The sequence below is a fragment of the Amblyomma maculatum genome, chromosome 11, assembly GCF_055883805.1.
Source record: "Amblyomma maculatum isolate TAMU_Amacu chromosome 11, ASM5588380v1, whole genome shotgun sequence".
Classification (NCBI taxonomy): Eukaryota; Metazoa; Arthropoda; class Arachnida; order Ixodida; family Ixodidae; genus Amblyomma; species Amblyomma maculatum.
The window spans coordinates 8,277,335-8,421,513 of record NC_139354.1 but is presented as its reverse complement, the minus strand read 5'-3'; the positions used below and the strand labels follow the sequence as shown (position 1 = coordinate 8,421,513).

At 45.6% G+C, this 144,179-nt stretch overlaps 2 protein-coding genes across 3 annotated transcripts in view; one reads left to right on the top strand and one right to left on the bottom strand.

Moving 5' to 3' along the window:
• LOC146172744 (B9 domain-containing protein 2-like) overlaps nt 1-2,961 on the bottom strand; it is a 20,964-nt gene extending 18,003 nt beyond the window's left edge. Inside the window, exon 1 of the mRNA XM_084583402.1 lies at nt 2,696-2,961. Within this exon, the coding sequence (XP_084439528.1) occupies nt 2,696-2,783 (88 nt within the window). The 5' untranslated portion in view covers nt 2,784-2,961. The remainder of the gene's footprint in view (nt 1-2,695) is intronic.
• Nucleotides 2,962-48,150: 45,189 nt separating this feature from the next.
• Nucleotides 48,151-128,040, top strand: LOC146172743 (uncharacterized). Of its 2 annotated transcripts, none has more exons than XM_084584564.1 (8): nt 48,151-48,284; nt 100,736-100,871; nt 116,424-116,592; nt 120,440-120,637; nt 121,368-121,618; nt 123,352-123,558; nt 124,361-124,553; nt 126,972-128,040. In XM_084584564.1, exons 1-8 carry the CDS (start codon nt 48,225-48,227, stop codon nt 127,138-127,140), a joined length of 1,383 nt encoding a protein of 460 aa, XP_084440690.1. In that variant the 5' UTR covers nt 48,151-48,224; the 3' UTR covers nt 127,141-128,040. The 2 variants fall into 2 exon arrangements, with proteins under 2 accessions (XP_084440690.1, XP_084440689.1); XM_084584563.1 differs by lacking the exon at nt 48,151-48,284 and adding an exon at nt 88,116-88,298.
• The last annotated feature ends 16,139 nt before the right edge of the window (nt 128,041-144,179 follow it).

The following is a 144,179-nucleotide window of genomic DNA, read 5'->3' as shown; positions in this document are numbered from 1 at the left end:
CGGCAATGACACAGTTGGATGTCAGTGGCTCAAGAGCAGGTTGACGAAACAGCGCCATGATGTAAGGCTTTTTTGACTGCACAGCCCTCCACCTTCCCTGTACGTGGCACATACTCAAACCACGGGACCTCTGTCGATCGCACTAGAACACCATTTTTTTTTTATTATTTATGCGGCCTTTTCTAAAGCATAACTTCCCTGGCACTGGCACTGGTACGTCCTTTGTTAATTTCCTCTTGTTATCGAATGTGAGTCTCACTAAATACCTTACTAGTATTGTTATACTCGTGCCGAATATTAAGCTTTTCATGTCATATTCGTATTAAATCATTTATTCGGCCAAGTCATAGCGTTTTTGTTTATTTTCGGGTCTCTTCATACTTTCTTTGAGCAAGAATTCCATTTCAGAACAATTAGATATGCATGAAATACCCGGTGAGTGTCCTGCTTGCGATAATATCTATATACTTTGTCACACCTCCGCTCTGTAAACGTTTTTCGCGGCTAAGATGAAAGAAAATGAAATGAAATAAGAACGATCAATTTATCTTCTGAAAGAGAGAGACACACATTTCAGGCGTCGTGCAGCAAAAATTTCAAGCTGCATATTTCATGATTTGTAAAAAAAGAAAACCAAGCAATGCGTCGAATTGTCTTCGGATGCAGACGAGTTGGTTTTTCCGGCATGCGGATGTTACTCGGTTGTAATATAAAGGCTTGATGTTGATTTTTGCGAGCCTTTGCAGCGAAATTATGTTTTTTGAGCCGCGTTCGTTACTTTATTACAAGCCAGCGAGCTACAAAGAGCCTCATCAGTTTGCCAGTTTAAAAAAGAATACGTTAAATCTTTCCTTTCCGCTCAATGGTTTTCTTAGAAACGGATTTATGGGCATCTTAGGAGGGAACGGTTCTAAAGGTGCTTCACAGCGAAGCGAGCTACATGGCTGGAAACGTAGCATAGAGGGCGCTGTCGTGACCCTAACTAGGAACCAGTGCGCGCTCCACATAGCGATCTACAAGGTGCAATAAACGTTAAAACGCAAGCGTTAGTACCTTCACGTCGGAGGAACTTTTAAAAGTTGAAAGTTCAGCGCTCTGTAATATCTCCTTCTCTTTTTTCCCGATTGTGTGCGTGCTGCTGATACAAACATTTGTAGCCTCACAGCCTAAAAAAAAAAGAAAGAAAATTAGGGGAGCGCTCAAGCTCCGCCGTTAGGTGTACGACCCGATAGGCTTTCACACACACGGACTATTTTTTTTTCACTTTTTATTTATTTAATATTTTTCTTTTGTAAATTTTGTTTTATGCACCAATACTTAGCATCAATAAACACTGGCTTTCCCTTCTGAGCAGTCTGACATGTACCTTTGAGCGAGTTCATTTTTTGATAATATCAAGGAATTAACTGATCAATTACACCCCCTAAACTTTTTTAATTAGCGCCTTCAAGGACTGGCTTTTCATACAGAGAATTTCGACATCCTGGACCCCCCTTTCCCAATTTTTCATTTTTTTTTCAATTATGCCAATTAATGGATCAATTACACAATTTTTAATTCGCATCATCAAGCATCCGCTTTCCAGCCTCAGCATTTTGACACCTTTGAACTCTCTTTCTTCAGTTTATTAATTCTTCGATCATATCAATTCTTTAATTGATCATTTTCACTTTCTAAATTTTCTTAATTAGCATACTCTATCAATGGCTTTTTTTGTCTGAGTATTTTGACATTTCTGAACTCCTTCTTTTGCAATTCTTCCGTTTTTTTTTAATTCATCAATCAATTACAATGATTTCATTAACTCGTCCTCGCCTATCAAACTTAAGTCAGTGATCAATCATTAGGACCACATATTACCACAAGATTTTTATTACGCTGCCCACGGCTATTTCCGATAAGCGGCGCCGACTACTATTACTGCTACTAGCCTACTACTACGAAGCCGACAGCTTTTCGACCGAACGAAGCTTAAAATCAGTAACATGCCTCTTGCAGGCGGTAGTTGGCAAGTGACATGAAATAACTGCGATAGACACCTTTCTTTCAGTGCACATGTGTATGCAGTCGACGTGCTCTCTTATTGAGCAATGAACACTGGCTAACCTGCGAAATTAATGGAAATCACGCACTTGTTGCAGCGTACTTAGCTATGGTATGACGTTATATTTATACAGTATGACATAAGGTATGACATACCATAACCTCCTTTATAAAGGAGGCTATGGACATACATATGGTATATGGACATGGTATTGTATAAGGCATGGTATGATATAGTTTATAGCCCGAGTGCGAAATCCGCTTTGGGGGGGAACTACAGTGGAAAACATAATTTGAACCACCTGGGTTTTTTACGTGCGCCGAAATTCCAAAGTACACGGGCGCCTTGTATTTCGCAGCCATCGAAACGCGGGAGCCGCGGCCGAGATCGAACTCGCATCCTTTTCACGAGATGTGCAGTCGAGCGCTGTTGGGTAACACTCGAGCCACCGCGGTGGACCACAACGTGAAACGTTCTCAACAAACAAATCATCTTCAACAGACTAACGGCATCTACGCGACCCTTGCTTGGAATTCAGACCAAGGGCAACCACGGTAGCAAATTGGAAATATAACTTAGGAATCAGCAGGTGTGGATACACATATATGCGACAACGAAGCAGCAGAGTGCACGTAAACAGTTGAAACTTACCGAATTTCAAGCTCCACTTGCAAAAGAGGCCCCGGCATGGAAAATCAGATGCTCCCACAATCTGTCCGATAACGTGCAATTCGGCCATCCGAATTCATGGCTTAGTCTCAGCACCATTTATCGGTCCCCAAGCGGTTTTAATGGAGTTTGCTTGCAAACATTACTATCCAAGCAGAACCAAACTATCGTCAGCATGCTTATTTCTTTCCAACCTTAAGGTGTACACAGGAGCGTGAATCAACCAAAACGAGTTCAGTTTGTTTCATATACGGCTACCATGGCAACCGACAAATACACAGAAGCCGCTTGCAGGCGCTGTAAAATTATATAATTTCTATACTGTGAAAAGCTTTACATATTGGTGAGTTGATATGGAGATCAGAGAGAATGCATGTACATCTCTGGGAAGTTCCGTGAAGTGTTTGACAAACCAACGTTACTAGAATGGCAAACCAAATGCGTAGAATGTGTTGTGTTTGCGCAAAACGATGAATATTATGTGCGTTAGTAAAGCGCCCAGTAAAAACACGGAAATTAGATTCGGTATTTCACGAGAAACAACACTGGTTATGGTGGATTAAATGACAGAGTCTAAAGCGTAATCGTTGAGGTTAGCAAATTTAAATTTCGCACTCGACGCTCGACATACCGTGCGCACAACCATGGGGCCTGGTCTTGGCAGTACCATTTGTTCCCCACGTGCTCAGTGTAGGGACACCGAAAAACCATATCGAGCATTTGATGAAAGCCGCTCGGGTCGGATGTATGCGGACGATTGTACCGTGCAGTGCGTGCTTTTTGTTTGCAATGTTATCAGGAGACCAGTTGTCAGGTGACCAGAGCCACGGCCCCCTAATTCTGTGCTCCATACTAGGTTTTACAAAGCGTGTGGTTTGGTGTTGCCATCTGTCGTGAAAACATTTAAACTTACAGCGTTACCTTACAAAAAAAGCGAGAGATGGCGCCACATTTAAGCAATTTTGAAAGGGTACCGGCACGTGTGGCCGGCATCTTTTGTCATTATTGTTATTGCTGGTCAGCTCAAGAATCAAGACCACTAGCCAAGTTTTGGCTAGGGCGGTAGGTTAAGATATTTTCACTACGGCCACAATTTCCACCCGCAGAGCATTGTCACACCTTCAAACAGATTTTTCTCCAACTAGCTGTATGCTGACGTCGGCAGCCCAAATCGCTATGTGCGCTTTCCAGACATTATGCAGGCCCAGTACCAATATTATGTCGTACGGGAATTCTTCGCTTTCGATTAGCGTAAATCGGATGTCGTGGTACAGTTATGGGCAATTCTTTCTTTAATGTTTTTTGTACGCTACATCATAGGAAAGAATAAAAAGAAAAAAGAAAAATATTCCAGCAGCATACAAACAGCTATAGCTGTTCAATGATGTCGACTGCCGAGTCCATTCTTCTCCTTTTGTTTAAAATAGACAGTACATGGTTCAGGGCACATAAATGTAGTTATCATTTAATCATGTTTTGATCGGGGGGGGGGGGGGGGGGGGGTTACCAAACTGTGAATATTTAGCGGATAGTTTCGTTTTAGGACATCTTGTCTTGTTCCTCCATGTAAAGTGGTCGATATAAGAATGCGAGCACAGATACATGTAATTATCAAGTCTTTACGCCGTTTTTGTATTTCTGGAAAAAAAGTTCAGATATTCTAGCCAAAATTGAGCGCTCGGTAGTTGAAGGGAAGGCGAAACTTCTCGCATAAAAACGATGAGATCAGCGAACTGTGAGACTGCAAAGCTGGACAAAACATTTTCGGCTAACATTTTTTACAAGCGCAATAACGGATCGGCTTGGTCGCAAAAAAAAAAAGAAAAAAAAGACAGCAATGAAACAAGAAAACAAGACATTTTGACAAAGCTTCTATGGCAAAAAAATGGAAAAAGTCTATGGAAAACATCCCTTTTGATGCAGTTCGTTCACAATTCACGCTGCGAATAAAAACGGCGAACACAACACTGTGAAGCTTCTGCACGCTAGTACTAGAATACTATACTAGCACGGTAAAGTAAGCGAAAATGGCAGCAGATGCCAAATTCTGGCAATCAGAAATGCATTAAACGTGCTTAAAACGCTTGTAGACTTAAAGGTCGCACCCTCGATCCATTCATCACATTTCGCCATGCTCTTTGCGCCGTCTCGTCGTCCAACTTCGTATTGCTTTTATACGTAATGTTATATGGGTGCCCTCCCAAGTGCTTCACTGGTAAGGGCCTGCACAGTAGAAAACGAATTGTTGTTTTATTCACCCAGTCCCAAGTAACCAAAATTCAGACACTTCTAGTTCGAGGTCATACATTCCGAGCCCCGTCACCGTCACCTCCGAACCATCGTCTCCACTAACATACAGTTAAATAATAAACTATCATCGACTTAATCGCAGAACATACGCAGATCCCCACAAAGACCTTACTCGTCAGGAAGCCACTATATGGCGAAACATGCAAGCCCGCACACTACCAAACCCAACCTGACACAACAAGATTTGGCCCGCGCAATACCCCAAAATTGCATGTCCGGCCTGCGGAGTGGTGTCCGACATCCTGCATATGGTTTGGAACTGCCCCGAACAGCGTAAATCATGCGGTTTACAGAAAATTAGCCATGTGCAGTGGGAGGCGAAGCTGGCTCACACAGAGTTCCCCTTTCAGCACTAGCTGATAGGTCAGGCCTGGAGGGCCGTATTGGCCAATGGTTTCCTGGACCTGGGTGAACCACCCGCGTAATTACTTTGCATAAATAAAGTTTTTTCCATCTCTCTCTGCCCCTGCACTGGCCTGTGTTCGCAAGATCGCTTTTCTTTCTTTGTGATATGAACTCTATAATACTTTTGATCCCGGAGCTACACATATCACAGGCTAATCGCCTTTTCCGTAAATGCCCCTCTAACACTGTCGACTCGGTGAAAACCGGCTCGATTTCGGGCTGTTTTGTTGAAAACAGCCCCAGACTGTTATGGCTTTTTCTGTAAAGTGGCAACCATCATCAACTTCACCAACTTCAATACTGCCATCGAAGATTACCTGTATTCATGTCAATTTCTTCTTGCAGCCAACCATTCACGTAATGCCTCCGGACATTGAATGTATGAATGAATAAATGAATGAACGAATTAATGAATTAATAAATGTTATATATTTAAAATACCAGGAAAGTTGCGCTCGAAATTCTCGTTACGGAGTACCGTACTCGCCAGCCAATTTTTTTCTTACAACTAATTTGCAGTATATTTCTCTCTTCGATTCAGAGGATCGGGGCATCTTCTGGCTTATATACCTCTGGGCACTAAAAACCAATCGATTGATCGATCGATCGATCAATCAATCAATCAATCAATCAATCAATCAATCAATCAATCAATCAATCAATATATATATATATATATATATATATATATATATATATATACATAAATCAATCAATCAATCCGTCTGTCCCACCCTACCTTACTCGACAATGCCCACCTACCTATTTACCCACAAATACGTCACTACTATAGAGATAAAGAAAAAAAGTAGGAGGAAGCTTGAGTTTCGCTATAAGAGAGATACGATAGCGCCTTTAACATCGTTTTTATTCGCGAATTCTCGTTGAGAGAAGAGCAAGGAGTTTCGCAAAATATTAGACCCCTGTTGACACCGCACAAAGTACGGTTGCGTAAACATTTTTATAGAATGCACTCTTCCTCCGACACGTTTACTTTTTTTCTTTAACACGGTTGCGTAAAAATGTTTATAGAAAATCACATGCACACTTCCTCCGACACGTTTGCTTTTTTTCTTAACTGGGTTGCGGTAAAGACTGTGCTTTTTCGACCGATCGAGCAGGATACACTATTGAATAAAAATGATAGCCTTTGTCTTTGTCCTGAGCACATGGAAACAGCAAAGTACATCACTGAGAAGGCGCAGCGCTTCGTTGTACAACTCGTAGAGAGCGTTAACATAACTATTGGCGAGGTCCCTTGGCTACTGCACGTCTCAAATTTGGCTTCAGGTACTCATGCGGTTTTGGGATCATCTCAATATTTTTATCGATAATGAGAGAGAAATAATGATTGTATGCATAATAGCCTTCGTACATAGTATCAATCGTTCTAAAAGACGCGGCTAAAGAATAAACACTGTATCAATCGTTCTAAAAGACGCGGCTAAACAATAAACACTATTGTTTCAAACCTGCGGCCTCCAAGCTATGAAATAGGTGGTAGATGTTAGAAGGCTATCAGTCTCTTTGTCTTCTCCCGGGCTTTAATAACACAGAACGAGCTAGGTCACGTTACATAATGCTGAAGAAGGATAGAGAATTGGGCGAGTTGGTATCAATTCATAGTGGAAGGGCACAGCGCAAAAAGACACGGTACGAAAGGAAGAAGACGTACACACGAGCGTACACACAATGCTTCTTTGCATCATTGCCTCCGCGTATTCAACGTGCATAAGCTAGCACAAAGGTTAAAAGATGATGAACACGAACACGTGATGAAATGATGAATGGCCTCGCCTAACGCCGTATGCATGTGCGAAAGTGGCGTACGGTTTCTATAAACATTAGAGAGCGAAACTGAGGAACCGCAGAGCTACCGCGCTCTTCGCCCTTGGTTGGCAGCCGACTCAGTCCAGGAACCCATGGTCCCGATCTATCTCCGTAGTCCGGTCGGCGAGACTATATACACTGATCATTCAGACTGGGGCTTGACAGCTGGATCTCCCACTGCTCTGCGGTTAGGTTTCTGGTGCGGGTGATCCATGCTGGCTCTCGCATCCCCAACCCACATGCGGTAGGGTGTTTGGCATTTTGAAGAATGCGCATCATATGTGGCGGGCGAGCTCTTGTGCGGTAATGCACCGCAGAAGTGATCGACTGTCGATTTGAATTTTACGAATGGTGACTTCCATTGTTAGTTTCGACTGGCGAATATACGTACTTCTGTCGAGTTTCAAATGCATGATGATGTCAGTATATCTGTTGGCGACACCAGGCTCACCGAAATCCCTCTAGTATTGGTGCTCGGTTAGCGTTTTGTGCGGCTGACGCTTTGGAGCCCTAGATTGTTGCCAGATGAATAGACCGCGTAGTTCATTGATGTAGGCGTCTGGGAGGAAAGTATTTTTAGCCTTTTACTTGCTTTCAAACTAGACAATATCGGAGGAACTTGCGCGAAACACGCCACTCTATTCGAAAATGTTTAGCCGGTGACGAGGGCTGACGCAGAGCACGAAATTAAATCACAAAACATATATAGGAAAAATATTACCTGCAATGACGTCATGCAGCCCCCTCATACCTGGTGAGCGGGAAACTGAAGTTGAATGCATCTGGTTTCACTTCGATAACGAACACTGGACTTATCTTTTGATCTGATAGAGACGGGAAAGCGGGATATCTTTGTCAACAAATGTTGCACGCCGTCACGAGTGCCGGTCTGCCTAAACACAATCAAAGGTAAACGGATTGCAATCAAACCGACACGCAACCGGTAACGAGGTCGGTGTTATGTTCGACACGTCACTGATATCGCTGGCCTTATCTATGTTTCAATGAAGAACCGTTAGGGGAATATCGTGTTCGTACCAGCTGAAGCCTTATCTCGTAATGTCACAACTGCGAGAATTCTGAGAGGTTAGCCGTCTTGGCCACGTCTATATGGCCATGTTTTTGTCCTTATCGACGACGCAGGATTTTTTTCCCAACAGCAAGCGCAGTCTGCACGAGTGCTCGGCGTGCTTATTCAGTGCGAAAATGAAGGAAGACGCACGCACGTGCAGGGCCTTCACTGTGTGAACGATAAGGCCGTTTTATACTCTGACAGGAGATAACGTTTCTGTCGCGTTCGTGCACACACAGCTGAGCAAGCGCCCTTGAGATGTGCATATAATTTACGTGTTTCCTGATAAACACTTCCTAATGTAACTGGTCATTGGACAATGCAAGCTCATGCGCGGTAGCCCTGCTTGCCCGGATTTTTTTTATCACCTCTCCGACCCTCGCAGAGGAAGGATCCAGGAGAGGATTTGTGTGAAGGTGTTCCTGGCTGTTTTCGGACTACGACGTAAAGAAAAAGGTGAGTTGAACTAACCTCGAATTTATCAAAAATCGCAAGTTAGACGGCTGCGCTGCCACCTTTGTGCTCAACGGATTCGTACAAAACTTGGACGAACGAGATGCTTGGTTCCGTTCGACAGTGACTAAATATTGTTAGGGACGAAGTATATAACCTCGTTGGAACAAGTCGGCACATACGCGACGAAGGATAGTAGTAGTACACTTTTGATGCCTTTCAGAGAAGTACGCTTAACGGACCAAATAACATGTAATCAGAGTCCACAATCACGATCCCTGATTTATTTCGAGCCAAGAACCTTAAACCAGAGTGAGCTGAGAGGTGCGATCTTTTTAGAAGGAATAAACGATTGAATTCAGTTCGAATATCGGCTCTCGTAACTGGTACGGGACTGAGGAGATGGTGGCATGCTCGCGTAGATGGAATATTTTTAGTAATTCATCTTCCAGACGTCGAGCTTACGTTACTTGGCGCACTTTGTTCTCCATTGTCTTCATTGCTCTTAAGGGCTCGGGCGGTATTATGCTTTACACGCTTGACACGGACGAGACATTGGCGAACACACATTTGAAGATTAGCGATAGAAGATTACAGAATGCTCGTGTTCTGTCGCAGTTGCATGCATTCGAGAATATTAACATGCACAGTGGCGCCTATTTCTTTTGCCTACTGCACATGTCCTTGCCTACACCTGCCCGCACCTATATATTGTAACGTGGCAAGGCTAGTCCACGAAGGTTAGTCCAGGCTGGCACCGCACACAGAACACAGAAACACAGCAGCGTCGACCTTGCTACCACTTTGTCTTCTTCTGTGTCACTGTTGCTGATTGTTTTCATCTTCAACTTCCAGCGATGCAGTGCATATATGTCACATTACCCCCCCCACGAAAAGCACAGTCCCGCGGTGCGCACTAGGACGAAGTACTACAGGGGTAATACGGCTTCATCCGGGCGACATGAACAATCTCGGTGCGTGGCATAGAGGACTGTTGCGGCGGATGTGCAGGGGCGATCTCGTATGTCACAGGAGTGACTGGCCGTAAAACACGGTAGGGTCCTGTGTATCGTGGCAGGAGCTTCTCACACAGCCCTACTTTACGAGCGGGAGTCCAGAGCAAGACTAGAGAGCCCGGAGAGTAGTGGACATCCCGGTGGCGAGAATCATGGCGCCGTTTTTGAGAACTTTGTGAGGAAGCTAGTCGGCGACGAGCGATAACACGGGCGGCGTCAGCTCGGGAGATGGCGTCACGAACGTAGGCACTGGCGTTAGCGGTGGGTGGCAGTACGCTGTCAAACGGAAGGGGAGGGTCACGGCCGTATAGAAGATAAAAGGGTGAGTAGCCCATTGTGTCGTGACGAGAGGAATTGTACGCAAACGTTACAAACGGCAAAGTAATATCCCAGTCACGGTGATCATCCGAGACATACATTGACAGCATGTCCGTGAACGTGCGGTTGAGGCGTTCGGTGAGGCCGTTCGTTTGTGGATGGTACGCGGTGGTAAAAGAGTGCTTGATGGAGCAATACCGAAGAATTTCGTCGACTACTCGAGCAAGAAAGCAACGGCCACGGTCAGTGAGCAGCTGGCGTGGAGCACCATGGAGCAGGATGACGTCGTGCAGAAGAAACGCAGCCACGTCAGTTGCACAGCTGGTGGGTATCGCTCGGGTGACAGCGTAGCGCGTAGTATAGTCCGTGGCCACCGCAATCCATTTATTCCCCGACGCAGAAAGTGGGAAAGGCCCGAGAAGGTCAAGACCAACTCGGGAAAACGGGTCTACTGGGATGTCGATCGGCTGCAGGGATCCAGCTGGCATAACCGAGGGCTTCTTCCGTCGCTGACACCGGTCACAACAAGCCACGTAACGACGGACAGAGCGATAGAGGCCTGGCCAAAATAAGCGGCGGCTGACGCTGTCGTACGTACGAGATACGCCATGATGACCCGCTGTAGGTGCGTCGTGCAGCTGTTGAAGAACGGTGGTACGCAGGTGTTCGGGGACTACGAGCAGAAGCTCGGTGCCATCTGGTCGCATATTCCGTCGGTATAAGGTACCGTTGTGGAGCACAAACAGAGCTAGGGTAGCGTCAAAGTTGTCAGTGCTGAGGCGATTGATAATGCTGTTAAGCTTCGGATCTAAGCGCTGCTCATGGCGAATGTTTGAAAGGTCAGAGAGATGGCCAACACATATGTGTCATCGTCACACTCGCTCGCAGGTGGTGGATCTACCGGGTTGCGGGACAGGCAATCGGCGTCAGCGTGCAGCCGGCCAGACTTGTGGATGACAGAAAAAGTGTATTCCTGAAGGCGGAGGGCCCAACTGCCCAGGCGACCAGTAGGGTCCTTCAGCGTAGAAAGCCAGCATAAGGCATGGTGGTCTGTGATGACGGAGAACGGGCGGCCAAACAAGTAGGGGCGAAACTTTGTAATGGCCCACACGAGGGCTAAGCACTCACGTTCTGTGATCGAGTAATTCCGTTCAGCTGCAGAAAGGAGGCGACTAGCATAAGCAATGACTCGAGTGCGACCCATCTGCTGTTGGGCGAGTATGGCACCAATACCGTGACCACTGGCGTCGGTGCGTACCTCCGTTAGGGCCGAGGGATTGAAGTGTGCCAGGACGGGCGGGTTGGTGAGGGCTGCAATGAGCGCAGAAAAGGCTTGGGATTGTTCTTGGTCCCAGCAAAATGGAGTGTCGTTCTTCAAAAGATTGGTGAGTGGTCGAGCCGTCTCCGCGAAGTTGGGTACAAACCGCCGAAAATAGGAGCAAAGCCCAAGAAGACTACGTACGTCACTGGTACAACGGGGTGTAGGAAATGCACTTACAGCACGTATTTTGTCTGGGTCGGGTTGAACGCCACGGGCGTCGACCACGTGACCGAGCACCTTGAGTTCACGTCGGCCGAAGCTACATTTCTTCGAGTTCAGCTGAAGGCCAGCTCTTCGGAAGACGCCAAGAATGGCATCAAGGCGATGGAGATGGCTCTCGAATGTAGAGGAAAATACAATGACGTCATCGAGATAGCACAAGCACGTCGTCCATTTCAAGCCGCGCAGGAGAGAGTCCATCATGCGCTCGAATGTTGCGGGCGCATTACACAAGCCGAAAGGCATCACCTTGAATTGATACAGGCCATCGGGAGTGACGAAGGCGGTCTTTTCCCGGTCCCGTTCGTCGACTGCGATCTGCCAATAACCGGAACGAAGATCAATGGAAGAGAAATAGCTGGCACCGTGCAAGCAGTCGAGGGCATCATCTATCCTGGGGAGCGGGTAAACGTCTTTCTTTGTAATTTTGTTGAGGTGTCGGTAATCAACGCAGAATCTCCAGGTATTGTCCTTCTTTTTGACAAGCACGACAGGCGACGCCCAGGGACTGCTCGAAGGCTCTATAATGTTTTTTGCTAACATCTGGTCTACTTCATCTTGTATGACGCGTCGTTCTGAAATGGCGACTCGATAAGGTCTTCTGTGAATTGGGCGGGCGTCTCCGGTGTCGATACGATGTGTAACGAGGGACGTTTGTCCTAAGGGGCGGTCACCGAAATCAAAAATATCGCTGTACGAATTCAGAAGACTCGTAAGTGCTGTAGCACGGTCAGGGTGCAAATTAGGTGCAACCATTCCTGATATGCGAGCCTCCGGAGATGGGGACGGTGCAGGTCGTGTCGACACTTTAGCAGTAGGGTCAGGCAAAAGAGCGGCAACTGTGATATCAGACAGGGGGGTCAGTTCGGCGAGAGTAATGCCCTCCGGAAGAACGTGCACAAAAAGGCCGAAGTTCAAGACTGGAATATAAGCGTTGTTATTATCTACGTGCACGATGTTATGAGGGAGAGCGATTCTACGCTGCAGTGTCACGTCGGTTATGGGGCAAACAACGTAGTCGCCATCAGGAACGGAGGGGAAAGGCGTCATGAGCACATACACTGCAGCTTCTGGGGGCAGACGAGTAAATGTAGAGGAGCGGAGACGGAGCGTTGAATTAGCAGAGGCCTGTTTGTCAGGATACAGTGGCAGGTCCAGATGAAGCAGTCCAGAAGAACAGTCAATGAGCGCGGAATGTGCAGTTAAAAAGTCGAGTCCTAATATAACGCTGTGAGGGCAACTGGTGAGGACTGTAAATAGCACAGGGATATGGCGGTCGGCAATGGTGATTCTCGCAGTACACATACCAATCACAGTAACTGTGTTGCCATCAGCAACACGAACGGTAGATGAGGGAGCGGGTGTGAGGACTTTGTTGAGGCGTTGACGGAGCGAGGAACTGAGGACGGAAATGTGGGCATCAGTGTCATTAAGGGCACAAACTGAGACTCCGTCCACAAGAATGTCAATGAGATTACGTCTGGGTGCGAGGGTCAGTTCCGAGTTGACAGTCCGGGTCGGTAATGCAGCGTCACTTCCGGGCGCTGCATTCGCTAGTTTCCCGAGTAGGTGCCGGCGTATGATTGAGTGGAACCGCGACCAGGTAGCGGTGAACGGGATCGATGAGCCCGGGGAGATGGAGATCGGCTGTAGCGACGAGCAGTTGGGACGGCTTCGGTGCGAGGTTCATCTGGTTGAGGAGGAGAGTGTGTAGGTCGATCATAGGCGGAGCGGGGCTCCTCTGGTGGGGCGACAAAGCGTCGAGGTCCATAGTAATACCGACGGTCAGCGTTGTAATAAAAGCGAGGGGTGGGGAAAGTACGGCTACGGCAATACCGCGAAGTGTGGCCGGCTCGACAGCAAATGAAGCAGATTGGCCTGTCGTCTGAGGTGCGCCACTCTGCAGGGTTGTGACCAAGGTAACGACGTGGGGAGGCTGTGCTGGCGGTTGTAGCGGCCACTAATGGAACAGGGTGCGATGGTGGCGGGGGCGGCATGGAGCTAGAGGAGAGGCCGACGTTTGCAAGTTCCTGGCGGACAACGGCCTGTATCATGGCAACGGTGTCGGGCAGCGGAGACGAGAGTGGTGTAGGAGTTAGGGCCTCAAGTTCTCTGCGGACGATCCGAGTCACTGTCGTGGGATGGGAGGGTTGGTGCAAAGGGGCCAGGTCATCGCAGGATGAGGTAGCCGCCGTGTTCGGAAGACGCTCAAAGCGATGTACGAGACGTCTTTGTTTAGCCTGCTCGAATTTTCGGCAGACTTGGAGCACCGAGTCGACGGTAGAGCAATTCATGCAGAATAGGATGTGGAATGCATCATCCGCGATACCCTTGAGGATATGCCCTACCTTGTCACTTTCCGGCATGGATGTGTTAATCTTGCGACACAACGCAAGCACATCCTGAATGTAGGCGAGGTAGGACTCCGTGGGGGTTTGAACACGAGAAGAAAGTTCCGTTTTTGCAGCGAGAGCGCGTCCAATTGGTTTCCCGAACAAGTCCTTAAGCTTGCGCTTGCAGGTATCCCAGGTAACGAGCTCTTGTTCGTGGTTTTGAAACCATGTTCGAGCTGTTCCCGCCAAATAAAATATGATGTTAGCGAGCATGATGGTGGCGCCCCAGTGGTTGTTGCGGCTGCAGCGCTCATACTCATCAAGCCAATCGTCAACGTCTGGATTGTCGTCGCCATTGAAGACGGGAGGGTGGCGTATTTTCGTTAGAACAACTGGCTGAGCCGATGTTCCCGCGGTGCTAGGGGCTGTTTCGGAGGTCATCGTGGGTGTTTGAGACGTGGTTGTGATCTCAGGTAGGTGGCGGCCGCTTCGTAAATCCAGCTTTTGGCAGCATAAATGGACTAATCGGCGCGTACGGGGATCTTGATTCACCTCCACCAAGATGTAACGTGGCAAGGCTAGTCCACGAAGGTTAGTCCAGGCTGGCACCGCACACAGAACACAGAAACACAGCAGCGTCGACCTTATTCTAGCATCAATCGTTGCTACCACTTTGTCTTCTTCTGTGTCACTGTTGCTGATTGTTTTCATCTTCAACTTCCAGCGATGCAGTGCATATATGTCACAATATTTTTTCCTTGGAGCTGCCACGTAATTTATCGAATTCGTTTTATTTGGTCAGCCACTTTTATCACCCACATCGATATTACCAACAAGCGGATGAAGGTGTAATCCTGATTGGGTGGAGCGAATTGCGATGCAAATTCACATGATTCACTGCGGTTCACAGCCAGCGCAGGCTCCTTGAAAGAAGTTATCGTACCTAACAAGGGAAGATAATCTTTAAAGCCTGATCTCGAAATGCGACATGAGAAGAAATGTTTTCGCACGAACTACTTTCAGGATGGGCCGAATTGCGCTATCCTCACTTAGGGATGCGATCGAAGGAGTGGTACCATGCAATAATGCTGCCTGTGAAGGGTATCTCCCGTCACCTGCTAACTCGCGCAAATACCTCTAGTACGCGTGAAAGAAGGTTTAAAAACAACTCTTTTTAAGCGCGCAGTTAAAAATATATACCAATTATATGTTTGAGGTCCACGTACTTATTGCCTTTTTTTTTTTTTAAGTAGTTTCTCTGTGCAAATATGCAAGGGCCCTCAAGCCCTTCCTCTTCGATGGAGTTAAAGTTTAAATTTATTTACTCGTGAATGAGAGGCAACATCGAGGAAAAAAGAAAGCCCTCGGGAGCCTGACATGCTCTCTAGCCCTGAAAATAAAATAGAGACCTGAAATAAAAATGAAGATCTGTGAAGTAAATTTTTTTTTCTTGAATGTAAACTTGGCGCTTTCTTATTTCGTATTTCTTGCCTCCACATGCATACCTAAGCAGGAACTCGTGATGGGCTTGTCTCCGGAAATTGCATGCTCTCGGCGCTGTTTCCGTATAGCCCAAAGTGTATATTGCATGGGTGTATGTAAAAACCGGGGAACCGCCCAAAGCAAAAGGCGTCACTAGAATTACTTTCCAGGCCTTCTGGTGACGAGGTTCAATCGTTCTTCTGATGCTGGTGTAGAATTGTGATGAGGGTGATGATGGTATCGTGCATCATGGAGATATTAAAGCATCGCTCCAAGCCTCTGCGGTAAAGCCGGTGGTCAGCTTCTCTTCTCCCCGCAAACAAAGTGAAGACGAGGCGCTATCACTAAAGGGGGAGGGGGGGGGGGGGTATTACTCCTGCCACAATTTTTTTTTTATTCATGAATGCCCGCATCCGTTCGATGTTCGAGGTCAATTCCCAGCCGGCAGGTGAAACCGCTGTAATAAGGTTAACATGCATCATTCATCACTGCAGCTCGCTACGGGGAAACGTAGTCTATGTCCTATAGCGCAAGACTTCAGCCCCGTTCGGGGACATTTTTTCCTACTGCGCCGATAGGGACATTTTTTCCGGGGAAGTTTATTCCGGGGACATTTTTTCCGGGGACATTTGCTCCGGGGACGTTTTCTCCGGGGACGTTTTTACCGTATCCCATGTTGCACATAGGTAGACCTCTGAATAGCGAGGGCTTCGAGCTTGGGAAGAAATACTCTAAAACAATTTGTTGCGGTTCATTTCCTGAAGCTTCTCGCCTAACGCACAGTGCCAGGAATCACAACAAATCCCCCGTTCCATCTTGCCACTTCCCATCGGCATGTTTGGTGCGTGCAAGGTGCCTGAAAACAAGTGCACCGGAGGGCATGCGGCAAGGACACAAGTTTCCGGAAAGAGTTCGGAGCAGTGTGAATTTGAAAGCAATTTTTGTTTAGATCAAGGATTTCGAAGAACTGGCCGTAGCTGGATAGATGCAGTCAGACTACCACGCATTCTCCACGCCTGCATTGTCTAACCACGCGACCTATGAGAGTATACAAAAGCTGCCATGAAATAGAGAGAAAAACAAAAATAAGGAAATAAATAATCAAGCGCACAGAGCGGAGATAAGTATATCGTCTTCAAGAAACTTGTGTATCACGCTATTTTATTTACAATGACGTCAATGAAAATGCACTGAACTAGAAAGATTGGCATATAATTTCTCAAAGACAATCCTTCTCCAAATAATTCGAGCTTTGAGGTACAGTGCTCTCATTTACGACAACGTTATTACAGCCCCTCCTGCTATTTCTGGGATGACGCTGTGTAAATCTCGGGGACAGGAGACAACGGCGCACGACAAATAGTACAGAGGAGGAACGGCGCGGAGTAAAAACACCATAGCAAAGCTCAGCACGATACAGCGATTTGGGAATTGTAAGCTCTATTCTAGTTTTGGTGCGGTTACGTTAAATTGTACGGCGAAGTACTTAGGAAGATACCGTTTCCGTTTATCATGCACTTGTTTTACTTGGTTGTCTAAAGCCCGAGTGCACAACCTCCCAACTACCACATGTGGACTCGAGTCGCAATATTACGCACCAGCATCGGACTTAGCAGCACCAAAGAACAGGAAGACGATGCTGGTAAAGCGCGCGATCTTTCATCTGTTTATTCGTTGCACTGATCCGCTTATATACGCATGTAACACGTAAGAAAAGCAAGATGTATGAATGGAACCGAAACACGTACAAAATTTCTTCCCATCGCACTGCTGTAGTCAACAATTCAATTTGACTCTGTTTCAGCACTATCGATGGGTCACTCACTCATTTTGTGGAGCCGTCATTGTGTATGCTTGAAATATTAGCCTTTCGTTCCGGTCACAGTAGTAATTTTGTCCGTGGTAGGTTTCTTCATGCGCATCGAGATTGAACAACTCACAGGCGCTTTACCACCTGCCTGCGTCGCATTGCGGATGCCGCAGCCGAGATTCGAATCCGCGACCTCCAAGGTACAATGACGTGTCGGGTAGCTGGTTAACGCTTCGAATGTCGGTTACGGAACGCGGCAATGTGAACAGCTGTGTATACTTGGCATGGAGAAATTTCTTCGTATTGAACTGTAAAGAAAAGGCAGCATTATTCGGCTCGTTGTATTACTGAAAGGACATCCAAGAACAGCTGCTGCCAAAATAGCTCCACAGCAAAGAAGTTTGCTGCCATTTCTTGAAAGTTGGCCATTTCTTGATGTTTTTGAATATTGGCTGAATTTGTAACGATATCGAGAACGAACTTGCAATCAGAAAGCTACCAATTTTACCTGAAATAGAGGCCAATATCTTAAAAAGGCCGATAGTTTCAGAACTATTATAGGGTTCGCATTGGTACGCATGCGCACCTCCTCTTCCATGCTGAAAACCATGGGTAAACAGCCTGCAATTTTTCATAGGGGAACACTAGGTGAACGTTTAATAATACGTCGCCCTGCACATTTCTTCAAGTATTCTTTCAATTAGTTTTCAGTGCACGGTAAAAACACGGTCAATGACATATATAGCTTCTGCTGAGGAGTTTGCGCTACATTCAGCGCATCTTCGCAAGGTCCAGACGTCAGACAGACCGTGCACACACAAAAGCGACGGGAGACAAAACTAACAGCTAGTCGAACGCACGCTGAACGACTGCAGAACACAGCTGAGTGGAAAATGTATGCATAAGCAATGGCAGCTATCCAGTGTCAAGAGCAGTGACAGGCACTGGCGAGACAGCGATCATTTAGGGCCTTACTCTCTCCAAAAATGACAGCTGCAGCCATACTTCGATGCGCACTTCTCACAGCATAGAGGAGCGCTTTGCCTCCTCTTCGTCCATTCTGAGCAGTTTGTACGCGGCTGCAGAGGTATTGCCCGAACAAAAGTTAGCTATACCGCGCCACATGCAGCGGAAAGCCCGAGGACATGACCTCTCTGCCTTTCTCTTCAAGACAACAAATACTCCTCTGTGACGACCATGAAGCTCTATTTCCAGCCTGTAGTGCGCATCTCGTGTTTCAGTAGTTGGCAAGGTTCATTTCAGTTTGAGTGAAAATAAATTTTATAGATTGACTTCATCCGGAGAAAAATGACAATTCTGCAATTTCCTGCGGAATGGCAGATCGCGTTGGAACAACTCCAGTTTTCGAGGCATTGCGACCGCGTTGGTTCTCACTGACATATGTTGCTAGCTGCAGTGCAAAATAACCATTATTCTTTTTTTTTTTAAATCACAAGGCTTTAGTAGAACAGTTAAACTATATTTAACAAATGCTGCGCGCTAAATGAACGAATACAGGAAAAGGAGAGACGGTAGGGCATAATCTCTTCTCTCTTTTATTTTTCTGTTAGTTTTTTTAGTGCACAGCATTTAATAAAGACTGTGTACCAACTAGCCCGTCAGAAAGTTTTTCTATTTAACTACTTATGCCACGAGCCACTGTGTCAGGGCGTAAATAAGTCAGTCGGCACCGCCATGAAAGCGAACGCACAGCGCAAATATGAGATTAATAAAAACGTCGCGATAAAATCGTACCGGGCGCGACACACTGTATATATCAACAATAACTTAAAAAAAAAAAGAAAAAAGCCTGATGCGTAAAGTAATTTGAAGTCAATTTTATCGTCAAGTATATTTGTACAAAGGTCATTGGGAACAAAAATGAAGAGATAGTGCTGTCGGAGGTTTTGTCCCGTGAAGTTCCATGACGGGTCATATGGAATATGCCACCGATGGCGACGGATCGTATGTGACCTTGGTATCCGGTGCCTTTCTTCCTGCGGACATCGACCCCGCTATGTCGGTTTACGGGTAGAGGTGCTCGACAGCAATAACTGAAGCTGTAAAAGAAAAATGCATGCGTTGTGAGCACCTGTACACTATTCGCCAATCGTAAAGCGCTGAATTTTAACTTACTTTTTACCACACTGATGTCTTAAGCACCACTGCAGATTTACATCACATCACAGTTTCCATTTTGGTTGTTTGGTTTGTGCGGTTTAACGTCTCAAAGCAACTCAGGCTATGAGAGACGCCGTAGTGGAGGACTCCGGAAATTTCGACCACCTGGGGTTCTTTAACGTGCACTGACATCGCACAGCACACGGACGCCTTGCTTTTCGCCTCCACCGAAAAGCTGCCGCCGAGGCCGGGATTCGATCCCGCGTCCTTGGGAACAGTGGTCGAGCGTCGTAACCACTGCGCCACCCCGGCGGGGCAGTCTCCATTTTACTAAAGCAGGACGTCATACTCAAATTTTAGAATCTACTGTATTTCTCGCTCGTATTTATAGCACGTTTTAAAACAATTCTTCCCAACAGCGTGGTTTAGAACTTTGGCATTGATGTTGTTTGGCTATACTAGTACCCTTGAGCCATACAAATACATCGCCGTCAGTGTTTTACCTCTAGCTAAGGCATACATAGTCCACGGGCTATATTAAAAAAATACGGTACTTACATCCACAGTGCTAACTACGCCTACCTGTCATAGGCGTCATTGGGATCGAACCGGCAGTTTGGGGCTAACGCGCGGCGCACGGGCTTGGTCTTTCGAAGTACGGTTGGCTTTAGCGCGCGGACGAAGGCCAGCTGTCAATGTAGGCACATCATATACTTGCGCGTTACGCAGGGTCGGCTTTGTTGTCTGGCCGGCACGGTCGTCACCGCAGCTGGAGTTCGGGGAAGAGCGGATCCACTCTCCAAAATGCAACGTCGGTGCTTCGCTTTTCAGTGCTCCCGGCGACAGCCGCACAGGGAAGAGGCGCAACTGCGGCCGGGGTGCATTAGCCCTATTTTGCCGACCTGCGCGTCAAAAGGGCTCACAAAACCCTCACCGATGCTCGGTAGCGTGATGGAGGAGACTAGGCGGCGGGGATTAATAGCCCACGACCGCGGCCTCCAGCAGCGTAGTTTTGGCTACGAAGGCGTCTAGACCTCGGTTGCGGACTGAACACAGTTCAACACACGATCTGCTCCGATAAAACCACCAAAAAGGTGAGTAGCTGGAATTTGCAGGCCTGTATAGAGAGATTGCTTGATAAAACCAGTTGCCGGGTTAGTTGGTTCATTCTTAGTAAAGTTCTACAGCGCTAAAGGACTAACGCACAGACAGCCACATTAGACAATTCCCGGCCGACCAATTGTCTATCCGTGAGTTTGTTCCTTATAAGCAGCTGTAGAACTGAGCTTTATTAATAACAGAATGTCTCCCAAGACGCAAGCATGTAATTGTAGTGTAATTGCCAGCAGACGCAAATGGGGTGGAAGCTTGCAGGCTTCCAGTATTAGCGCGGCAGGTATTAGGAGGGAAGATGAAAGATGTAATGTCACAAGAAAGCGATGGGACAGAGTCGGTTTGGGAGGTAAACGGAAACCAAGCATGATCGTAGTAGAGGGAGAAGTTCAGAGGCCGATTATGCTACCCGAGGCAACACTGCTCTTTCATATGACAACGCAGTGGATTCGAGGAGGAGGCAGACTTAACTGAGAGCGATATAGATAAGGAAGCCGAAAAAAATTAGGAAGTCGGTGAGTTTAGGGTGATTTCAGCTTACACTAACAGGTTTGAAGACAGGTCAGTAAAGGCGGCCTTTGTCCTACACTGGACGGATTTAGGCTGATGATGGTGATGATGACCACGACAGAGAACATGGAATTCAGAGAGTTAGGCTAAAGGAAAGGAGAAAAGAGTCTCGCCTTTCCCCTTAATATACTATTTAATTAAGCCACAAAGGAACATAACTTCCAAAGCGTGATGCAATTTGGCCTTCTCTGTCACAACCATAATATGAAAGAAACTAAACTGACAAAGGGTGACGAGGTATTGTTAACAGCGCCGCGGAACATTTTTTTGTTGCCAGTACAAAGTTGCACCACTGACTCATAATACTCACTTTTGGCTGAGGCTGTGGAGCAACGTGGGCTAGTTGGATTCAGAAAATTTTAATCTCAAAATTACGAAACAAACAAAAGGTAGGCCGAGTGTTCTATCATTAAAAGGCTTCGCCCGTGTCCTGTTTCCAAATTCGTCTTACAGAAGGAGCGCCATATTTGCTTGCCCCTTCTCTGCATGCTCTTTTAAGGAGAAAGCCTTTTTTAGGCTCATGGCCTGCGGAAATGTTCGCACAATTGGTGCTCTGTCTCTACCGGGAATCGCCACTATCCCTTCAGTTCCCAGCTGAGCGCTCAAACCACTACGCCACGCCGGGCTCGGGAGAAACTGATCGTAATTTTTTTTCTTTATTGCATGAATTGGTACAAATACATCAATAAAAGATCGTGGTTGCCATGCCCCTTGGCTGACAACCGTGTCTAGTGGACTTTCATTACCACAAGTTCACCCGTCAGACTCAAGACCTCCTCTGCAGCGTCTTGCTGCTTCAAAATTTCTTTCAGTTTATACACTTGTTCAACAAAATAATCACATACAGATCGTGCATCGACATCACAGTGTCTATAAGCCATCATACTCCTCCAAATACTGTGAAGGTCCAATAGCATGATGAGGTCATACTGAAAATCATCATTAACAGTTGTCAAGTACCGAATTCCACGTGGCGTCAATGGCAGTTCTTTTTTAAGTGTCCTGCGGCGTTTTACTGGGATGTGTTACAGAGAAACCGATCGTAATTCTCTCTTTAGCGAGAGGATGACAGTAACGATGAAAATGAAGACGCAGTTGATGGTAATAGTAACAATGATAGTAGCGATGATGATGACAATGACATCATAATGATGACGATGTAGTTAAGAAAAACAGTTCTGTAAAACGGCTTTCACCATTTGTGCCCTTAAGCAGACTTAAGCGCAATCTTGTAATTTTTGTGCTAGGTTAGCTGTTTACTAACTGATGAAGTATCCTCACTCTAGACTAGCAGTTATGAAGTTTATAAATTTGTTTGTATACCATATATTGTGAAAAGAAATTTAAAAAAGCAGAACTAAAAGTAGTAAACATGTGGGCAAGGACCGGCAAAGGTATAGTGAAGAGGGTTGTTGAGGTCGCTGACGCCGTGCTTGTGACGGATTCTAAGCAGAGCTCCGTCTAGGCTGATGGTGTCGTCGCTGTCCGAGCGATCTTACCGTCGTGCATTAATTCCGACTGGCGGGCTTTGTGCTTCTACTCTCAGAAGCTGCAGCCTCTTGGACCCGCCTTCGTGAGATTCTGGCCATCTAAGCTTCGATTCACTACTTGCGACACTGCTAGACGGTTGTCATTTCACCTTCTGCTGGCATGACAGATCGACCGAAAATGCGGAGACAGCTGCACAGTGTCCCTAGCCGGATTGCTTCAAACTATCATTTGGAGGAAAATATAACACGTATCGGAAAAGCCAGACTAGCGGGCTCAGCTGTTTTTACAAACATGACAGCAGATCAAGGGTCCAGGCCCGTTCCCAGTAGTTCGAGGCGACAAATTAAGGAGGCTATCTGATAACAGGGTGGTAACAGTTATGAAAACATCCCTTCATAGCGTATCATCACTGTGCTGACAAAATACAACAAGAAGCGGCTATACGCAAACAGCAACCTTAGCTTTTATTTATTTATTTATTTATTGATGCTGCAGCCCTGCGAGACTTTTGCATGAGTGGAAATAACAAATTTAACATATGATACATCCAAACGAAGGTATATAAAAATTAAAAAAAGAAAACAATACCTGCTGTAATCAAGGCTTCTAGTAATATGAAACAACATTTAAATGCAGCACATAATGAAAAAATATATATATACACATGTGTAACAGGTATACAAAGCTGGATTCCGCTCAACACACAAGAAAAGCTGGCTATTTAGGAAAAGCAAGAACACTGCTGATACTATTTATGAAGGCTTCTGTGTGCGTGATGGTAAATAATACAATGTCGAACGCTATATGCAGAAAGCGCTTCGTTAAAACTTTCTTCTATATTGGCAGGTTGAGAAAAACATTTCCTTCAATGCAATTTCAAAACGTCCTGCAGCAGTAAGACGTCAATGTTGTTGCTTGATTCATGTCTATGCCCAAAAAGCTAGTAACTTTCTCTTTGGGCTAGCCAAATACAATTCACGAAATAAATAAAGCGACTTTAGCATCCAAAGAAACGCCATCCAGCCAATGAAGTCTGAAGACATCGTCGGCAATTTATTTTGAACTGCTTGCATGATAACAGACTTGTACGTTATTGATTACGTGTGACCATACACATTGTGTTTCAGTTAGAAAGGAACTGATTGCTTTCTTCAAACAGTAACGCTCCGAGTAATTGAATTACATTTTTATAGTAAATTGTTTACCGCTAATCAATTACTGTTTCAAATAGTGGCTATAGAGGCAAATCGTCTGTGACAGTTTGATTGCGTCAAATTGTTCGGCCGCACAATGGCGTCCATGGCTGCCTATATTCTAACGCGCTGTCTGATGTTTGCGTTCTTGAGGAAGGCGAACTTGTGCTTGCATCTTTGTAAATTTCTCGATTTAAGTTTTAATGGCGTTAAGTCAATGACAATCTCGGGAGCACCACTTGGCCGAACCGGCGTTACTATAATTCTACACCAGAAGACTTGCCTGACGTTCCCAAGAAAAGACCTACAGATGATTGCTTTTAGCTTTTCAGCGGCCTAAACTGGAGCGCCTTTTCACAGCGTCAGCAACATAGCATGGCGCTTCATAGATGACGTAGAAACTGGCATCGAAGCATGGCGGAACTATAGTGGGGTCGCAAGTTTTTCGTCGGGTATAACACCACCCCATCCTCTGCGTTTACACTAAGAGCGTGCTCAGCGTAGTGGCTGATGTCTTCACGTGGAAACTGCAAAATCAGCGGCGACATCTTTGAAAACACAACTCGTGGTGAAAATTAACAACTTGTGAAATGTCAACAAGTTGTAAATATTAACAACTTGCTCTGTAGTTTCTTTCTTGGGCTGTAATTACATTTGAAGTGAAGTAATTGTGACTGAAATCAATTAGTCTCATTCTGTAACGCATGCAATACTGTAATGACAAAGGAAAACGTGTCAGATGAGAGGAGGTTTACCACACCTTAATAGAATTAACCACCGGATCATGAAAATAGGCCGACGCCAGAGGCTGAAGGCGTCACGTTGAGGTGCATTTGCTGCTCTTTCTTGAGTTGTAATCTGACGTTGGTTGGTACTAACTGACTAGTTGTAGCCATTTTGGTAACGCCTTCGGGTAGCTAATTACTTTCCTACCGACAAAATAGAGCTCGCTCTAATCTGGCAGCCGTGATGTTTGTGGACCACATGAGTGTAGCCAGTACCATAATTACTAGGCAAAGTGGCTAGAAAGAACCCAGTCGGAAAAAGACTAAACAAAATTTTTTGTTGCGACAAAATTTCTGTGATGTTTTTGACGAGAAACCTGTTGTGACAACAGAACTTTCTGTAGTGACATCAGAATTTCCTGTAGTTACAACAGAAAAGTATTAGAGAACTTGAGACAACAGAAAAAAACTACAGAACTACGCTTAAAACAGAACTCGAAACAGTTCTGTAGTTTTTTTTTTCCGAATTGGAATAGAGACAAACAAATTAAATACGAAACACTGCGCTTTAATTTATTTGTTTCTATTCTTCCGCTGACGCAACCCTTATATACCAACAAGCTGGGATGCAGCCATTATGAGCTCTAAAGGTCTACAGACAGCATTTCTTCGAAGCATTTAAGATCATGCTACTTAAAGTGCGGAAATATTCTTTTTGACCGTACTTGATAACTCGTCGAAGCAGAAAGTCTGACTATGTCGTTCGTTTTTCCGGCGAGTGTTTGTGTGAGTGCCATGGCGGTATCGCAGGTAGCAGTACAACTTCCGCGCGTGTCACGTTCGTTGGCACCTCTGGAGGCATAGACGCGCCGTCTGGAACACTTCTGGCGTCGTGCGTAGAACGTATAGACGCGCCGTCTGGGACACTTCTGGCGTCGTGCGTAGAACGTGAGAGGGGAGTGCTCTAACGGGGACGCGAGACCGGAATAGGAAGAATCAGTGGGAGAGTGATTGACGGGATGACTTCTCAGAAGAACGTCCCCTTGGAGAAGGACAATCGGCGCGACCGCCCCGCCGCGCTCACGCGCTCACGCGGACACAGCGGGGTTTCCCCAATTAGCCCAATAGTAGCATTGACCGTCTGTACAGGCGTCTGTCGGAGTACGACGAAAGATGAGATATGAATTCACAGCCGCTATCAAAAATATACAGCCCAATGGCTTCGCTTCTGAATCCTACAGCGTGCCTGGTTTCGAATCCTCGCCGACCATAATTTCTGAAAAGGCGAAGGTTTCGTGTCCTACATCTTCCCAAGCTTTGAACTGCCAGATGTGGCTGAGAGCCCTGCTAAACAACTTGGAAGCACACCGCTGGGGCTAAAACACGAGAGAGAGAGAGAGAGAGGGGGGGGGGGGGGGCTGAGCACTCATATTACTAAAGATAGGGCGGTAGAAAAAGAAATGATTTTCAAAAACAATCTCTCAACAATTATATCCGTCAATTATTAAGGAAGCCAGCAAATTAAATATTTATATATCTAAACTTCACTAATTATACCTTATTTATTAGCGCATTGAAGTCGTTGATTGGAAGCCACGGACAGGACGATGGCATATGAGCTTTTTAAACGAATAAAAAGAATTCATTCGAAACCCTCCGGGCGAGGAACGCAGGCTCTTTTTCCTGAACAAAATTGAGAGCGAGGCCATGAGGTGCACGCGAAGTTCAGTGGAAAACAAATGGTTCTATGCGACATGTTGTACAGTCTAGAGCGCCTGATTCGAACTTTTTGCGCTGTAGTAATATGATAGGTAATTTCTTTTGGTTCTTAATGCGAAGGCAAATTGCGTTAAATTGAAGATCTTCGAAGTAGAAGAAGGTGTATGGCGAGAACAGGCATCTTGAATTTGGCGCCATATAGTCATTCCAACTAGCCGCAGTTCACCGAAGGACGAAAGAACAAGCTTTCTATATTTCAGAAAGCGACATTGAAGGATGTCGCCATCAAAGATGAGATGAAAGCCATTTTAAAAAGCTTACTGAGCACGTAAAACACTCGCGCACACACGCAAACTTGTCTACTGATCTTCGATCCGTTGGCCCCTAGCAACATACATACATACATACATACATACATACATACATACATACATACATACATACATACATACATACATACATACATACATACATACATACATACATACATACATACATACATACATACATACATACATACATACATACATACATACATACATACATACATACATACATACATACATACATACATACATACATACATACACACACACACACACACACACACACACACACACACACACACACACATACATACACACATACATACATACATACATACATACATACATACATACATACATACATACATACACACATACATACATACATACATACATACATACATACATACATACATACATACATACACACACACACACACACACACACACATACATACACACATACATACATACATACATACATACATACATACATACATACATACATACATACATACATACATACATACATACATACATACATACATACATACATACATACATACATACATACATACATACACACACATACATACATGCATGCATACATACATACATACATACATACATACATACATACATACATACATACATACATACATACATACATACATACATACATACATACATACATACATACATACATACATACATACATACATACATGCATACATACATGCATACATACATACATAATGACCTCGTTACGCCTGAGAATGACGTCAGTACAACGTTAAGTTCCTCAATATTATCAAAAACACAAACGACGTCATACTTGATGTCTCAGAATCGCAAAAGACGCCGCTTTATGAGAGTGCAATGCGAAAAAGTAACCTCAACTTCATTTTTACGTCCAATAATTCCAACAACCTTGCCAATTAATAAAATTGAAGGACGAGGCTCTCCTTTGTTGTTGACTACCTTCAATTTCGCAATATATAGTATTGTTCATTAAAATGAAAAACAAAAATAGTTTATTAGTTTAAAACTAGTTAATTATTCCTGTAATCATCAAGCTTTGTCGCGTACATGATGTCCGCCTTGCTGCAAAACACCTGGAGAGGCCATACAGCGTCACTCTCACCGATTTTAAAATAAAAAGCTGTAAATAATTATAAAACCCCCCCTCTATATTGGGGATGCATAGCCACCATAATATCCTATAAAGAAAGCAATAAGGATGGCGACCTTACCCTTCAGCAAACGGAAGAACCGGAAATGGACATGGAAAAGTCTTAACGGGGAGACTAAAAATGAAATTGACTTCATACTGTGCTCAGTCCCCGCCATTGTGAAGGATGTGGAGGTAATAGGGCAGGTACGATGCAGTGACCATAGATGGTGAGGTTCCGAATTAGTCTAAATCTGAAGAAGGAACGTAACAGATTAGTAAGAAAGCAGTCCATCAACGAATTAGCGGTGAGTGGGAGGGCAGAGGAGTTCAGGATCTCGCTACAGAATAGATATTCAGCTCTAACCGAGGATGGCGACATTACCCTAGAAGCAACAAACAATAAGAGGATACCGGTAAGCTGTCTAAGGAGACGAAAGGTTTGATTAAGAAACGCCAGTCCAGCGTCCAGTCCAACAGACCAGATCGAAAGGGCAGAGATATCAAAGCTAATCAATAAGTGCAAAGTGGCCGATATAAGGAAGTACAACATGGAGAAAATTGAGCGTGCTGTAAAGAACGGGGGAAGCCTAAAATTGGTGAAGAAAAAATTGGGAGTAGGCAAAAATCAGATGTATGCGCTAAGGGACAAGGCGGGCAACGTCATCACGAATATGAAGAAGATAGTCAAAGTAACCGAGGAATTCTATACTGATTTCTACAGTAGCCAAAGTAGTCAGGACCGTAATGAGATTGGCGGTAGAGAAAAACAGTCAGGCGTTCCACCAGCGACGAAAGAAAGGTTAAGAAGCAATGGAAACCATGAAAAGGGGGAAAGCAGCTGGAGAGGATCAGACAACTATAGATTTGTTGAAGGACGGCGGGGGGGGGGGGGATATCGTGTTAGAAAAGCTGGCCGCCCTGTATACGCAGTGCCTGATGTCATCGACGGTACCGCAACCATGGAAGAATGCAAACATGATCCTCATTCATAAGAAAGGGGACATCCTCCATGGGATCAAGCAGGTTTTCGGAAAAGATACTCTAAGCCCGCCGGGGTGGCGCAGTGGTTACGGCGCTCGGCTACTGTTCCCAAGGGCGCGGGATCAAATCCCTGCCTCGGCTGGAGCGTTTCGATGGAGGCGAAAAGCAAGGCGCCCGTGTGCTGTGTGATGTCAGTGCACGTTAAAGAACCCCAGGTGGTCGAAAGTTCCGGAGTCCTCCACTACGGCGTCTCTCATAGCCTGAGTTGCTTTGGGACATTAAACCCCACAAACCAAACCAAACCAAACCAAACCAAACCAAACCAAACCAAACCAAACCAAACCAACCAACCAACCAACCAACCAACCAACCAACCAACCAACCAACCAACCAACCAACCAACCAACCAACCAACCAACCAACCAACCAACCAACCAACCAACCAACCAACCAACCAACCAACCAACCAACCAACCAACCAACCAACCAACCAACCAACCAACCAACCAACCAACCAACCAACCAACCAACCAACCAACCAACCAACCAACCAACCAACCAACCAACCAACCAACCAACCAACCAACCAACCAACCAACCAACCAACCAACCAACCAACCAACCAACCAACCAACCAACCAACCAACCAACCAACCAACCAACCAACCAACCAACCAACCAACCAACCAACCAACCAACCAACCAACCAACCAACCAACCAACCAACCAACCAACCAACCAACCAACCAACCAACCAACCAACCAACCAACCAACCAACCAACCAACCAACCAACCAACCAACCAACCAACCAACCAACCAACCAACCAACCAAAAAACCAACCAACCAATCGATCATATCCATACCATCAACCAAGTGATAGAAAAATGCTCGAAATATAACCAGCCCTTATACATAGCATTCATTAATTACGAAAAAGCATTTGACTCAGTAGAAACCTCGGCTGTGATGCAGGCATTGCGACATCAGGGGGTAGACGAGCCGTACGTGAAAGTGCTGGAAGCTATCTATAGTGGCTGCACAGCAACCATACTTCTGCATAAAGAAAGTAACAAAATTCCCACAAAGAAAGGTGTTAGGCAAGGAGACACGATCTCCCCAGTACTATTCACAGCTTGCTTAAAGGAAGTATTCAGAGACTTGGAATGGGAGCAGTTAGGGATAAGGGTAGATGAACAATGCCTCAGTAATCTGCGATTTGCTGATGACATTGCCTTCCTAAGTAACTCAGGAGATGAACTGCAATGAATGATTTGTGACCTAGATAGGAAAAGTAGAAAGGTAGGATTGAAAATCAATATGCAGAAGACTAAGGTAATGTTTAACAGCCTCGGGAAGGAACAGCTGTTTACGTTAGGTAGCGAAGCACTGGAAGTAGTAGGCGAATATGTCTACTTAGGACAGGTAGTAACCGCAGATCCGGACCATGAAAAGGAAATAAGAAGAATAAGATTGGAATGGAGCGCATTTGGCAAGCACTCGCAGATTATGACTAGCAGCTTACCGGTATCGCTCGATAGGAAAGTATACAACAGCTGCATCTTACCTGTACTCACCTATGGGGCTTAAACGTGGATGCTAACCAAGAGGGTTCTGTTAAGCTGATGACAACGCAGAGGGCTATGGAACGAAAAATGGTAGGGGTAACATTAAGAGATAGGAAGCGTGCAGAGGGGGTCAGAGAAATAACTCAAGTTACTGACATTCTAGTTGAAATCAAGAAGAAATGGGAATGGGCAGGACATGTAGTGCTAAGAGAGGATAACTGATGGTCACTTACGGTAACAAGCTGGATTCCAAGGGACGGGAAGCGTAGCAGAGGGCGGCAGAAAGTTAGGTGGGCGGATGATGTTAATAAGTTCGCAGGGGTCAAGTGGGCGCAGCTAGCACAGAACCGGGTTAATTGAAGAAATAGGAAAGAGGCCTTCGCCCTGCAGTGGGTATAGTCAGGCTGATGATGATGATGATGATGATAGCCCACAACAACAACGCTATTAGGCAGTGAGATACAATCTGTCTAGTTCTATTTTACCGCTCGTTTACAGCAGGTATTCAGATACGTGTATTGGGAATAGTTAGCGATAAGATTTAATGGAACTGCCGTAGTTGTCTGCAATTCTCTGGCGACATTTCCACGCAAAGTATCTCAGAGGGCGAATCGCAAACCATGATAAATGAACTAGACCGGAAAAATAAAGGTTAGCAGCATGCATTCAGAGAAAACGTAAACAAGAGGCCGCAGAAGGTTAGGTGGACGGAAGAGGTCGGCTACCGGCATCAAGAAAACGGCAGCGAGCGTGCGGTGCACGGACGCCACAGATGCCGAAGAGGTTGTCATTGCTCTGGCGATCTCGGAGGCCAAGTATCGCACCGTGCTCAGCGACTCGAGGAACGCCGTGCGCAACTTTGCCAAGGGGCGAGTAGTGGTGGTGAAAAACATTTAATTAAAAAATGAGTGTGCAGGCGTGTGCGCGCCTGCGGCTGCCACCATCGGTAAGCTCCAGCTCCAAGACCACAGCAAACACCATCCGCATCAAGTGGTTCCCGGTGCACGCGGGAGAGTGTGCATCCTCATCAAATCACAACGAGACGGCCCATTCGGCGGCGCGAGCGCTTACCTTCCGCGCCCCCGAGAGTGACCGTTCCGAGTGGTGTTCGAAACAAAGGACCGAATGACCAGGTACGAGGAAATTACTGTTACTGCCCAGCTCGACGGACAATGCCGCCTCCTCACCCCGCACTTAGTTGGGAGGAGGCGGAGGAATCAACATTTATTGTGCCCGAAATAATTCGGTGGTGCATGCTTGCACCAGATGGGGTGGTTCCCTAGTTGCGGGACCCATATGTTCTCAGCATCTCCTGGCCCCTGTCCGTCAGTGCGAGCTGGATGGATAGGGCGGGGCAGGATAACAATGTCTCCCATCGCTCAAGGGGTTGGGGATTGGTTGCATTGACGGGAATGGGAGGGGGTCTTGAGTTTTTTGCATTCTGACAAAACTTGCGGCAGGGTGCCTTTTTCTTTTTTGCAAAAAGGACAGAGCATATCGTGTTCCGCAGGGTACACGCGGTTCATCAGTACGGGATGCGCAAGCGATCCCGCCTGTGCTCGACGCAGGATCGTCTGTTGTTGTTTGATGAGTTTGGGGTGCGGTTCTGGAAGTCTGCACCTTTCCTCTCGGTACATACGGGTAATCTTCCGAAAGCTGGTAACCGGATGCGGTAGCTCTTCCGACTCGTGCTCGCCCCGGATTGACATTTCTCGGGCATGGTAGTCTGCGATGGTGTCGCCTGCTACCTGCGAGTGAGCCGGGACCCATACAAGCTCTATGGCTCTTCCCGGAAGCTCGCACTTGGATCGAATGGCTCGGGCCGCGGAGTGGATTACCCCTCTGCGGAAGCTTCTGTAGGCTGTCTTTGAGTCGACTCCTAGTCGGGAGGAGGCGGCCATCCTAAGGCAAATACAAACCGGCTCACTCCTCGCCCTATCAATGCTACGTGTCCTTTACCCGGACACCTACACGAGTGATATGTGTAGCGCATGTGCAGTGTCGTCACCAGCCTCCAAATTCGAAGCGACCAATTAGAAGTCATCTTTTCAAGCGTTCCTGCTATCTGCAAGCCCACGCGTGAACGCACGCCAAGGGACACCACGCGACAGGAGCGATTGGTTCACTGGAAGGGAAAGGCGCGGTAACTGTCTCACTCGTTTTCTGTGGACACCTGAACCGCGCCGTGAGGAAGGGAGGAAGGTGGGAGTTAAAGTGGAAAGCGAGAAAGAGGAGCCGTAGTGGAGGGCTACGGAGTAATTTCGACCACCTGGGGATCTTTAACGTGCGCTGATATCGCACAGCACACGGACGCCTCTTCGTTTCGCCTCCATCGAAACGCAGCCGCCGAGGTCGGGTTCGAACCCGGGAACTCCGGCACAGTAGTCGGGCGTCTTACCACTGCACCACCTCGGCGGGGCCCTCCGCTGCCTCGTGCAGACAGAAGAGAAAATACAGAAGAAAGAAAAGGAAGAGGGAGAGAAAGACGCACGCCGCAACAACAGCCGGCGCCCACCACCGAAACGGTGGCGGGCGCAACGACGGCCCACAACAGATAAAACCTCTGTGGCAGGCCAGCCCCCGCCGCAAGCGGCGGCGACCCACCCGTCCCAGCCCCGTCAGGGGAGTACCAGGACCCTATAACGAACGTCGATAAAAGGCAAACAATGACAGGCAGATGATAAGAGAGGAGTATATTCCTGCACCGTGGCTTTCGTCATTCTCCTTTTAAGAGACATTTAAGAGACCTTCTATTTTTTTACTGTGGATACAGCTGACGCTGGAGCGTGTTAATCGCTCTGCTGTTGGAGAGGCCTTGCGATAGGCGTATAATCAAACTGGTGAGAATTATGGGGACTTCAAATGCCATACATTTGAGACTTCTTTAAAAAGGTCTGTACTGAAACAACCTGTAGTGTTTACCCGCAACAATATCATGCGCTTGGGAAACTTGGTCTGAAAGTGTTTTTACGATCCATGCATCGTCGTAAAGACCGACCTTGCGACAGCATCGATGTAAATTTGCGCCTACCGCATACGAGGCGGATGATCAAACAACTCGGTCACCATTGTGGTGTAAATACGGGGTGCGACGTACTTACCTGCATTTTATTTTTAGGCTTCCCAACCAACCAAAGCTCAGCTTTCAGTGCAGGTACCCCTTTCTGGCTGCAGAGGACGCACCGCATGTAAGAGTTGTGTAAAGATTGAACACAAGTCTGGTATCAGCGAGCCTTTAAAACTAGACCAATCATGTTTCGTCGTACACTTCCTATAGCATGCCTGATAGCATTACCAGTTAATCTGAAAAAGTCTTTGTTTCAAAGGAATAGCACTATAATGTACACTGCATAGTAAACGACACTTGCAAGGCTGTACGTTACGTATGTCTATACTCGTCAAAGGGAGCATTTCCTGTATAGGATCACGTGAGAAATATGCACCTTCGTGCCTACGTGGGGCTTGGATGTCATCGGGTGTGTAGGAGGCTCACGTAGTATACCTATAGGGGGTAAATGCGTCCTTTTTTGTGCCTGCTTGTGTGTACCATTCAATATTAGTGTTTCATTTTTAATCTTTTTTTATTCGTAGGGTGCTTTAGAGAGACCTTGTAGCACTTTCCGGGCGAATTTCATCATACCTCGGATGATGCCACCCTTTTCAGTGATCGATGAGCGCCACGGGAGAGGCCTATAGTGTAGGTCTAGCACTGATACGCAGTCTAGATCGACAGTGCTGTGAAGGCAGCAGCCGGAAAAAGAAACATCCACAAAGGAGCGGCGGCTAGATTTTCTGGCACGTATTCCGGCGTTGTTAAGAGTGACCCCCCATGTGGGTGACGAAGACAGCACCGCCATGAGGCGCCGCGTGCGGAAAGTCTGTCAAGCGTGTCCGTCGCAGAGCAACGCGACGCGTAGCGGGCGATTACGGCAGTGTAAAAGAAGTGCCGAAGCACATGAGTTCAAGACTGGCCTTTTTTGCTTCGGCGCTTGGGGAGTGCAGGCATCGCTGTTACAGTCGTGGTTGCAACACATATCTTCATTGAGGTGAGCAAGTTCCCGTCGCGACTGTTTCCATCAGTCCGTTAGACCTAGCCTTATCTGGAATCAAAATACCGTGCCCCTTGATACAAGTATGTCGCCTCGTACGTACGCTGTATTCCCGTAAGCCGAACGGGAACCTTCGTGTGTGGAATACATTTTTTTTTTTCAATTTTTATGGTTTCTTCTTTATGGTTTCTCTTACCGTCTGGTACTGGTTTTCCGCACTGCACGTGCACATCAAAAATCCACCCTTTAATTACTTCCGAAAAGATATCGTTATCATAAGTTTATTGACTAATCTTCTGTGCTGTCTTATACCGCTCACGTTGCTCTTATCCTTTCAGTTTCCATAGCCCCGAGCGCTGTCTTTAATATTTTTTTTCCAAGATGGTTGCTTGACTTCCAATTTCAGCGTCATAAGTGGTTACTGGCAACAAACAATAGTTGTACATTTTCATTTTGACTGATATCACAAAGTTGCTGTTTAAACCAGAGAGTGCCGGCAAAATGAGCTCCAGTCTTCGTTTTTTCTCATAACTTCATCCCGAAGTTTCAGATACCAGGTCACTGCCTGGCGTAAATGTATAATCCCTCAGTGCTACCAATGACTAACTACTTATAAAGAGAGTAATTACTAATGCACCCGACCAGGACCAATTTTTCTTCAAGTGCGAAGTTTCAAAGAAAGCTGTGTAACTTTCCTTTATGGCTGTATGGATGCGCTTAGTGAATGCATTCGCTAATGAACGGTATTTGCCCTCTTGTTACAAACCTTGTGCATCTTGGGGTATTCACCTAAACATTTCATCTCTATACCCATTGTGAGCTGTTCTATGCTTTGTTCGCCTCTATCTTCGTCTTCTTCACATATATAGTTAAAGGGGTGCTGTAATATAATTTGAGTGCATTGTTTTTCTTTTTTGTTGCAAATGTTGAGTTATGGCGATGTTATATTACCACCGGTCGTAATGCTCATATTTCAGTATTGAATACTTTAGCTTGCTCGGGAAGCAAAATCATTGTACTGACGATGTCGGTACCCAGCGGTGTTTCTTCGCAGCGGATATGACGTCAACAGGCGCATGCTTGATTGAATAAACAGCAAATGCACTGCAAATTGTGTCCATTAGAAAAAAATTGTTATTTCGCATTGTTGCTTTTTATATTAAGTTAATGATTCCATTAAGCTATCTTTACACAAAGGCACTGCGAAGAAAGTGACTCAAAAAGCACTAACAGAGGCGCTGGATACTACTTTGCATCAAATAATTTCGCGTCCTATATACATGGCCAGCTGTGGCTATGTAGCCAAAGTTCGGAAGGCAAGAATTTAAGAAGTCCATATTCTTGCCCCTTGCTCCTCGTTATTTTAAGATGCCTGTGGATAGAGAGAAAGGGACAGCCAAGGAGCGGGCTCACGAGAAAAGTACAATAGTTGGGGGTGCATGGTGACAAAGGAATGTATCTTTCCCTAGCTTCTCCTGGTATTTTTACTCCTCATTCCATTTCTACTAGGCGTACATGCGGCCTTAACCATAGAAAGAGGTCAAATATAGCAAACACGCGTTACAGTGAACAGGAAACCATCAGAAGAGAAGCCTTCTTCCCCGATGTTGTAGTGACGTGCTCATGTAGGCTGTTTTGATTGGTACCGCACGTATCGTCATTGGGTGAGTGAAATGGGAAAGTGGAAGGCCGGGGGAAATTGACTTGATTGGTTTTTTGGTTGGTTTGTAGGGTTTAACGTCCCAACGCGACTCAGGCTATGAGAGACGCCGTAGTAGAGGACTCCGGAAATTTCGACCACCTGGGGTTCTTTAACGTGCACTGACATCGCACAGCACACGGGCGCCTTGCTTTTCGCCTCCATCGAAAAGGCGCTTCCTTAGGCACAGTAGTCGAGCGCCGTAACCACTGCGCCACTCCTACGGGGCAAGATTGAGTTGAGGGCAATTTTTGGTTTCCTTGTGGTGTGAAAATTCATTTCTTAATAACTCCAGTTCTAGTGCGCCGGCTCCTGTAATCCTTTTTGATTCGGTAACTGCGTGACATTAATCATTCATTTAACGCATGGCGGACAAGCGTTGTAGGGCCCCTTTAGGCGTGTCGTAACGTGGCTGAGGAATATGGAAAGATAGGTGAGCGATGAGTTGAGTAAAGCAGCTGGAGTAAATAACTTACAGCTTTTGCGGAGCAGCACGGAGTGGAGTTCAAAGGAAGGGGCTTTGCCCTCTATAACGGAAGCAGCTGGTTCGATCTGATGCCGATTACGAAGTTCGGGGCAGACTTAGTTCCAAAGCCTGCGCAAAAAGAGTAGACCTTTTAAACTTGAAACATCTGGGCACAGCCATGATTTCACTGGGATTGGTGCATTTGACACTGGCAGCGTATTGCACATTCAAGGCATGCAGCTGAGAGGGCACGCGTGCTCATTAAAAAGTTAAACAGTGAAGTTATATGTAGCTTTTGAAAAAAGTTAACTTATTTATCAATTTATTTATTTAAAGAATACTGCAGCCGCTTGAGATCTTTTGTAGGAGGGGTAATACAATGTGATAGAAATTCAAAAAACACTGAAAGCAGTTGAAAACACAAAGCCGATAACACGCTATTAATCTTCGATTTGTTCAATGGAATCTGGGGTACTTAATGCAGTCATAGGTAAAGCATTCCAGTTACTTATGGTACGAGCGAAGACGGGGTACTTAAATACGTTAGTTCTGGCAGTGAATGGGGTTAGTGAATCAGAGTGACGATCTCTTGTTGACCATGATGCGGAAAATGATTTAGGGATAACTATAATTTCTTAACTTTGCGGTCATACTTACAATGTTTGAATGCTGTCTTCCGGCATTATGGTAGTTGGTGAATCGGTTAAACGTTATTTAGAAAAGATAAACCGGATCGCCTTGCGCTTGATCATTTTAAGTGCTTGTACGTTATTTAGTAAATGGGTCGCAGGCTACGCATGCATATTCTAACTTGGGTCGGATTAATGACGAATAGGTCAAAAGGTTCAAGTGTGCGAGAGCATTTTACAGTTAATTGAATTCAAAAAGGGCCTTAAAACGGTAGTGAACTTTAGTTTCTAAAGTGTAACAGCTTTGCCAGATCAGCATTAGTTCCTTGAGCGCAACCGGAACTCATTTTGAGCTCAAATAAATAGTTTCGTCTCTACATACACTAACCAATAATTTCCGCCATTTTACGGCGTAGTTTGTCACACTACTTTCCTCTAGGCCCGAGTGCACAGAACGCGCAGTTGAGAATAGCATGCCAGTGAGTTAGCTGCGTTAGTGGGGCGTTAGGGTTTTAATAGTGGGATGCCATCTTAGTGTGATGCAGGCTATCACTCTGATTTCAAGCAGAAAGCATAAAGGCTCAGAAAGCGGTGAACGACAGACGAAAATAATAGATAATCCTGCGTTCGAGCTCCATACGACGGCTGGAGAAATTCTTTTCAATATGTTATAAGGAAGCGCCATAATGTTCGAAGCCATCTTCAGCCTTTTACGACAGAATACTTCGGGTAGTAAAATGCTTCCTGAAGGTGAAGCGGTGGCCTGGTGGTACAGCATCCGCCTCGCATTCGAGTGGCACCGGGTTCGATCCCTGTGCCGCCGGGCACCCACCGATTTTCAATGGGTGCAAGCTTTCCCCTGGCCTGGTGCTCGGCTCTTCTGGGGTGAAATGCTTGGAAAAGGGGTCATGACCCGAATAGTTGCGCCGATGGGACAGTGGTTCGTTCCACCATCGGACGACCATAAGCCCGCCTCACGCGGCAGATGGCTGTTCGGGTCTGAGCAGGCAGGGCTGGGGGGCGATATCCCAGGGCTCTTGGTCAATGGTATCGGCGTACGGATGGTGTCGATGCTCCCAAGCGAGGATGACGTACGCCGCACCTCCAACCAAAATGTTGCGTGGCGGCAAGCAAGAAGACGGTACAACATGGCGACAGGATGAACCTTATGCCACATTCATTTCTTAGAATTCGACGTGAGAGAAGGAGTTACTGTAAATCGCATTCTAATAGTAACCAAGAAAGAAAACTGAAAATAATAGTAAAAGAAGAAATGAAATATATTTATTAGGGCTTATCTAGAAAACCAGTGTAAGTATGTTCAAGTTGACAAGCCCTGCTCCGAGACTCTGCAAGTAACTTGAGGGGTGCCACAAGGCTCTGTATTTGGGCCAATTATATTTCTTATTTACGTTAATGGTATAGTAAAGATGTCGCAGTGACATTATAAGATAAAGCTTTTCGCAGATAACGGCGTTCTTTACACCTTAGTTAAATAAAACACCGACCAAATTAAGCTTAAAAAGTCTCGAAGAAGTTTCGGATAGGTGCACGAAATAGGACGTATTAAATGCTGATAAGTGCTTCGTTCTTCGTATATGCAGGACCAAAACCGTTTTGCAGCATTCTTACTCAGTTAATGACATTCTATTCAATGAATCACCGAAAATATCTAGTCGTTACTATTGCAGAAGATTTGCAATGGGATACCAATATCAATAATCTGCATCAAAGTCTTTAAGTCTCTCTTGTTTACCGGGCGTAAGCTTTCAAAAGCCCCTGTGCATGCTAATTTAGCAGCAGATAAAGCGCTAGGCTATTTTCGGAGTACGCTTCTTGTCTGTGGGACCCCTTCACTGACAAAAGCATAGTTAGGTTAGAAAAGTCCAAAGGACCCCGGCTAGACTCATTTGTCACAAATATAAGAGAACTGACAGCCCGACAGGAACGATCAGGCATCTCACCCTTGACACACTTAAAGCCAGGCGTAGTGAATGTCGATTAAGGTAACTATATCTCATGTACAATAACCAGATACTAATGAACAATCTTAATTCCATTACCGCTAACACCTCGTGCGCAATCTCTTGTTTTGATAATGGTATTATGATCCATAGTATGCCGCTCTGAATGAAACGTTAAAATTTTCATTTTTGCATAGAACAATAGGCAAGTGGAATAAATTACTGAATTATATTGGCGATAGCTCCAGTGTTGATCCATTTCTTGTAGATTTGAAGAAACTACGTACATACGTGATGTCCTTGTACTCCTGTGTCCGATTTCATTTGCTTCAGTGCATGTCCTGATGTGATGCTGTTGATACTTATTGTGTGGTGTAACTTTTATTGTGTAACTTTTTTTTTCGTCCTCACTCCTCCTTGCAGTCATGTAAATACTGTGCTGCATTGTTAATAAATAAACAAAAATATAAGCAAGGTGGAAAGAAATAATGGCTTAAATGAATCAATAAATGAAGAAAGAAAGATGGAAAGAAAAACGAGAGAGGGAAAGACGGCTATGCCATCAGAGATAAACCAAGATGCTTAAAAAAGCCAGGCAGTGGCATGTATTCAAAAAGTGAGGGCAGACATTTGGAGTTTGCAAGATTGATTAAGGACAGTTAGTGAATAGTTTCGCTAAGAAAGGACAATGGCACACTGGGATAGGACGGACGATAGAAAGAAGACAAGGGAGCAATGAAAGAAGGAAAAAAAAATTAGTTGTGGTTTAACTCTGGTTAACCCTAGTTGAATTGCGATAGCAACGGTGGAAGCTTCTTTTACCTGCTACATTAATCCCTTATCACGTCCTATCAGTGTAAGGTGCTACATTATTGGGGACACTTAAGGTCATCATTTAAAGTAGGACGCGAGAGCGTAAGTTACCAGACTTCTTCTTCTTCTGCTCCTCAAACTCGTCCTCCTCAGCTGTTCAAGGTCAAGCGTGGCCTCCGCCGGGACTGCGCCGACGGCTTGAAACCTGGCGCAGTATTGCCATCGCAATAAACGACGCGTTAGGAGGCAAACGCGTTTTCTGTACTCTGTTCGACAAGGCACTCGCAGCACCGCGAAAATTTAAAATAGGCCAGAGCACTATCAGGATGACTCACACTAGGTGACTGCGTTCAACCACATTCTTACACCGTGGTTGACAGGAGCGAGTGAGTGCAGTCATTGTCATGCGTTTCATCCTGATTGGGCCCTGTCAGCCCTACCTATGCCATACCATGGTACACCTTGTCCTATCATGCTATGCAATGTATGCCCTCCCTAAAAGGTCACAACTAGTGAGCACATAAATGCAGAAAGCTTGAAAATGATTTTGTGCCCTGTATATTCTCGGTTCTTAATGCAAAAGCGTACTCCCGAGTCACTACACTGTAGGGCAATCGGTTAAAAATTTTACGATGAAGCTATCATTCGTTGTCACTGAAAGAAAATCTAATAAAAGTCACAACTGGCCGCGGGGAACACTGCTAGGCTTAGTGAATCAGAAATGCGAGTGAGTGAACAATTAATAAACAAGCATAAAGGTGAGAAGCCCGGCGGCCACTTGTAAAAGTGACTTGGAAGCCTTCTGTGTAGAGGGCTTGAAGATTAGCCAAAAGTGCATGATCCTGTGACCCGATTGGGCCAGGGTCGTTTGGTGTGGGCGAGATCGCAGTGATTAAATACCGGCGGTTGAAGGACTCTATATAGAAAAGCAATGCTGTCGGTTATTAGACGGGTAGTTCGTGGAGGTAAGCTTTTATTGATTAGAAATAAAAAAAACCAGGAAGGAAAAGCTGCTTATTAACCCCAGTATCTGTTATCTAATATATCTGAAGCACCTGAACTAGAGGAAATCAAAGAGGTGAGCGACAGGAATAAAGAATAGGGTAGGTTAAAATAAGACAAAAATGAGATATATCCACTATGGTACAATATGCAGTGGGCTGTTTGAGGAACGCCCTCAATTGTCTCAGGTCACTCGATACCCGGCATACCGGACGGGCCTCCACAATAGCTGACGCGACCGCACTGTCGCAGATGCGTGGCGGTCTAGTCCCCCTCTCCTGATAAGCAACGCCAGAGGCCGAGAGAGGCCTCCTGGTGTGGGGAGATGATAGGAGAGGAGGAGCGCGCCGCAGCGAAACGGGACCCAGGGGCTGAGGTAACTGCTCTCCTCGCGAGGAGTCCAGAAAGTACACAGGCACAATCCGCACGCGTGCTATGTTACTGCAAAAGGGAACAACGCACGGGTGCACAAAGCACTGACGACCGATGGGGGCCGATCGGCCATAATCGTCCGGGATCTGGCGAGGTGAAACAGGCGGGACGTCCTGGGCTACTTTCAACCGCATAAGGTTAATTTCTAAGTCCATGCCTCTTAAAACATTTAAGTTAGTAAAAATGCCTCTACATGTATACATAGTTGGCTAAACACCCCCAGGCCGTATGGTATATTTTCGGCAGTGTATGGGAGAATCGATGACCTAAAGGTGAGTATTTTTGCATGATGGGGAGAAGTACCGGCATCGCTCACTGCTGCCGATTTCCGCCGGTCGTTGGGATGATGATTTCGAATTACCCTGGCCAACCAAGAAAGGTCATGCATATTCCACTGGTCGTTAGAAGCAACTCAGGGCGTTCTAGCTCGATCCACCAACCAGAGACGAACCTTGTCGGAAATTCTAACTGATGATGTCGTCACTTCTGAAAGTTGAGGTATTTATTTGGCTATGTTTAGTGGTTTAAAATATATCGTTAAATGACATTGGGTATTACTTTATTTTTTTTTTTTGGGTGCGCGTGTATTGAACTACATTTATCGAAAAACGTCCATTGCGTTAAAATTGTGTGAAAGCAAGCACCGGTGGGCCATACTACCACCTATTTTTCAATCGTAACACATTTGAGCGCTAGGATGTTATTTCAACTTCCGGAATCGCCTCAGCGTTACTTCCGCCATGCGCTCTGCATGTCTGCTGGTCGACCAAGCCTGACTCGCTCTGTGAGGGGTTTGGGTTGTTCTATATTCCGACTCAGGCGCCCAATTGACCAGTGAAAATCGCCTTAACGCAAGTTGCTGTGATACGCGCCACAGGTTCCCAGTTCTACAGTTCAAAAATGAATCTTGTATCCAGAAACGCCTTCCTTTAAACGCGACTTTCACACAAAACAAACACACAGCTCACAGCGGCTCTTCAATGAGGACAGTGGTGCCGCGTCCGTCACGTAAGACCATTTTTCAGCGAGAAAACAGCGACGTAATTCTAAAATAGTCAGGTTGCAGGAAATACTTTCGCAACCCTGAACCCAACTCAGCAAGATGACGGTGCCAGCTTGAAAGACGTTGCAAGTCAGATACAACTCAAGGGCATATCAGCAGATGACCCTCAAAGGAGGCCTTCTAGCACCATACGGTGTGTAGCGATTATCATGATCATGAGGGGTCGGTTAATCGTCGTGCACTTGCAAAGTTACTACAATCTCACGCTAGCAGTAATGAAAGGATTTCCGCGACACCATGAGAACATCTCTGTGCTATTAGATGGATAGCCCGTGTTGAGGGGAGTTGCCGCTCCGTTTTTCGGTCCCCGTAACAATATCACGATATGGGCGTTCATACAAACGCAAACAGGTGACTGCTAGGACAAGAAAATATGTCCCAATAATGGATGATCTTCATCGACTGCCTGAAGAGTCGCTACGACGGAGCTATTGCTGCAATATAAAAGCAAGTGTCGGCCAACAACTAGTTGGCAAGCTCTGCATTTTCGAAGTACCACACCGCTGTCGTGTGCACCGTCATTCTTGCTGACGCTCTGTAACTAAACATGCAGTCAGAAAAGCTCGACCATTGTGACCGGAAACACTGAACCTGCCAGCTGTGCAGGTCTCCTCCAACAATTCTCTCCTTTCGAGACGTCAAACAATAACTTTCCGAATCTCCGTGACGCTCGCTGATCGAGAATGCAGGCCAGGGCACTTTTGAACTCCCCTAGTTTTCTCCACTCTGTGCTCTTTCCAGAGGGAAACAAAACTAATGATTCTATGGAGTTAACCTTTCTCTCTCTCTCTCTGTTCGTCGGATACCACTAGTTGCAGTATTTTGCAAGAACTTACCGGTCTGATACGCGCGTGGATAAGGCAGATGTGCGTGCGGAGGAGAGCGTATGGCCTCTTCGCATTTATAACGTGCCTTATCTTGACTGCAGATGACAGTGGCCGAGCTGAAGGCATTGCAGAGCCAGCCGTGCGACGCTGGAGGGCACACGAAGATGTACGGCACGACCAAGGTAAGCACGCCACGCTTATTTGGCATCGCATCTTATCCTTTATTGCGGCCACCTTGGTGTCCTTTTCTGGGCGACTTCAACCATGAAGGAAACTTCGGTGAATGCTTTAAATACACGGTGTTCGTTTCAGGAGAAGAGAGAGTACACATGGAGGAAAGATCATATGATTTTCGCGGAATGTGCCTCGCAGAGCAAGAAAGCTTGATATAATCAGATTACTATTTCATAAGCGACTGGGACCATCTTGGCCAAAATTTGGGGTTATAAAACAACTTTTCATCTTTGCGTAGAATGAAAGAAGCACTCGCCGAGTCCTTTAGTATATGGCACTTTAAGGACTGCAAAATAACCTTTTTCTTTTTAGGTTCTGTGAGTGTCGGCTTACATTGAGCGTTACAGTGACTCTTTTTAACTGCCGTATATGAAGGCTAAGAAACGATTCGTTCCTCTGCCAAATCCAGACTTTCATCCAAATACTAAGGTTACTATTTACTGAACCCTAGTGGTGGATGAAGCTTTGTTTCAGATGCCTGCGCAGGCAGTGGCTTTTGTTTTGTCACATGAGTATCTTTTAAAAATTCTTAACACTACATGCCTCCTACCAGACACAGCTGCGTCGCAGATAATTCACAGAAGCTTTTCTTTATTTGAAACCTTAAACTATATTTTTTTTTCACTCAATTAGAAATCTTAGTTAAAAATTTCCGACTGATTACCTGCACACTGAAATGACTTGTCAGGTTTTTGTACCGCTCCAATCTGAGGGCAGATATTTTCTTTCTTGAGGGGCGCCTATTTTCTTAGGATATAATTGGTGACCTTTTACTCTGCGCGCACCGCAATATATGCCATCGGTGATGATCAGATTTTCTGTGGTGGCACGCGTTCTGCCGTCTCTGTGGATATGGCGCGGAGCGGGTGGTATCGTGTCCGATCCCAGTTGTGGTGACACTACGTCGACGGCCAAGAAGTGCAGAAACACGCCCAAAAAGGCCTCGAGAATTTAGCCAGCAAAACGAGCCCTGAGGAGCACACAGGGGCTTTTTATACGTAAACTAGAGCGCTGACCTGATGACGAAAACTCGCAGACCCTTGACAGTGCTCTTTTGTTGCGACAGTTTCCATTTTAACCTATCGTGATTCTAATCGCATCAAATTTTAGTTCTTCAAAATGACGGCATCGCATAACTGTAGGTGGTTTAATGAACTAAATAAAGAAGAATAAGTTCCGTCTGGAAGCCGAAATGCCATCTTTAGAAAGCTTCCCAAAAGATAACAGTACAGAGAACATTGGCTATGTCCCTGTCAAACTACGTTTTCCTTGGGCCGTATGGGCTTGACCACCATTTTCTTAAGGGCAAAAACAACGTGGTTGACCATAAAACATCACCTTGGATGCACGCGCTCAGGTAACTTGGATGCTATTTAGCGCCTTGCTTGCGACACCACCAGAGTGCGCTCTCAGCACTCTGTCCTGCGACTCTGGGGATCTTTACGACGGTAGATATGTCTGAGGGCAGTGAAGGGAAGAGCGTATGCGGACGGAGGGTCAGCTACAGGGCGATTTTTTTCTCTCACCGCGAGATATTGGGGTCGACCCCGGTTCTGACAGGCTACTGCGAAATGTACTCTGGTGTGTAGTCTTTGGTCTACATTTCACGGGTTGTGTGATCGCCTCGAAGTGGCTGACTGTGCGTGCATGTCGACTGCGGTGGTAGCGTTTTGCGTCAGATTCCTGGAACATAAGGGCCCGTAATCGTAGCCTGTCATTTTACGTGTTTGAATGGCATACGAGTTGGAACAAATTTTGCGTGATTCTACTGCGAAGCGTTTTCAGTGGATCTCATACTCAGTACAGGTGTGGACAGAAGTAAACAGAGCGCGCTTCTCTGTTAAAATTACAGTGATGTCTTAGGTATTGGAGATAAGAAAACAGTATCTTTTCTAATGAAAGCGCAGTGGAATCTATTGCCGGTTTGCATATACCACGGCTGCAATTATGCAGTCCGTGAAACATTTTAGAAGTAAATAGCGTGCTCCGTTTATATTTGTTCGCACTGGTGCATGACCAGACGCATTGGAATCTTGTCTGGGAGTTTGGGAAAATATGTTGTGCACACAGCTCTCATCTAGAACAGAACGTGTGATCCTTGTGAGTAGATGTGCTATTTGTCTGCATTTGTGCTTACCACCCCCATCCTGTAAGACGTGATGTTGGGCTAGTCGGTTCATGGTTATAACAAAACAGAACTTGTCTTCGCGCAGTTCTGTTTTGTTAACACCCCCATCCTCCCTCCCCGCGGTGGTGGAATGGGTAGGGCACTCGACTCCTGTGCCCAAGGACTCTGGATCGAATCCCAGCCGCGGCGGCCGGTTATCGATGGAAAAGGAAAGTCAAATGCCCATGTTTCGTACGATGTCAGTGCACGTTAAAGAACGCGAGGTGGTTGAAATTTTCTTAGCCCTCCACTACGACATCGCTCGCAGCCTGATTCGCTTTAGGACGTTAAACCCCAAAAACCAAAACAAAGCAAACATTTGTCCTTGTCTATATTCCCCCCCACTCCTCGCGAAGCATAACTCAGGCCTCTGTTCCTTCCCTTAAAAAAAAAAAAAAAAAAAAAAAAAAAAAAAAACCGGAAATATCTCAAATGGACAAGAAAGGTACTGTTTACTGTCTCAGGTACAAAGTAGCATTGTGGTATTCGTATAGAACAAGGTTTTGGTGCTGCGACCTCTGAGGAGAGTTGAGACGCGCAGCAAATTTATAATTTATTGAATTTTTGCGTCTTTTGCGAGCAGACTGGTATTATAAAAACATATACGCGTGAAAAAATACATAAAGGGGTGACACTAAAACTATTGGTGGGCTCCGGCGTTAATTAAGGAACATGCTGCATGAGACAACATCGGGAAAATGTAGAAATGATGGCAATGGTGCCAATAGTATGATTACGCAATGTATTCTTATACCTGCTTTTTGCGTTTGCGCTTGTGGATCGTAGCACGGAGCCTTGTCATTTTGACTTGTGAAGCACGACTATAGGTCACCTCAGAATCGTCCAGATCGCACTTTTCTAGATCTATTTGTCTCACGTGGCAAAGTGATAAAGATAATAAACAATGAACATATAGAAAAAAAGTATCACAAAGTTTTCAAAGTATCACAAAGTATAAAAAAAAAGGCAATGCATAACGCCATTTCCCTTTTTTGCTACCCTTCGATAAAAAAAGAAAGTCTATGCTGGCTTATCCCTGTGGTGCCTTTGATACGAAAGAGGCATGTAGATTTCTCCCGAACAACCATAATGAGATTTGAGACTGAAACTGGCCAAACTTGGCTTGCAATTCGGGCAAATATAAGCCATGTGACCGATGTAGTAAGGCGTGGCCTTTATCAAATGAACGTTGATCAAAGTTGTATTATAATCATAACGTAATTCTGGGAACTACGGGGTGGGAACAGCAGGGAAACAGGAAGATGCATGGTACGGCATGACACAGCGTTTCATGACACTGTAACCAATGAGGGAGATCTTTCTTTTAACGATTATATAACTGAAGATCATTACAAAACGAACATAGCCTAACTGGAAGATGACTTTGGATGCTAGCCTGTGAGCACTATGACGCTGTCCGGTGAAATACTTTTCCGTGGTGTAATGTGGAATGATAGGGCAAAATAGTTGGATCCATATGCCGCTTTATGTCAAGGAGTGTCAACTGGCTGACATCTTTGCTGTGTACATACCATAAGCATTATGAGACTTGAGACTAGAAGTGACCAAACTTCACACAATGTTTCCAAAAAAGCTCGCCACAATTATAGAAAAACGTGCGTGAGACCTGTACACGAACTGTCAGGTATATATGAGAGCTGTAAAATTAATTGTGTTTTCTCTTTCCTGGACAGAGATCATCGTATTGTGTGCTATGATAAGAGCCCATGTTCAAATAAATATGCTCTTTTTCCCAACTGCCCATCATTTTCAATGTCAGTGTACTCGAAGCAATCCTCGGCACCGGCACCGACCGCATGCTGCCGGCTTCGAACAGTGAGGGCGGTTGGGGATGAGTGGACGTCAACAGGTCACTGCCTTAGTGACCACTTCATTCTTAGATGCGAAACCCGAAGCTTTCCAATATTCATTCCCCTTGAAGAAGAGTAAAGCCTGTCCGGACTGTTATTTGGGATAGTGAAGTGGGGTAAATGCTGTCACGACAGGTAAGGGTGCTGTACTGCAATGCGCCATTTCCAGACTGCTGTGAACAATAACAACAAAGCTCTGATCATAGAGAATTTCTTTTATGCGAAGATGCGATCGGTCAATTAGCGCAATTCTGAGTATGTTAGGCCTAACGACCACACCTTTTTAAGATTCGCCTAACAGCTACACTACCGGTTGCCGGTGCATTGTTTAGGCAGCATAACATATTGTTCATGCGCACGTCTTTTTCCGCGGCCCTCATAGAGACGCACGTACGCTACAAAAAGAAAAAAAAAATACCTCATATTAGATAGAGGTGGGCCTAATGCTTTGGTAGAGGAACAGCATTACATGCGCTCGTCTTTCGGAATAAATATCCGCAGCAGCAGAATGACTGCCATCATTGTTCTCAGAATGAGGCCATTTTTGTTCAAAAAATAAAGAGGCAATAACTGGCAGAGTTTCGCAGTCCTGACAGGAAGTTCTTGGCCGACTTATCGTTTCTCGCTTGGAGCGCAGCTGGTGCGACGAAATGATGCTGCCATTATTTTTTTATTAGATTGAGGGGAATGAAACGAACGCTTCGAACGTGTCTGTGCTCTGAACGCCGCGTTCGCGGGCAGGACGATGGTGCGACAATGGAAGATCCGGTACGAGGCGAGGCTGCTGGGCGGATGCCACGTTGCGGTGAGCTGACATTATAAGTTGTGCGTTAATTAGGCACTACCTCATTTAAAAGCAGAAAGGCGTTCTAAGGAATGTGTGTCCTGTTTTCTTGCTGCAAAGTTTTTTGCGTTTATGCGCGTATTGTAAGAACAGCCGCGTATAACGCGTTGCCCAAGTGGTAGTAAAGCAGGAGCATAGGTTGTCTATTCCGCTTAGAGGGGATCGGTACTTTAAAGAGAAAGATGAGAAAGAAAGAAAAGTCGTAAACGGAGATGATTATATCCCACCTGTGTTCCATCGGTGCTGCTGCAAACAAAGGACAGATGGAAGACGATGTAAATTGTCACCGATAGTAATCGAAATCGGTAGAAATGCTAGACATGTACGGACATCTTTTGTTTCGATGCTGTAGACTTATGAGCAACTTTCTCTTGCGTTAAATGAATCTAAATCTCGTTAAGCTTTAACCGAGAAGTCCTATGTTCTGCTGTTGAAAACCGATTGCGCGAGAGGCATTCTCCTTATTTTCTTTACTTTTGTTTTTTCCGAATGGGCAACATCACTGATTAGCCTCTGCCTCTGCTCCTCTCTCGTTTCTCGCTCTTGAATGCTCCGTTTCAAGAAATCGCATCTGTTTCGTCCTTTCGGTTTGAAGGCGACAGGTGCTTTCATTCGAGCCAAAATGAAAATAGCGGTGAACCATAGCACGGAGAAATTAATAAAAAGGGCTATCTGAAGTATTCAAGGGATTTCATCCGACTTCTGAGCCGTTGACCTCTTGCTGCCCATTACTGCCATTTGTTGACGTGCGTGTTATACGTCATCCTCTGGAACTTCTGAACATGAAATTAGACGCTTCCAATGTGCCGCCTGAAGTGGTCTGACTCCTGTGTTTATGCATTCCTAAGTCTAAGGAGTGTGCAACGTTGCGACTTGATGATGAAAGACCTACACAATTGTGTGTGTATGTGTAGTCAATGCTGGCTTCTTAGCCTTTCGTGAAATGAAATTTCCGAGTCCCCAGGCTGTATGCGAGCCTATCCAGGCAGCATCCACACTGGCTTGTGCGGATGTCCGTGTGAGCAGGCGCCGATTATATCGGGAGGCTCAACGCCAACTATAGTTTTTAGTTCTCCTTAGTTTAGTCTTCGCATATGGTAGTGCACGCATAGAAGCTTACTATATCGGGAGGCTCAGCGCAAAGCTTTTAATTCTCCCAGTTTAAGAGTCTTCGCTTGTGGCAGTGCGCACATAGAAGCTTTTGTAGATACATGTGGTTCAAGTGCAACATGTCGTGACTCAAAACACCCACATCTCTTTGATGATTAGCTTTTTTTTTTCTGTCGGCGAATTTAGCAAGTTTAGTATAAAGTAAGACCTCAAATGTCAACCCCTATCACTTACAAATAAAAAAATGTCAACCCTTATCACTCCCCCCCCCCCCCCCCCCCCTCCACACACACCTACAGAAGTAACCCTGCAGATGACTTAAACCGAAATTAATTTATTTTATTATTATTTTTTTCAAATACTGTTAGCTCTTTCGAGCTGTTACAGGTAAACTTCATGACACATATTTATAAGGCACATTTAACATCATTTCTCTTTAAGCGTAAGCCAACGGGCAACAAGTTTATTCAATAAGAAACGTGTGATAGGAGCAGCACTGACTACGTTCATTGGCTCGCTCGGTAAAATTTGTTGCCTTTCAGCCAGTTTGCAAGCTACAAGCCTAGACAATGTGCGAAAATGCCTGTCGGTAGACACATGCAAACTTTTCCGATGTTCGAACGCCTCCCAAGTCTTCGCAACCATTCAGATCGTCGACAGAGGAGCGACTGGTTTCAGGCAGCGAGTCAACCTTTGTCTTGTCATATTGTCTTGCTAATACGCAAGAAAGAGAGAAGAACCAGAAAAAGTAGAAAAAAGGAAACACAGGCAAAGCACGTGGAAACTTGCATAATATGCAACGTTTATTGTTCTCCCCTGCGCATCTGGCTCAGGAGACGACATTTCTCGACAGTTGCCGTCAGCAAATTCTAGAAACTGGCTCCCACCGCGTATGCTGACGTTGCTGACGTGTAGGCGTTCCTCGGTTTGCCTGTATTTATTCTGTGGTTTCCATTTGCACCAAGTAGAAAGAAACGATGAACGAAGAAAAAGCCTTCAAGATCTGTTCGACTAAACGAGAAATAAATGTTTAATAGGAGGAAATTAATTGGCACGCACAACGATGCCTGCTATTAGCGCCAATAAAGCAAAGGAGCCGCTATAACAAAGGTATCGCCAATTAAAAGAAAACAAAAACTGCAACCTGAGCGAAATGTCATATAAGGCGTGGTCTAAACGGCCACTAAGGACAGAAATACACGCAATTGCACGAAATGACGTAATATGGCACGCTAGCTCAAAGGCGCCCGGAGAATAGCTCCAGTATTTATTGTCCAAAGTAGAACTGGACTCTTTACCATTTTCTGGCTACATTGAAACTTTTACGACGAGAAAAAGGCGCATTTATTGGCTACAATATCGAAGTTACATTGAGAAATATTCCTACCAGGTCAACTGAAACTCCATATGACCTTACTTAATAAGCTCTGGCTTCCAACGTTTCGAACTAAACGTAGCATCTGAGATCCGCTTCCGGCAGTCGGCCTCAGCTTACGCAGCTTGAGTGATCTGCCGATCGGCGCATGTATTTCCAATTTCTAGTATAATATCTGATTTTCGGTGGTGGTGGTCTGTTTGCGATCAAAACGCCTCACGTTATGGAGGCGTTTTGATCGCAGGTCATCTTGCGCTTGTCTTCAGTGTCCACTCAATGTCCCAAAACTGTTTAAGGGCTGCAAGAAGAGCCGAAGTTGCGGGCTCCAAAATAATTGAGACCACTTAGGGATATTTAACGTGTACTGGCATCACAAACAAAATTAAATGAAATACTTCGTCTGCTCTTTGGCTGCACTATAGGACCATTGGCGATATGGATCTAAATTGTACCGTTTGGAGAACAAATTAGTACCCCGCGTGCCTCATTTCTGTTCTTTGAGGTTCTAATTTTCCACATAAATATTTCCTGCCAATTTAGAAAGCAATTTTCAGTGCTGAAGGCCCGAAACTCTGCCCCGTAAGCGAATCAATGAGTGAGCCCTCATCCCAGCTGCCGAGGATGCCACGTTGTTTGATGCTGTCGCAAAGTCGCAGCTGTCGCGTTCTGCGGCAAAAAAAAAAAAAAAAAAAAAAAAAAAACTACAGAAACCGAAGTTTTTGCCAGAGGTAAGCGGAGGGTTCCCAGTGACGCGGCACGTAGGTGCACATGCGCTCCCTGCAACAGGGTTCATCGTCCTCCACTATTTGTGCACACAGCGGAAGCCCCGCTTATGGGACGCCTGAAGTGCTCACGGGAGGGGGGGGGGGGGGGGGGGGGGGAGAAGAGCCAGTCAATGAAACATTTTGTTATACGACTGACACCCGGAATGTAAAGGGTCGTTTCTATTGTAACGTACACTTAATCCCTAGAAGGCCGAGTGGCAGCTACGGGGTCAAGAACATCAGCGGCACTGGCATGTAATGATATAGGTGAGGCGAGATCGTCTCGAGGCGGAAATCGGGTGTCGAAACAGCCGTATTCCCTTTCCCATGCTGAACATGCATGAGGAAGACAAGCGCGAGGAAGCGCTCTGCGTGCGGTGCAGTAACCACCTCGAAGCTCGCTGTCAGACGAGCTGGGAGGCCCAGCTATAATGCTGACCCCTTCCCGCTTCATAAAGGCCCGTGACATCATCCCAATACAATGACCTGTCAGAGTAGTTCAATAAGAGAAGCACTAGGATACACAAAATCGAGGGATCGAATAAGGCCTTACCTTCATTTAAACTATCTCCTCTTTGAGGGACCTCATTTAGATGAAGACAAAATGAGATCATTAAGATGAGGTGATGTGAGGGGACCTCGTCGGAGCCTCATTTAGATGAAGCCTGTGGTCAAAAGCACCCATTTGCTGTGCAATGGCAGTAAAATTTAAAGAGCGCTAGTAGACCTCATTACATAAGAATATCCCCACAAGCACGGCGTCTTTCATGGCCAACGAGCAGATTTTTCTGACTTAACTTGACGCACAATATTGGCGATTTCCACTTAATCCACGCCATGCCACGGTGATGTGGACTTGAACCAAAAAGAGAACTGGCGTGCGTGGAGCCAAGTTGTTTGCTCCTTTGAAAGAATCAGGCGTTGTGAACAGATATTTACGGTTAAAAAAAAAAACATTTTTTCAGTGATGTTACATGGAAGTTTGCAAGCTGAAGAGATAGAACAGGCGCTAAACCGCACTGCGTGACTATTTATGTGGCAGCTTTGCGCAGTACGAGCAACAACATCTCCTGCTGTGGTGAAACAGTGCCAGAACTATATGTATATATATTGTTACGCCAATTACGCGGTGCCGCGTGGTGTTGCTCATGAGGAAGAGAAAGACGAGGTGGAAGCGTGAGGATTAAGACTGGGAAAAGCCTGATTCTGACTGTTCAATCCATTCATGGATTCTCCGCCTGTTTTATAAATAATAAATCCACCAAAGTAACACACACACACACACCACGCGCGGGGCAGTTTTTATCAAATACCAATCCTATATTCATATAACCATATAAAAGGTTGATCGAAACAACAAACGCCTATTAAATAAGCAGTTTTCAACGAAAACTGATAGCCACGCATGAGTAACGGGCACTTTTCAAGTGAAAATAATTGTGTGCGTCACAGTCTTCGCAATGACTGCATTACTGCAGGATGCATATATGGTGATATCGCGCTTCTTTATCATCAGGAAGTGGGGTGCTGCGATATATGAACATTTATCACTCCTGCACTCAAAGATGCATGGAATGCTAAAGCCAATATTACAGGGGAAGGCAATGATTGAATGAAATACCCAAAGTCGCAATGTAAATTAGTGCGAAGATCGGGCAGCACCCAAAATAACCGATTTGGACAAGAATAATTCACGCGCACGCGCGCCGATATAAAGTAAGACAATGCTAACATTAAATCGATATTGAAGGGGAGGTGCGAAATGCTTTCACGGCTGTGCAGTCGGCCATGTATATTTCGCAGTTTGTTCCTGATACGGAAAGGAAGAGCTTCGGTAAAATGAAGGTCCCTGTATAATTACCCGACCCTTTTAATATGCGATCATAACTTGCGGGGAGAAATATTTATTCCTCTTCATAATTATTTTTGCACCTGGTATTGCCCTGGGCGTTCGCCGTCGCTGGAATCAATTAGTCAGGCGGGCAGATGATACGAATCGCATAGCCTTGAACGAAAAGAATTCTCTCACAGCTGCCTTATACATTCATGGCGTGCCTTTCACCTCCGGCTCGGAGGAACTACAAGGCGTAGTTGATTGCTGCGAGATAGAGGTACGCGAAGCTGACCTCGTTGTTTTCATTTTGCACCTGTGCACAAATTCTAAAGATGCACTCATATGTAAATTAAAGCTCGTTTATTAATTAATAATTAATTTACAACGACCTCAGGGTACATGTGTGCGTTACAGAGGGGAGGCGCGGATGCAGGATATATAAAATGTAAATGACAATGGGGCTGACAATGATATGGGGCTGAAACGTGGAGGCTAACCAAGAGAGTTCTACTTAAGTTGAGGACAACCCAGAGAGCTATGGAACGAAAAATGGTAGGGGTAACATTAAGAGATAGGAAGCGTGCAGAGTGGGTCAGAGAAATAACTCAAGTTACCGACATTCTAGTGGAAATTAAGAAGAAAAAATGGACATGGGCAGGACATGTAGTGCGAAGAGAGGATAACCGATGGTCGCTGAGGGTAACAAACTGGATTCCAAGGGAAGGAAAGCGTAGAAGAGGGCGGCAGAAAGTTAGGTGGGCGGATGAGGTTAAGAAGTTCGCAGGGGTCAAGCGGTTGCAGCTAGCACGGAACCGGGTTAATTGGAGAAATATGGGAGTGGCCTTCGCCCTGCAGTGGGTATAGTCAGACTGATGATGATGATGATGATGATGATGAAATGACAAAAGGTTGACCGAGAAACGAAACTTTGAGAGCATTGCAGAGATCTGCACTGAAAAATGGAAAGCATGCACTTTAGCTGCTTTTTAGAAACTGCACCTAGAGTGTCATGACTCAACCGCTTTTGAGTGTCATGATTCAGTACTTTTGAAAGTTTTTACTATACGTGTAGTCATGATCATGACTTTGACTTACACAAGTCATGGATTCCGTGTTGTGTCCAGTTCCTTGTCCCGTCTCCTGCGCTGTTTTCTTCTACCATGGATTACGTGGCCATGCACATTGGATATCCGATCTGACTGACTCATGACAAGTAGCTACGACTTGTCTAAACTATGATGACTCACATGACATGACCAGGCATGACATAAAATTTATATACCACTTGTCATTACATACACATTCATGACTACCTGTCTCATTATTGTCACGTCATATTTCGTGTTACGTTTCACTTCCATGTTTTACTAACATGTTTTTGTAAACATAACCAAGTAAGGCTCTCCTTAATATATGTATACAAAGCTCTAGAATATAAGGGCACAACGGAAGTTAGCGCACAAAGAAAAAATAAAAGAGAAAAGAACAGCGAGGTACAAAATGTAATTTTTAGAAGGCGGCAATAATTGGTGTCAAAAGTATCTAAAAAATATCCGGTATGGAAAGGGAAACAATACACAATAAAGATAGACAGTAAATGCATAGGGGACACTTTAGCTTCGCCTTTAAGGCGCTAAAGCATCAAACACATCCGCCTGCGACGCCCCTTGCAGATCCTCGTTCGCGTAAATGCGCTTCGCTATTCATTTAATCGCCAATATTTTGATTTGTGTCTCTGTTATAACACATTTACTCATTACAATGCAATCATTGCTATCACATCAAACGAAAGACCACACTGCGTAAATATAAAGCACCACTTCATCCACTCCAGTCGAAATTGCCTGCGTAGACGGGTACAAGCATGCAAGTATTTAACTCACTTGCGCGACGGCCGCATTTCCTGCGATTCTGAGCATTACAGAGGAGCTAACCTGCGAAAAGTCCAAGTACAAGCAAGGGCCACCAAGCCCTTGCTTAATCTTGATCTTCCGCCAATGTTTGTCCGCCTTATGAGGCGCAGGAGCACAGAAAATGCTGCCATTGCGCACGCCAGTTAAATATTTGGACGGCTGTACGTGTCTAAACTGACGTCCAAGGACACTGTAGGTTTTGGAGGCTTCGTTATGCAGAACATTCGACATTGGCGCTTTGAGCGAAAAATTGCAGGCAAGTCTCTGGCGGATGGCATTTGGCAGCTAACACTGTCGGACACTGATTATTCGTCGGATTGTGTAACGTCACGAAACCAGGGATGGCCGCATTGAGAGCAGATGCTAACTCGGGCGTCTCCTAGATGGTAGGGTGAGAGGGAATCGCTGCCTAAAATCAGAGGTACAGTCGACATTAGAAACAAATCAGAGATCCGTTGGACGATTAGCACTAGGTGCCCACGGCAAAACTACAAATGAGGCGGTACAGGGAGATATGGGCTGGGCATCTTTCGAAGTGCGGGAAGCTCAGATTAAAATATTATATGAGGAACGCCTGAGGAAATTGGACAGTAACAGATGGGCAGCTAAAGTATTTAAATACTTCTACCTAAAAAGCGTTGACTCACAATGGAGGAAACAAACTAGTAAGTATGCTAGTAACAAGGACGGAAAAATAAAGAGCATTAAGCAACAGGTGAAAAACACAGAAGGTAAAAATTGGATAAATTCGATGGAAAAGAAAAAGAGTGTGGAATTATACCGAAAGTGGAAAATGCAGATCAGGAAGGAAGATTTCTTTGATAACTCAAGAGGCAGTGCTCTACTTTTTGAAGCTAGATCAGGGTGCCTTAGAACACGCAGCTACAAAAAGAAATTTAACAATGGAGATGACGTATGTGCTGTATGTGGGAACTTCAGTGAAACAATTGCCCATATTATACTCGAATGTAATGGTATCCATCCGGAAGTTGGTGCAGGCGCAATCACTGTTCCTGAAGCTCTGGGGTTTAGAGATAACAGTGGCCGGGTGAATAAACCGGTGGTGGAAACTAGCAAAAAATCGACTGGAAGATTGGTGGCTTAAAAGCAGAGAAGTGACATAATGTTAGTAATGTAGGAACAAAATTTAATAAATAGAATGATGGTTTAGTTAACCATTCTAAATCAATAATTCAGATATAGGGAGAAAAATGAGCATGATAGCTACTGCTACCACCCCGTTTCAAAGGGGACGCTCCTATATTCCATCCATTCCATCCATCCATCCATCGAACCATCCGGGAACCTTGGCGCCCAACTCAGACACGTTACTCACCCGGGCATGGTGTGCGCTCAGACCTCGCAGACACATTTGTACGGAGCGATAAGCAGGGGTTTATATCTATATTGTGTAGTCTTTCACATGACGTTACGACTTTATCCTAAAACGTGTAGGAGGTAATAAATGGTCTACTTCATTAAGGCAGCTGCTTAGTGCATGCACACGTACTAAGATCCGCAAAAAGAGCCCCAAGTGGGAGCCATTAAACCTGTCGCATCACAACCTTGAAGGCGGAGCTCCAGAATTTTATCAAATCTCTTTAGGACGAAAGTTCTAGATATAGCACGGTGCATTTCACCGCTTTCCTGTTTCTGTCTTCTTATTCGAGTGTTGCTGTGGTGACAAGTATTCTTTTGCTATGCTTGACTATACTATGATCCGCTAAAAGTGACAATGAGTATCATGATATTATGATCATGACAAAGGTCAAGGTTATAGCGATTAGTCATAAATTAAACCTGTGTCAAGCGAAGTATATATATAGGAAATGAAGTTTAAACACACACGGGGGAACTAGGCATTCCTAAGCCTAACTTAGCATATTAGATTAATAGGCTGAGATTATTCTAAAAATCTCCATGGTCTCATATAGTAGTAAGTTGCTGCCTGCACGCACAGTGGGCGTGACTACTCCTCCTTTAACTGTTAGGCTTGATTCGGCTTAGCTGCGACTGCTTGGGACAATAATAAACCCACAAACTAACTAGCTGCGGCTGCTAGGCTTAACTGATCCTAGTTAATGCGACAGGACCTTCATATCTAGCGCGTAAAACTCTCTTAGCTACGGGTAAGCAACTGTCAATTTCTTTCTTATAAAAAAAATAACAGAAAAAAAAAAACACGCTGCTACTGTTTTCATGACCGACTAAGCAAGCAAAAAGCGTGCGTCGACACCAATCCTTTGCCTCTTACTTACAGTCCATTTACTACTCAACGGTCGTGATCCGCCATTTCGCTACTGACGCTATGAGTTTAAGTCGACTGGCGGCAAGGTTGAGTGCACTATTTTTGTCGCTATATTCGCGTGTTTTGTTGCCGGAAGAAATGTCAGTGCACCATGACAGACCTAGAGAAAGAATATTTTGCTGAGATCAATAACTGGATGGAGTTGTCATCCGTCATCAATGCCCCTTTAGGAGCCTTTTACAGTTATACTAGCGCAAGCCATTACTCCTCGCAAGTGGCGCCGTATCACGACGCCTAAATGAAACAAGGCATCTGAACTGTCCCGCTGTGAAGCGAGCGATGCGGCTGGCATCAAAATGGAGGAGGCTTTGCTAACTGTGTGCGCTAATTGACAGGCTCATTAAGGATGTAGTCAGAAGACAGTTCTCCGAGTTCACTCAAGATACTGGAGACAGTCTGTATGAATTATTGTTTTTACGTTTTTTTTTTTTTTTTCCTGCCCTGGAGATGATACGCGCGGCTTTTATGAGCTTGTTTCTCTCTGCCTAAGTTTGTCGATACTTGCTTTTCATGGTTATTTATTGCGTGGCGCACGGAGGTTTCCATGTGGGTGGTCAACCCGGTGGCTGTGCGCGCCGTTGATATGAGAATGAAAAAACAGCTACAAAAAGCAAGGACCATAACACACCGTCAGACTTGTTAAGAGCGCTTGGGCGGCATTCTGCAGATGAAAGAAGACGTAATTAGACCGCAACCCATTGGTTTCGGGTTCCACTCTTTGGGGTGCAATGCAACCACTTCGACATCACAAGTACCCCTCATACAAAAAGAGGGGGGGGGGGGGGGCAGCACAGCTCGAAACTGGCAGCCTCTGTGGTATTTCGCCTTTGTTTGCTACGCCGCGCGCCGCTTTAATGATCTCGATAAGCTCTGTTCTACAGTTCTTCAAAGCCTTCGAGACTGGACGCCGAGACACGCCCCTTTCGGGAGGGGCCAGAGAGATCAGTATCTCTACGCAGGCACCTTGCGTGCGTGTTTTGTAGTGTCCTTGTTCGTCTTGCCGCGCTTGTTTCGGTCTTGACGCCAGGATCCATTGATAGCTCTTTCACTGGTCAAGAACCGTCTGGTGAAGTTTTATATACACAGTAGCCAACTACGAAGCGTCGATGCCGATTAGAGGGCAGCGACTCGTTGGCGTTACAGCTGACCCCCTGGTGAGACCTTGGCACATTTCTGCTCTGTGCTACGCGACCGCAGTGCTACACGTATTTTAAATATCAAGTTTGTCTAAACTAATAAGGTTAACTAAAAAAGGATACAAGACAAAAAAGAGCGTATACTCCCTTTTCATCCTTGACTTAATTGCCTCTATAAGCCCTTGGCGTGTTATAAAGATGAAAAGTGTGATTAGATCAGAACTCTCTTGCATTAGAACACGAGCAGATGGGGTAGTTTTTAATTATCTGTAGCAGTGTTTCTACTGGTCAGTAGTCACATCACCCTGCGGTATCAAACTGCCCAGAGTCGTTCGGTTAGCTATAGTGCATTTGAAGAGAGCTCAAATACAAACCTTGATGCTCAAAAGGCTTAATATGAGCACCGACTTTTAGCAACAAAGCATTCGCACAGGTGTATATCCTTTCTCTCAGCGCCTCAGCTACATCTTCGGGCACCTTTGTGCGGCTCAGCAGATCATTTCTAAAATGTAGGGGTTTTGGTCGGACTCCTCGCTTCCAGTTTTAGCTAGAATTGCGTCGCATCTCACAATTTCAGTTTACATGACCTTGCACAGAGACTGTAACCGGACGGCATCTTTAAAACATGGTCGTGTGTAGGAGCAACCGCTAACGAGCATAATTATTGCACCTTAGAGCGCTGCTGCGCATGCGCCCTGAATGCACATGTTAGTGCGCACTAAAGTTTTCCCCCTAGTCATCACACGCCAGCAAGTCGCAGCTTCTTGGGAATCAGAAGCACCAGGAAAGGCAGCATTTAAGTGAACACGCGAATACAAGAAAAAGTATTTCGAATGTCGAACTTTCGTCGTATCACGATGTATTAGCTGCAGATTCTCATATTGAGTTTCATCGCACTATTTCACGTTTGTCCAAAAACGTACTTTCTTCTCGTTTTTTTTTTTCAGCACTCAAAATTACTGGAGCTTTTATACCTCTAGATGGCTCAAGAAACGAGCAGGGGCATCGTGCGAATTTTACCACCCATGTCACTCGCCCCGTCGCTCGCTTCTGCAATAACAGAAAATTTCGTTCGTCGCCCGGATGTCTCCCCACGAACAGCCCATGAGATCCTCGCTGTTCGTTTGTGGTTTGTCACATAGCTCTTCCCCCGATATCTGCCTTCGCAGCAACAAGTGCGTCGTTATCGCCACCGTCGCTACGTCATGACTGCAGAGAAAATATTATTAAGGCGAAAGCCTCTATAGTCTCATGGGTGTGCGCAGAAAGTCTCCTTCCGCTGAGCATGTCACATCCTCCCTGTCCAAGAATAACGCGATTTATGAATAAAAAAAGTATTGTGTGAGGTAGAGGGTGAAAAAATATCTCCATGTGAAAAATTTCGTTGATGCGGAGTAATTATTTAATTAATTAGAGCCAAGAAAGTCAATTCGACGTCGAATTAGACATAGATGTCGACATAGTGGCAGACGTCAAAACATCCACGGACGTCGAAATTGTGTAAAAAAAGATGCAAAAACGTCGAAAGCTTTAGCCAAACCTCGACATTGTGTTGCAACATCGAAAACAGTAAAGAGTAAAATAGGAAAAAGTAGTAAAAGAAAAAAAGTGAGCAAATACAGTAAAAAACTGAAACACAACTAAGAGCGGAAAGTAGAAAGAGCAAGAAAAAAGAAAAATAAGAGCAAGAAAAAAAAGAAAAAGCAAGAAAAGAAGCAGATGAGGGAAGAAAGAAACGCCAAATAAGTGCAAAGGATCGTATTCGACTTGCCGCACTTGCAGCAGCTCTGGGCAATTTTACGGCTCCATTTTGGACGATCCAGGTGAGACGCCTCGTGTATTGTCTCGACTCTAAAGTGGTGACGACGACCGGCCGAATCCGATCATCCAGAAGAAGTAGCTCGTCTAGGAACTGCCACCCAAAGACGAAGAGTGAAACATGCCGCTTTCGTTTTGGTTGCTTCGGTTTAGCAGGGTCAAACTTTTGACGCTTTTTCTCTCACAGTGCCAAAAACGCTGACGCACTATTGTCTCTAAAAGTTAGAGAACTGTAACACTACCGCGTTGATGCTAAGTTTCGCGCATATTTTTTAAAGGGATTGTCATCAAGGCAAGGGAGTACATATGAGAAAGTAGAGCTGAAAAAAGAGCCTTCGGGATATGTTTCCGTGAGGCGAGATAGCGAATATTCATCGGACGCCAGCAGAAAACCAGGAAGTGGAGCATATAGTTAGGTATTCTATTACATTCAGTAGCTAATTAGGGTGGTTTGTAAACTCCAGTGTAAACTGTAATGACATCGCCCTAGTAATTTTTATTGAACAGCTGTATCTTCTAAAATGCTCGTCATTCGTCGATAATCAGCATATAAGGTCGCTTCTACAAACGTGATTTATGTCATGAGCCTATTGAAACTATACCAGATACTGTGGTAAGTCGCTGTGTCTCATGGAGTTTACACCTTATGAACTCTAATTCCTAACGAATTAAATGTCCCACAAACGGTAGATCTCCAGCCGTGGTTATCACTAACATTAGTTATTCAACGGGCAATCATTACTTCCTAAGACGCTAAATTCAAAAGGACATCTTCGCCGTTTGTCTCCGGACAAGGCTAGTTCCGGTAGGGTGCAGTTAGTCTCATTTTACTCCCTTGTGTTGCTCATGGTGATGATTCCGCCGGACGATTTTAGTCGGATAACTGTGGGATGATTACATAAGAAAAAAAATAGCAATTTATAACTGTGCGGTAGTGGCTGAAAAGTGGCAACAAGATTAACGGGGATACATGTAGGGTGGATTCTTTGCTGTCGGCCTCAGCTCAATGCCCCGTAATTTAAAAGTAATAAAAGTATACGCAGTTTAAAGAGTTACAGTCCTTGGAAGCTGACAGCTGTGCACGGGCGGCTGTTTGCGCATAATTATTCCATTAACTGGACTAAAGATAACCAGCAAGAACGGTGCAGCCGTGCAACCGCGCACTAACCCCTGCTGGTTGGCGGTTTAGTTTTGAGGCAGCCGGTGTTGCAATCAAACAGACCGACAAATAGATAGAGCAGCTGATTGGGGTATGATGTAAATGAAAAGAATTTGTCTTCTAGTATTAGCATCTAATGCGGTGACGGGAATCAAACGGGGGCATGGTATTAAACTGGCATGAAATGACAGGCATGCATCTATAGAACGTGTGTTTTCATGCTAAAGGTAGAAGGCACCGCGCGAAGCTCAGCTGACATTTTCTGCTTATTACGTAGCAGTGTTTTAATTGAACTTCTTGTCTAAAACCTCATTTAAAGGTTGTTTTAAACCTATACTCTACGCTGCTTACTGTGAACATAACTTCGGAAAGAAAATTTAAAAATGGAAAGGAAGAAACACGCGAAGTGACCAATGCGTTTTTTTTTTTTTGCATCAACGTGCAAAGCACTGTGCAGCTAGGCTAGTGACTGTCCTGCTCCAGGTCTCTTGAATGCCTAAAACGGCTGTTGGATGACTGCTTCGCACAGTACAAGGGCAACCAGGTCACACACATGTTTCTACGCAGGTGCTACGCATAAGTCGATTGTGCACACGCAAAATAAGTGTAGTGAACCTCTCTTTGCGATATATCGTAACACCACAGGGATTCAGCATACCATAGATAGCAGCAGGGAGGACTACGTCCTGCTGGAGATTTTACCCAAAAGAAAAGGCGATAAGAGTCTCTTTGCTCTTAATGTATACTCTTCTCCAAAAGATAAGGGGGTGGGCTTGCCAGACCTCCTGATAAAGACGCAACGGCTAGCGGCTAGGTCTCAACTCATCGTGGTGGGGGATTTCAATGCGCCTCATCCGGAGTGGGGCTACATCCGAGCCAGCCCGAAGGGAAATAAACTTTGGCAGGTTGCCCAGGACCTGCGATGGACGATCTTGAACAACCCGCTAGATCATACAAGGATAGGCAACAGCGTGAGCATAGACACCTCTCCAGACCTCACATTTGTGAATGGTATCAGGGATGCAAAGTGGGTAAACACGGGACAGCCACTGGGAAGTGATCACTATATCCTTTCAACGATATTTAGTGCTGCTAAGCACAAAGACAAGGTGAAAGGAACTCGAGTGACGGACTGGGACCGATTTCGGGAAGTCAGGAATGATACAGTGACCGGGGAAATCGAGGACTTAGGAGCCTGGGTTGAGGCACTCAAGCAGGCCGTGAAGAGTACCACAAAAGAGGTTCCAGCGGAGGAGGAGGGCTCTACGGCTGATTCCAGATTGCTACACATGTGGGAAGCACATGCGAGTCTCCTTCGGAGGTGGAAGAAACAAAGGCATAATGGTGTGCTCCGTAGAAAGATGGCCAAGTTAGAACGAGAAATCGAAACGTACACATTGGAGTTGCAGTGCAAACAGTGGGGGCAGATTTGTGACCGGATGAATGGGCAATTCGGATGCAAAAAAACATGGCAGTTGTTGAGGCACCTTTTAGACCCGACGGCAACCAAATCTGCGCAGAAGGGGCAAATGGCTAGGTTAGTGCATCGGTATCAAGGCACGACTGGGGAGTTTATACATGAACTCCGAAGACGTTACATAAACACAGAGGCGGGCGGTTGCTTGCCGGATTACTCGGGAGAGGAAAACCTTGAATTAGATGCAGACTTTACGGTGGCGGAGGTGGAGTTTGCAATGGGTCAGCTTCGTACCACGTCCGCAGCGGGTCCGGACGGGGTTACTAATAAGATGCTGAGGAACCTGGATTTTAAGTCAGTAGGGGCACTCACGAATTTGATGAATAAATTTTGGGTGGCCGGGGAGATTCCGCCAGAGTGGAAGCATGCTAGGATTACATTTATTCCTAAAGCAGGGAAGAAGCTCTGCATTGAGAATCTGCGTCCCATCTCGCTAACGTCGTGTTTAGCCAAATTGATGGAGCATGTGGTCCTGAACAGGCTTCAGGGTTATGTAGAGGACAAGGAGTTGATACCTGAAACAATGATTGGTTTCAGGGCTAATTTATCAACGCAGGACGTCACGATACAACTAAAAAAAGACGTTGTTGATCCTGGGTACGGCACGGGCACCAAGGCTATCTTGGGGCTCGACCTAACTAAGGCCTTTGACAATGTTACCCATGAGGCAATATTGAGGAACCTATCGGACATAAGACCGGGGGGTAGAACCTTCCGGTACATCAGATCGTTTCTGGAGGGTAGGACTGCGGAGATTATAGTTGGAGAAATGAAATCGGATCCCTTCCCATTGGGGGGCAAAGGGACACCGCAAGGGTCGGTATTATCGCCGTTCCTATTTAATCTCGCATTGATCAAGATACCACCCAGGCTGCAAGGGATATCGGGACTTAAACATACATTTTATGCGGATGACATTACTCTTTGGGTAACAAGAGGCAGTGACGCACATTTGCAAGAAACTCTACAGCACGCGGTGGATATTGTGGAGGAGCTAGCAGGGGAAGCAGGACTCTCGTGCTCTCAGCCCAAGTCCGAGCTTTTTGTGCTGAGGGACAAGCCAAGAGGGATACATGCGAGACACTATGTGCCGCCACCGCCTTTAGAGGTCAAAGTGGGGGGCGTACCGGTCGCTGAGGTTCAAACGATCAGGATCCTGGGTATGTATCTGCAGACTAACAGGAAAAATAGCGAGTCCTTGAAAAGGCTTAAAAATACGGTCAATGCTACCGTGAGGTTAATCAGGAGAATCGCTAATCGTAAGAGAGGTGTTAAGGAAAAGGACTTGTGTAAGCTGGTGCAGGCGTTTGTGCTCAGTAGAATAGTGTATGCGACGCCTTATTTGAAGTTGGACGCGACGGAAAAAGGCAAGGTGGAGGCTATGATTAGGCAGGCATATAAAGCGGCCCTTGGGTTGCCTCACAATGCGTCTACCGAAAGGCTGCTGGGATTAGGGGTGCACAACACCCTAGAAGAACTACGGGAGGCGCATTTGGTGATGCAGCTCGGTAGGCTTTCAAAAACAAAAGCAGGAAGGGACATATTGGAAAGGATCGGCATTGGAGTTGATGCTCCAGCTTGTGACACTAAAATTCAGATTAGGCGGGAAATGCACAAGGGCTTGTACATAAAACCTTTGCCCAAGAACATGCATCCAATACATCACGAGGACCGCAGGAAGGCAAGAGCCAAAGCTTTACATGTTAAGTACGGGAAGTACAACGGGGCAGTCTATGTAGATGTCGCCGAGTATAGGGACAAGGACGCATTTGCAATTGCGGTGGTGGACGGGCGGGGACGCTTGATCGCCTCCGGATCAGTCAAAACCCGCTCCCCAGAAACTGCAGAGGAAGCGGCGATAGCACTAGCTATTACTAGTAGTAATGCTGACTTGATCTTCAGCGATTCCAAAACAGCCATCCGAAATTTGGCGAGGGGCAGAATATCTGTCACAGCGGCGCGATTGCTGAATCGGGCCATGGGGCGAGGGACTACGGAGGCGGAAATTGTCTGGGTACCAGCACACTCTGGGAATCCTGGGAACGAGACGGCTCACATGAATGCTCGAGGTTTCGTCAGCCGAGTAGGTGAGCCGGACGTTCCGGGAAGGTCCACGAGAGATGGGCTGGTATCCTTTCATGACATTACTAATCATTTCAAACTTGAGCGGAGGATTTACCCACCCCCGGACAAGCAATTGGTGAAGGCGCAGGAATGCGTCTGGCGACGATTGCAGACTAGATGTTTCTTAAACCCATACGTGTTGAGCAAAATCTACCCGGACATTCAGCCGGAGTGCAAATGGTGTCAGGAATTGGCAACCTATGACCACATATTATGGAGCTGTAGCATAGCACCGCCACCGGCGGATATTATGCGTGATCCTTCCCTCGAGCAGTGGGAGGCCGTGTTGGCCAGCTCAGACCCGGTCGTCCAGACCAGGGCCGTGGAGTGGGCCACCCAGGTCGCCGTCAGCCATGGGTTGATGGCCATCTAACACGGAACCATCCATACATGCTCTCTGACGAAAATAAAGTTTTTCCATCCATCCATTGTTGCTAAATATTGACACAAAAACATTAATAGAGGGTTTCGTGTCCCGCACATAAAAGAGCATATAAAGAGAATTTCATTTTTCTGGTAAAATGAAGTGGCAAAAACCTGGTTTATCGAAATTGCTGTTGGGTAAGCGGATTTGCACCCGAATTTGAACTTTGAAAATACGATCCGATGGCTGAATGGTTGACCTATTTCGGGAAGCAACAACTTACCGCTCATATAGAAAACGTGTCAAAATATTACTTACAGGGGTTAATACATGCCACACATTTTAATTTCAGCTTATCACGGCAGTCGCTTCAGGAAAGGCTTTCTTTTCGGGTAAATTAAAATGTTGACCGTTAGACAAGCTGCCAGAACGTATTTTGAGTTCATTACGCCTAGCACTACACTCACTAGTATAGGCTGACCTGAAATAATGTCTGCATTCGGCTCCTGTTATATTGCACAGAATTTATCCTGCCTTTAGGTGGATAAAGGCTTCGTGGGCGGATAACAAAGCAGCGAAGTGATACGAATTAAGCTCATGAGAAATATGATATATATCAACATAACCAAATAAAATAAACGCAGCACGAGTTCAAAATTATTAATTAGGCCGTTTAGTTCTTATAGCTCAGGATATTGAGCTATGCCAAAGCAACACTTGTCCTGGCTCTTCGCGTTATCAGGGGCATTTTACATGTCATAAATGAGGGACTAGTTATGAGATACATCTAAAAGAGTCTTCAAATAAAAAAAGAAAAAAATATGAGACCGCTTTTATTTGTATATTTTTGCCGTTCATCAAACAGTGCAATTAGCTGAGAGATAAATTTGAGTGTGATATATCCAGCACAAAATAGAAGAAAAGAAGACACTATGATTCGCTGGGATTTGAAACCACAAGCTTCGCATGTCACGCATGTCCCCTGCCCACTGAGATACGGCGGAGGTTTGCCAACCTTCCACTATAGAGTGCAAGTTGTGTTACGTGTAGCCTAAGTTTTAGATTCTTAGCCCTCACCTTCCACAACCACAACGGCGGATGGGGAGCATCCTCTCATACCAAAAGTCCACCGTAGAACTTTATCGAACGGTAAGGGTGGCAATTGTGCTCGAATCTTATTATGCAACCATTAAGACCGCCACAGCCGAAGACAACAAATGGAGATTTTTTAGTGCGTGACGAGCCTGAAGGGAGCAAATAGTTGAAATCTGTAAGTAATTGAAGACAAGTGGTTTTCCAGCATTTGAAAAGACGACATAATCACCAATTAAAACCACATCGGCTTTTGGGCTTCTCCGCACCGCACAGCGGCGAGTGCGCGGCTCATAGTGACGTAATTTGCGGCGGGTACATTTCCAACACGGGAACGCTAGTTTCAAAGGGAGTAAACCAACGCCAGTGAAGGCAAAGCCCACGGAGCATTGCTTGGGGGCATCAGACATCGTATGGCAGGATAAGGCAGTAAAAGCATTAAATACTCATCGATCATGACGTCATCTCCCACCTTCACTACTTTTTGCTGATGATGTGTGCGGAAGCATATAATTTGGACAATACGTCATTGGTTATCGGCCAGCGCAAAAAGAACAAAAAAGAGACAGAATACTTGTTTCCTTTACCTACAAGCCCCATGCATTGCAATTCTCGAAAACCATAGGATTTTTAGAAACCGGTTCATCTTCCTCATAAGCTATTAAACTAATAGTTGTAATATATGCTTATGAAAGAGGTCATAATCTCTTCAAACCTTGGAAGGGAAGGAGTGGTGGCTTGCTTCATGTGCTGTCCTTGGTCCGTGTAATAAAAAAAAAAAAAAAACTAAATAATTATCTCTACGTGTTGCTAGATGTCAGAATTGTCAGAATCCAGAAAAATTACACTAATATTCATTTCAAGAGAAGTGAAAATATGAGAATTTTTATACCGGTAATGAATACCTCTGAGACAAATAGGCCGGTTTCACAAGCAGTTGTGCTATAAGTCACAGTCTCTGCGATGCATCCTGAGAGTTGTGATGCTCCGGCAGCGGCCTCGCCGGTGAAGCGTCGCGTCGAGCAGGCATACGGGGCAAGCAGCACCGTTTGCATCGCCACTCTCGGTTCTTCGCTGCCACGTATCCAGGGTTGACAAGGCACGAGGATTGATCTCATCGTCGCCAGATGAAGTGACAGGTGCACCGGATAGACTGTATGAAATTTTGGATAGCCTAGAAAGGAAGAACGGTAAAAGAAGGGGGCCCGTAGATACCGGTCAGTGGGCAGCCTGCGTGGTTCCGTAAATAGCTTTTTATGGCCCTTTAAGCGTGACACTATAAGCAAACCTGCCTTTTAGTTGCTGCCATCTTTTGCTGAAGGGGCTCAAATTGTTACAAATTGCACAGTCGCTACCATCTCATAATACGTAGTGACGCCTTCTTTACAGTATTTTCGTCGTAACTTGACTTATGTTTACGTACTGATCGTTAACTAGACGACACAGAAGGTTTTCGTTTGCATTTAGACGCACAATATTCACGCTACATACTGCTGTTTTTCCCGGGTAAACTTTCACTTTCGAGTTAGTGCTCGGGAGCTTTGTGGTAGACCTTCTCCGTCGTCACCTTTTGTGTTTGTTAATAATACATAAAGCTTTCTGTCTCGCGGCCGAAAACGTGGATGATGCTTTGACCCCATATATTCTGTGTTTCGTGGAATATAAGTGCTCTCCGCACACATTTACTGTTAGATCCTTGCTCATAGTGCCACAGTCGCGAATGTATATATATGTATATATATATTTGTATATTGAGAGCAGCAGATGGAATATTTCTTGCAACCCCTACCTTGGACATGCGTAAATAGGCCAGAATTTTCTTCGGAGATATACGCCGCAATATGGTCAACATCATGCTAAAAGTTTCCCCCTAGGTATAATTACGCTGACCTGAGATTGTACCGACGCAGCAGAGACAAGAACGGCTTATATCAGCACTCATGTAATATAAGGGGTCGTTTGGTAGCCGCTCCGACCTCTAAAATAAGATTCTGCTCAAATTAAAAATGCTGTACATCTGCAGCTAGCTTAGAAATCATGTAACTGACCGCTGCTCACCCAAAACATTTAGAACTAATTTAACCTCTGCGAGATTCTTTTCCGTTCTGATTTCATGTCACACGCGTTCCTCATAGTTTTCTCTAATATAAATGACATAACTCGCTCGCACTGCTCAGTTCCAATGCCTAAATGTGGAAAATAGCGAAGCTAACTTCTCTATATTGTTCTATCGTCATTCTTTTACGCTGTATTTAATATAATACCTCATCATACGCACACGGATGCACAGGAACTCTTACATAGGCGACAGTAGAGGTTCTTTCCTTGTTTCGTCTTGGCGTTAGGCGCGAAGGATGACGACGAGGAAGCAGATGTTCAGAAATGGAAAACTTAATACATCAGAATAGCATGGTTAGAGTGAAGACGGATTAAATTTAGAGTACCAATTGCATGGAGCCGCCTGAGCTCTCTCTGTCAGAAGCTCAGGACGAGAACCCCGAAATCATCGACATCTATTCTTAATCCTTCGGCTCGTCTACAATTGGACAGGCTTTCTCATGGGCAGGCATTGTGGCGCAGCGGTAGCCTGTAGCCGCTAGGATAGGCGGGCCCATCGTTTTTCCAGCGCGTGGATCCCATGTGACCCGGTAATAATGCACAAAGCAAGGAAAGCACTACAAATAGCGTACTGCGTGGGTGTGACGTGATCTGACTAAATACAAATCAAGAAAAAAGTTACAATAAAATTGGGATCTGCACTAGCATACGTGACCTGGTAAAACACAGGGCGAGAAAAGCGAAACTAAATCACGTATGAGCATTGAGCACAGATTTCACGCGGTATAACACAACACAACTACTGAAAGCACAAACTAACTCGGACGATAGCGTCTACCCACTGCAACTCACCGCGGCGCGGGCAAACCGAGGCGGAAGTACACACATAAACAGCATAATGGCCCTCCTCTCTTCGTTTTCCACGAACTCGCTGCTTGAACGAGAGCGAAGCCATACCTCCGCGTCGCCATTTAGACCCGTCGGCTCGGGCCAATAACGGGCGAAGATACAGATTTTCCCTGTTCAGCGCATTGCTAATAGGACGGCACCGACGCGCAAAACAAAACACGAAAAGGGACGGCCGCTCAAGATGCGCGTTTACACACAATCGGTCCCGTATTTCTGGCTTCACTCGCACGAGCCAGTGCCGTTTCTAACGCGATGCCTTCGTAATATTCGTACCCTCGACTAGCAGCAAGGTAAGTACGTTTTCGGCGAACGGGAGAGGGGAGGGGGGAGCAGGAACGAGATCGTTCCAGCGAAGTTTCTGTTTAAACTAGAAGCATGCACTTTGACAGGACTGACTTCACACTTCCATTGCGATATATTTTCCGCGTCGTAAATATGCCCAGCGCCTCGGCGCGAGGTCTCAACAACGCGACCGTGACGACAGATGGTTTGCAGGCTGAGGGGAACTCGTATTTCGGCTATACGTGACAATCTCGAGCTTTGCGACTCTACAGCCTACTATGTAGAACATGAAACTTTGGTGCCTCATTAATAACCAATCGCGGCTGAAATGCGTGCGACAGCGTGCGGCGCGTTCTTGTCACCCATACAATGCCGACGTTGCGGTAAGCGCTTCTCCGTGTCGCACGTGCTGTGCCCATAACAACGGTGCACTGGCATGATCCGCAGCCTACAGCACTCCGGCGTCATGCCACCGGTTTCCTTTGCTGGGTACTATAAATGCCGCAAAGAAAAGATTATCATCGTTCCCTCTTGAACTTTATTAGAACAGCCAACCTTTTTTTCTATTTAATACCACTTTCAATTTTTTTACATATTCCTTTATGAACTGAGGCAATAAACAACGTTATTAAAAAAAAATTCACCGAGCAAATCTAGTGTCACTCAAAGGGCGAAGGAAAGCGGGCAGCAGCACAGGCAGCACCGCAGAGCACTGCAGCCAAAATGGCTGCTTGACTGTTTTCGGTAAGCGCGCGCATGTGCCGTAGGCCTCGTGAAATTGGCCTTTTCCTATGCTCTTGCGAAAATATCATTCATCGATACTAGACTTCCACAGCATGTACGTTTGAAGATCTGTTGCTCAGGTAACCCCGAAACACGCTCCCGCAGCTGTACGACTCTGCGAACAGGTGGCACGAGCTGAAATATTAATAAATTTGTATGAACTCGTTGTCGGAAGGGCAGAAAGGTCATTCACTTTTGGCTTTATTTCCAAGCTTGCAGGGGCAATGCCTTCCCTTTTGGTTGCGCCACCGTCCTCACTAACATGCTTGCTCTAAAAAACAACAACAAAAAAAAAAAAACAGAAAAAAAAACGATTTGGTATGCATTTCAAAATGAGGACTGCAATTTCTTTAATAAAGCACGTGGTAGTTCTAATGTTCCCTGCACTCCCGACACAGACTGCAGATATTGATAGGCTGCATGCGAAGCGAGGGATGCTCTTATCTTGTATTTCGAGAACAGTTTGTGGTGTCCCTGGTTTATTATTTTGAGGTTTATTCCTATCACAGTCAAAATAGTTTTACGGCCGAAAGCTGGGACCAAATCGTGGTTGTCAAAGAATTGTCACGAGACACCGCTACCGGTATCCTTGAGGGACATCGCAGCAGTATTTCGCTTTTCAGAAACGTACTGTAATATCCGAACTCTGTTTCAGAAAAAAATGACCTATATTTAGCAAACCTGACAGTAATTGAATTACAGCGATTCAATTAATCATCATTATCATCATCATCATCATCACCCCCAGCCTGACTATGCCACTGCAGGGTGAAGGCGTCTCCCATATTTCTCCAATTTATCCGGTTTTGTGCTAGCTGCATCCACTTGACCCCTGCGAACTTCTTAATCTCATCCGCCCACCTAACTTTCTGCCGCCCCCTGCTACGCTTTCCTTCCCTTGGAATTCAGTTTGTTACCCTAAGCGACCATCGGTTATCCTCTCTTCGCACTACATGTCCTGCTCATGCCTATTTCTTCTTGATTTCCACTAGAATGTCATAACTTGAGTTATTTCTCTGACCCACTCTGCACGCTTCCTATCTCTTAATGTTACCCCTACCATTTTTCGTTCCATAGCCCTCTGCGTTGTCCTCAGCTTAAGTAAAACTCTCTTGGTTAGCCTCCACGTTTCAGCTCCAATTACTGGAATTTAATTACTTTTCGCAATAATTTGTGATGTAATAAATTACTTTTCCACTCTGGTAATTCAGTATTTTCACAGAAAAAAAGTAATTAATTTGTTTCGAAATTACTTTCACTATTTGCACCATTGCTCTTTTAGCATAAAGCGCTGTAGAGTGCTGCGAAAGCAGGAATGGCATGCTACAGCATTGAGTGTAACCCTGCGGGAATAATTGTGAAAAACATGTGTACGTCACGTTAAGAGAGAGGAGTTTGTTTTATTGACTTGAGTTAATTATTTTTGGCATGAATGAAAACTGGAAAGTAATTTGAAAGGAAGTCAATTAAACAGCTAAAGTAATTGTAATATGTAATTAGTTTTTAGGAACAATAATTAGTAATATTATTTAAAAACATTTTTTCAATTTTGTCAAAGTAATTATCAATGTTAGTTAATTCCTTCTCAAAAGTAGTTTTGCCATGTATGATTGTTAGTACTGGGATACTAATTTCGAAATCTGGCCGGACCTATCAGACCTATAGTTTTGTCTGCGTAATAAAAGAACAACAAAATAAAGTGGGCATACGCACAACAGACATGGTACAAGTAGTGCATGGACGTTGAAGCGAATTATTATCGATTAAAATACATCAAAGCTCAGACCTACGTCAACAAAGCGAAGGTGGAGAAACTTGACGCGAACTGTCCGTCTTCCGCGATTTAAATCCGAGGCTACAAACAGCATGAAACAGCGAAGGGCTAACTCCCAATTAATTTTGGCCACAACGGGTTCTTTTTAAAGGACCGTTGAGAAGATTTTGAAATTAAACGATCTCTAATTGTCAAATATGGAAGACTTGAGGTTAAGCCTGTCAAGCTGCCTTGTACTGGCATAAAAATGGCAACATAATAGTGAAAAAAAAAAAAAAAGAAAAGAAAAAGGACGATGATGGTCAGGCTTCTCCTCCGCGCACAACATCTCACACGGGGAGGGATGGGGACGGGAATGCGCTGGTGACGTCGTACGTTGCCAGTACGTTTTAAAATTGGAGACGCTTGACGGAATCCAGAAAACTGGAAGCTACACCCAAAGCAAAGCAAGCGGATCGTTGTTTTGCGGCGGTAATCTAAAATCAGCTGGTATGGATAGCTTCTTCGTTGCGCTTCTCCGCACTCCTCGGTCGCCTTGAGAAGAAGTCTCAATACTATGGCGGCTTAGTTCGGTTGCTTCGTTCCTATTTAAAATGCCAGCAAACCAAAACTTTGAGAGCTTTACCTGCCGTGCATTTGAATCACTTAATTTGGTCGACGCAATTTACTTAACAACTCAATAACCCAAGTTAATGACTCAAGTTACTGACATTCTAGTGGAAATCAAGAAGAAATGGGCATGGGCTGGACATGTAGTGCAAAGAGCGGATAACCGATCGTCGTTTAGGGTAATAAACTGGATTCCAAGGGAAGGAGAGCGTAGCAGGGGGCGGCAGAAAGTTGGGTGTGCGGATGAGGTTAAGAAGTTCACAGGGGTCAAGTGGATGCAGCTAGCACAGAACCGGGTTAATTGGAGAAATATGGGAGAGGCCTTCACTCGGCAATGGGTATAGTCAGGCTAATGATGATAATGACAAATTTGGTCGAAGACTTTGAAGAATGTTTTAGTTTCCATGTATTATGTGCTAAGATCGCACAGAGTATGGTTGCGTTGCATGTTTTGAATCCTTCGAAACTGCGGTCGATGCACGGATTCGGTACCGCGCCTCTAGGTTCGATAGCCGTACACCATAATCATTAAGTACCATGGCGGGCATTGAAAAGCAAATGGGTGATATAGGCCAGGGGCTTCAGCGAAAACTTTCAAGAATTTCTAAAAATAATGGTTTTAGAAGACATTAAAAATATATTCAAGAAGAAACTCCCTGCCTCGTAGGATATATTGTTTTTATTTATTCCTTATTCAACAAAAAGGAATAAGCCTTACGTTTGCGAGATACGCCGTATTGCATTTTCCGAAAAAAAAAAAAAATATCGCATATCAGTCGAGGCAGAAACTGCTGTTTTTGCAATTTCAAAAAGGTAAAAGTTTGGAGCCCTGCTGCTTGGGCGCTACAATTTTGTCATGCATATATTTTACACAACATGGTATCCAACTTCTACTTTTAGTTGAACAATTGAAAACATTTTTGTTCCAGCAGTTGTTTTAGTAAAAAAAAAATCGCAAACATTTATCCAGGAACGGCGAGCGGCAAAAAACGTTTTAATGCTACATTATGGCACAAAGCATTAAGTTGTTGTTGCTAAAACTTTTTGTATTTGTTAAGCTGGTTATGTTCTTGATTTCGGGCAAACTTTGAGGCTTAGGTGTTTTTTACACAACGCCTCAAATTCGGCAGCATTTCAAACACAGCCAAAATTGAAAACTGACTTCAATAAAAAAAAAAAAAGCCCTTTCGATATTTATAAAATATTTCTAAACAACTCTCAGTGCCTCTGAAATATAAAGGATTTAAAAGCGTTGCATTATATTGCTTAAGATTACAAAAGAATATATAAAGCTGGGCGCTGGTACTGAAAATAATCAGAATTCAGTTCTATATTCTGGCACGATGGAATAAGCTGTTGCCACTGTTTGTCTCTATTATTTAGGCCTTGGTCTTTATTTTAGTATAATTTGTAGCCCTAGAAGTGTCTGTTCTTTTTGCACATCAAATTCGACAATTCAAAAATATCAGGAAATGGACAGCTTTGATTAGAATTAAAATAAAAACAACAACACAGCATGTTAAATTTTTTTTTTGAATCTTTTAGATATAATGATCTGTCCTTTATAAATGTCAGGAATTAAAAGGCGTCACATTATTCATAACTACAGAAAAAATAAATATGAAACCAACCGCATGTTTTTATTCTTGAGGATTGCTTAAGGCTTCCCGTTTGGAGTAGACGTCAGAAATGTGGTGCAATATTCGCTGAATTAAGCTACATTTTATCGTAGGTAATAGCGAAAGCCTTGTCATTGCTTATGCACTCGTTTTCTGCTTGTTCAAAAAGGTTATGCTATCTTAAAATGAAAAATAAAAAATGGAATAAATGAGCCATTTCTTGCCATTTCACAAAGAAACACAAGTGACGGTGTAACTTTTTCCTATCCTATAATTTTTTTTTTCCTTGTGCTGTGCAGTGATCTTTAATACAGCCCTTAATTTTTATAATTTTTCGTTTGTCGGTTATGAGATAAAATTATTGATATTCTATATTTGAAGACGATTGCCCTAATGCGCCCTTATAATGAAATATATATACCGGGCGTCCCAGCTAAATGTAACCAAGGCTTTGAGGAATACGGTGAGTGATAGGACATTCAAATCAATCAAACGTTGTTTAGAGTCGCCTATGCTAATCTCGGGCAATTTTTTCGTTCACTAAACTTAATTAGGTAATAAAAAAATTAGCTAGTTTTTAATTATTCACTTTAGAGAAAAAGTGTCAATGCATAAGTTGCAGATCTCCCAAAAGGCTAGCTACGTTGTTTCCGTCAAACTAGTATTTATGTAAAGTATCAGCCGAAACCAACGCACGGCGCAATAAACAGCCGCCGGAGGTCGGTTTGAAACCCGGCTACTTCGGCACAGTATTCAGGCATCTTAATCACTGCGACCGCGGCGGAACGTGCCTTAGGTTTGAGAGAAACATGTCGCAAAAAAATATGCACGCGATTTCGTATAAAATTATGACGCAACCGTTCTCTGTGCAGCGTTCAGTGAGACGTCATACCATTTCGCTTTCCATTTAGCACCCATCTGCAAGAGAAAGTGGAGGTTGGCTTGCGACAGAGATTCGAATAGATATGTACCTCAGTTGCAACCGCCGCTCTCTCTAAGTGTCGGCTAATACTAGGCCGAACTGTGTGCCCTTCTCTGGCGAAATGAAAAAGCAATGTTAAAATCGCTATAGAAGCTTAAGCGTGTTCCTATCTTTTTTTTTTTTTTTAATTTTTCCTAGCTAAATCCTTCCCCACACGCCTTTTCATCGTCAACTTTTGTTAGTATTTTATTATTTTTTTCTTGTTATGTTGTACCGCGCCAACTTTGGTTTTGTTTTCACTGTAGGCTGGGTCTTCCAAGAGTCGTGTTCAAACATCAGAGCTTTTTATCGTCAACTTTTGTTAGTATTTTATTCTTTTTTTCTTGTTATGTTGTACCGCGCCAATTTTGGTTTTGTTTTCACTGTACGCTGGGTCTTTCAAGAGTCGTGTTCAAACATCTGAGCCTCAACAAGGTCGGGATTGCGCGTGTGCTGCATGGCTTGTTTCTTTTGTTATTACTTTTTGTGCACATTTGTGCATACTCAGCTAAATGTGCCTGCTTACGCTCTTCTGAAGCCTGCTCGTCGTTTTTTGCAACTCCAGCGTGCTGTCTTCGCATTGTAAAAATAGACCAGATAATACTAATGTAAATATCCCCCAAATGTATGCAGCGTTTACATATAAAAACCTCGGCCTCGGCTCAGAACACTTTGACCACACTCTTCACTGTTTAGTAGCGTCAAGCAGAAAATCTAACAAAAAACCAAGTCTCTTCGTATAATTTTCCCGTTGCCTAATCATCGGTATTATTACGATAGTTTAACGCACCCCTTTGCGTATAAACTACTGCATTGTGTACTCATTTATTACTCAGAAATTTTGGATGCTCTGGAAAGGAGTTCTTGAACGTATTTCTTTAATTGCACTCTAAAAATCAACATATGCGCCGATCTTTTCCCGGCAGGCTTCTTTTCTGCTATAAATTTGGTGAACAGAATCGGCCCCATTTATTCTGTATGCAAGTGTGACCACTCCTGACTGCCACAGGAGAATGTAGAAAAGCAAAATTTTGCTACGCAATGAGAGATTAGAGAAGTTTTGCGAACATGCTCTTAAAAGGTTTCGTAAAATATTCCCCAGTTGTCTGACAATTAGTTTGAAAAACACAGCTTATTTGTTTTCTATAGAAGTTTTACGTTTCCCATCAACGAGTACAGAAACTGCGCCCTAAAATGTATCCCCAAGTTGGCGCACAATTAAAAGGTGCCCCAGAAAGGCAGAGTTGAGATTCATGTAATTTATTCGCGTAAATAATTGTGTTTTGTTATCGCCTTTCACCCTCACTCTTTCTGGTATGGGCCTTGGAAAACGGATGTCTTGCATCACGTGCTCTATGGGAAGCCACATGTCTACACTAAATCCATTTAGCGATGATGTGTACTTGGTTTGGTTGATTTTTGTTCTCACTAGGCACTTCACTGATATTTAACAAGTTTTGGAATACATTGAAAAAACAAAACAAAAAACAACATAGAAACATCATCGAAATGCTATCGTAATAATGCATTCCTACTTCCTGATTCAAGTCGACGCTTCAGAATGTCATATGCTTGTACTCAAGCCAACTTGCGGGCCACTGAAGTATTGCCGCAGATTGCTACATATGCTGTTCACCGAAGCTACTTGGTATATGCCATTTCTCTGACGTCACGATCGCCATCAATCATCCGAATGAGCGCCGCTAAATGCAAAGAAGTCCACCAGTGTTCTCCGATTACACATGTCGTGTGACCCGCGACCTTTCTACGCTCGAGAATTCCCTAACATCAGTGCTCCATCTGGTCTCAGCACCTCCCGAAAAAGCTCTCCATTCATTTTATGCGCTCTGGTAGACCCCCACAATTCAACTCTTATACTGAGTTTACAGCGGTATTATAAACGGGTCATGCCAACTAGGCAGGTGGCATCACGTTGGTCAAAATTAATAATCAAGCTACCTTCACTGCCCTTCCGACATTTTTCCCATCTAGCCCATTACGGCGCCCACTGGTTTCACAACCTTCTCGAGATCCTCTCATCGATGTATCGTTGAAATAATGCACGCGTATTCAGTGTCGTTCGCGCAGTGTCACTTCATACAATGTTGACCCTTAGTTGAGCCACTGCCGGTCTCGAGGCACAGCGCGCGCCGCTGCATTCAGTCCGGCCTTGGTTGAGCAACCTGCTGTTCGCGTGTCACCGCGGCTGTCGAGTTCGCACAGAAGCATTATGCTAACAACAATAACGCTTTCGATGACCTGGCCCAATTTGTCCACCTATCAGCACTGGATGCTGTCGACACAAGACTCCTTTGAGACCGCGCGCATCGGCAAACGCTACTGCCTTCCATACGCGAGCATTTCTTGGGTCTCGTGATTCTGATAAGGCGCCTGTTTGAAGAACACCAGCGACCGCGCTGACAGGCGAGGCATAGACCGTCCCTCTTTCCGCAACTATGTTTCATTCATTTACAAGAATGCATCGTGCGTATTCCTGTGTGCGTTTGTCAGTTCGTACACGCGTGATTGTGTGCCTACACATTACACATGCATTCTCGTGCATATATTTGTATGCGACTTTCTCTGAATGGCCACATGGGCTTGCGTACATTGTGATGTGTACATTGCAGATATTCATTTTTATTCCGCTATGCGAAGCGTATCTACTAGGGCGTCTCTGACACGTCTTTCATTAAGCTCAGCTGTCTTCCCTCTTTTCCTTCTCTTTCCTTCTAGCGAGCGCTCCTTCTTCCCTTCCCCATTTACGTCTGGTCCGTATACATCTCTGAAATGGAGTAGCCAGAATCCCCCTTGATCTCTTTCGCAGCGCTTTAATTTTTGTTTGTTTAAATGACTATATATCTTTGTTAAGATAGCCATATAGATTCGTAGGTGTGGCAATAGTGCGCAGAGGGGGCCAACAAACTCATATCATCAATCTGTCCGTCTGTGGGGTCGGGGAGGGAGGGGGGGACCTGTGTCTTCTCTCAATACACACTCGCCGGTACCTCCTCCCCCAAATCTTCCGACATCCCTTCTCCGACGCGTCTCAGCTTACAGACGCTGAGGCGGGGGCGTCTGTCTGACTGACTCCTGTGGGGCACAAGCGGCCTTCACAGGCAGATAACTTTGAAATCCGAGCCAGACCCGGGTGGCCCGCGCCACGCTGGTGGTAGAAGCCTTAGGCACGACTCTGGTTCTCCTTGCCCGGGCCGCCGACACGAGTGCGCTAGTAACCGTATATCGCGCGTCTCCCAGCCGCGGTCATCGTCTCTTCAACACGCCTTTCCTCCTCGCCACTACAATCCACGCTTGCACGCCGGCACAAAGGCGCGCCTTTAGGCACGTAGTGGGGGCGAGAAAACACGCAGAGTGCGTCCGACCACCGGAGAGCGAAGACCGAGAGCACGAACCCTCTCTAGGACACCAACACCACCGTTGCGACCGCCCGAAGACGCCTCTGTTCCTATAGCTCACTGATATGCCCACTGGGAATCCTCGCGAATGAAGTTTTTCGGCAAGCGACTCACTCTCAGCTTCAACCGGAGGAGTACAGGCAGCCATCGGGACGCCATGCCACCGACGTCTTCGCGAACCACAGCGGAGAACGGCGGACAGGAACCTCCCGTGCAGCTGCGGCCCTGGGGAGAGCCGACGACGACGAACGGTCATACAGCTCAGGTGCAGTCCTCACAGTTGTTATAGCCGCGCAGACTATGACTGGATTTCTTCTCGAGCAACGGTTCGCCCTAGTGAACTTTGAGAGATCGATGTCTCTTACTAATCACAGGTCTTTAGCGGCATGGTAAAACTTCTTGCCGGCACTGTTGTTCTAAAGCCTTTAACAAGTTTGCACGTAGATGCCGATGCTGATGAGTCTTAAACAGAGGACAGGCTAGATCAAAAACTAGACAAAAATATTCGGAAGGGACAAATACGCTTGTCCGCGTAAGTGGTATATTTGACTAGCTTTCCCAAATACTCGAACTAGAGTCGACAAGTCCTCATCCTCGATACATACAGTGCCTATCTTTTTAGCCCCCCCACCCTCCTCCCAGGGATTCACTGGTAGTCTTTATACACCAGCGCGTCAAGAAATACCTCCAGCGAATTTTCAGTGAAATACGGAGTGATGGTTAGGAATTCGACTACGCAAACTGAGCCCTGATTTTCAATAGTCAAGCTCTCCCGATTGAACGTTCAGGACGGAGGTAGGTTTCGATTTACCGTAGCCGTGACCGCACAGCTGAAATGCGGCACGCAAAGCTTTGCCTTGAAAGCTGAAACGCCTTTCAAGCGCTTGTGGAATGCGGTTAGCGAGCGCTGCTCGGTCCTCTCCAGCTGTTGTTGCGCACGTGCGAAAGGTCTGCTTTTTCCGTTACCGCCGTCCACTCACGGACATCTGGGCGGGTGCAAAATGAAAAATCACTCCCTTTCGGCTCTGCTTCGTTTGTGCCTCCCTTTTGCTTTTCACATACCTCGCTAACTAAGCCTTCAGCGAGCCTCCTCTCGTTGAAGGTCATTTATTCAATTCGGATCCTCGGCAGTTTGAACTGGCACACATAGGAATAGTGGAGGCGTTGCCAAGCGTGATTCAATAGTGGTACATCAATGCAATGAGAAAAGCATGAAAGATATATAGACCACTTCCATCGCCAAATCGCGGTGATTTCAAGTGATTAAAATTATGGGTCTCAGGATTTAGACCTCACAGCTTGCTCCAAGCAGCGCGCGATCCCTGAACCGGTGATGCACTTGACTTTCTTACCAAAGTTTCGAATTTAAATCATCGTGCCGTCAAAAAAACCCGACTCCATCCTTCTCTGCAGGAAATGGAGTTTCGCTGCCAAAGAGCTACCAGCAATGCCGCAAAAAGCTTAGTTATCGAATTTTATTAGCACCAAAATACTTGATCTTGCTATCTTCAGCGCCCGTTCAAAGTTCTGAAAATGAGCGGTGTAAATAAGCATTGTACACGCGGTGTTGCGTCGCGGAAGCGTATTGGCGATAATAATAAAAGGTGTGAAGACCCTCTACGTAACATGTGCCCCTATCTAGATATACTGGCGACAATTTGTTTCGCGGTCACGGACGTCGATACTTGCGGCAGGCACTCAACTGTTGCTTCGGATGATAACAAATAATACGTGGTTTGCACTGCGAGCCTCTCATCTGCTGCCAAAAGTAAAGCGCGCGGAAAGGAGGCTGTGTGTCTCCATTATGGTGCTCTGATATTTGCCTGCAGCAGTGCGGACACATTTCCCCCTTTATCAGGTCATTTGAACGGAATGAGGTTTATAATATGGCCTGATGACGTCAACGTGTTGAACTTTCGGCACTTTTCCTTGCCTCTAGAGACACTTGTAACACCAACGTCATAGCGGTGAAAAGAACAGCAGTTAGTAACAATGGGACATGGCCCGCGATGTCCTGCTGTGCCCGCTGACCAATCACAAGTGAGCGAAATCACCGTTCGTGTTTGATATGTTGACTTCATCGAACAATCCGAAGGCAGTAAAATAATTTAGCCAACAATTCACTCTGTCGGTTAACGTCTTCTTATATGCGTCTTCCTCTCCATATTCGGCCACTTCTCATTCATGGCAGGTGGCTCCTCTTTGTGTCAACGGTTGAAATTGGCAGAGGCTTCAGACACACAGCGGACATTTTTGGCTCCCATACCTCTCAAGTGTACTCGTGTTAAAATACAAGCCGCCCCACATGTCTGCTCTACCGCCATACGCGTTCCGAATTGATGTTTTTAATATTTGCAGAGCCATGATTCGTATTTGATTTTGTCGTACACGCTATTTCACATTCGTTACCAGAACTAAGGTCTAAAGTTAAAGTTTTGTATTTAGTTTCCTGGAACAAGAAACTGAAGGATCCCAAACACAAGGTGCTTTCTTCCACCTGACCGACTTTAGGACTGCGCACAATCTGTACACGGAGGAAACAGCGCCATTCCTGGGGAATATGAATGATTTGGTGCTTTGTACTCAGATACACAGCGTAAAACGCAATAACAAACACTGAAAACGAAATACCTTATATTCGCGACAGTCTTATCTGGCTACACAGAAAGTCTAAAGCTACAAATATGTAACCAAAAAAAAAAAAAAAAAGCTTAGTGCATGCGTTAATAAAAATCACATGTCACCTCTTATTTATTCAAAACAACAGCTTTCTCATTAGAATTAAAAAAAAAAAAAGAGAGACTATATTTCACCCAAAGCAAGCTTGAAAACATTTAGTGATGGGCACTTACTTCAATTCAGTTCAGTTGTCGTATTAAGACTCACATTTTTGTTCAGAGATATATTTTGTTATTTCGAACAAATTCAGTACTATATTCTTTTCGTAGCAGCCGCTTCCTGCACATAATGCGTTTTCCCCCTCAGAACAAGTTCAATAAGGTCCTGTTCAAGGATCCACTCGATTTCTATGCCAACACCCTTCCAACATTTCTAAATACTCTATTGTGATGATGTGTGTCATGTGATTTCATGTTCAGTGTTTAGTACGTTGCTACTAAGCTTTGCTACCAATGCACAACTACACTTAACGACAAACGTTGCGGGCAGTGAATGGAAGGCTAGAGGGGTGGCGCGTCTGCAGCTTGCCACTCCGACCCGCGACCCGTGGGTTCAATAAAACGTGACGTGGGTTCCTTTACCTTGACGTGGGTTCCTTTACCTGAAGCGAAGTAGATATCTAGATAGAGCGGCTGTTATGAATGATGTCACCGCATCTCGCTGCTGAAGATGCAAAATGTTCGTAATTTTAAATGGCCGAAAAAAAAAAAGTTTTTTTTTTCTCATGTTACCTTTTCTGAGATTTTGAAAAAAAAAATGGAAAACATTTTTTTTTTTTGTACGCATGACAAAAGTTTAATGCGAAATGTCAGGAGCCACATTTCTCCTAATGTATATAACAGGCGTGAAATGCTTTCTGCCTTTTTACGAAGTAATGCAGGGCTTTAAAGATCGGTTTAACCTCCAAGGCGCTATAGAAATAAACACCGCGAAAGCGTGCAGTAACCAGTTCTTTGTAAATATGCGTGTTATTCTGAACGGCAGTTTGAACACGAAGTGTTGAAATGTCGCTTCTGCGGCTGCTGTTTCGTAGGAACACGAGATTTTGCTGCATAAAAAAGAATCGATTTTTTCCCACGTCCACTTTACAATGTTATATAATAGGCGTAGTTTGGAACTCGATTAGATAAAAAGAGTAGCGCGTATGCAAATAGGACACAGACATAGAATAAGAAAGGACGAGCGTCAAATATCAACTGAGGTTTTATTGCGACAGAAAGGTACATAATTAAACTTCGATGGCGCATGCGCACATTGGGTCATAACAATACAAGTAAAAACTAAACATAATGTGGTAAACTGTTCCTGAGGTACTTTTTTTTTTTTTTAATTTTGCATAAGGCAAGTGAAGGCGTGCTGACACAGTTATCACTTTCCCTGCTAATGTGACAGGCCTCGCATATCTCACGGCCTAACGTAGTGCCTCCCCTACCAAGCCCACACGTGGCAACAAACGCCGGCACGCACCCGCAACGCTTACATTGCCCGGCCAAGTGGTCGCCCCCCGCCAATGAATCCACCAGCGTATAATGATGCTGTCGTAGCTGTTTGTAATTTAATGATGACACATCAACTAACATAGCTGCCTTGATTGGAATTCGAATGTTATTTTTATGATAAATAAAAATGTTTCTTGGTTGCTTTGGCCAGTTAGTGAAAATCAAATCAGTTTATTTTCCAACTAGAAATTTAAAGATGGAGGTGAGCTGCAAGAAAAAGCTGCCCGTTAGCAGCTTCACTGGCCCGCAGCAGTCAGTTTGGCACAGCGGCCGCATCCATTACTAGCACACAAACATGACACAGAAACATGACACAAGAACACAGAAATATGAAACATGACACAAACATGACACAAGAAACATGACAAGAAATATGACACAGCACACAAGACAACTGCGGCCTGTGAAAACGGCTTCATCGGGTCACTTCCTGTCCTGGGTATTCCACACACTGAGCAATGTGCCTAGAAATGCGATTGGCCATGGGAAAAGCCTAGCTGCTGTTGCAGCACGCGTACGTACAGATTTCGGGTCCCCATTTCCCGCCAACGGTTTCCCCGACTGGGAAGTGCACCCACACTCGGAAATTGCCAGTATAGAGAATACGCTTCCACACGCTATTTAATGACAACCTTTACAACAGTTATGCGTATATGTACGACAGAAAGTCAAAACACAACAATAAAAGACACTGAAACATGAGAAACCACACAGGTAACCCAGACTACGACGCTTCGCTTACGTTGGAGTTGATATTCGTCTCACCAATCCGCGTTTCGACTCAGTGCTGGTAGCCCCACCAGTGAACCGTGCTTGCTGCGTGCAGCTAATTCACGTGTTTTGTGCGGGTCATGTATTCCGAGCAACCCGAGCGAAGCGAAATTAACGCGGAGTCTTTTTTTTTCTACGCTCGCCCGGATTCGTCAGGCCGCTCCGCTAAGCACCGGATGCACCGCGTTGCGTGGCGTTCAGGGACCGGCGTCACCTGAGCCGCACGCGACCTCGACAGACTCCATGTTCTACACTGCGGGTAGCCTAAGCTTGATTTCGGAACATTTTTTCGCGGAAATTTTGATCAGTTTTGTACACTGCGCCGAAAACAAAAAACAGAAAAAAACTTTCTTTTTTTCTTTTTTTTTTTTTTTTTTCCGAGATTCGCATCCCTAGGAGTCGGAGTGAGTTCGCACACTTCACGCGATATGGCGCCACGCGAACAGTGCTCTTTCCCACTGCCTGAAAGCAGACGCGAACGCAATCCAATGAGGGAGAGCAGGAAAGGAGCGTAGGAGAAGGCCTTGATCCACTGGCTGCGCTGTATCCGGCTGGCATTGAAAACAAAAATAGAGGAGATGCTGCTCTCCCAATCGTTCGCGGCCGCTTGACTAGTCGCTCGAAGAGAGTTTATGGTGGCAGCCTAGCGTGGCTGCGTCGCCAGTGTAGCTAGCGCCATCTATGGAAGCTTCTTATGCCTACACGTGCCCAAAACCATTCGCTGTAACAAATGAAACGTTTTATTCCGAAAGCAATACTGCTCGCAGTTTGAGTAGTCAGCGTGGAACGGCGGTGACCACCATTGACCTTTGACCTTTAGACGACCCCGTAGATGACCCAAGCTGGCAGGAGCTGCCAACTTGGGTCTCTCGTTTCACATGAGACGCTTATGTCAGAATCAGCCTCCCAGGACCCTGACATTCACGTTACTCCTAGAGCCCAATAAGGCACGTTTATACGGCTTGGTTATCATCATTATCATCATCATCATCAGCCTGACTTTACCCACTGCAGGGCGAAGGCCTCTCCCACATCTCTCCACTTAACCTAACGGCTTGGTTAAAGAGGGGCTTTATATGTGGGCTGGCAGGAACTGCCAACTCGGGTTTGGGTCTCTCGTTTCACATGGGACGCTTATGTCAGAATCAGCTTGCCAGGACCCTGACATTCACGTTACTCCTAGAGCCCAATAAGGCACGTTCATACGGCTTGGTTAAAGAGGGGCTTTATATGTGGGCTGGCAGGAACTGCTAACTTGGGTCTCTCGTTTCACGTGGGACGCTCATGTTAGCATCAGCCTACCAGGACCTTGGCATTTCGTTGCCCCTTTAGGCCACTAAGGCAAATTCATACGGCATGGTTAAAGCGGGGCTTTATGTGTGGGCTGGGGAAGAAGAAGAAGAAGAATGCTCGGTCACCCGCAGCTATTGCTTTCGCTCAATGTTCAGTTCAGCAGCGTTGAACACTTCTAATTTTTTTCTCCTGTAACTCTGCAGCTTTGCAAATATGCAGTCGTCTTAGAAATATGCCTCACGTAATGAAGATTGCGAATTCCAAGCATGGTTGCACATAAAGAATAAGAATGGTTTAATTCATGAAACACCAAGCACCAACGCAATGGGAAAAGCACCCTTGCCAAACGCGAGCAGCCCGAGTATCGGTATCCTGCGGCGCTTCATACCGGTGGCCTTCGTCCAGCAGCAGGCGCGTCCATCATGGCTCATTAGTCAACGGTATAAAGGCACTAAATGTCGCTGCTTAGAAGAGGCCACATTTTGGTTCTATAGACTGGAGTGCATAGCAAATGAGCATTGACGCGATGAATAATGCGAGGAAAAAAAAAAAAGTAAATGCATACACGGCGCCCTGGAATTGAAGGATCGTACAATGAACGATTCTTTCCCGAATCGATAAGAACTGTTTTTTTTTTAACTTTCCACACTTTACCCATTGGCTGAAGCCACATCTTGCGTTTGAGCCAATAACGGAAAGCGAACGCAGAACGGGGCGTCGCTTCGGGCAATGGTGAAAGGCGGGAAATTCAAGGATTAATTGAATTGTTCTTAGAGTTATCATAGATCGACCGTGCTCAGTGCTGGGTTACAGAATGTGTATTGTTTTTCAGTATTAAATAGCAACGAGAACTATTTGCAGGCCCTCCTCTGAAGGGAAGGAAAAACAGGGAGATGGAGAACACAGTAACCACGAAGCCTCTGCTCTCTTGCTCCCATAGCATGAGACACAAACAAGGCCCACGCAGTCAAAACAAGGGACTGTAATACGGCAGTGATAAGAAGGCACCGCGTCGCGCTCGAGACTATGCATTGCGGCTGTGGCGAGGAAAGGAGAACGGAGACAAGGCGTTTCCCGCGTCTTCGTCGGCTGTATAGGAAGGGCTTCGCTAGTGTAACGACTCTTAGGGTGTCAAGATAGGAGCACAACATTCCGAGGTGTGCGGGAGATCGTCTGTTCGATACAGAAGGACCACAGAACAGGTTGTGGGTCTGTTTGTAGAGCGCGGCTCTAGAGTTCGTGTGGTGGTGAGGGACTGGCTGCGGAGGTAAGCTGATATGCACCTCAGAAAACGGAAAGCTATGGGAGAAGTGCTGCCCAGCAAGAATAGACTGGGCGCCCTGGGAGTTAGCTCCAGAGATCTTTTTCGCGATTGTAATGGGCGCCTAGACTGGTATACTACGCGACACAGGACATACGCGTTCTTTTCCAGTCTCGTATCCTGCATGAACAAGAAATGGCAAAAAGAGTCACGCAACACAAAAACGTTGCGGAACGATAATATTTTGTTTCAGTTTCTGAAGGGTTACAAGAAAATATTGCAGTAATAACTTGCTAACTTCAGTAAAGCTATAAAACAGATCAATATGGTTAGGTTAAACTACCGTATAACCTTGCAGGAAGAGATCCGGTTTTTGTGAGAGGTATAGCTTCAGTCAGATCTTCGCAAGTATAAAGAGTGAAAGAAGGCTACAATACGGTTCTGAATAAAGCGCGACAATGGCAAGTCGCGTATCATCATGCCTTGGAAGAGTTATATGATTTTATTTTGATATACACAGTTAAATAGAATGTGTCAGAAATGATAAAGTTTGTGTTATAAAGGTCTTAAATGGTAACTTGCGCTATATATAGGATCACTGCTAGGCACAATCTAAGTAGCAATTATGTTACTTTGAGAACGTCGTTCATGCATGGACGACTAAAAACCTGGTTATGACATTACGCGTGAAATATACATGGAGTGTTGTTTTATAGTGGTATTTGGACATTATAACAATTCACACACTTAACACATAAGACACATTGACATTACCTTTAATCTGGACGTTAATATAATTGAACAATGCAACAGAAACTTTATTCTTAAATTGAAGCGAGAATAACTTTCCAGTGTGCAATATAACGTTTCTGCTACACACCAGACAAATTTACAGCATAGTTCCAGGACTCGGGCCTATCGGTAAGAGAAAAAGATGGCGATACTCATGCTCCTGGCTAATCTCTCGCGAGGCAGGCTAGACAGGCGCTATCAAACGTCGGGGCTGCAGCATGGCGAGCGATAAGAGCACGCTCTCGCTTTTGAGATTATTCACTGCTTTTGAATGAGACGAAGAAAAGGTGGAGCGCGGAAACAAGAGGTCCCCCCGCGCCTGCTTTAGTTCGGACGTGCTTCGCAAGTATAATGACTCCCGGAGAACCGGTCGGGAGCCGTTCAAAATGTTCCGAGGTGTGTGGGTGTGGGTAAGGGAACGCTTCAACAGCTGAACAGGGCATTCCGTGCACTGCCTACTAAACGCTTGGTTCCGCGCCGTGAAGCGACTGATAAGGTGGATTGCCATGAGGAGAGAGCGTCGCAAGGCTTACCACAGCGAAGCCCACTGTAATTACCCGGCAATCAACTCGCCGGCCTCCGCTCGCCCGAGAAAAAGAGACCGTCGCCCGTCTTGCCGAAGCAGTGCACGGGCGACAAGGTCCCGGTGAGACGCGTCTAGCCAATATGCGGGAAGGTGATCGTCGACTAACGGAGCCGGGGAAACCGGCCAAAATAGTAAACCTATCAATGCAAAGGTTCCAGATCAAGAAAGAGCCAGCTTACACCCCGTGCGTTGCTCATCAGTACACAGAGGTAAGGAACCTTTTTCTTGGCGCGTGTGCTTGCATGAGGACGGTCGAAGCACTATAGACGGAAGGAGTGCTGCGAGGCGGCTGCTTTGTCGACATCAGGTTGGATTCGCTTCTTCTTTCAACGTCGCAGTAATCAGGTTATGGAAAGATGAAACTGATTGGGATGACGTTCCGGATACACAGGAATTCATGTTTGGTTATTGATTTTAGTAAAATTCGACAGCTCTGCCTCGCCTGACTTGGTACAACGCTTCTTCGCCCCCACGAGAGGATTTCTTTGGTCAGGAGCTTGGATTCGGAATTCTTGTGAGCTACTTCATTCATTCATTCATTCTTGTTCTAATTTCTGACGCAGGCAATGACCTCGAGGGTCGTCTGTTCATTAATCTCTTTTTTGTATGTGCGTGTTAGTTATCGTCGTTTTGTTTTCGAATTGCTTATGTAGCAAAACAAAGCTAGCGGTTCCATTCCAGAGCTTGTTTCTATATTCGGAACCAAAATTAATTTTCGATTCTGTTAGAAGAACTTATCTTAACGTCACTGTGCTTTGCTTATGAAACTGGCCGGAAGGGGCGCCACCGGTTCATTAAAAGTTTTTCGTCCTTTTCTATCTTTTAAGAGTTTCTCTGCGCGTGTAAATGTTTCCCGTTAGCTATTTTGAACGTGTAATATGTACCCGTCGAAGCCAGCTTCAGTGTGTCTCCAGTCACCATTCAGTGGTCGTGTGGAATTAGAGAACGAATTCGTGGCAATATTTCAGAGCGAGAGCAAGGACACGAGGCAGGTTCAAGCCGAGTATGAAATGCATGTGGAGAGGACGGAATGGAAGGTCTGCTCGAGTGACCGACTGCGCTCCAAGGGCGGGGAGAAGTGCTCTTCGTCCTTTTCCGTGTGAACGCGAAGGCTTGTCGAGCAAGTGGTCCAACTGGTTTTCAAGCGGAGCTAAGCTTGCATTTGTTACGCCGTCGCCGAAATGATATGCTGAAGGAGAAAGCCGTCGACGAAGTCGCCCTTTTGTCCGAATGAAAAAGAAAACAACGACGCTCGCTATAGTCTAGACAGTATGGATTCTGAATATAGAGAAAGAAGTTCCACGCGGAATACAGCCTCAGACAACTATATCTACGTTACCGCACAGCGCTGATGAAAATAAATCCGAGTGAGTCTGAGCAACACTCGAAGCCGACATCTGGCCGAGTTGTCGGGTAGTAGGTGTCTGTAAACTCGTTTTCCCCACGCGGCCGCATAAAAAAACTTTCGCCCTCGACAGAGGTCAGTAGCCGGAGTAGGGAAAGGGAAAAAAATAAATGTAAACAACCACATTTCAAATAATTAAAAAAAAAAAAACGAAGCAAAAGGCAGTAGGTCTGAAGGTCCCGCGACGAAGGCCACTCTTCAGACTAAATATTACTTTCCTTTTTCCTTTTCTGGAGCGTGCGAGGGTGTTCTCATTTTGTGTGGGGTTCGTTTCCATATCTTTATCACAAAGACGTAGTACTGGCATAGGCAGAGACGACATGACGCGAAGAGTCATTCAATTCCATTGATATCCAAACTTGACAAGGAAAGGGGAAAGGAGGAGGAGGAGCCGGTTTTAAATGATTACTAGAGGTGCTTACCTTTAAAATAGCTGACATGATGATCATGAATGCTGATGAGAGAAAGCTGTGAAACTAGTCGGATTTAACGTCGATGATGATCGTGATGCCTTTATTCTATGGTGTACTCTAAGATAAGGCCAGGCTCCAATTAAAGGACACAATTTTTGGAATATGGAACTGTAAATAAATGTGATTGGTGGCGCTTCGAGACGGTTGCGGTCGAGTAGGCCAGTTGAAGGTGAGACAAATCATATCCAAGCGGAGGATGAGGGTCACGAGGATCGTGAGTCTTGATGAGCGAAAGCCGTGAGACCGGTGGGATTGAACCTGGAGGATATGACTGTGATGTTTTTACTCCAAACTTCACTCTCCAGTCAAACGATAAAAATATTTTTGAATGTGAATTTGGGCGGAGGTATATGGGAAGGTGATTGGTGGCCTTTCCAGAGAGTCGCGGCAGATCAGGAGACCAGTTGAAGGTGGCGATGGGCGACCAGTTGAATGACACGATCTTCGTGAATCCTGATGCGCGAAAGCTGTATTATACCGGTAGGATTTAACCTCGATGGTAATTGTTATGTGTTTACTTTAACGTTCTCTCTGTCAAGGCTTACAAACATTTTCTGGAAGATGAATATAAGCGGAGGTATTGTAAACGAGATCGGTCGCGCTTCCGGGAGGTTGTGGTGGGATGAGGAGATGAGCCGTGTGTTACGGTCGAGTGGAAGCCTCTATCTACAGGCCGGAAGAAGCAGTCAGCAGGTGCTGGCAAGTGCTGCTTGTTGTGGGCAGGTGGCTTTTCAACGTGCTTATTTAAGTTCATTCTCGGCGTCGCCTTCTCGCTGTGCAGAAGCGCGGCTTATAGCGAGTTTAGGCCATTCAGAAGAGGGTTGTAAGGTTTCGGGGTTGATATTTGCCGGTTTCTCTGAAGGGCGGAATCTTCGCGCGAAAGACGCCGGTGTTTTCGCCGAGAGAAACTCCGATCTTTTCTTCCTTCCTCTCCTGGGCGGTTGAGACGTCCGCCGGAAGCTAGGTTACTGTACTCTTCTTTTCCCCAGAAAACCAGGTACCCCTCTTCATACCGTCGACATCTCAGTGGAAGCAGATAGGGCGAAAGTTAAGCCATCCCTTATATTTACCACTTCGAGGCTTTGAGTACGTGTCTGGCTGCACAGGACCGAACAGCGGGTCCAGTAGCCCACGGGCTTATAACCAATGGTGTACTCAACAATATGGTGTACTATACAACAGCCCGGGGTTATTCCGCACCTGAATTTAATCTTGGGGCCGACGACCGCACGGCTAATCTTGATATCTTACACTGCCTTGTCTGCGTCGCCTTTTAACAACCCTGTGTATGCGACGTCAGACGTTTGCCCTAGAGGTGATCCCCAACTAACGTTATCCTTGTTAATTGTTTCGCCACTAGAGCGAGCAAACCACTGATGGAATGGAGACAGCGGCTATCTTGCCCTTGATAACAGACGATGAAGATGGCGTTGAGTACTAAAAGAGACGATGTTAAAAAAAAAAAAAAAAAGAGTTCACGGGCGCATGTGCCACTTTCATGGTCGCGATAAGTTAGAAGTCGAACATACGAAAGAGCATAACTTGCATGGGCAACCGATTATTTGCCATTCTTTATCAACAACTCAATGCTCGTTTTGCTGCATGAAATCTCATAAACTTATATTCCTGACAAATTCCACCCCTACTCCGAGCCTTTTTGCTCAGCGCACAGCTGGATGCATGTAAAGCAGGAAGTTATTATTTTTTTTTGCGCCGCATTTAATTGGAGTACCAGTAGAATTCCTCGCAGTGGAACCTGTACGCCAAATAATTTGGACTCAGCTAGCTTGTCTAGGAAGGAATTTCACCCACGATACAACAGCAGGCAGGCTGCCTATAACGTGGTCGAATTTTTCTCACGTTGAAAGTGGCAGTCTTGTGAAGCGCTATTTTAGCCAATGAATACGTTTGCTAAGACTGTATTACGCCGTATAGTGACGAAGCGGAGGTTTTCTAGACCATCAGAGAACGTACTGGCTCCGAATTCTCATCAGAGGTGGTCTACCAGTGGGTTTTTAAGCCCGTCGAAATAGGGTGATTCGGATCGATCCCGCCTGATAGAACCCAGAAAACAGAGATTCCTGACGGCACAAATTAAACAATTTGTTGTTCATGGTATATTTCATTTGTAAAGGAGTCACTAGACAGGACTAAATCAGGAGATCTTTAGCGCAATTATAATTCCGAAGGCCGTAAACCGCTTTAAATAGTTTGGTAGTAGCTGAGTTGCTGAGTTGCTTTGGGACTTTACACCACACAAACCAACCAACCAAGTAGCTAATAACAACATTAAACAGCAGCTAAACAGTATTTAAAACACTATAGTGGCCTGTCATCGAGAAAAATTGCAAAATAATAAGGTCTAATTGACACATCCCGATAATTTAAGAACCTAGAAAGAAAATGTTTAAAAGTATAAAACTCACAGTTTAACGTTGGCGGTGCTACTATTGAACCACATAGTCAAAAATACAATTAACAGTACATGTATAAAAATGTACACAGAAAAAGTTAGCCGGGGTTTAACCCCGCTTGAACCAATTAAGACGCTCGAAAACATTGTTTAGCATGGTTTGGCTTGGGTTTCATTGGTTTACCATTGAGGCACTGGTACAGCTAGATATTGGTAAATGGCTGATCATCTTTATTGCGCGATATTCGATTGGAGGTTCATTTGATCGTCGGTTCCAATCCCTATCGCAGGCTAGCCTCCAAATTGACTATCAGATAGATGTTAAATGAGAAGCGATATGGTGTGACACCACCCCAACTGCTCCACTGAAAACAGCTCGAAAATTTGATATGGGAAATTGAGCGCGACGTCGAGGTCCGTTTGTGATGCCGTACGACCAAATGGCCTCTTAGAAGCGATACGGAGAGATCCTCGTCAAAGGGGTATTCGTTGCGCGTTGCCGTCGTCGCACTCACTGCTTCGGCGGCTCTACAACGGCTAGCGTCATAGTTGCTATGGCAGCGAACGAGGCGCAACCAACGTTCTTGCTAGGCTCTGAACATCGCGAGCCGCAGTACCCGGGTTTGAACCCGACCGCGGCGACCACGTTTCGATGGAGGCAAAACCCTAGTCGTCCGCGTGGTCTGCGATGTAAGTGCACGTTTAATCTCCCCAGGTGGTCGAAATTACTGTGTAGTCCGCCACTACCGGAGCCTTTTTCTCTCTTTCCGCTTTCACTCCCACCTTCCTCTTTTCCCTTAAGGCGTGGTTCAGGTGTCCACGGAAAAAGTCCGACAGATACAGTGCCTCTTTCCTATAAACCAATCGTTAATTATTATTAGTTTCAGACAATCGTGTAAGTATAAGTGCTTTCGCACTTATAAGTATAAGGTGCTTTCGCACTGAACGCAAATCTCTGGCGAAAGCCCTTTCTATTTATATCCGTCATTTGTGTCCGAGCAGTTGACGCCATTCGCCCGTGTAGCGCGAACGCAGCTTTCGCTTTCAGCGCTCTTTTTTCGCCACCGCTGAGACGCTGCTCGGTTGGTGCCGCCGGAGCTGACGTTCGCGATGTCAACTGGTGCCTCTCAGTGTTGATGTTTTGCCTCTGCTTCCCGCCCATTCGCTCCTTGCTTGCGCAGCGTCTTTCCGAAAGTTCTGCAGCGGCGTGTTGTCGTTTGAACTGCGCGTCCCTGACGCGCCTCTCTTTCGCGGCCCAGGCGACCTCACATGGGTGCGGGCGGCGCCTGCCTCTGCTTGCGGGCTACTGTGCGTATCTTGCTTCGCCGCGCCCCTGAGTGCACCGAGCCTTCTTGCTTGCGAGACGACACCGGACACCGCGGAGACGTGCGCGTGATACCGTCGCCGACGTCGTCCTCGCGATATCAGCAGACGCGCTGCTCTTCCTATCCTCTTTCTTTTTGTCTTCCTTCTGTTCTTCCTCATCAGACGCTCTTATCTCCCAGCGATGTCCGCGCAACGCTGAATGGAACCACGTGGGCTTGTTGTTAGACTCTGCCGGAGAATGAATGAATTATTGATTGAATGAATGAACAAGAAGCCCTTCCAGCAGCCGTGCCTCCTTGCGTGGTCCGTTGACCGAGATGGATTCAGTGGCTCATATGGATAATGATTGCAAAAAAAAAAAAAAAAAAAAAAAGTGGGGTTAAACGCGTTCGAACATGGTTTATCGAGCCTAAGCTGGTTTGCATGGTTTGGCAATGACTAATCAATGGTGTAAGTATAATGTTCTCTTCGGTAACTAACGAACCATATACTGCTGTAGTGCCATATATGAATGCCTATTAACTGCAAAAAATGTTACCGATAATATTTAACTAAATAACTATGCTATATTGCTCTTGTCAGTAGCTATCCAATGATATGTCACATTTTTCGCTAATTATATTTGACATGCTTAATTATTTCTTAATTACTTTGTCACTAACTAGTAACTATTGTGTACACTTGCACTCAATGGTAACTATACAGAGGTATATACATACAGCACAGTTGGCTTAGCCGACCACTACTAAAAGTCCGATTTGACCTTTACCGGATTTAAAGATCAAAGCGGAATAGCCAGTTGGTTTCCGAGTTTTTGCCCATGGAGTACCAGAGCTTTAGCTCTAGAACTACTCATGGCTCAGTCATATAGAGTGACGCTGTCATCGTAGTGAGAGATAGAAGGTTTGATCCGTACATGTACGATACGGACATTCATTTCCTCTGGTCAACACCTTCTCGAACTCAATGCGAGCCGCGTCGGTTGCTTTTTATGGGAGCCCTTTGGACACCTGTTACTTCGCTCATGCTGATGTGGCTAGCCAGGTATGGGTAGGAAGTTGCAGACGCCTTATGAAGAGCTACTGGCGTAGACTGCTAACTCGTTAGGTGGCCTCTATGGCCAGCGGTGGCAAAGACACTGAGGTAGCCTAGAATGCTCTGCCTAGAATGCTCTTCTATAAAGCGTCGCCTCGTCATGAAAGCGGGAACGAAAATCTGTTGGCGCTCTTTCAATGGTGTGACGCTCAAGAAAGAGCCCTATTCTTTTCTTTTTTTTTTTTCCATTGCCTGCTCTCATCGTATGCAAATGCTGGGGGTCGGTTGGCGTAAGGAAGGGTAGTAAGCAGGGGTTAATTTCTCAACGCGGCCGGTGATGGCGAAACCGGCTACCTCGCTGGAATTCAAAATTACGAGGCACTGGCCTGACTTTCGACATGACGGCCGTTAAGTTCCATATGTCATCAGCAATACTATGCGAATAGCTCTAGGCTCTGCAAGACATTTAAATGAAACCGTACCGTTTTTCATCACGTGTAAGCATTCCAGGATCTCACTCACATACTTTTCTCGTTCTCTGCGCGCCGCAAGTCGTTAAATGGTACATAACCTTAAGCCATGTCCGCATGCCGCATCCCGAGCGCTGATTTCGGAAAAACCAGACCGGAGGAACACGAGAAAGTGCAGGTTAGGCAACCAATTTCACATAGGAGAAGAATGCGAAAGCAATTTCTTGCTGTATCACATCTACGGGAGAGAGTAAATGCTTTCTGTGCTGCAGGCTTGCATCGCTGAAAGCGAAAATAGATCCTCCCTCTCGTCAAGAAGTGCGACCACGCAGTGACAAATGACGCCAGCGGCCGCGTCTGTGAAATGCGAGCGCATTTCGCGATAGGCGCGCCACGCTGGGACGCTGTCGCAGCGACACATCTCGGAACCACTATCTGCACTGCTGTACAGCCTCGCTATCTGGGCTGACCCGCTAAGATTTCGACTGACTGACGCCAGGCGCGGGCGTGTGCCAGATAAGAGAGCGCGCCAAGAGGCGTGCTTGGAGGAGGAGACGGACACGTCGTTGCGCGTCCTACAGTGACGTGGAGCGTGAGCTTGGCAGCCAGCCAGGTCACATGGCTGCGGACGCGCTCTACGAAACAAGGAAATCCATTTGCGCATGTGGAGTGAGACGTCGATGGGAAGTTATTAGATAAACGTTTGCAAGTATTTTGTTACGCAATATACCATCGCTGCGATAAAATTCCGGCGCACACACCGGAGCTTCAGCTCTTCCTTTTTTATTGCGTATCGGAAAGCTGCCTCTATGCGTAAGTGCGCACGTAGCATTTATTTGTACAAGCATAGAAAATCTGTAATTTTTGCTAGGTAACATCTTAACGAGTGAGTTTGGCCACTGAAGTGTGGTTCATTTTGTTCGGCTCACGGCTGTACGGGTTGGTCAAATATAATTAGAAATAGTCAGTTCACACATCCTCAGCTATAGCTTAAAATATAATTTACGTATATGCGCCAAACGGAAAAATGTGATTCATACAAGCAACAACGCAGTAATGAATAACTGAACGCTGAACTTTGTTTCGCGTTCATATTAGAGGGATCGGCATGAATGAAGTAATAATAGGTTTTGTGGCGGTTGGGAAGAAGAGAAAATGATCAAAGTTGCCAGTTGGGTTTACCTTTCTTTTTGGCAAAATATAGAAGAACACGAATAGGCCGTAAATTATTGATGTACTTCTGCAGCACTTAGAGCGCGCAGTGACAGCGAGGACATAACCTGGAACATGGTGCTTGTAGAAGTGCAGTGAATGCATCTTCAATTAAATTAGACACCAGTGAGCAAGCAAATTATTTGTGGAGTTTCATGGATCGCATTAATGCGATAGCTTGCTTCTCAAGCGCTGTCTCTGCTCTTGACAACACATAAGAAGAAAATACTCGAAGGGTATGTCTGAGCACATGAGTCCCAATTTAAACTTCCGCCATGTTTCGAAGCAATCGCGAAATGGAGCTGTAGCGGCATCTGCGCCCGGCAACGAAAAGCTGTTATGCAGTCCTGCTTTCTCGCGAGCAGATGGCGCCACATTTCCAACTTAAGTGACTGTTTCTGAAACGAGATTGCGTCCACATTATTAAGCAACAAGGACACTTTTGTTTTTGTTATTTTTTGAGCGACTCATGTTACGAGGGGAACAATAGTGGAGTGTTCCGGCTGATTACGACGGCCTGATGTTTTTTAGCGTGGACTGAAATTGCAAACTACTTCGGCGCCCTGTCTGGCTTCATAAGACACCATACCCGCGATGCTCCAGGGAATTTAAGTTATTGGCCTGCGGAGCACTTGGGGAATGAAAATTAGAATATGCGTTGCACATGTGGCATATAAATTGAGTTTATTGGACTAATCCACTAGAGATAATACAAAACTGCGCAGCTAAATTCACTAATTCATGACGCCATATTACAGCACCAGCCTGTCATCTCTGAAATCCCTTTCGGGCCATTCCCATGAACTGCACCGCCAACAGCCAGCATGTGTCATTTTTACTACCACTTGCACACTGTGCCCAGATGGTCCCACCGACACACATGTCTTATTGCACCCTTCATCAGATCCAGATCACACGTCCACAGGCACGCAACAACACCTTTGCAGCTTCTTCTATAATAGTGCCGCAGACTGGAATGACCTTCCTGACGTTATTTATACAATAACAATAACCTGGCCCTGCCAACTTCGCGTGCTGAGCGAACAGTTATTTGCCATTTTTGTAACACGTGAATACCGGCTATGAAATGTGGAAAATTGTAACCGCCCCTTGTATAATATGCCGCCGAGAAGGGGTCTTGAGTATATAAAAATGAAATGAAATTATAGTAGCCGTGTGCCTCAGCTCAATGAGCCATGTTCGGAAAGATGAATTAGAGTAGATGAAGACTACTCTTTCCAAGTCGAATCAAATACGAATCTCATAGTGACATAGCGGAATGGAATATGTATAGATAATCGCTATTTTTTGGGGAAATTCGAAAAAAAAAACATTCCTACCAAACAGCTAATCGACAGCGGTCAGATATATGGTGCTACAATTTATGGATATGAAGCCATAGCTTTTAAAATGCCGTGCGAAATAGTCGTCAAGGGGTCGAAAAACGAGGTTATAATAAACGCTCTATGAGCGCTATGCTATAATAAACATACGCCTAAATTACTTTTTGTTCTTTACTATGAAATATAATAAAATATTGAGCCACACTCTGGACATGGGACGGGTGGCAGCTATATACGTAAGAGCCATGGCTCCTGTGATAGGCCATCAAGGCAAGATTCGTTGAACTTGTCTGAGCCCTGTGGCGTCATTCAGTCGCAGGTGCTGTGCACAAGCATTAAAAGCGTTGCGACACGTATAGAACGCGTCGCAGCGCAGAGCCCTTCGTCGCGCACATAATGATCGCGAGATTATGATACGAGAAGTCGATGTGAAGTTGTGAACCCTGCTTTGGGAACAGTCATCGAGGAAAAGAACTGTGGGTCTCACTCGAACATTGTTCCAATTCAAAAAGGATTCGTAAAGTTCAGAATCCATTCGATTCGTTTCGAATTATTTTGAATATACATTTCTGATTCGTTCAAAAATCGAATAGTAGGATATATAGCTAGGTATTAAAATTTTTCGAACATCCTTATTTCCCTAAAGAGGATAGATTGATAGCGCAGCAAGAACGGCAAGATCGAGGCATTGATAGAAGGAACACTCTCTTATATACGTTGACGTTTCTGGCCCTCATTGTCCGAAACCTCCAGGTTTCGGAATAAGGAGTCGATATGAAGGAAAAAAAAAAAAAAAAGCATTTGGTTACGTTACTCGGAAATCTGAAATTTAAGTGCAGCTGTGGAGGTATTTAAAACATAGGGGTTCGGTGCATTATGTAGGGCCACCCGCAATGCTCTTGAAGTTTGGGCAATCTTCTGGAGCACTTTATATACCTACATATACGGAATGCGCAGCGCCCAATGACAACGAAGCTCGGCATCGGCGGCACGCCTGCGTGCAGCCGGAGCCTTTCGTTGCAACTGTCGCCGTAGAGAGAGCATACAGATTCTGCCAACCTCGCCCAACCGTCCGGCTCCACTTTCCTCCTTGAGCTCACCCCCATACGCTCCTCCTCATACTTTCTCCTCTTTTTCAACCTCCCCGCTCAGACCTGTCTTATGTCTCTTCTTCGCCTTCCTCCTTGTGCTCGCTTCGCGGTCGCTGAAATTATATCATCTGTTATGCTGATGCGTTAATTACACCCTATCAAACCCCAATAGCCTTCATCCTACGCTGTGCTGTCTACGCCGGTCGATGCCGATCAGTCCACAAACGGGTATCTACGAAGTGCTATACAGAATGGTTGAAACGAACAGCTTCGTGGAAAGTAGCGCGCCATTGTTACGAAAGAGATCCTTAGTCGATCTAGAGGCTGCTGACTGACACTGACAATGTTCGGGTACTGAGAACAGCTCAGCGTTTCTTAGTATTGCGCTCTCTTGCAGGCAGATTGATGATGCCAGAAGTGACGAACCCCCTCCTCGTCACGGGAGAATGAAAACAAACACAAGTTACGCGCACTGATTGATTCTAATAATGAAAAAAAAAAAAAAGAAAGTAATAACAGCCTTACGCTGCCACTGTGCCACTCTGTCGCACCGTCTATATATATTCACTGTGGACTCTATCGTGCAGTCGTTCTGTAATGTGGCATTTACGTGGGAGCAGGCTTCAATGCATTTGTAATCAGGCTATCCCTTATTATGTAGCAATAGAATTGCAATATCTGAGTGAAGGCAGAATGAAAAGGGACGCTGGGCGTGAATAGCTAGCAAAGTAAAAGAAAAGAACTGCGAGAAACGTGTGTTATAAATCGCATAGAACTTTGCACACGAAGAACAGAATGTTAGCAACTGAAAGAGAGCGATTGGTCTTCTTGGCGCTTGACATATTCGGTCAAATATTCGCGGAGCCTGCGAACGAAGGCGCAGGTAGGCAGTGGTATGCATGGTCTACAGTTAAATACAAGTCTACGTTCGCCAAAGAGACAAGTAAATTATCTGCCAAGATGGCCAATGTGGCAGGCTAATAGTAGTTCGAACTACCGTCGTCTAATAATTTTCTAGTAGCAATGCAAATGTTATCGATTATGACGTGTCTGTGCAGTACCATACATTATGACGCGACTAAACACGTTGCTGGAGCTGACCTATAAAGCATTTGCCGAAACATATGTTTACGAATAACAAATTAGATTGCACAGGCTTGACTACAGGTGGTACCATTGCTAATTTTTAGGCCGCAAGTGACACACAGAAACAATACCAAGCAAGTCTGTACAAAGGGAACAATGTCGCCCCTTTTATAATTTTTATAAAATATTATATATTATTATTTATAATTTGTAATTTATATTGTAAATTTATAATTTTCGTTTTACTACAAAACGAGTTGGAAAACTTTCATCAAGCACCGATGGTGCGTAGTTAATTTGCTGTTAACATAACTCATAAAATAGTTTGCTGAGGTTACGCTGATCTGGCTTACGCCTAAAGGTATTTTTTGAAAGTTTAGCATAGCGGGGACGCACTAATGAAGGTGTTAACGGGACTTGACCATGCGCAGTGGCGCACCAGTATGCGCCTGCGTTAGCGTTCCCTTGTTGTACTAAAAATCGTTGACGGCGTTGACGTCATTAGGACCTAATGCTAATCGGCTAACGGCAGTTATGACAACGAGCGCTAGAAGTGCTCATATATACGAGTCATAGGTAGGGAAGGTAGATGGAGCGAAAAGACAATCACAAGAGAAGTTCGGACGAAACCTGTCTTTTCTTTAGATTTGCGAAGCTTACTTTTCCTACGTCATGAACTAACTTGCCCAACAGCATGCCCAGCTGAATTATATAGTCCGAGAGCTGACTCCTTTTGACACTCAATATAAAAAAGCGCCTTTTTTGTTGAACGAACCATTTGTTCTTCTGCAGATCAAGCAGGCGGACCATGACGACGAGAACACTGTCCCGCCTCACGGAATATCTTTGTTCCTGGCCACCGTGTTCGTGGTGGGAGGGGTAGCCGGAATCGGCATCCTGGCTTTGCCGCAGTCCATAGTGCTGACGGGTGAGTCTTTGTTTTAATATAAGGGGATATATGTTACCATGTCTTTTTTTCTTCACAATATGCGCCTGCATATTTCTTCACTAGATGCCACGTGGGAAAACAGGTTCAACTAATGCTGAGCAGAGGGAATGAAAACAAAATGCTGATGTTTGTCCCGGTTAAATTTCCTTAGTCGAGCGTAAGCTCAGTTGGGCATGGCTACACGGTCATACTGCCGTTTCTTCTCCATGTGAGCTTTGCTGGTCACTACCTGTAGCCGATCACGCTTTGTCTTTGCTGCTGCTTCTCGGAGATATATGTCGGCTGTATGATCAGACTCAGCATCATTTGACGCACTCGGACGGGCACGCATCTCCACTATGGTGAAAATGGGCACCCAAGCACTGGCGAAGCAGTTGGTTGAATTCCCCGCCTAGTGACGCGGTGTCATAGCTGACAGCCCCCGTGCCCACGATCATGACGATCGCTCAGTGGCGTCGGGTAGTGCTAAGGACTATAGGGCTCACTACCTAAAGTTTCGAGGCGCGACAGCAGCGCTACAGCAGCTCGAGGCGAAACTGCCGGGAGCTGGCCGGCATGCGGAGTCGTCGAGTGCCGCTGGCGCGGCAACGCATTGAGCAGGGCCGAAACGTGCGTCGCTCGTAACATTATCTAACTGTTTGTAATGAAATCTCTCCCCTCGTCTTCGCGAAAAGCAGGAAGCCATTACTGTTGTGTTGTGCACTCTCACAACAGTCTGCGCGACACACACAACCGGGATCTGCCAGTTAGATTTTACCGCTTCGCGGGCAAGTGGTATAAGAAGCACAGGCGCGAATCCTGGATAGCTGCGGGTAACAGAATTAAGTGTCTGCTTCGCAGTAGTGTCACTTTAATTCGTATCGCTTAACAGTAATAATAAACGCAGTCACGCCTCAAACTGATTCGAAGACTTGATTTCTAAACGAAAGCTTGCAACCCTACCTAAAACCGACTCGATCGCTGCTTTTCACACGTTAGAAGACAGCATGCTTTGCAGGCAATGTTAAATGGATTTGACAGTGGTGTCGTATGCAACTAGCAGGATGGAATATTAGCGTATTTGTATGCACCCATTCCGAATTAGCTGCACAAGATTGCTCAACACAGATGACAAGCAGAGTCTTCCGGCGCTATTGTACATCGCTTCTCGTGTTATCGCTGTCTTTTCAAACTCCCTAAGACACTTGGGGACAGTTTTCGGCTGCAGGAAAGGTCGTAACATTCCAGGATAGCTGGCTCAGTTTGCGAAGCTGGCAGACAAAACAACCGTTTTCATGCAAACTATTGCAACGTTTGCAAACTTCGAGGATTCGAAAATTTACAATTTGCTATTAAGTGCCGTTAATCTATAGTTCACGGCTGAAAAAATAAATTTTGCTAAATGGGAGTCTAGACAAGAGCGCAATTGTACACGTGCGGACAAAACAGAGCGGAGTGCACCTGCGCGGTGTGTTCGTGCGTAATCGTTATTAGGAATCCACTCTGGGAGACTATATCAGCGATGCGTGCACACATGAACGTGCGAGCTAGAATATCGCAGCGACCTTAACCGCGCTTATATGCGCACGAGCCAAATGTAAACGCATGCAATAATTACAAAACCACATGCTCGATTAACCCCTGTGCCGAGCATGCAAAACTTGAGACAGCATCGTGTGGAGAAACCCGAAATAGTTCCTAACTAGCACTGCGAGTCTGTTTATAACGTGAGAAATGCTGAGCAATTGTGTATTGACCTCGAAATGGACGTTGTAAGAGACGTCGCTCACCTGTGACACACACTTCGCTTCCACAGGAACAGCTGTTATGTATGACGTTTTCCTCCCTGTTCTTGTTAAAAAGCAGTCGTTCCCCATTTCTGAGATTTCCACGCCGAAAATATCCTTCAAGGTGGCGTATTTAAAAATGAAACGCGCTGTGAAATGAGTCGCCTGAGCCGTCCGCCTCCCGCGTTCTGAAATTCCCGCCGAAGAGGGCGCTGATTGCCAGCTCTTGGATGTTAGTATTTGCTTTATGTGGAAACTCCAGTGAAACAATTGACCATCCCTATTGAAAAAACCTATTTGCGGTTTTAATAGGTCCTGTATAAAATAATATGGGAGTATGCAGGAGCCGAAATGGGGCATAAAGGACCCATAAAGACGCATTCAGGACTAGTAGGAGGACGCGCCAGATATGCATATAGGTCCTGTTACTCCTTTTCAGACTCCTTTATCTCCTGTATATCACATGTGGGATATATATTAGGAGTTATCGGAGTTGTGAATAGGTCCTGTGTACCATGATACAGGAGTTGGATGGGCTCCTTAATCAGGATTTGTTTATGGAAGTTTGAAAAGGCAAAGTTTGATATACGCATGCGGTGTCCCCGCTAAATTCAATCAAGAATTAAAAACAAGAAAGCCTTTTTCAAATTTGAATGAAATGAACATGAAAGTTTGTTTTACATTTCGATTTCTGCATGCGCTGCTGTGAGCGCATGCGGTAATTACAATCAACAATCGCTGCACGTCTTCCGACCTTATGACGCACGTTCATATCTGTAATTGATGACGATTCTGCAATACGGAAGCGCAGGGAATCAATTCGCCTTTCCACATGAACATAAGTATGTTCGAGCATAACTCAAAACACACGTCGCCGCCTACCGAACCATTCATTGATAGCTGCATATCAACAGCGATGCTTATTTAAGGGTTTGCATAATCAAAGGTAGCGATGGGAAGTGAAATACCGCCGCCGCTGCTCCGCTGGCAGCATGGGAAGTTAAAAGGTCATATATATGACAAGCGGATCCGTACGAGATATCTCTGTAGTAGAAAGAAAAATGCGCTCTAACACGGCGAAAAAATAGCCAGTACGTAACATATTCGCATATTCTTAGGTGTACGTTCAAAACACTGATACGTTTGAATGATAGATGATATTGCCTATGTGTATTGATAGAAAAGAAAAAGGTTCAGCATGTTTACAGGGCAATCGTCGAAGGACGACCGCACGTAAGAAAAAGATGCAAAGTGCGAAACAGAAAATCGCAATAGAAAACGACGAATATAAGCATACAAACCATCTGCCGCCGTGGTGTAGTGGTTAGCGCGCTGGGCTGGTAAATGGTGTAATCCGTAACATCATGGTTCGATTCCTGGTGAGGCAAGATTTTTTTTTTTTTCATTTTTTTATTTACGTGCATTTTTTTATTTACCTGAACGTCCTTTTAGCCTGCATCCTCATTTTCCCCACAACGAAGGGCGCTGACCACATTCGACAACGCACATAGCCTGCGACTCCTACTACTCCTTTTACTCCTACCACTCCCTCAACTCCCACAACTCCCATGTCCAATAACCCCATATGAATAGGTCCTATATACAGATTTTTTTCAGTAGGGATATTATACTCGAATGTAATGGTATCCATTCGGAAGTTGATGCAGGCGCAATCACTGTTCCTGAAGCTCTGGGGTTTAGAGATAACAGTGGCCGGGTGAATAAACCGGCGGTGGAAACTAGCAAAAAACGACTGGAAGATTGGTGGCTTAAAAGAAGAGAAGTGACATAATGTTAGCAATGTAGGAACAAAAATTTAATAAATAGAATAGTGGTTTAGTTAAGAATTCTAAATCAATAATTAAGATATAGGGAGAAAAATGAGCATGATAGCTACTGCTACCACCCCGTTTCAAAGGGGACGCGCCTATATTCCATCCATCCATCCATCCATGGAGCGCCTTCCTGGCCCAGGTTGGGATCCCTATAGCAAAATGAAGAAGCGGGTATTGACGTCGGCAGCAGCGCTCGCGCTAGGCCACTTCTGACCAAAAGCGCAAGTGATCGATCTTGAGTAGTGCAGTGCGAAGAGTAGAGCAAGGAAGAAGAAGAAGAAGAAGAAGAAGAGCTATGCTCTAAAACTGACTGATGGTTTGGCATAGCTAAGCGTCGCTGATCGTGCAGTAAGTACCGATCGCGCTGGTTTAACACTGATTTGGTCTGCTGAGCCACAGCCCTACGATTCTCTCTCGCACTCTCGCCAACGGCTTGCCCATCGCTGTTTCCCTCGCTGAGCACGTATGGCGACACTCCACGTCGTACAATTCCAACGATCTCATGCTAACAATCGACACTAACACCTGAAAGCAGATACAACCTATTAAATACTAACATCTTCCTCTTCATGTGCCACCTGGAGGCCATCTGTTAAACCTCAGCCAGGCATTCAAAATTAATACCATCCTTCTCGGTCTGCGACTTTGTCACAGGTGATAAAGACGACGACAATCGAATCGCAGCTGGGAAAACCGGCTACCGGGATGGCGTAGAGACATCAAAGAAAAACAAAAGCAAGATGGCGAAGTGCTGTAACGCGGTGGCCAGCGAAGGCGATCTGTTTTTTTTCGGCCTAGGTGCGAAACCTACCGGCGGCGAAGTTTTTTTATTCTGTCGGCACTCGAAAGGGTCAAAGGTCAACGCGATTTTGGAGCCACACATCTCTAGTATCCGGGTGGCAGTATCACTTAAAAACTAACACTTAAGACAATGTTTATATTTAGGTTTACGGGCTTTAACCTAGCAAAGGGGACAGATCCTATGAGTGACGCCATGGTGGAGGGCTCCATATAATTTATAGGGCAGTTTGGTTTCATTAATGTGCGTTGACATCTAACAATAAAAGTAAGATCCGACTTGCAGCCCTGTAAAGAAATCATATTCTTACGAAATGGGCTGCCGGCATAGGATTCTGTGGAACCCATGATGCTTCCGTGATTTTACAGTGTTCTACTGTGATACAGGACAGCATTTCAGCAAGATTGAAACACATTACTCATGCAGAAATCTTCGAAAGGTTCTGGGAGCCATAGAAACTAAGCTTGACAGTCTCGCATCCGGGTCTGCAACAAGGTGACTGTTTTTCAAATGTAATTCGGCGGTGCTTACGAGCTTAGCTGTGGCTGTCTCGCACGCTACCATCCACACATGGGATATTTAGGATTGTCAGATGGGACTGATAACACTTAGGTTACATCACGTAAGGCACCTCTAAAGTGCCGAGCACGATAAGGGCGGCCATCAATGTCGGCATGCAAAAAGACGGAGCTAAAATCCAGCCTACCAGCAGGCAGAGTGGGAAGAACAGTACGCAAGTATACTAGCGGCAGAAGCCGCTGTAACCGCCGCACATAGCCTTCCTGCTTATTTCTTCTTCTTCTTCTTCTTCCTTGATATTTGGCACATACCCACGAAGGGGGATTGGCCAGGGTTCAGTGTGGACTGCCAAATGTCCTACACAAACTGAATTAGTGTATTAAAGTAATTGACAACTAAACAAAAACATAAGATTTAAGATCACAAAAGTTATTGAATAAAAAAAATATGAAGCAAAAATTTGGAATGTAATTTGCCACTCTTTTGCGCTTCTTCTTCTTCTTTGGTAAATGTCACATACCCACGAGGGGGGACTGGTCATGGCTCATTGTGGGCAGCCAAATCTACTGCATGTATACAGCATGGGTTAGTTAAAAAATCAATTATTGACTAAAAATACCTAAGATTTGTGCGTTGCATGCTATCGTTTTCATCAACCTCCATTCGTGCGTGCTAGATACAAAGACACTGCTATCGCAATACCCTCTTAATATGTGTTGAATGCTCCAACACTTTTGTAGTGCGCTGTCAATAAGGTCTTCATTTACTGTTTTCGCCTATTTTTGCTGAAGGCTGGCTTTGAAACCTTAGCCTCGAATCGAATTCGGAATGAAACGCGACATGCTAGAGCGTATCGCATTCTGTGGCCAATGCGGCTTAATCAGCTGCAGTTTTGCCTGCTCTTTTCCTTCTTCCTTGCTCACTTCTGTACTGGGCGGATCAGGTGTGATGATCAGACATCGAAAAAAAAAAAAAACTTTCGTAAAGTGCCCTTTTCTTTCGTCGAAAGCAATGCGCACTCTGCAAGAGGTTAAGGTGCCTTCTCTTGCCTAATTACCTCCTTCTTTTGGCTTTGCAAAACGTCTCTCGCTAAGGGTTTTGCAACGAAACGTGACTATGCATCAAAATTGTGAGGCAGCAGTTATTTTGCCGCGTTCAGAATGAAATCATACCATCCCTGTTCTGACTTGGGATCTAACTGCTAGCCGAATTGGGGGCTAGGCTGGCTATAGGGATTCGAACCGGTCACAATGTACCTCTTATTGTATGCTGTTAATTTTATGTGTAGGTGTCCACCGATAAGTGAGACAAAAATTGCGCTTTTCCTTTCCTAAAAAATAACAACAAACAAATAAACTAAAGAATTTTGCTCCGCCGTCGTGGCTCAGCGGTAAAGTTGTTGTTGTTGCTGCGTAGGAAGAAGGAAAAGAAAATGCACAAGCCTGCTACTCGCTCGGGAGCTGAGCTACCTCCGCTGCCTCGTGCGGACAGAAGAGAGAATAGAGATGAAAGTAAAAGAAGAAGAGGTAGAGAGAAAGACTCGCGTCACAACAGCCGTCGTCCGCCACCGAAGCAGTGACGGGTGCAAAGACGGCCTACAACAGGTACAACCACGGGTGGCAGGCGAGGCCCCTCCGCGAACGGCCAGGGCCTACCATTCCCAGCCCCGTATAGCGAGGAGCAGCCACCACGGCATCCCACTCCCAGTGTTAAAGACTGTCGACTACTGAACCTATTACCCGGGTTCGAACCCAACCGCCTTGATGGTAACATGAGCCTGCCTCAAACATGGAACCTCTTCCGACATCTCATAGACCCATCTCAATCTATGACACCACAAAGACATAACCTCACAAAACTAATTCGCATTTCCCCCCATACCGCCTCAGAGCTACTTCAGCTACATACTTTAAACCTTACCAACCAATGTCCCATTCGAATTATAGAGGACTCCATAATGACCTCCTAAATCAGCCTATCACAGAAGCGGAAGTAGTTGCAGAACTTGAGAACCTAATTACCTCCTCAGCTCACGGATTTGATGGTATTACCAATAAAGCTCTGCGCAACTTAGAAACCCCCTCTATACATCCTTAATAAATTGTTTTAATGAATACTGGCAACAAGCCAATTTGCCGGCTCAGTGAAAGGAGGCAAAAGTAGTCTTAATACCAAAACCAGGCAAACCGCTTCTTCCCACCAATCTTCGACCTATTTCCCTCACTTCTTGTGTCGGAAAAATAATGGCGCATGCGATTCATACACGACTAAGCAGCTTTCTCGAGGAACGGGAACTTCTGCCCAAATGCATGCTCGGTTTCCGTCCGGGTCTGGCCAATCAAGATGTTTTCCTACAGCTAGAGCACCATATCCTTGATTCGAAAACTCGCGATACACGGGCCGTTCTTGGAGTCGACCTCATCAAAGCATTTGATAATATAACACACTCTGTCATTCTTTATAATCTACAAACGATACAAGTAGGCAGCCATATGTATACCTACATAAGGGCTTTCCTCTGCAACGGAACAGCGACTCTCACGCTAGGCCCTCATACGCTTCGAAACATCAAGTTCAGTACTCGGGGAACACCTCAACAAGCGGTCCTTTCACCGATACTCTTTAACATCTTTAACATTGCCCTTATTTATTTCCCAAAAGAACTTTCTTAAATTACAGACATACATTTCTCTCTCTATGTCGATGACATCATTGTCTGGATATGCCGAGGCAGTGACGCCACTATAGAGACTCATCTCCAAACAGCCCTCAACACTATTGAGACCTATGCGAAGAAGAGAGGCCTATCCTGCACACCGTTTAAATCTCAACTCTTCCTCCAATCCATTCCGCCAATCCAAATCCACTCATCTTGATAACTCACCTATAACTCTGATACCCAGTACACAACCGATTCCCCTAGTAACTCAAATCAGAATGTTAAGAATGACTCTCTACTCCCATACCCTCTGCCATACTTATCCCTCACTAGCAAGGAGCGCAATCGAGTGAACGCTTTACTCCGCAGTTGTACAAAAACAGCCTGTGCCTTCCTCCCAGCACATCGACACTCCGCTTACTCTAGCTTGGGCCCATAATACGTATGAAGAACTCCGTGAAGCCACGCTGACAGCCCAGGCCCGCCTTTCGCATACACCAGCAGGTCGCGCACTGCTCTCTTCTCTACACATATCCCCAATAGGACTCCCATCTGGATGCGCCCCAGTACCTCCTGAAATACACTCCAAAACTTTAGTACCTCCCCTGCCTAAAAACATGAACACGGAATGGGACGGCAAACCCAGAACAGCCAGGGCGCAAGCCTTACACAGACAATATGGAGAAGACCCCAATGTAGCATATGCAGATGCGGCCACTTATGCAAACACCGATCGTAAGGTACTAGCGGTTACAAACAACCATGCAAAACTTCTTTCTCTCTGCATGCTCAATTCACACCGATTCTACAACAGAGGTGGAGGAGGCAGCCATTGCACTAGCCATGACATCCACATCCGCCACGAAAATAATTTCTGATTCTAAAACGGTTGTCCTTTACTTTGCCACTAGTTTAGTATCCTGCCACACCCACCGCCTTTAGCGTTTTCGGCAACCCCGGCAAACTGTCACCCTTATTTGGACACCCGCACATGCGGGCCTTCCCGATTATGGGGAGGCTCACTCCCTAACCCTAGGTCTCACTTTCCAGGCTGGAGAGGAACGGTCGTCCTCAAATGTCTGGGAGTGACTGCTGTCCTTTCGTGACATTCTGAACTACTACCGCGAAAATATGAGGAATTACGCACCCCCTGCCCAGATTCTCACAATAACACAAGCTGCCCATTGGCGCAAGCTACAAACACGCACAGCCCCATACCCCATACTTCTCCACGCCCGCTTTCATGATCAGTTTTCTCCTTCCTGCAAGCTCTGTTGCAAACGTATCAACTTTCTACACACACGACTCACCTGCACCTCATTCCCACATCCTCCTTCACCAGAGGTTGTCCTAGATTATTTAAAGAATCTATACTCACCAGTACCTGGTATCGGGACCAGTGCAAGATCATTACTAGCATTCTCGCTAGGATAGCCCTCCAAGGGCTTTCCTTTGCTTTGTAAGAGGGCCCTCCGTACTTGGAGGGGGCTCTCAAATGCCATGTAGCCCCCCCCCCCCCCCCCCCCCCACACACACACACACACTAATATTGGCAATAAATGAGCGGAGGTTCGGGGTGAAGGGTGGCTGTTCCTGGCCCTACGGGGCTGGGACGGTAGGTCAACGCCGCTTGTGGCGGGTGCTAGCCAGCCACCAAATTTTGATCTGTTGTAGGCCGTCATTTCGCCCGTCACCGCTTGGGTGCTAGACGATGGCTGTAGCGGCGCGCGTCTTTCTCTCCCTCTTCTTTTTATTTTTTCTCCATTTTCTCTCTTCTGTCTGCACGAGCGATGTCAGCGCACGTTAAAGATCCCCAGGTGGTCGAAATTATTCCGTAGCCCTCCACTACGGCTCCTCTTTCTCTCCACTTTCACTCCCACCTTCCTCCCTTCCCTTACGGAGCGGTTGAGGTGTCCACAGAAAATGGGTGAGACAGTTACCGCGCCTTTCCCTTCCTATAAATAAATCAGGTGGCTCAGCTACAGAGCCAGTAGCAGGTCCGTGCATTTTCTTTTCCTTCTTCCTACAGCCACAACAACAATAATAAATGTTTCTACCACCGCCACCGACCGCCGGTGGATGCGTTTCAATGGAGGTGAAACGTAGAGGTGTCGGTGCAGTATTGGTTAACAGCAAAGTAAAGGCGCAGTATAATAATAATAATAATAATAATAATAATAATAATAATAATAATAATAATAATAATAATAATAATAATAATAATAATAATAATAATAATAATAATAATAATAATAATAATTGGTTAAAGGAAAGGAAAGGTGCAGCATCTGTCACACTTGTTCCGTGGACACCTGATTGCGCCGTAAGGGAAAGATGAAAGGTGGGAGTGAAATTGCAAAGGCAGAAAGAGGAGCCGTAGTGGAAGATTCCGGAGCAGCTTCGACCACCTAGGGATCCTTAACGTACACTGACAACGCACAGCACACGGACACCTCTCCATTTCACAGCGCCTCTCCCCTGATGGGGCTGGGGCAGGTAGCGGCGGTGGCTAGCCTGCCACCGAATTTTTATCTGTTGTAGGCCGTCATTGCACCCGCCACCGCTTCGGTGGTGGACGACGGCTGTTGTTGCGGCGCGCGTCTTTCTTTCCCTCTTCCTTTTCTTCTCTATTTTCTCTTCTGTCTGCACGAGGCAGCGGAGGTGGCTCAGCTACAGAGCCAGTAGCAGGCCCGTGAATTTTCTTTTCCTTCTTCTTACAGCCACAACAACAACAACAACACCTCCATCGAAACACAGCTGCCGGCGGTGACGTTCGAACTCTGGCTCAGTAGCCGCGCATCTAGCCACCGCGGTGGGGCCACGGGAAAGAGCAGGGTGTCAAACCGGGAAAGAACATGAAGGCATACCTTCGGTTAACCGCTTTCCGCCGCTTTTCGATAGAGGCGCAAAACTCGCTTTCGTGGGCTGTGCGATGTCAATGCTAGTTAAATAACTCTAAATCACTAAAGGCAGTCTTGTGGCAAGTAAGATATTTATGCGCTGTTCCGAGAAATGCTACTTTGCACTCAATGGGCAGTTACCTCAGAAACAAAGGAAAACGCCGCGGCGAGCGCGGCCTATTGGATGCGGAGAGTCTTAATAACGACATGGCAAAGCGGACAGTGCAGAGAAAGAGACTAGGCGCAAGAAAAAAAAAAAAAAGAGAGCTGAATATTCCGCCTTTCATCTTGCGCAAGGCTGAGCGTGGCCGTTGTCCGCACCCAGAACCGCAAGCTCTTAATGGCATTGACGCTCTGTTGTCCTTGCTATAGGAGGCCGGTGAACCGGTTTCGGTCTCACTTCAACCGTCGCGTCTGATACTTTGTGTAGGCCTCGTGCATTAGGAAAGTTCAGAGAGTCTTTCTCTCTCAAAGTAACTGTTTCTTTGTTTTTGTTGCTTACTAGTGCAGACGCAAGGATGAATGCCCGTCATCAGATTGAAGCGCGCGATGTGAGAGCTTTTTCTTTCATATTTTCTACGCAAGTGGAAAGTCGGATGCTGCTTTAATTATGCGTAAAAATACGTGATATATGCCACTGCTTGCTACATCTTCTCTTCGCTCTGTAAAAAAAAAAAAAAAAAAAAAAAAAATTCTCAGCCCGGGTTATTACCGTTCATGCATGCTGTCGGCACGGATAGCTGGATTTTAGTAACATTCATTCGAGTGTTCGTTCATTCATCCAGCTGCTGCGAGTTCAAGATTATGCATGTATGCTGGAAGGAGTCCGTAGAACGCCCCGCCGGGGAATTAAGCCTCTAGAAACGCGCTTTGGTGATTTAAGCTACGGAGTAATTTCGACCACCTCCGTAGTGGAGGGCTACGGAGGTGGTCGAAATTACTCCGTAGCCCTCCACTACGGCTCCCCCTTCTCTCTTTCCACTTTCACTCCCACCTTCCTCCCTTCCCTTACGGCGCGGTTCAGGTGTCCACAGAGCAAGTGTGACAGATACTGCGCCTTTCCCTTCCTGTGAACCAACCAAAAAAAAAAAAATTTAAGACCAGGAATGCATTGTGAGCGATTAATCCCTTATATCAACAGCACAAGTGAGGGAGCTCAAGTCAAACCTTTACAATCGTGAGCATGGCCTGAAAACGTATAGTCGACGACAAGAAATGTATGCGGTTGGTCGCCGTTCGGGAGTTCCGGGGACTTATGTCCCAGCTAGTACAACCAGACAAAGCAAGGCTCGGGGTCTGAGTCAGCCTGCAGAACTGCATCACCTCGCCATCTGACACGGCAGCTCTGGTTTTGCGACCTTGATGAGCGCTTCGCGCCCTTTCCTGATCGCATACATATCTTTTTCATCGCTTGTGGCAAACAAGCTGGCTATATGCAGTACTAAACACGAGGCATCGCTGTCCTTTTCTTAACCACCAAGTCGCACGCGCAGCTGGGGGCGCACCGTTCGCTTTGCGGTGATCGGACAGATAACACATTTTACCCGCCTTGTCGACCAACTTGCTCGGCGTGGATTATTGTCTGGCCTCATTGCTTGTCCTCCCAAAATGTTTAAATGCACCGCGTTGGGTGGAAATGACAACCAACAAGCAAAAAAGAAACACAGGTAGGAAGAAAACATTTCGTAGCTTTATGCATTGACGAAGAAGTCACGTGCGATCACAATTAATCGAGAGCGTTCCGGATGTGTCTGGCGGGAATGCTAATCATGTCGCTCCCTGCGTGGTGAGCGAAAAATAACATGTCTATGGGTTAGAGAAGGTGCGCGCAAAAGTAATAATATATATAAAAACGTTGAGAAAGTATGCACAGACGATAAGGAGTCCTTAACCCGAATGTTCGGCGCCAGCTGACGTCAAGGATTGTTGAGGAGAGGGCAGGCGGGAGAAGACTGCCTAGTCTGTTTGGCGTCCTTGGCAAATTCTCCAGGTATCGAGATTATATTGCTCTAGATCGAGATGGAAAATCCTCGAGACATAGAGACCGATTCTGCGGGGCAGCGTGACGTTTACGTCTGAGGGGGGTCTGCTTATCTGTGGATTTAGGCAACCTGGGGTCGGAGGGAGTGGGTAGGGGATCGCAATAAGTGGAATGAGTATTTGCTTGTATTATATTGTTGAATAAATTTCGGTCTCGCTCATATGACATGAGGGGGGGGGGGGGGGAGGGGAGGGGGTATACATCCCCTTCTGCCTGCGTACGACCCACGCCTTAAAACCAGTCAAGATCTCTGCTAGATTACGCTGTAAAATATGTAAACTTTCCGAGAATGTAGACTCAACGGTGCCTCCCCAGTTTGTAAAAATAGACGAGGCGCTAGACTCAACCACCCCTATGCGAAGCAAGCCCGCCTCATTCATCATACGCCGGAATGCGTTCGCGACATTGTAATTAAAACGCGGCGACGCCACGTGCCTAAAACATCACGTCGCCGCACTGGTTGCTATAAGCGATGAAAAGATACGGCTGCGAGCAATAAAGGACGCGAATGCGTGCGTCAAGGTCTCGCCTCTAGAAGTGCAAGGTCAGATGGCGCGGCGATGCAGTTCTGCAGTGTTGTGCCGGCATTCGCGCGCTCCTGCCGCTTCGGTCTTTCCTTGGTTGTACTTCCGTTCTTTCGTGCTTACAAACCACAGGAAGTAATTTACGAACATAGAACTCGCACTTGCCCCTGCAAACTTAGTGACATTTAGGGTCGTCAAGGTCGCACTTACTGCGTAGTTAGTAAAAGCGCTAATCCACAACACAGAACTCCGTCTGACGAGCAATGCGCGTCGTTTCACTTTTATGGTGTTTCAGAGCGCAACCGCAGATCGAATGCGTTTGAGAATCCCTAGAAATGTACCTCATAACAACACGTAACTCACCGAATGCCACACACTCGTGCAATCTTATCCGATACATTCATGTATGAGCACAATAAGAAATTCGTTGAGTAATCGACGGCTGCATTCGAAGTGCTTACGGGTTCGTTGCAGTGAGTAACAAACGCATACAATGTAGGGGACATCTCTCTTTCGCAAGGGAGGTGTGTTCATGGGGACACGGCCGCCGTGCCCGGTGTTGGACTCGGGACCTATTGCTCAGGGCTTGTTATCAAACCACAGGTGGTCGAAATTACTAGAGCCATTGACTACAGCGTACATCATAGGGGATGCCACGAAACCATCATGTATATAATGTTAGTAGCTGAGCGTCATAATGATTAAACTACGGCGGCATGGCAAAGTAAAGTGCAATGAACGTAAAATGAAACGTGGACAGGACGACCTCAACATGAGTACTGAAATAATCATTGTCGTGACGCTGGGGTTATGTCGACCCGGCCTTCACTTGGTAGCGTGCAGAGACTCCGGGTTGAAGAAGGATTGAATCTTCGAAGTTGGTGAAATATGTACAAGCAGGTTTAATGGCACTTTGAGAAAACTTATTTACAAGATTATTTACAAGAAAAAGAAGGGTACATTAGCAAAACGGCAAGCGTTAAGAGTTCATAGCGAGAAGCGACTGGATGAGCCGTTTACCCAGGGCTCAGAGCGTCTTTTCGTGCTCTGCAATGTCCTTAAAACCCCCTATGTCCAGCCCCCCCTCTGAAGATGCTGACCAACCAGTTCCAGGGCACGCCCCTCAGATATCGACATCCAATCGAACACATCACTGCACTGATGGTCTGAGGCACTGACTGGTCCGGCATTGATTCGTTGGGCGTGATCACTAGTTGGCGGGAAAAGCTTGGGAACGGCGAGGAGAGGAGGTACATTTCTATTCTTCAGCAAAGAAACGATAGGCTGGTTCCGGCAAGTGGATTTACTTCTCAGAAACCCAAGTGCACGTGCGCGCCGCATACGGCTCCCAGCATTGTCCCTTTCCAACAATTGCAAATCTTTCCTGCATTCCCAGGAAATCCTCTAATGGCCGTAATCACCTTGCTCCTTTCTTGTCCTGTACGTCAGCGGACGTGTCACTCTGTCGTCTCCTTTGGACAGTAGGCATTCCTTACTTGACCATAGCGCTTCTCGACGGGAAGGGTGAACAATTGAACGAAAGCACTTCCGGCTATTTCCCGCAGGGGGACATTTCTTCGTGTTTTTCTAGACGTTCTCTTGACAGGGTCAATTTGGCATTTGCAGGGTGTCCACAAAGCAAAACAGGCTTACACAAAAGGATTCCTGGAAACAGGCTCGCTTAGCACCCTTGTACCAACAGCACATATGCACAGCACTTATCCATGCCCACCGGCGAACAATAGAGCGCGCAAGTGCGGATGATGCACGGTCGTAACATCATATTGATTACTGAAGAGGAAATACCGTTTCAATCGAGGATAATATCTCCAACGAGTAGCTGTTCGCGTCTTCAAAGTCAGAATCACCTGCCCTTTATTATTTAGCCTCTCTTTGCTATGGTTAAACCGGATGTTCGGCTAGTTTGGTCCGACATGCTAAAGAAGAAAATGCCCCGATGATTTTGGGCAGGACTTAGGACTCAGAAGTGCACGGGTAAACGGTGCGCACGGTACAGGTGTCCACTCTTATTGCGCGGTGAATTGTGACCGGAGCTTGTATTTAGACCATGGAGGCACATACAAGGCAACCGGGTGTTTCATTTCTTCTTTTTTTTTTTTTTTGCATGAATTTTTCTGCTCTCTTACTATCTGTGTTTTCAGTCAGCTTTTATTTTATCCTTGAGATCTGCTACAATGTGACCGTTTAGATTTTGTCCTTTCAGCTGTCGTGTTTGTGCACCATTTGGCGAATATAGCCGATGACTACACACACAGCTGTAACCCTGTAATCAACTGCACGGTCGAGAATATTAGGAAGCTTTAGAATAGGGGAACCTTATTTGTTAGGGTAATATGGTAATAGCGGGCGCATGCCGAGAGTGATTACCGTACCTGTCGCCTATTCAGCGCATTGTCGTCTCGCTGTTAATCTATGTAACCGGTTGGGTCCCACCTATCCTAAATCTTCACCCTTTGCGATGATGCAGGATGGTCGGGCATTTTCCTCATCGTGGCCTCGGCCTTTGCCTCGGGCTTCTGTGGCTGGAAGCTTGGCGCCTGCTGGACCATCCTCGAAGAACGCTGGGAAGAGTACAGGGGCCATGTGCGCGACCCTTACCCCTCCATCGCTTTCAGGGCGTACGGAAGGTGGGCCAGGTAAGCAGGCCTATCCTTTTCGCCAACTATCACGGAGTCCGTAGTCGTCATCACGTCGCCATAAACTTCACGATTTTGACCTGAATGGCTAGGAAAAGTCATTGCATTTTCGATTGAAAGTTCTCATTATTAATGCGTCTTGTGCACTCAAACGTACAACAACAGGGCCATTAAATGTTCAACAAATCGAATGCACACATAAAAAAAAAGAAAAAGAAAGAAAAGAAACAGATGGATTTGCCCTCAAAAGCTTTATACATAGCGACTCCGTTTTTTTTCTTCTCTTACGGGCTTACCAAAACAACATTTATCTCGTGTTCTGTATAGTGTCGAGGATCTTAATTCTATATCAACTCTCGCAGCCGTTGTACGTCCTCCATTGGAATGAGATTGATTTTAATGTTCCTGGTTCTATTATTGGAATGTTCAGCTCGAATTTGTGCTACAGATCCTGCATTTTGGACATCAGGGTCTAATGTGTTATTTATAATTGCTCGCTGACTGAGCGGGAAAATGCCGACCTTGGTTTCGGTCATCTCAAACATTTCTTTCGGGCGTGGTCACGGCTTTTTGAATTCTTTGTTTTCATTCGTGTATGCCATCCTTGACACCTTTTGTTTCTTTTTTCTCGATTAAATTTCATTTCCGATCACATGGCACGTGCTGTCCTTCGTATACAAATGAAGACTTTCTTTACTTAGTAAACAACTGTCACTTAGCGCTTCCTCTCACCTGTTTTGTTCCTCCGTTTTGTTCCGTCCCGTAAAGGATTCAGTGCGTCAAAAGTTAACGTTTCAAAGATATTTCATATTGGAGGATATCGAGCTAAGAATAACTGGCTTAGTGAGCGCGAATCGATTCATCGAACTGTAGCGTTGGGGCAAATCGTAGCAATAAACATGTATTTTACTGTCATTGCTCGCAGTACAGTCTGTCTGTTTTCCGAAGCATTTCGAGCGCGAAATGACCCTGACTTGCACAGAATCAACGAACTTATGACTTGCTATCATGGCTTCTATGATATATTGCATTACGCGGACGTTACACCCCGTAAAAAAGACGCAAACAGGCGAATGAAATAGGGAGGTGAAATAGTGATACAGACAGCCAGTATAGAATAATATAAGAAAAAAAAAAAAAGAAGTGACGCGACCTGTGAAGCACAAAAAAAAATTTTTTTTTTCTTTGTCTTTGTCTCTTTACATTCTTCCGCACCGCTTGATGTGCCCTGGCGTCGAAGATCCCAGACGTGGGCAAGACGTTGCCGATCTATGGCGTGGAAAGATTGATCGCTGAAAAGCAGCCAAAAGTTCCTCGACATTGCCAGATCCATGGAATTTTTCCTCTTCTTCATACTCGTGGCCTTCACAAAGAAATCTACAAAAGAAAAATACAAACATGTTGAAAGGACGTCTGAAGCAAGTCGAGTGTGAAGTGCCCGTTCATCTGAAGCGGCTAAGCCGGATTTACTTACTTAGGATTTATTTTTTAATGAGCTGGTGTGCTGTTGAGTTTTCGAGGCACGTTCCGTCTCCACATTATACGACTTGCTCAAGTATAGGACCGGCTGCCCGCGTTCGTGCGCTGATTTCGATATCTGACCGCTGCTTCACCATTAGTTGCTCTTCACTTGTTTCGGTGCCATAGAGAACGCAAGCTCACCGCGCGTGTCGTGGCTCCAGGAAAACGACTTTCGGACTCGATGTCGCTGCCAGTTGTGTTGCACTTGTGCTCGGGTCAATGAGCGGTGCAAACGTGCATCCCGTAATACGCGCAACAAACGTCTGAAATTTCAGTACACGTTACTTGCGACCTGAGCAGGACCGTGACCGATCAGTTACGCAACATATTGTAATAATCAGTTTATTATCTGCTGACAAAAAAAAAAAAAAAAACGACAAAGTACTTAATGCTTCTTAGCACGGAATTCTATAGCACAGCTGGATGTCTATTGTGTATGTTAGTTCTGTTACGGCAATCGTGAGCACATCATCCGCAAACATCGGTAATTGGAGGACTTAGAAACGTTCGGGTGGGTGAATGAACCAGTTTTGAGTTCCACTCCCGTTGGTGGCGCTCTGTGACTGGTCATTCATGATTGCATGACTTCTATGACGTCAGTACTGTTTCGGCCAATAAGGGGATTATGTTTAAATTTTGAGTTTTACTTATTGTGGATAGTGCTGTGTGAGTGGACGTTCGTGGTCACGTGATTTATATGGCATCATCATTACCTTGGTCAATCAGGGAGTTGTCTCACACGACGGTGGGACTTAAGTGTCACAACAACCCTGACGCTCTAAAGCTCCCGCTATAAAAAAAAAAAAAAAGACGCATTGGCTCTCTCACACCTGGTGGACACTTCTACCGCGCCTTGAAGGAAGAGACGGAGGAAGGAAAGGAAAAGAAAGGTAGAAACGCTGTAGTGGGAATAATTTAGGTGCCAGCAATGAGGTTTCACAGCCCACCTGCTTTTTATTGAGAAAGCAATACTGCTCGCAGTTTGAGCAGTCAGCGTGGCCCGGCGGTGACCACCATTGACCTTTGACCTTTAGACGACCCCCGTAGTTGACCCCAAGCTGGCAGGAGCTGCCAACTTGGGTCTCTCGTTTCACATGGGACGGTTATGTCAGAATCAGCCTGCCAGGACCCTGGCGTTCACGTTACTCCTAGAGCCCAATAGGCACGTTCATACGGCTTAGTTAAAGAGGGGCTTTATATGTGGGCTGGCAGGAGCTGCCAACTTGGGTCTCTAGTTTCACATGGGACGCTTATGTTAGAATCAGCCTGCCAGGACCTTGGCATTTCGTTACAGCTCTAGGCCACTAAGGTACATTCATACGGCTTGGTTAAAGCGGGGCTTTATGTGTGGGCTGGAGAAGAAGAAGAAGAAGAGAAAGAAAAAGGAGAAGAAGAAGAAGTAGAATAATAATAATAATAATAATAATAATAATAATAATAATAATAATAATAATAATAATAATAATAATAATAATAATAATAATAATAATAATAATAATAATAATAATAATAATAATAATAATAATAATAATGCTCGATCACGCGCAGCTATTGCTTTCGCTCAATATTCGGTTCAACAGCGTTGAACTCTTCTCAGTTTTTGCACAGGATCACGTAAGGGCCCCATGTTGGAGGAAAGCCTGCATCGGTGGCTTTGGACGTAGACGCAAAATGCTGATTTGTCGACAGGGTCATGCCGCCATAGTTACATGGCCTTGAGTTGTAATTTGCAGAGTCACACAAGTTCCCGGTAAACGTGACGTCATGCGAGGAACGAAGGTGATTAAAATATGACATGTGATACGAATTAAAGCCTGCTGTATGTCTGAAACAATATCACTTTACAACGCAATTGATTTCGCTTAATCAGAGACTTCAGGAACCTTAGGTGGTATTTAAACTCACAACTTTTTGGCTCCTAGCCACTCAGGCGGCACAAGTCACGCTTGTGCTGCTTGGGAACAAGCGGGAATTTATATGCTTGCCGTGTGATCTTCCACGTAGAGAGGCACCTTGCTAATATATGCTAATGAGTATGTATGTACTTAGAAGGGCCACAGACCGCGATCGTTTCATTTGTGCATTTCAGCTCCCCATAATTTTTCGTTTTGTTGTAGGCGAACGCGTCGGCCTTGTCCATTCATTCATTCATTCATTCATTCATTCATTCATTCATTCATTCATTCATTCATTCATTCATTCATTCATTCATTCATTCATTCGTTCATTCGTTCATTCATTCATTCATTCATTCATTCATTCATTCATTCATTCATTCATTCATTCATTCATTCATTCATTCATTCATTCATTTGCCCACTTGCAGAATGGGAACGTCTGCCATACAGATCATGGGCCTCTTTGGTTACGGTTCGGTATTCCTGCTGCTCTCTGCCGAGCTCGTGATGGACGTGACGAAGCAGTTTTCCGGCGGAAAAGTCAACCTTTACTTTTGCTACTGGCTCATCATCATCGCCGTGGGCCTGGGTCTTTTGATGCAGCTGGGGACGCCCAAGGACTTCGGGTGAGATGCGCGTAATTCGCATCTAAGCACTACATTTAATTGCGGTTACTTTATGTAGAACCGCGCTAATTGCTGATGTAAGCAACGTTAAGCGCCAGCGCTGTCTTCCGGAGGGAACGCACAGAAGGCGGGGAGGAGGAGGAGATGGGTTTGCCGATGGTCAGGAGTGTAAAAAACAGCTCGCATGCTAAGTTTCTGATTTTGCAATATGCGTATGTCTTCCCTTTTTAAGGATAACACTGGGACAAGTGGAAGTAAGCCTGCATGCACGACTAATTGTGTTCTAACGATACAGACACCAGGTTCATCGAAAACGAAGACATTATAAGCTAAAAAATACAAAAAAAAAAATAAAAAACGCTTATGTCTCCGCCCGTGGACTTTGATTCGTTACCGTACTGTGAGATTCACGTCTGCTCGGTTAAGTATTACATTTTGCGCAGACAAGCCGAGGCTCAAGCTGCTGCAGGTGTATGATTCGCTGCTGTTTTTTTTTTTTTTCTAAGGCGATTGCATTCTTCTGTGTACAGGACGTCGGCTCAGGACATCTGCCGGCTTCCCTCTGTACATGCTCAGTTACTGCATTTCTATTTATAACTGTTAATTTCTATATATCCCGTTGCATACGTTGGAAGCTTGCTGAATCATACAGATACCGACACAAAGTTCTTCCTGGTGAAAGTATTGCTGGTGTTTCTCCTCTCACAGTGGCATTCATCCGTCTGCGCAGGTTCGCTGCATTCGGCGCAATGGGCGCGACCGCTGTGGCGTTCGTAATCATTGTGGTGGTGTGCTGCATCCGCATGGCCAACCGCGACGCAGCATGGCCCAGCCATCCACCGAGCATTGGCTTGGCCGGGTACTTCCGCGGCTTCGGCACCATCATGTTCTCCTACGGCGGGGCGGCCATGTTTCCCACCATCCAGAACGACATGAAGGAGCGTAGTCGGTTTCCCATGGCAGTTGCTTACGCCACCATAGGTGAGGGGGCTCAGATATGTCTGCTATTATCTTACGTCAGCAATGCGTCTGGGAATCGCTGTTTTTGCACGTGTTGCGTCATCTTGGAGTCCGTTGTACCATGCGGACTCGTTTACTTATTCTGACCTCTTCTTCTGTCATCAACGCGGCAACATGGTTGGGCGTAATTCAACCAATCAGATATCTCTGCAGTTCGCTCACATGATGCAAGAGGGGGTATTGTCCGGATTGGGCTAGAACAGATTCACTGCGACCTGATGGAACATTTTTTCCCATGTCTTGATCTCTTTACTCCCCGTGTTAACATCGCAGTGTTAGAGCACACATTTGCCGAAAGACCCGGTGTTATAATAAAATTTCCTGACTGATCAACACAGTTGTCAAGGTAGCCAGAGAGCCAAGCCAAGTCCAGCCGGGAGACGATGGCGATCTCCGGTTACGCCCGCACTAAATCATGCAACACCCGTTTCTGAAAATAAAACAACTGAGGTCCGAGGTCGTGACGTCATTCAACCGGCGTTGCAAAGTGCCTACTAAAAAAGAAAAACAGTCTCGCGGGGAAGAAAACGTGCTCGAGTGCAAATCGCAAATCGCACCGCTGCCTTCATAGGCTGCTAGCCAAGCACACAACCTCTGCACAAATGCGGAGCTTTCCTACAGTGTGATAGTTATGTGTTATGCGTACCGCCTTATATCTTGGTTTACAACAACCACACATTAAAGTGCATAAATACCTAGTCGCGTAATTAAAATTCAAACTTCTTGCTGGCACAGCTGAATAGTACTGATAATAACGTCTACTACTTTTCCCTATTAGGTGGTAGTACTATTTAGCACTAAAATGACCATCACTTCCCAACAACGCCCAGTTGACACAAAAAAGTGCTGCGCCGCCATGTCGTATAGAGATTCCTGTGTGTCCCCTAGCTCTCTTCAAAATTTCTTTCTAGTCTTATTAAAGGCTCCTGACGAACTCCTTTTTTGACGTTTTCTCGACCACACTTTTACAGGTCACGCTCTCTGTGCCCCAAGAATGCCTTTTGACCTATTCCGATTTTTTTTTTTCAGAGTGATTAGTGATTAGTATTGGATCTCTCTAGTGCTAATACCGTGTGTTCACAGGAGGCCTTCTGAGGTGTGAACTAGATATCATTGGGCGAGGGAATTAAAGGGGATATGTCAGTAATCTGCAATGGCGTTGCTTTGTTAACTAAGGGTTTGGATTGGAGCTCTTATGATGAAAGACACAGACAGGCGAATCAAAGTGGTTGGTCTAAAATTATTATGAAATCATTTGATGCTCACTAGTCTGAATAGAACAACGCACAGTTTGAGATAAGTAGCGAAGCATTGAAAGTTGTCAGGGATATTTCGACGCCCCTTCTGACCTTGCATTCCTATTCACAGGATGGCAGTACCATTGAAGCTAGGGAACGGTAATGTATCAGATGCACTGAGGGACAAATTATATAGCCAGCCCATTTTCAGATGTGCTACCTTTAGGGCTAAAATTAAAGGAAAAGTTTGCTCGAATTGTTTCTTCACTGAGACCAGGGACATGATCCTATTTCAGCCATCATGGATATATGGGACTCCTGAATTGCTTCTACATGTGCTTACATATAATAGAACTCCGTGAAACTGTAATAAAGGGCCTGTTAAGGACACTCTGCTGGATGTAATCTGTGCACATCATGTGGCTTACAGAGTGCTTCTTTGTTCCCCTTTTATAGGCCTCGTGGCATTGTATGTTGTGATGGCTGCCCTGGGTTATCTGACCTTCGGCAACCACGTTAACGCCAACATTCTGCTCTCCATTGGGGATGGAGCCGTGAGCATTGCGGTCCAGCTGCTCTTCATTGTGCATCTCGTGACAGCTTTCCTCATCATAATCAACCCCATGTGCCAGGAGGTAGAAGAACATCTCGGCGTTCCCAAAGGTAAGGCTCCCGAGCTTAGCACTATGTTGTTCTGCCTCTTGTTCTTAGGCCTTCTGCGCAGTTCTGTTCTTAGGGCTTCTTGTTGCGTCTGCAGGAGGCTTCGCCGTTGTAAGTGGAGCAAAGTGATTCGTAATTGCTTACATTGCTGCAGGGACATGAATAACTGTGAAATTTGTGCTTGTATTGTTTACCATTCGGTAGAAACATGCATTCAACTGTAAAAACGTGCGAGTGTCACGGTGAAATCTGTTAATTCCTAACAGTAAGCTTTTCGTACAGTGCTTGGCATCAGGCACTTCGGACACTGACTGTGTTGTTACTGTTGCTGTTTTATATACTGCGCTGAAGACTAAGCCAGACGAGAATGAAACATACAGTCACAAGAACTGTCGCCGCCTGTGTCTCTATCACAACTAAGATAACACCTTTCCAACATTTTGATTTTCTCTCTGCTACACCCCATTAAAATCCAGGTTTTCTCTGTGAAAATAAGGTGGATCTCTCCAGCATGCTACCCGAGAAATATTTTCTAAGTGGCTTCTTTCCGAATATTTTATTTTCACCTTCGGGGCTACAAAATCATCGGTTATCGTTTCGTATGCGAATTTATTAATCTTTATCATTCTATGAAGCGCGTTTATAAGCAGTGGTGTGGACTGTGGTACAGTAGTGTCTGTTTTCCTTAGGTACGCGTCAGTATATCACATATTTATACCGTGCTGAAATGATCCCTTTCATTAAGCAGAGAAGGATGACTCAGTACTGTGTAAATATGAATTCTCTCCGTATTCTGAACGTGCAGAGTTTACATGGAAGCGGCTGGTCCTGCGGGTGATCATCATGGTGGCTCTCCTGCTGACCACCGAGACAGTGCCCCACTTCGGGAAAGTGCTGCCTCTGGTTGGTTCGTTCATGGTGGGACTCACCACTTTCATCCTGCCCTGCGTCTTCTACTACAAACTCTGCTCCCAGAAGTCACCGGACTGGAAGGACAGGTGCGTTACCTGCGCACCCATTGACATTACGGATGAACGACTCATGTTCTGTAGACTGTTCCTTGACCAGATGATCAATATAACGATATAATCTTCCCAAACAGAGCAGGCTCTGCGATGACACCCGTAAAGCACAATAGATCTGAACAAGATTGACTAACACTGAAACTGAGGCTTTTGTACAAAAGATTCTGGACATTCGGAATGAAAAGCATACGTCTTTTAGATGATACATGAAATCATGTATTGCAGCCCAGGCTTTATGCACAGCGGGAAAAGGGAGTAAGTGAAGCGCCGTTATTTATGCAAAATTTCCGCGACGAACGCTAAGGAGTTCTTATGTAGCATCCTTGCAAGCCAGTGTTTGAAAGGGTGTTCCCTTCTTTTCCACATCAGAAAGAGATCTCGCGTCACTCAAGATGGTCGTTTGGTCCTTTGGATTCGAATGTTATTACAAAGCTTGCAGATACATGAGTGTACATTTGTACGGGCGGCAAGGAGAATTCCCCAACCATCACGTAACTGTTCTACAAAACCTGGTGATAACTGTAAGAAATTTTGTTTGTCAGCAATGTAAGTGCGAGGCTGAATTCTGAAATGCCCGAAGAAGACATCAGCCTGAAATGCTTGCTGTGCAGGGGCTGAAAGGGAGGGAGGTTAGTGGCAATGAGGCGGATGCAGGCAGGGATAGGAACAAGTATATAGAGTGCATTTTTTCCTTTTCAGATAGGCGGCTGTAGCAGTTACAGACATTTGTTTTACATATTTATATCAACGCCACAGCATTAAGGCTCTGCTCAACAGAAAAATTGGGCATCAGCATTGTCAGCATGTGGGTGAACAATCACAAGCATGCCTGTGACAGGTGCGAATCGGCAGGTGAGATTGCCACGCAGTGCTGGCAGGCAGGTTGTATGGCATCATCAGACCAAATGAGACAGCCAAGTTGGCAGGAGCTGCCAAATAAGAAAACTGCTGGGTGGGAGGTTGAGATCGAATTTAAAGCATTTCTCTTCTCTCTTACATTGACTCTCCTTTCTCTGGCTTTCATGCGGGGAGGTACAGGCAAAATGTGCATCACAGTTGTATGTGGTTCTATGGGAACGCGTGACCTAAGGTTTCTATCGACATGGCCTGCCTTTCGTCATTTGAGGCTAGATGGCCTTTGAAAAGCAAGCACGTTACGAAAGAAAAATGCATGAGTGGCTCGTGGTTAAGTAGCAGAGCGAAACGTTGGGCATGCTGATACTGGCACATCTTGACGGAAGAGAAGCGCAGAAAAAGACGACACACTTGAAGGAATACACCACGAGCGCTCGTGGTGTGTTCCTTCAAGTGCCTCGTCTTTTTCTGCGCTATTATTCCTTCAACGTGGTTAAGTAGCTGTTTTTATGTGGGCACACTGAAGGTATATTTCCATGCGCAGCTATGCCGGTAATGGTAGAAAGCTTCCTACTTAACTACTTTTTTAACGGATGTAGTGTACTCCTAACTGCATACCGTTGGCCTGCATACAATTATGCATTACACTGGGGGATGGCTGCAAGCTTTAAGAGGCCACTGTTCTGTTGCAAGAGCCCATTACTGCCATGCAATATGTTTGCATCATAGTAGTGCTTCTTAACCAGACTGGCAAACATTTAATACGTCGTTGATTTCTGTAGTCAGTATACGAACTCACTGTCGGCGTTCTGTGCGCTTGTTTTGGGTGCCGGGTAGAAATAAAAAAAGAGAACCTATCCTCCACTCCATCATGGGTGTTCTGCAATTTAAATTACGTTTGCTCTGGTTTATAGGTCTTAAAATGCCAAAATAACTTAGGCTATGAGGGCCGCAGTGGTGGAGTGTTCTGGAAGTTTTAACTATTTATTTATTTGTGGCGCTGAGTTTGCCACACGAACATAAAAGTTTGACTGTGTGGGGTTCTCTGACGAGTGCACTGACATTGCACAACACACGATTGCCTAGCATTTTGCCTCCATCGAAAGGCGGCGGCCGAGATTTGATCCCGCGTCATTGCTTTCAGCTGTCGAGTGCTCTAACGACGCAATAGAAATTTAATTGTATGCAATCGCGCATATTAGGATGCTGTGCTCAAATGCCGTGCACTGTGTCGCGTGGCCTTCGTGTCTTGTGTTCAATCAACTGCTACAAATTGCTTCCGATAACCTTTCATGGTGTAAATGATGCATGGTTAGCACTTGTAGTGAGCACTAAAGTACATTGTATCTATTTAGATGCTATAGTAAATAACCATTCCTTGAGCTTTAAATTAAATTTTTTTTGGTGTATTCTCCTACCACTTCCATTTGTATGACTCGTGTTGAAATGTTATAAATAAAAAAGAGCGAATAAATGATCAATAAGCAAGGTCAGTTAAGAACGAAGGGTCAACACAATGTTTACTTCACTTTTCAGGAAGCTACCCACCTGGGAAAAAGTCGTGCTTCTCGTGACTCTTATCGCCGGTCTTATCGGAACTATAGCCGGGACTGTGGCCTCCATAGAAGACCTCGTCAAGCCTGGCTCCTTTGCGCTACCCTGCTTCATAGATCCCAATGTCTTGCCATCAGGGGGCGGTCACTGACATGCATCAAAGATGAAAAGAAATGCACGGGAGCGAAGCCATCGTTGAGAAGGTGGCTTCGTAGGGGGCCGTTGCAAACGGCTCCCCAGAACAGAGCCGGTGTGCCCAAAATCTCTGCTTGAAGTGTGGCTGGAGTTGATTGTGCTCGACCCACTGCGAGCGTGTACATTCGAGTGTGCTTTTGTTTTAGTTTTAGCAGTCGCTCGCATGCTCCAGGCTGTGACCAGGCGAACGACCCACACATGTCCCGCTTCTTGCATTCTGCGTACGTCTCCATAGGAGACTTGCAGCAATGTGAAAGTAGAACCTTCAGTCACCATTTCATGAAGGAAGACCTCCTACGTTTTGAATGTTTCAGGGTTACATGTCACAACTGAGGCCTTCCACTGGTGAAGTACGCCTGGATTCTACGCAAAGACCTTACTGCTCCTAAAGACACATGACTACCGATAGTACAATGCTCCTATATAGTGAACTATAGACCAGTGAATGAACTGTCGGCTAAAGTTATTTTGTAGTATACGATTTAACTGCTTGGTCGTGTATAGAAGGCGGCTGGTGACTCTGCAGCTGCCACGTTTAGGGCCGTCGCTCCTCAGGGACGATGTTCTCTACTGTTACCTGACCGTGTAAGGTGTAACGTGCGACGCCTGCGGCTACAAGTCCTCATTGTTTCGTGACCGGTGACGTCGGACGCTTGCGCTGCAACTGTGACGGTGATGCACGGCTGACTGTGGCACATCAAGAGGCTTCAGGAAGACAGCAGGAGAAAACTGTTCACTTGTCTGTCTCTTTCACAAACCTCCGTGCCAGCTCTTTGACCACCATTTTCTTTTCATGTACAGTTGATATTTACATTTTTGACACGGTGATTAACCATAGTAAAACATTTTTACACAATGTTGGCTTTTGTTTTTCATTCATGAGTCATTGAGATGACGTTTATTATCTGGTTTTCATCATTCATAATTGTTACACACGCATACACAGAAAAAAGAGATTCTTACACAGAGAGAGAGCCTTAGCAGGTTCTGTCACTGTAACACTCAAGGGAAATATTCCTGAAAACTCACTCCACAGGATTTGGCACCTTCAGCTTGCAAACTAGGCACTCCTTTATATAAGCAGGCTTCTGCAGAAATCTGAAATGTTTACAGTCAATATTTCTTCTATCGTTGGGCTGTCTAGACTGCATAGTTTGCAGTAAGTCTTCAAAATGAGAACTCTGTCCAGAGCACAGCACTCCCGAAGTCTTAAGCCTTCTCATAGACATATTTTGCACCCTACGATCATCATCATCATCACCAGCTTGACCACACTCTCTGGATGCCAATGGCTTCTTCCATAGGGCTCCCACTAACGCTGTCCTGTTCTAATATCAGCCACTTTACATTCTAAAGGTTCGTAATTCCATTCACCAAGTATAGCTTTCTGCCACACCGTACTTGCCCTCACGGCAGCTCTCCGAGTTGGGCACAATTCATTTTGGCCATTTTCGTTAGCCTCCTCATCACTTCAATTATGGTAAGATATAGCTCTGTGCTCTTTTCTGTTGAGGCATACTGGTAAACTGTTATTATCTGGGAGTACATGCCAGATTGGCTCCCCCCCCCCCCCCCCCAATCCCCATTCTTATTCATGCAACTATTTCATCCTTGTGATCTGGATCTGCAGTCTCCATACAACTTCTAGTGCTTTGATATTTATTGTAAGCTGCAGGTCCCATCAGAAACTGTTTAATATTACATCAGAAGTTTCTGTATATTATCTTCTGGCCATACCATTTTGATATGTGTGCCTAAAAGTTACTTTATATGCTTTTCAGTTCGCTCCCTGATACACTTACCAAGGTGACCTCGAGCGATAGTTATTTTCTATTAACTCTTATCCTCAACATTTCTCAATCCAGACCTCTGGATACTCATAGTTAATAAGGGTTGAATAGCACTGGATGAGATCGTATCCTATGCCTGGCACTTCTATTTTCAATGGTTTTGTTATCTCTTCCGAAATAATTGATCTCATACCCAGTTAAACATAGGGAGACACTTGCGCTTTGCCTTTGAGGGCGCGTTAGACAGCGTCCCATTTGCTGCATTTCCTCCCGGATCATCGTTCTAGTACACGCACTTCGCCACTTCCTTAGCCAGTATTCCAATAATTTGCGCCTTTACAATTCCTCATATATTCAACAGTAAGTAGTAGGAAGATAACACAAAGGCCACTCGATTTATCTAAAAACCGACTTTAGCCAAGCCAAACGAACCTGCTCAAGGTGGCCTAGGCGCGATCAGTACAATACCTCTGTCACACTAGCAAATTTAGTCATCTGAAGTGGACGGCATTAACAGCTAATGGTATTTGTCGTCTACGTAATACTTAATGTTATTGGATTCAAATGAGTGTGAGAAACTCATTAGCATTCGACCGCGAAACCAGTGTACATCTACTCTCCACGCCAGATGTGCAGCACAAATAAGCAACACGTAAAAATATTCTGCGAACAAAGTTAAAATTATACTTCTCAAGTTTCGAGGTAAGAAATGTCAATTTAGGCGTGAAAATATTCGCAGTGATGGCTCTGGTGGAATGCCGTTACTCTCGGCGGCGTTTCTCATAGCCTGAGTAGCTTTGGAACGTTAAACCCCACAAACCAAACTTTTGGTGGCAGCAGCGGCCAAGTCATGCCAGCGACTTTCGATCATTTTGGGTTCTGGGTTCGTCTGGCCGTCCTTCCCGTGGCTTTATCTCATAAATATTTACAACTGTAACTGAGCGCTTAAGCTTTTGGACGTCAACTGCATGGTCTACGTGTCTCCGTGCGTCTCCGCAATGTCTAACTAGGGTATCAGCACTCCGCCATGTCAGCGGTATTGCTTACAATTATCGGATTTAGTGTAACTCGGCACTTAGCTTGGATTTCGATGGCTAAAGAGCTGAAGTGCTGCAACAAAGCCGAATATAATCTTTTACGAGTGAATTATCCCACCGAAATGTTTAATCTGTTTTAAAATGCTACATAATAGCTGAAAATGCCTTTTATGTGCACTGATGTTCGATACCTGCAGTATTTATTTCAGTATCGTAATAGACCATATGGGAAACTGCTTGATGGTCGTCTGGCAACACCGCAGCCGCAGCCAGAGCGGCGCAGTGGACGACTGGGTAATGTGTACGGTCTGCTACCCGTGGTCGATGTTGAAGGATACACCGCACGGCTCTCAGAGGCTAGCGCTGCCGAGCCTTTAAGGTGTCGCCAATGTGAAGGAGTGGACGACTTGAGGCATGAGCTCGTACGCCTGGTCGATCAGGAAAGAGAATGCAAGAAGGCTGAATTCAGTACTCTCTCGGCGAATCTCGAATCGGAGATAGTAGCAAAAGAGGAGGAGAGGAAAAGCTACGAAGAGACACTCGAATCAGAAAGGGTATACTGGGTGACACTGGAGGCAGAGTTAGGGACTCAAGCGTACCGTTGACGGTCTGACCCTCGGCCGAGTCGTTAAGCGGCGACCAGCCACGGGAGGGACTGGATCCGAGCATTCGGGGTCTGAGCTCACGGGAGATGCACTGTCAGTTTGTCAGCCCTTAGGAAGTGTTGCCTATGATGTGGAGCTCTCCACGCCTGCTCACTCTGAAGGGAATGGGTCGGGTGTACCACCGCTTCCGAAATCCCCCTCAAAAAAGAAGAACAAAAAGAAAGCAGCGCAGATGTCGTCAAACCAGGGGATGCAGACCACTTTTCAGAGACAAGAAGAGGCACAACTGACCCCCTCCTCTTCGGTGCCTAAGCATAAACAGAGGTCCCCGAGCATGAAGTCCAAAGGACGACGAGCTTTTATTTATGGCGACAGGAATGGCGGTCTAATGAGGACAGCAGTGCTCGGGGCCACCAGATAGAGCAAGCGGATTCAGTTCAGGACACAACTCGTGCTCTGCAGTGGATGTGACCACTGACATGAGTTCTCAGGAGCCAATTGTCGCAATCCATACTGGCATTGACGACATTGGCAGAAGGTGGCAGACCCCAAATGATTCTGTGCAAGAGGCGAGCCTTTAAAGTTGGCTGCAGAAGGACCCTCAAGACCGATTTCTGGTTTATGCGCTCACTGAGGTAGTGTATCGTCCCGATGGCATGCATGACTGGAATGAGCTCATAAAAGCGGCATGCAAAGGCCTTGGACCACGAGTTTAAATTCTCAGCACTAGATGGCGCTTGCATGATGAGAATCCAAGCATGCATTATACCAAAACCCTAACCGAAGAGCTTGGACAGCAACTTGGGCGTTGACTGCGTGCTTTTTTTAGGGCTCCGTTTACATGTGACCCCTCAGCGGCAGCTCCCGGCCGCCATGATACAGCAGCAGCCCCCATTATGAAAGCTCTGAGACAGGTTCTCCTCCAGATGGTGGGTTCGCCTGAGAGATCCAGAGGCAAAGGGAGGTACTCTTAGGGCGCTGCTCCAAAGGAGTACGCACAAAATGTACTAGGAGGCCTGGGAGTGTGGCGGTGGGAATGAACGGTCAGCACAGGCATGATAGCAGGACACACGGGCAAGACCCCTTGTTTCGTACTGGCTCTCATCACCGCCACGGAGAAGACGAGGCCAAAAGAAAAAGCAATATGATCAGAGCTTGTTCTACATAAATAAGCAGGGGGTCGTCAAGAATACAAATGGGAGGACCTCTTTTAGATTTTCCAGAAACAGGCAGTCACAACAGCCTGCCTGGCCGAGACCCATATTAGAAATGAGGAGGTGCCACCCCCGCACCCAGGGTATATATGGAAAGGACTAAACCGCTGAGACGGAGAACGCAGAGGTGGTGGCCTCGGTTCTCTGTACCAGGTACGGTCAAAATGGGAACGAGTCCAGAATGTCTCTTTGGAGGACATGTGATTGACCGACAGGTGTGGTCCTCATAAGCTGGCTGTGGGGTTGGTATACCTGTGGACTGTAAAGAATGCCTACCAGCAAAACCTAGAAACCCTGGCCTGCCTAGAAAAAGATATAGCTCTCCTCGATCTACCTGTTGTGGTCATCGGTGACTTTAATACTCACACAAAGGCGTTAGACGGATCCGCTGACCAAATGGGCACACTGCTGCTATAGTGGGTTGACCGACGAGAGCTTGTCATGGTCAACACAACTAACAGTGTTAGGGCAGAGCTACCTGGTGAATGTGTGACAAGTCCTCCGGCATAGATTATTGCCTTGTATCTCGAACGTGGTCCGCTTGGTCATTGACACATGGCGGAAATGACATTGGCAGCGACTACTGCAACTTGCTCCTGACCTTTCGCACTGGTTACCATGGTAGACAAACCTGCCTTCTGCTATCACCCATGACTCCCTTCCAGACTGGGCTGCAAGGAAAAGGAAGCGGAAGAAATGGCCATAGACTCCCACGAGGAGTTTGAGACCTGGCTACAACATACCATCAGTACCGTTCGGGCAGCCTTACATTTTCCAATAACAACCTACGGGCCCAGAACAAACTACGCAAAAGCTGGGGGAACAAAGACGCCGCTGCGACATTAAGGACCTGAAAACAAGCCTGCTGGGAGTACCGTTTTGCTATCTCGCATGAGGTAAGGGGGGGCTGATACCTGCTGCCTTTGGGAAACCTATCTTGAGGCAAAACAAGCTATGGCAAAATTGGTTCAGCTCAAGATGCCGGCAGTGAACAGGAGGATACTGCAAGAAATTGTGACTTCAGGGAGGAGTGGACCACAGAAGTTCTGAAGATATATCCAGACCCTCAAACCAACATCAGGCCCTGGATCCCTATCCCTCAGGTACATAGAAGCGCATAGAAGCGGAGCGGAGTACACTGATGCAGAATTCCTCCGTTACAACGACGAATACATGGCAAAGAAACTCCAGCATCGAGACCTCTCCCTGGCTGATAGCCATCCCGAACAGTGCCTACTGCTGCCATCTGGACCAAACGGCGACTACATCACCCAACGAGAACTGGAGTAGGCCCTCAAACACATGCCGGGCAACTAAGCTGCTGGGCAAGATGGAATACCGCCTTTGGTGATCAAGCAAAGGCGGTGGTGCATGAAAGCTTGTGGTGCTTGGTGCGATCACTGGCCTGCCCAGAAGACTTATTGCACACACGGGAAGCCCTGTACTCTGGTACATAGGCTGTTGGCCCCTGGGGCACCCGAACTACACAATCAGTTAGTGTCTTCAAGGGGCTGAGATATGGATGCCGATTGTCACCACTCCTTTTCATGCTGTTTATCTCGGAAATGGATCGACGCCTTTCAGCAAGTGGCCTCGGATTTAATTTGAGCTACATGGAGCATGATGGGCGCACACAGCGGCTGCCGGCACTTATCTATGCTGACGACATCGTGCTGCTGGCAGGCAATGTGGAATAGCTGCACTAGCTCCTGGACATTCGTTCCGCTGAGAGCAGCAGACTTGGCCTGATCTTCAACAACCTGGAGTCGGCTGCGCTTCACTTCCCTCCCAGATCCACACAAGAAAGACTGCCGAACACTGTTGAACACTGTTATAGCATCCCCTGGATGTCAACGGTCAAGTACCTAGGCATAGAAATTACAGCTGACCATCCCTGCTGCCAGGAATGTGAAAACCAGCTACGGAACAAGGTGATCTCCCATCGGGTTTTCGTGGGCTCGCAGGCTTTGTTGTCATTTTATCGCTTCGAGGTTGCTCGAACGCTGTGGATGTCGGTGGCAGTCTAAGGTTTGATCTTCGGCAACGCGGTCATCTGCCTGTCATCGCCGACCAGCCACACATCATCATCATCATCATCATCACCATCATCAGCCTGACTATACCCACCGCAGGGCGAAGGCCTCTTCCATATTTCTCCACTTAACCCGGTTCTGTGCTAGCTGCCTCCACTTGACCCCTGCGACCTCCTTAACCTCATCCGCCCATCTAACTTTCTGCCGCCCCCTGCTACGCTTTCCTTCTTTTGGAATACAGTTTGTTACCCTAAGCGACCACTGGTTATCCTGTCTTCGCACTACATGTCCTGCCCATGTCCATTTCTTCTTCCTAATTTTCACAAGAATGTCGGTAACTGTAGTTATGTCTCTGACCCACTCTGCACACTTCCTATCTCTTAATGTTAGTTCTACCATTTTTCGTTCCATATCTCTCTGGGTTGTCCTCAACTTAAGTAGAACTCTCTTGGTTAGCCTTCACGTTTCAGCCCCATAGGTGAGTACAGGTAAGATGCAACTGTTGTATACTTTCCTCTTGAGCGATACCGGTAAGCTGCTAGTCATAATCTGCGAGTGCTTGCCAAATTCGCTCCATCCCAATCTTATTCTTCTTGTTATTTCCTTTTCATGGTCCGGATCTGCTGTTACTACCTGTCCTAAGTAGACATATTCGCCTACTACTTCCAGTACTTCGATACCTAATATAAATTGCTGTTCCTTCCCGAGGCTGTTGAACATTACTTTAGTCTTCTGCATATTGATTTTCGAGCCTACCTTTCTACTTTTCCTATCTAGGTCATCGGTCATTATTTGCAGTTCATCCCCCGAGTTGCTTAGCAAGGCAATGTCATCAGCAAATCGCAGATTACTGAGGTATTCTCCATCTACCCTTATCCCTAACTGCTCCCATTCCAAGTCTCTGAATACTTCCTCTAAGCAAGCTGTGAATAGTACTGGGAAGATTGTGTCGCCTTGCCTAACACCTTTCTATATGGGAATTTTGTTACTTTCTTTATGCAGAACTATGGTTGCTCTGCAGCCACTATGTATATCTTCCAGCACTTTCACGTACGGCTCGTCTACCCCCTGATTTCGCAATGCCTGCATCATCGCCGATGTTTCAACTGAGTCAAATGCTTTTTCGTAATCAGTGAATGCTATGTGTAAGGGCTGGTTATATTCCGAGCATTTTTTTATTACTTGGTTGATGGTATGGATATGATCGATAGTACAGTACCGTTTCTGAAAACCTGCTTGATCCTTTGCTTGATTGCAGTCTAAGGTTGTCCTGATTCTATTAGCGATTACTTTAGTAAATACCTTATACGTAACAGACAGTAAGCTGATTGGTCTGTAATTTGTAAGGTCCTTAGAGTCCCCGTTCTTATGAAGGAGGATAATTTTTGTATTCTTCCATAGTTCCGGTACCATCGATGACACCAGGCACTGCGTATACAGGGTGGCCAGTTTTTCTAGCACGATATCCCCCCCGTCCTTTAGCAAATCTGTAGTTACCTGATCCTCTCCAGCTGATTTCCCCCTTTTCATAGTTTCTAATGATTTCTTGACCTCTTCCTTCGTCACTGGTGGAACGTCTGACTGTTTTTCCCTGCTGACAATCTCGTTTCCTGACTACTTTGGCTGCTGTAGAGATCTGTATAGAACTCCTCGGCTACTTTGACTATCTTGTCCATATTCGGAATGAAGTTGCCCGCCTTGTCCCTTATCGCATGCATCTGGTTTTTGCCGATGCCCAATTTCTTCTTTACCGCTTTAAGGCTTCCCCCGTTCTTTACAGCATGCTCAATTTTCTCCACGTTATATTTTCTTATATCGGCCACCTTGCGCTTATTGATTAGCTTTGATATCTGGGCCAATCCGATCTGGTCCGTTGGATTGGAAGCTTTCATACTCTGGCGTTCCTTAATCAAATATTTCGTCTCCTTAGACAGCTTACCGGTATCCTCTCTAACTATCCTATCTAACTAGCAAGGAACAATAATTTCAGAGATATCATTACTGAGTGTGCGGTAGAAGTAGACCATACATCAGAGACTCGCCAAAAGGAGGCTGGGAGCATGGTACTGAACTCTCACGATTGCGGCCCGAGTGAGGCGGTGCAGGTGAATCTGGGGTGGTCCTCTTTCGAGGCGCGTGAGGCTGGGATATGAGAGATGGCTCAGTGCAATGACGGAAAATCGTTGGGCAAGACAAGTGTACAAATGTATACAACTTCGGTGTGTGAGCAACAAGTGGACGCGCCGCAACGAAACAGCTCGCGGAACGCTGAGCTGAAGGCAGCCCTGCTCACGGAGAGTCCTCAGCCCGGCCAGAGGCGCCAGGTACGAGAACACGTGCCCGAGGTAGAGCGCAAAACATGGCAGAGCTCAGCCGCTGTACTGCGCCGGCAAGGCGAAAATAGATAAGGAACGCATCTATGACAACACCAGAGGCAGAGGACTGCTGAGCGAGGCCCTTAGCGGTGTCCTTCAAACGCGCACGCTGCGTGCAAAGTACAGGGTTGTCCTTGACCCTAAACCTGCTATAGATGCAACTTGTCCGAGGAAAACATCGCTCATGCCGTCCTGGAGTGTCCTAGCTGCGCTCAAGCCCACCACACAATCTTCTATGTCCGGCTAGCCCGACAGGCGACCTACAAGGGGCCGAGCGGGAGTGACTGAAGATGGCACTGGGGTCTCACCAGCACTAATGAGTCACGGCGCCGCGGAGGAGTCGGAGGTGGCCTCGGCGCGCCAGCTGTACGCCGTGTGACGTCAATCCCTCCTGGCGCATGCCCAGCTGGCGCGGCGGCGACGGCACCCCTGAGTCACCCGCGCAGCGAAGGAGTCGGCGGCGGCTCCGACGCGGCCCTCCAGCTGCGTTTCCTGTGACGTCGCTCGCTCCTCGCGCATGCGCAGCTTGGCTCATCGGGGCTCCGCGAAATGGCTCAACGACTAGCGTAGTGTTGCTTCCGCAAAAAAAAAGTACAATATTTCATGAGTAATGCCTGAGAAAATTGGAGGGCAGTTAAAGTATTTAAGTACCCATACCTGAAAAGCACTCACTCGCAGTGAAAGAAAACAGCTAGAAACTAATTAGTCAGCACACTGTATGCTACGAAAAAGATATGAAGAGCCTTCACGACATGTAAAAAGCTGAAAAGGTAAAAATTGTATGAATTCAATGGAAGAAAAACAGACTGTAGACTTAAAACGAAATTGAAAAAGCGAGATTATCAGGAAACTCTTCTATCATAATACCAGATGCAATGACCTCCTCTTTAGAGCTAGATCAGGGTTTCTTAGAAGAAGGAGCTGGAAAAAGAAATATAACCAACGCGGTGAGAGTTGTGCAGGGTGTACTAAATCTGCGCAAACAATTGAGTATCTTACATTCAAACGCGATGACATCCATCCCTGCGTCGTTGAAACTACAGACACTCTCAGAAGCCCAACGGCTAAGAACATGGTCAGATAAATGAATCTTCAGTGGAACTTCCGAAAAATTGATTGTAAGGTTGGTGGATCAAAAGTAGGAAGGTGTCAATAGGTTTTAGTATAATATAAAAAAAATGTAATTAGAAGAACATAGGAAATTTATGGAGCTACTTATAAATACCATTAATAGAATATAACGAAAAGAATTTGTAAGGTGATTCCCGTGAACTCATTTCAAAGGAGACGCTATTATCTGCCGTCCGTCCGTCCGTCCATCCGTCCGTCCGTCCATCCGTCCGTCCATCCGTCCATCCATCCATCCATCCATCCATCCATCCATCCATCCATCCATCCATCCATCCATCCATCCATCCATCCATCCATCCATCCATCCATCCATCCATCCATCCATCCATCCATCCATCCATCCATCCATCCATCCATCCATCCATCCATCCATCCATCCATCCATCCATCCATCCATCCGTCCGTCCGTCCGTCCGTCCGTCCGTCCGTCCGTCCGTCCGTCCGTCCGTCCGTCCGTCCGTCCGTCCGTCCGTCCATCCATCCATCCATCCATCCATCCATCCATCCATCCATCCATCCATCCATCCATCCATCCATCCATCCATCCATCCATCCATCCATCCATCCATCCATCCATCCATCCATCCATCCATCCATCCATCCACAAATACGTCGATGTCTTTAGAAGGCTTTCTATAAACGGAAAGCTGCCCCATGCATTTGCAATAAAATATGGGCCGGCGAACCCAGGAGACCCTCATCATCTAAAAAAAAATGTAATTTCCTTATTTCATTAAATATGATGTATTCATCACGGGGAGTTTGAACGTAATATTATATTGCCGAGGGAGTTTACCCTGTATGCAGCTGGCGACGAGCAGCATCGAAAATAGAATAGGAGTCTGTCGGATGGTCCCAAATTTTGAATGCTAATTTTTTTCTGCTTCAAGCGACCTTCTCTAAGCGAAGGCTTTTATCGGATAAAGTTGCTTAGATGAGCCACAGAATGGGCACTGTTTTAATGGTAAGTGGATGAAGTTGGGCCTATGAGAGTAGAGTAGCGTCTCTATTCAGGCATGAAATGTGGAGGCAGAATCGAGCTCGTTGCATATAGAGTAACGATTAATTTTACTAGGGGTGTAAGGTTCGAAGCTGCAATTTATTAAGGTGGAGGCCTTGTTTGGTTCATCATCAGAGTTGACAGGAAGTGCGTGCAGGAAGCGGCACGAAAGTCTCGCTTTTCGCTCCCCATCTATCGTGGCTCACTCATGTCACGGTTGCTATGGCAACTTTGACGCCAGCCATTATCGAGCTCTGAAACGGAAAGTGGTACGACGGCATGCACAATAGGTACCCCTATGGCAGGGCTCCTCCCCACGCCACGCATTGTGCCAACGAGATGTCAGAAGGGAGGTTTCTACCATTTGTCCACTCCGAGAAAGCGGTAGTTGGTTGGACGTCCGCTGGTCAGAGAAAATTCAACACATTCCCTCGCCATGATAGGAGTTGGCCACCAGGGTGTAGCAATTGGCCGCAAACTTCCATAATTGGTCCTATAAAACACCAGCGCTCAGTCACCAGCGTCTGCGGAGCAACTGACCACGGGGGCGGTCAGACCTGTGACGAAGCTGGGAGTGATAAGAATTTCTGGCTCCGCTGGGCAGGCCGCCATTGGAAACTGACCCTGGCAATTAATAATGCTAGAACCCTAGCGAGCGAGGCTAGTTTAGCAGTGCTGTTAGAGGAACTGGAAGGCATGAAATAGGTATCATAGGGCTTAGTGAGGTTAGGAGGCCGAATGAGGCATATACTGTACTGAAGGACGGGCATGTGCTGTGTTACTGAGGTTTACCGCAGAGGCAAGAACTAGAAGTAGGCATCCTTGCCAATAACGATATAGCCGGTAATATAGATTAATTTTATATCATAAATGAGAGGGTGGCAGGCATCGTAATTAAGCTTAACAGGTGATATGAACTGGAGATTGTACAGGCCTACGCAGCTACATGTAGTCATGATGACTAGGCAGTTGAAAGCTTCTACGAAGATGTAGAATAGGCAATGCGGAACGAGAGGACGCAGTTTACTGTACTAATGGGCAACTTCAAAGTCAAGGTAGGGAAAAAGCAGACAGGAGACCAGGCAATGGGTGACTATGGCATTGGTTCTAGGAATAGCAGAGAGGAGTTAATCATTGAGGTTTCAGAACGCCATAACTTTATAATCATGAATACCTTCTTCAGCAAAGGAAAGAACCGGAAGAAGTGAACATGGAAAAGCACCAACGGTGAGATGAAAAATGAAATTGACTTCATACTGTGCTCCAATGCTCCAACACCGCGATTGTGCAGGATGTAGAGGTAATCGGGAAAGTACGATGATGTGACTACATCATGGTATGGTCTTAAATTGGTCTAAATTCTGAAGAAGGAACGAAACAGATTAGTAAAAAAAAAAGTCCATCAATGATTTAGCGGTGAGACGGAGGGCAGAAGAGTTCAGGATATAGTTACAAAATAGATAGTCAGCTCTTAACGAGGACGTCAACATTAGTCTAGAAGCAATGAGCAATAATTTCAGAGACACAATCACTGAGTGCGCTGTAGAAGTAGGCAGTAGGATAATTAGAGAGGATAACGGTAAGCTATCTCATGAGACGAAAGATTTGATTAAGAAACGCCAAAGTATGAAACCTTCCAACCCAACAGACCAGATACAACTGGCTGATGAATAAGCGTAAAGTGGCTGATGTAAGGAAGTATAACATAGGTAAAATTTAGCATGCTGTAAAGAACGGGGGAAGCCTTAAAGGGGTGAAGAAGAAATTGACATAGGCGGAACTCGTATGAATGCGCCAAGAGACGAGGCGGGGAACGTCATCACGAATATGGACAAGATAGTCAAAGTAGCCGAGATGTTCTCGACTGATCGGTGCAGTAACCAAAGTAGTCAGAACAATATTGAGATTGGCAGTAGCAAAAAAAGTCAGACGTTCCGCCAGGGATGAAGGACGAGGTTAAGAAAGCTTTAGAAACTATGAAAAGTAACATAGGTAAAATTTAGCATGCTGTAAGGAACGGGGGAAGCCTTAAAGGGGTGAAGAAGAAATTGACATAGGCGGAACTCGTATGAATGCGCCAAGAGACGAGGCGGGGAACGTCATCACGAATATGGACAAGATAGTCAAAGTAGCCGAGATGTTCTCGACTGATCGGTGCAGTAACCAAAGTAGTCAGAACAATATTGAGATTGGCAGTAGCAAAAAAAGTTAGACGTTCCGCCAGTGATGAAGGACGAGGTTAAGAAAGCTTTATAAACTATGAAAAGTGGGAAAGCATCTGGAGAGGATCAGGTAACTGCAGATTTCATAAAGGACATGGGGGAATATCGGGCTGCCCTGTATATGCAATGCCTTGTGTCATCGACGGTGCGAGAACTATGGAAGAACGCAAACATTATCTTAATTCTCAAGAAAGGTGATGCTAAGCTCTTGAAAAATCAGAGACCGATCAGCTTACTACCTGTTACGTATAAGCTATTTACTAGGGTAATCGCTAATAGAATCAGGATACCTTACAGGCCGGCGCCAATATGTACACTTCAAAGGGCACTCTTCAGATTGCTGCGATGTGATGTCTGGCGTGCCACAAGGCTCCGTTCTGGCCCCTGTCCTCTTTCTTCTTTTTATCAACGACCTGCCTAATAGTACGAACATAACAGTAAGAATGTTTGCAGACGACTGCATCATTTACAAAGAAATAACCTGCCATGCAGACCAAACAATTCTAAATAGTGCCCTTGAAAGCATAGCACAATGGTGTGAAACGTGGCAGATGACGATTAATGTAGAAAAAACGGTTTGCATGACAGTAACAAATAAGAGAGCGGCAATAAATTTCCCTTATTATCTACAAGGACAGATGTTAAGGAAAATAGAAGAATATAAATATTTAGGAGTAATAATTTCCTCGGATCTTAAATGGAACAAGCAGGTAGCCTATATTACTAACAAAGCTCTGGCAGCTCTCTACTCGATTAAACGATCGCTTAAATCCGCATCAGTCGACACTAAGCTTTTAGCATACACTTCACTTGTTCGCTCCATAATGGACTATGGAATAATATGTTGGCTCCCCTTCCGCAAACAATACATAGAAAGATTAGAGGGCGTACAACGAAAAGCGGTCAGATTTATTTTTAACAAATATCGCCGTCATGATTCCCCTACACAGCTCTTAAGACAAGCCGACCTTCCCACTATACATAACCGAACCAGACTACTGCGCCTCAAGTTTCTTTTCCTTCTGCTTAATGGCGACATGAAAATCGATACGAGTAGGTACTTAATAAAGTCAAACACGCGCACTACCAGAACAAAACACCAACAGCACTTAACCGAGTACAGATTTCACAACGATATATTCAGGTACTCTTTCTTCCCACAAGCAATCCGTGAGTGGAATAGTCTGCCTTGCGATGCTGTCAACTGCGCATCACTCAAAGATTTCATCGCCAACATATCACGCTTTATTTTGCAATAACGACTACGATGCTGGTACGCTAACTCTTGCACTTTTTTTTCCTTGCTGACGATGACATCCCGACTTTCTTATCTGACTCTCGCTTATTATATATTTTTAACCATGTTGCTCAATATGCTACTTTTTGTTTTACCTTTTGTATAATGCATATTGCCTTGTTGGACTACGATCGCCTTTGTGTTGGCACTTACTTGACCTGTGTTATTCTAGTGTATGTGATGTCCCACTCCTGCGACGGCCTCAAAGGTGAGGCCAGCAGTATGTTCAAATAAATAAATAACCTTAGACTTCAATCAAGCAAAAGATCAGGCATGTTTCCCGAAAGGGTACTCTACTATTGATCATATTCTTACCATCAACCAGGTGAGAGAAAAATGCTCTTCTACGAGTTGTATTCTATTCAAATCATTTTCAACTCTAGTGCAAAAATAACCGCAGTAAAGTGGTTTCTCCGTTTTATATGGAGGGACCTGCTCGTACCACGTGGCCACGTAGGGAGGGTGGCGCCAGGAGAATATTTAAATTTATGTGATTTTTCACATCCCGCGTACGTTCATGAATGAGCGGACAGGAGGGCGGATGTGTAGAAACATCATCATCATCAGCCGGACTATTACCCACTACAGGGTTAATTGGCCTGCCCCATATTCCTAAATTAACTCGGTACTGTGCAAGCTGCACCCACTTGACCCCTGCGAACTTATTAACATCACCCACCAACCTATACTTTCAGCCGCCCTCTACTACGCTTTCCTTCCCTTGGAATCCAATATGTTACTTTAGCGACCATCGGTTGTCCTCTCTAAGCATTATATGACCCGCCCATGGCCATTTCCTTTTCTTGATTTCTACCAGAATGCCATTAACTCGAGTTATTTTTCTGACCCACTCTGCGCACTTCTTATCACTTAACGTTACACCTACAATTTCTCGTTCCATAGCCCTCCGCGTTGTGCTCAACCTAAGTATAGACCCTTTTCTTTAGCCTCCACGTTTTGAGCCCTATAGGTGAGTACAGGTAAGATGCAACTTTTGTGCAATATTGATGTGCAAAATGCCCTGCACATCAATATTATTCTCCTAGTTTTTCCTTTCACGGTCTGGATCTGCGGTTACTACCTGTCCTAAGTGGAAATATTCGCCTACCACTTCCAGTGCTTCGTATACCTATTGTGAACTGCTGTTCTTTCCCGAGGCTGTTGAACATTACCTTAGTCTTGTGCATAATTATTTTCACGCCTACCTTTCTGCTATTGTTTTCTAGGTTATCAATCATTCTTTGCAGTTCATCTCCTGAGTTACTTAGCAAGACAATGTCATCAGCGAATCGCAGATTACTGAGGTGTCCTCCATCAACCCACATTCCTAACTGCTTCCATTCCAAATCTCTGAATACTGCCTCTAAGCAAGCTGTGAATAATACTGGGGAGATCTTGTCTCCTTGCCTAACACCTTTCTGATAATTTTTTTCTTTCATTATGCACAACTTTGGCGGCTGTGCAGCCACTATAAATATCTTCAAGTATTTTCATATACGGTTCGTCTACATCCTGATTTCGCAATGCATGTATGACTGCCGAGGTTTCCACTAAATAAACTGCTTTTTCGTAATCAATGAATACTATGTATAAGCGCTAGTTATATTGCGAGCATTTTTCTATCACCTGGTTGATGGTATGGATATGATCGATAGTAGAGTACCATTTCCGAAAACATGCTTGATTGTAGTCTAAGGTTGTCCTGGTTCTATTAGCGATTACCTTAGTAAATACCTTATACGTAACAGACATTAGGCTGATTGGTCTGTAATTTTTAAGGTCCTTAGAGTCCCCATTGTTATGAATGAGGATAATGTTTGCATTTTCCCATTTTTCCGGTACCGTTGATGACACCAGGCACTGGGTATACAGGGTGGCCAGTTTTAATAGCACGATATCCCCCCCCCCCCCCCCCCCCGTCCTTTAGCAAATCTGTAGTTATCTGATCCTCTCCAGCCGATTTCCCCCTTTTCACAGTTTCTAATGCTTTCTTGACCTCGTCCTTCGTCACTGGTGGAACGTCTGACTGCTGTTCACTGCTTCCTATCTCATTATTGTTCTGACTTCGTTGGCTGCTGTAGCGATCAGTGCAAAACCCCTCGGCTACCTTGACTATCCTATTCATATTCGTGATGACATTGCCCGCCTTGCCCCTTAGCACATACATCTCATTTTTGCCTATGGCCAATTTTCTCTTCACCAATTTAAGGCTTCCCCCGCTCTTTACAGCATGTTCAATTTCCCCCATGCTATACTTTCTTATTTCGGCCCCTTTACGCTTATTCATTAGC

Excerpts from the sequence above, each read along its gene's own strand:
- LOC146172743 (XM_084584563.1), top strand. The coding sequence starts at position 88,170 with ATGCGGGAAGGTGATCGTCGACTAACGGAGCCGGGGAAACCGGCCAAA. Across the intron at positions 100,872-116,423 it reads GCAGTCCATAGTGCTGACGG|GATGGTCGGGCATTTTCCTC; the intron begins GTGAGTCTTTGT and ends GCGATGATGCAG. Across the intron at positions 120,638-121,367 it reads GGGACGCCCAAGGACTTCGG|GTTCGCTGCATTCGGCGCAA; the intron begins GTGAGATGCGCG and ends CCGTCTGCGCAG.